The sequence below is a fragment of the Hippopotamus amphibius genome, chromosome 15, assembly GCF_030028045.1.
Source record: "Hippopotamus amphibius kiboko isolate mHipAmp2 chromosome 15, mHipAmp2.hap2, whole genome shotgun sequence".
Taxonomy (NCBI): domain Eukaryota; kingdom Metazoa; phylum Chordata; class Mammalia; order Artiodactyla; family Hippopotamidae; genus Hippopotamus; species Hippopotamus amphibius.
This window is the reverse complement of record NC_080200.1, coordinates 13,746,082-13,890,260: the sequence shown is the minus strand read 5'-3', so window position 1 is coordinate 13,890,260 and position 144,179 is coordinate 13,746,082. Positions and strand designations below refer to the sequence as shown.

Here is a 144,179-nt window from a genome sequence, read left to right as displayed (position 1 = left end):
ATGTGCAGGATTTTACACTGTTGTCTGAGGAGGTCTTTGCAGTTTGGATGAAGACCAGGATTAGAGCATGCAATTGAATTAACCAAAATGAATTCAAAACCCAAAGTAGAAGGAAAACAAAGAAAAGATGCCACATAACATAAGTGAGAAAGGAGCTTTCCTCATCTTCTATTCAATCACATAAAAAGCAGCTGGTCAAATAAATATGGGACAGGCACAGGGAAAACAAGTCTTCTACTGACTGATATTAAAAATATACAACTTTTTGTATTTTGTATATTTCCTTTTGTGAATTATTGGTTTATTTTCTTTGATCAGTTTTTACTTGGGGTGTTCAATCTGTAAGAGGTTTCACACCATAAATTTCTCACTACTTTTGTACTTTGGACAAATGTTTTTTCCCTTTATTATTTTTACTTAGAATCAAATGAGTTGAATCAGGGTTGGCATGCTGCCAGAAATCAATGAAACTTTTTCTTCCTCAAAGTCACTTAGGGACCACCTGAGCTTATGATATCTCATTTCTTTCTCAAAAGCATTTTGTTCTTCTCTCTTCTTCTATGCTTATGGAACAAACTAATTATGTTTTTTTAAATACGGGCACAAAATGGACGTACCAACACAGAGCCCAAGTTTGTGTGTCCTTGAGAGACTTGAGATAGGAATCTCTGGGTACCATTTCTAAATTCTTTAGAGAGAGGATGCTTGATCTGGACAACTTGAGTTGTATCTACTCAAAGGCTAAACAGAGTGGGAGGGAGTGAAAAGAGCATAGAAATGACACAGATGAGGAGACCTGGCTATGTGGGGGATGTGTGTGTGTGTGTACGCGTGTATGTGTGTGTGTCTATGTCTGTGTGTCTGTGTTTCTTGTGAACTGAGAGCAGTCCTCAGAGTAGGGGTACCTGGACTGATATATTCCAAGGTTATTCATAATACAGGGGCCATGACTCAATCAAGAAAAGGTACTGAGGAAGGGATTGTTATCAGTTTACATGATGCCTTTTCAATGAGATTAATCAAGTGCAAAATTTACATAGTGTGGTCACTGGACTTCCTCTATCTTAAAGTCTGAGCAGCAGCAGGCAGGCCCACCTCCTTCCTCAACATTCTCTAACATCATCTCTCATCACTCTATGCCTTGCTCATTCCCCTCCACACACTGGCTCATTTGGAGCCTTGATTTTCTAAGACACACATCTTCCTCGGGGTCTTTGCATTGGCTGTTCCTTCTGCCAGGCACACATTTCCCCAGGTAACCTTGTGTCACCCTCTCATTCTTCTTTGAGGTATCTGTTAAAGTGTCACCTTGTTTGCATGTCCTGGTTGAACTCCCGATAAAATAACACTTTCTATCCACTCTCTACTTTATATATGTTTTCCTTTTCTTCGTAGAACCTGCACTATCAGATATGTTATTATTTTTATTCAATTATATTATCTCTCTGCCATTAGATGCCAGAGAATTATTTTTAATGATTCCTATTGTTGCCATGAAATCTGTCTAGGGGTGTAGATTTGTGATCTCCAGAAGAAAAGAATTTCTCCGGGGATCAATAACAAGCCACTGCTCAGGTTTAAGTAGCAGAGTAGCAGTTTATTACTACAAATAGCTTCTGGCTCAGACACCAGAAGGGGGTGGAGAGACCCACGATGGAGTCGTACACGTGTCTTATATGCCCTAAAAATAGAGGAGTTAATCATAATCCCCACCTAGTTACCTCTAACAATAGGACTTTACAACAGCAATGGATTGATTACTAAAAACAATGACTTTAGCCTGAGGATTAAGGATTGATCTTCCCTGGAAGGGTCATGATATACATCAGAATTTAAAATTTCTTGACTCAGCTCTTAGCTTACAATCAAGATTACAAAGGGGAGTTGCAAGAATCAATCTTAAAGGAAGAAGGAGCTTTAAGCTTTAATCACACTCTCAAGTCTTCCGCCCTTCTCCCGGCTGGTCAGGCCCAGGAGCTCTCACTGAAGCTCCCACTATGTTCTGCCCATGCCTGGAATATGGTCTGTATTCAGTGTATATTCCTCAAATGCATGAAAGATATTCTCAGAAAAAACAATAGTATATATTATGCTTGAATAACAGGTTAACAGTGGGAAAAAGAATTTCTATAAAAATGGACTAAGGATATACTTAATACACCAAATGTGGAAATTAATGTATTGACTCTATAAAACAAACATAGCATTTATTCTAGGTTACTAATGCTTGCTTATGTGAAAATTAGCCTTTTTAAAATTTTCTGGTAGTCACTTCCACCACTTGGAACCAGGGAATGATACACAAATTTCAGAATTTCTTTTTCTAGGATTTTCAGAGTAACCAGAATTGCAGCCATTCATATTTGGACTTTTCCTTTCCATGTACCTGATCACTGTGTTTGGAAACCTGCCCATCATCCTGGCTGTCAGCTCAGACTCCCACCTCCACACACCCATATACTTCTTCCTCTCCAATCTATCCTTTTTAGACATCTGTCTCATCTCCACCACCATTCCAAAGATGCTGTGGAACATCCAGACCCAGAGCCAAGTTGTAACCTATGGAGGCTGCATCATACAGATGTATTTTTATATACTATTTGCAGGGTTGGCCAACTTCCTCTTGGCTATGATGGCCTATGACTGCTTTGTGGCCATCTGCCACCCCTGCACTGCTGCATTGGATGACTTTCTCTTGGCTGTGATGGCCTATGACTGCTTCATGGCCATCTGCCTCCCCTTACACTACACAATCATCAAGAACCCCTGGCTCTGTGGTTCTGGTGTCCAGGATGATGAGTGTCCTGAATTCCTTGGTACAAACCTTAATGATGTTGAGGTTGTCCTTGTGTACAATCTTGGCGATTCACCACTTTTTTTGTGAACTCAATCAGGTGGTCCAAGGTGCCTGTTGTGACACCTTCCTTAAGGATATGATGGTGTGTGTTGTATCTGGGCTGCTGAATGGTGATCCACTCATTGGAATACTTTACTTGTATTCTAGATAGTTTCCTCATTCTGAAGAATCTCATCAGCTCAGGTTCCACCTGTTCATCTCACCTCTCAGTTATTGCCTTATTTTGTTGTACAGTCCTAGGAGTGTACATTAACCTTGCTGATGCCCACAGCTCACACTCAAGTGCAACAGCCTCGGTGATGTACAATGTTGCCTCACCCATGTTGAATCCATTTCTCTACAGTCTGCAGAATAAAGACATAAAGGGGGCTCTGAAAAGATTCATTGGGCTATAAAAAGGCCAACTCTTCAGGGGCAAATAAGTGTCCATGATTGCAGGGCTCAAATAAGTGTAGCTATTCTTTGATCAAATTGTGGGTGTAGAATTTGTTCTTTCTATTATTTCCTGAAATTTCCCTTTCTTTGTCTTCAACATCTCTCTACATTTAACTCAATTGATTAAGTTTTCGGCTCTGAGATACATACAAATTTTCCATTTGTCCATTCTTTTGCTTTTACACATTTCCCCAAAACTTATATCAAAAGTATTTGCAAGTGCTCATTGATTTTTGAGTCCATATGTGTCATTCACTCATATGAATAAAGACCACACTGATAACCCAGGGAATTTATAAAATTTTGTAATAGAGGAACATGAGACCAGTTATTCACATTTGTGTACATCATTTCTTTGTCTATCACTACCTTAACTGCTCTTCCCAATAATGTAGACTTTAACAATCACGCATTTAATACGTAGTAATTGAGTTTTATTCTCATTAGGATCCTCTCCTATTATACAGCTGGGTCTACACTGCCTTCCGTAATGACAGGCAAAGTTATTGTCACATACATGTCTTTTTGTGAAGTCTACGCAGGAAAATAAAATGAATAAAAAAGTTGACTTAATGTGGTTATCTGAGCGTTATGCTAAAATACTATTACCCAATCATATCAATTCTATGTTCTCATGGTTGCCAATCTACACTTGACCTTTAGATATTCTTTTAGATTTTGGCTGAAACCTTGCCTGATGGATGTTGGCAATGACTTCCTTCCATGATCTTCCCCCTGGAAAGCTCTTCCTCACATCCCTGGCTCTTATTGGACTGACTCACTTTAGATTTCAGAGTAGCTGGTTGCTCTGTAACCTCAGGTCTATGATAAGCTGAGGAAAATATATGATTTTGTAGATTACCTGTCTTTTTCCTGTTAGGGTGGGAGTGAAGTGATTTCCATATTTCTACACTATAGGCAGAAACTGAAGATACAACTCTCTCTAAAGTTGTTTGGAGAGAGAGAGGGAGAGAATGAAAATGAATGGGAATTTCTCTAATATCTAATAGTAGATATAGTACAAGTACTTCAACAGTATCCATATTTATTTGATTATATAATATCAGAAAGCAAATTAAGAACAACTTCAGAAAACAAGGTACACGTATAAAACATATAATTATTTTATTATCATTCTATGAACTAGAAATCAAACCAGTGGAGAATAGGTGAGAATACCCATGCTTATTTTAAAAAACATTTGAAGTCTCAGGCTGTGATTTTTATTTTGGGGATTTTATTCCCATATGCATACCATCTGGGAATCTGTACCTCAACAAGTCTGTATCCCACAGTGTCAATTTAGCTGGTAGATAAATATTAATATTAAATATGTAAAGGGGTGTAGAGGTCAGCTTTGCTGTGGTAATAAGCAATTTCACAAATCACACTGCCTAAAATAACAAAAGTTTATTATCACATTAGACACATGCTGCAAACTATCTAGGGCTCCGACCCGACTGTGCTAGGCTACATGCCTCACTTCATTCCGGGAATCTTGTCAATGGACCAGCTTGTAAGTGTGAGGTGCCCATTCTCACAATAGAGGGGAACAGTAATACGAGTTATTATATTTGTTGAATGAATCAACAAATTAGGTCTCCGTATATAAGTGTATTTAATATATGTCAAGGTTGCACTTCAATATGTTTGGGAAGATTAGACTATTGAACGAAATCTCACAAAATGGTTATCTACCTGGAAGGAAATGAAGTTGATCCCCCCTTAGTAATATGACAATGAATCAGAGGGATTACCTATTCACTGTAAGAGTAACCAATACCTTTTAGGTAAACATCTAGAAACTACACGTTAAAATCTACGGAACGGCCAAACTACAAGGATGAGTCAAAAATGAATTATCCGCACTCCGTTTATATTAAAACTTCTGTTGGCTGCACTGTCTTATCAGCACTTTCCGTTAAGGCTTCTGTCTCTCCAGTCACTGCTGTGCGGGTGTGAATGTGTTACATCAGTTCATTTCTAACTACGGTGCGAGCAAAAATGGATGCCCCACTTGTGATTGCATGAAAGAAGAGCAGCGTGCAGTGATTCTTTTTTTGTGGTCTGAGGGTGTACCTGGTGCCATTATTTATCGAACACTCTGTGCGCAGTATGGAGAAAGTGTTTTGTCTCAAATAAGTGTGTATGAGTGGGTAGAGAAGTACAAGGAAGGTCACACAAGTGTTAGCCATCAAGAAGGAGCTGGACGCCCATCCATGTCCACAGATTAAACACAGAGGACTGCTATCCAAGGGCGTTGTGATCTTGCATGGCAATGCACGTCCACACACTTCTGCCCACACTGTCGACACTCTGCAAAAACTTAATTTTGAGGTGTTAAAGCATCCCCCTTATAGTCCTAATCTTGCTCCATTGGACTTTCACTTGTTTGGTCCCCTGAAAGCAGCTCTACAAGGACAAAGATTCACTTCTGATGAAGAAGTGGTGGTGCATTCATGGCTTGCAGCTCAGTCTAAAATATTCTTTAATGAAAGAATATGAAAGCTTGTTGACAGATGGACAAAGTACTGTAAAGCAAGGAGATTATGTGTAAGAAGTTATGTATTTGTCTTTTCTAAAAGTTAATTACAATAAATTCTACAGCCAGCATGTGAATAATTTTTGACTCACCCTTGTAGAAAGGGTGCACTCTCACAAAGCCTCTAACAGCTTCTCCTTAGGCACACAGCATATCAACTCTGCCCATATTCTATAAACCCAAGCATATCATATGTCCAAGTTCAAGGCCCAGCAGTGGAGACACAGTGCTTCCACATGAGGCACATTTAAGACTCAAAGGAATGGGTGGGGGTTGTAGAGTCCCAAGATCAGGTAATCCTAGATTCATTTCATACCACAAGAAATGATCTAGCATCCAAATGAGCTTAGTAAATGCAGAACTCAGACAGAGTCGTAACAGCTGCTGTGGATTGAGTGTCTGATCTGTGCCAACCAACTTCCTATGAGCTCTGCAATATCATCACTTCTAGTACCAACTTCTTAGGAGCAATTGCCATAGTTTATAGAAAAGGAAATAAAGACCTATTTTTTTTTATTACCTGTTACATGGGAAATATTCAAGAGTTACCTTATAAACTTGTGTATTCAGAAGCTGAATGACTGAGTCCAACATTTGATCACCTTACGTCAAACCTGAGGTGGGAAGGAAGATTATTAATAGAAAGGGCCTAAAAATACCCACACCTGACTCTAATACTGGACCACAGCCTTGATACTTGTAGAGTGGTCCACAGAACAGGACCTACAGCATCAGCATCATCTCACAGCTTGTGACAAATGCAGAATCTCTGGGTCATCCTAGTCCTGCTGAATGGGAATCTGTATTTAAAGATAAGATCCCCTAGTGATTCGTATAATACATTGCTGTTAGAAGGGCTTGTTTAGGACAGTGATTCTCAGCCTCACCACTGTTGACCCTTGTGCTGGATAATTCCTTGTGGTGGGGGCTGTGCTGTGCATCACATAGGTTGTTGAACTGCATCCCTGGCCTGAACCCACCATGAGCCATTAGCACTTCCCCAGATATGACAATCAAAAATTTCTCCAGATATTTCCGAGTGTCCTCTGGAGACAAAAAATCATCTCTGATTGAGAACCACTGCCTAGAGCAAGAGATCTAGAAATATCTTGTGTTCTTATCAAAACACATCTTTTACTCAGTTCATCACTTTGGGCCAATCACTGACCCATCTGAACCACAATTCTGCAAATTTAGATTGAGATTCATAATTGTACAATCTTCATAAGATGGGCTGTTGCAAAAATAAATGAGACAATACATATAAGATTCTAAGCTCTGCACATGGTACATTAAAGAATCTAATGTATCTCTTATAATTACCAAATGTTTTATAAAGGACAAAATGCCAGATTTTCGCTTATGTTAAAAATATGAAATTCATAATTGCTATATCAAAAGTATTATGAAGCCAAGATTATTTCACCCATGGTTTTCTAGCAAGGGAACATAGTTCTCTCCCTCATTGAAGAAGAAATAGTAATCTTCTGGAGATATCAGGAGCTGTGTTCTCATCGCAAGCCAGTGCTTTTGAGAGCCAAGGGACCTAGTCAAGACAGGTTCCTCAGGCTTAGATTTGGAGGAAACTTTGACTGAGGGTTGTAAAAGGTTTCAATGTTAGACCTCTGGAAGACAGGAGAGTTCACGGAGTAGTAATAAGAACTGAATATACCTGACTTCTAACCTAGTCTCCTGGGAACAGCAAATCAGCAGAAAAAAATTCCATTCTGTCCAGATGAGTTCCCTTGAGGAACTGATGTATTCAGGTTGGAGTAATAATGGAAAATGTTCTCAGCGGGTATAATGAGCAGATACAGAAAATACACAGAGCTATAAATATCTTCACTGATGCAATTCCTGAGCAATTCCACCTTGAGCTAGAGCGGGCATGGTTTTTGCATTTGGGTTCCTAAGACTGGCTCAGGGACCAACGCATCACTCCTTCCTTCTTTCTGGTCTGGAGACACAACTTCAGTCCCCAACCTCAACCATCCAGGGAGGAGTTTGGACTTCCACACAGAGACCTTCCTCTCAGGCTTCCCATTGAGGTGAGTCCAAGAGCCCAACAGACACTGCAGAGAATGTCAGAGAGAGTGAAACCCAAGAACATTTACCTGAGGTCACCTGAAAATCTAGTTGGCCCAGATCCTAGTGATCTCCATGCTTGTTTTCTCAATTGACTAATTCATTTATAATAAATTTATTTAATTTTTAAAAGACAAAGTTCTGTTACAATTACAGTTCAAACATTGTTGTTGACAATTAAGTGATGGGAATGAAAATCTAGTTGGATGAAACTCAAGAAAAAGCAGGAGGCATATTGGTATCAGAAAAATCATTTCCAAGGAATTTTGCAGGTTAAGGGTGTAGGAAAATAAACTACTAGTTTAGGAGTGGTTTGCAGTGAAGTGAGGACTTTTGATTTATTGATTTTTGGTTTTTAAGATGGGATATATTTGAGCATGTTCTGTATTCATTAGGAAGATCCAGATCAGTAGAGGTAGTAGCTACTACCTGGAAACTTCAGTTCTTAAGACACACATTTCACAGAATCTTCTCTTACATTGAGTAGTCATTAGAAAAAAGGTGAATTTAATATCTAAACAGGCATATGGTAAATGGTTTATGTTTGCAATTAGTTTATGACCTGGGAGGCTGAATATATTTGGGGGTATATTAGCATTTACCTTCTCCATTGCAAATTGTCTACGCATGTTTTTTGTTTTATATACCGGTGTCTGGGAGTTATTTCTCTTTTGTTTGTTTTTGCTATATCATTTCCTTTGTAATTTTTTTTTTTCCAGCTCAGGGAGAAAAGGCCAGGAATTGCACTCCAATATGTGGAAGAAGGGGAGGGTGAGATATATTTGTAATACTTTGACAAATCTTCTGTGCTGAAAATAGAGCCAAATGCAGCTTCACTCTTCCCCTCCCCCACACCCCTGTGTCAACACCATTTCTGTAGCACCATTTCATCCAAAACTGCTCTAAACTGCAACCACTTCCCCTAATCTGAATTCCCTATCCCAGTCTCTTTTCATTATGATTTTTTGCATTCTTTCAAACAAAAGAATTACAATTTTTAAAGAAGTTTTCTATTTGCCATTTACTTCTTATATGTATGTATGTATAATATATCTGTTGGGATGTGTGAGAGTTTGTAAATTTTGAGTGATCAAATCTATCACTGGGTCATGTTTCGTGCCTTTCCCATTGTTTTTTAAACATAGGAAGTTCTTCTGCCCCTGTAATAGTATCACACCACCTTTTATATGCATCGCTATCTTATTTTGCATGTTGTTTCTCAGTGCTACCTTTTGCCTTTTGTGATCAGATCTATTTTCAAAATAGTAATCCTTTGCTCCCATCTTGTGGAACACATGCGTTTGCATTCAACTAAATATTGTTTATATCTTTTTCATAAGCATATTTAAATTCTTTATGTTTATATAAGTTGAAATTATTTTAGATACTGCTTCCTGAAATATTTTTTAAAATTATAGTTCCTATTCTTCTCTTTAGGTTTTTGTCTATTTCATTTATATTTAAAACTTCTGTTAATATGACTATTGTTGTTTTATATTTTTTCTTTCAAAAGTTTATCTTACTATTTCATTCAAGTTTGTTTAGTAAAGTTGTTTGAATCTACTATATTTAATCAGATTTTATTTCCCCTGATTTTCTTTTTTTATAAATTCCATTTTCTAAAAATGTGTTTCTGTATAAATGCACAACTTAATGAAACCACGGAGTGAACAAAGCAGGTGATGTTCTTCTCCATTCGGATCTAACATTTTAATGGAGAAAGAAGATTACAGTATAAATGCATGCATGACAGAGTGTATACAGGTGTAAATAAAATGAAGGGAAGGGTAGGTTTTTGTGGCCTGTGTAGGACTATATTGTGATGAGGGCTTCACGTGTGGGAAAAGAATTAGAAACAGAAGTAGAGTGTGGCCAATGGGTTTGTCAAAAGGAAATCAAAACACAAAGCCCAAGAATAACACAGAAAGATGCCACATAAGAAAAGTGAGAGAAGGAGCAGCCTCACCCACTAAATAATAAAAATTGGATCAGCCGTCTGGTGTGGGTAAGGAAATGAGGCAAACGGAGGAATAAAGCCGCAGTCAGTGTGTGGTCCCTTGAGTCTGAACACTCTGCTGCCTGTTCTCTCTGCAACCTGCCTCTTCTGTTGACCTCTTTATTCACGTTGCTTTTCCCTGAGCAGGAACTGGTCTTTTAAAACTACTCTTGCATTTACTACAAGTGATGAGAAACATTTTGGATGGTGTCCCAGGGCAAAACATGCCTTTTACATGTGATCCAGCTTAGGTGCACAGACAAGCAAGAAAGACACATGTATGCACTTGTGTGCACATACACACACATATACACACACATAGAGACACACACATCTGAACAAAGAGAACAAAAAAAAGGCTTACTATGCATAATGCACTCTATTTTCTTTTGTGTTTTATTTATTCTGTACTATTTTATTCTTACAAACCACATAGTCTGACCCTCTAATGGGTCTGATCCGCTAATAGAATATGGAAAACATTCCTCCAGAATGTCTTCTATACCTATGTTAGTGTTTCCCTGCTTCATTTTGTTCTCTCATCATTGGCAATTTCTGTGAGAACACGTTCTTTCATTCCTTTATGCAATATGTATTTATTTAGCTACGGTTCCCAACTAAACTAAGTCAGGGGCAGGGGTTGGTGAGTATGTATGATATTGACACATAGCTTAAGGCACTCACAGACTAGCAGAGAATAAAAGATATTGAATTTTTTAATTCAACAATGATAAACCTATAAATAAATTATTGTAAGAGAAAGTACCTTTTTTCTGTGGGAATATTTTAAAAGATTCATTAAGAAGATAATCTAGGCAATTTGAAATAAGAGATGGAGCTTTGAAGATAGAGATGAGTGAGGAATTGCAAATAGACCAGTGGTCGACTCTCCCAGCAGAGGGAAGCAGGTGCATGTAGGCTCTGAGTCTTGAGTCTGTGGTATCAAGTGAGGCTGTGACTCACGTTCAATATTTATGAGAGTGATGTGGGTGAGGGCAGCATGAGGGTGAAGCTGGTGGTTCAGTCAGGAGGAGTCAAGCCTAGGGTTTGAAGCTGTGGAATTTGGGCCTTTCTCCAGTGGGGAGTCCCCAGGAGAGCGTTAAATCAGGGAGTGGGGCAACCCGCTTTGTAACATAGAAAGATTTCTCTGGGTCAGTGTGAACATTGGCTAGAGGGGTGCCATGTGTCGCACGTGGGGAAGATGGCAAGAAACTGAAATAAGGCTGTGAGATTGGGTAGTAAGAGGTGGGAAAGCAGTGGAAACATTTGAGAGGAAGAAGAGGAAAAATTAGTCAAATCTCATTGCCAGGGGTAACCATTCATTTACTAACAGGAAGGGACTATGCTACGTTTTTGACATTTATTGTCTAAATCTGGAACAACCTCAGGATGACGGGCATTGTTATCCCTACTACTTGGGTGAGGATATTAACATTTAGAATGTTTCCGGTGGCTCTCCAAGTTCAGACAAAATACTTGCAGATTCAAATTCAAAACCAGAATTTCGAATTACAAAATGTGTGCATTTGATATCATTTAGAAGTCTTTTACCAAATCATTTTAAATCCTCCAATTTTGTTGTCTTCCGTGTATTTCCCTTTGTGATTTTTTTCTATTTATCCCCCAGTCCATTTTTCTAGTAGCATGTTCAATCAGTCAGCTATCTTGCAATGTAAATATACCATTCATTTCTCTTTTGGTTAAAATGCCTTTTTCTGCTTTACTATTCTGCGCATCAGGGGATATACCTGGGGTTGAAAGGTTGCCAGCACCAGGGAAGCTTTATCCTCATCACAAATTCTAGGGATCACCTGAGCTCCCTCCTTCCAACATATCCTTTTTTTCCCCTCTCAGTTTCTTGAACTATTTTTTTTAATATTTCTTTAAATACTGAACACAACGAGGTCATATTATAATGGATCCCCATGTTTACATGTCCATGGGAGATTTAAGTGGAATGGAGGGACTATTTCTATATTTTTAGGGGAAAGATAATCTAATATTGAAACTTGCTGTGTTTCCTTGTTTTCCTAATTATCGTGGATGAAGATAAGACTAGCCTGGTAGTAGCATCACTCCAGGAGGGCACTCGAGTGTGTGTGTGTGTGTGTGTGTGTGTGTGTGTGTGTGTAGCATGAACAGTTCTAAAGGAAGGTAAGGGGTACCTGACCCCTATTCTCTGATATGAAACCCTTAACATACAGGTGCCATAATATTAACCAACATACTAATATAAGGAGGGGACCCATATCTATTTACATTTCTTAGAAATAAACTTAATAAAGTACAAGTGACAACATGTGAACTAGGGACTCCCTGTGATCTGAAGTTTCAGCTTTAGCAAAGAGGCCACCTTGTTCTTCCAAATTCCCTGTCACCATCTCTCATTACTCTCCCTCTTGCACTTTCACCTGAACACAACAGCTTTCTTTTGAGCTTGATTTTCTGAAACAAGTACTTCTTCAGGTTCTTTTCCCTTGCTGTTCTCTCTGTCCAGCACTGACTTCCCCCAGATAACCTCACATCTCCTGCCCTCTCTTCCTTGAAGTCTCTGTTCAAATGTATTCCAGTCTGCCGAAACACCCAATTTAAAAAAAAGCACCCTTATTCTCTCTCTTCTTTATACCTGATTTCTTTTTCTTTGTAGCTTATGTCACTCTCTGATAATTTGTTTGATATTTTATTTGTTTATTATTCTTTCTCCATCATTGAACTGTAGCGACCATTGTCTCTCAGTATCCTAAGCTCTTTGTCTAGAAGTTGGTCAGTCCTCATTTTTTTTAAACTTCTTACTTTATACTGGAGTATAGTTCAACAATGTTATGTCAGTTGAGGTGTACAGCAAAGTGATTATATGTGTGTGTGTGTGTGTGTGTGTGTGTGTGTGAGACAGAGAGAGAGAGAGAGACAAAAAGTATCTGCACTCTGGTTATATTAAAACTTCTGTTGGTTGGCCACACTGTCTTATCAGTGCTTTGCATTCAAGGCTGCTATCTCCCCAGTCACTGCTGTGCAGGTATGAACATGTTACATCAATTCACTTGTAACTGTGGTGCAAGCAAAAAATGGATGCCTCACTTGTGATTTGCACAAAAGAAGAAGAGCTTGCAGTGATTCGTTTTTTGTGATCTGAGGGTGTTCATGCCCACACACATCTGCCCACACTGTTGACACTCTGCAAAAACTTCGTTTTGAGGTGTTAAAGCATCCTCCCTATAGTCCTGATCTTGCTCCATCAGACTTTCACCTGTTTGCTCCCCTGAAAGCAGTCCTACGAGAAGGATGATTCACTTCTGATGAAGAAGTGAAGACAGCAGTGCAATCGTGGCTCACAGTGCAGCCTTAAAACATTTTTTAATGAGAGAATACGAAAGCTTAACAAATGGACAAAGTGTATTGAAAAGCAAGGAGATTATGTCAAAAAATTTTTGTCTTTCTAAAAGTTAATGAAAATAAATTCTGTAGCCAGAGTGGCTCACCCTCTTAGAGGGTGTGTGTGTATGTGTGTGTGTGTGTGTGTGTGTGTGTGTGTGTATACATGGTCCTCAATTTATATTCCCCAAATGCATGACAGAATTCCTCATTAAAAGTGTAGACTACATGACCACTAGCGGAGAAGGGTGAATGTGGGATAGGAGTTCTTATTCAGAGATGGCACATAGGATTGCTTGAAGGGGAAATTTTCATACAAATATAATGGCCATTAATTTTGAATACTAAATATAAATTGTAGAATTTCAGCGTTTTCAAAGCCAATTTTTGAGAAACTAGTCATGTTATTTTTTGTTTCCTGATAGTCACCTCCACCACATGGATCAAGGGAATGATACATGGATTTCAGAATTTCTTCTCCTGGGGTTATCAAAAGAATCAGAACTGCAGTCCCTCATTTTTGGGCTTTTCATCTCCATGTACCTGACCACTGTGTTTGGAAACCTACTCATCATCCTGGCCAGCATCTCTGACCCCCACCTCCACACACCCATGTACTTCTTCCTCTCCAACCTGTCCTTTGTAGACATCTGTTTCATCTCCAGCACCATCCCAAAGATGCTGCAGAACATCCAGACACAGAGCAAAGTTATCACCTACAAAGGCTGCATCATCCAGATGTACTTTTTCACACTCTTTGTATGTTTGGATGGTTTTCTCCTAACTGTGATGGCCTATGACCGCTTCTTAGCCATCTGCCACCCCCTGCACTACATGGTCATCATGAACCCCCAGCTCTGTGGACTGCTGGTGCTGCTGTCTTGGGTGATGGGTGCTCTGAATTCCTTGTTACACAGCTTAATGGTGCTGTGGCTGTCCTTCTGTACAGACGTGGAAATCCCCCACTTCTTCTGTGAAATTAATCAGGTGGTCCGACTTGCCTGTTCTGACACCTTTCTTAATGACATAGTAATGTATTCTGCAGCTGGGATGCTGGGTGGTGCCTCCCTCACTGGGATTCTTTACTCATACTCTAAGATAGTTTCCTCCATACGAAGAATCTCATCAGCTCATGGGAAGTATAAAGCATTTTCCACCTGCACATCTCACCTCTCAGTTGTCTCCTTATTTTATTGTACAAGCCTAGGAGTATACCTCAGCCCTGCTGCTGCAAACAGCTCACACTCAAGTGCAACAGCCTCAGTGATGTACACTGTGGTCACACCCATGCTGAACCCCTTCATCTACAGTCTGAGGAACAAAGACATAAAAAGGGCTCTGAAAAGAATCACTGCAATGGCAGTTATTTAAGGACCAATTGTCCTGTGGCTGAAGAAGTGTCTGTGATGACAGGGCTCAAAGCCTCAGAGACAAATTCTTTGATCAGATTGTTGAAATCGAATTTGCTCCTTCTATTTATTTCCTGGAATTTCCATTTATTTGAATTCAGCTCTTCTACCCAATTTAAGTAACTCACTTCATTAAGCAGAAGCTCTGTCTGATCTATAGACATTTCTCCTCTTTGTCCCTTATTCATACATTCCCAAAGTTTTTCCCAAGCTTGGACCAGAAACACTTGAAGATTTCCATATCTTCATAGGTCAACTTGGATTTCTTAGAAGTAATTTTGTTCTCAAGTTACCTATAACATGCCAAATAATTTCCCCTAGTTTTTCTGAGGGAATTATCATGACTTGTTTTACTCATATGGGAGAAAAATTATACTAGGCAACTGAAGCTATTTATGTAATTTCATTGTAGATGAAAATATGAAGTTACGGATTTTACTTTAGTCCATAATTTTCTTCATTACCAACCTAACTTCCATTTTTCACAATGCAGACTTTAGCAGTGCTGCACTTAAGTCTCAGCCTATTCATAGTGATGCTATTGGCTCGGAGTTCTTAGGCATTCACCTGGACCTGTGTTACTTGTGGCAAGGTTTCACAGAAATCTACCTAAGACTATTATGCTGTGGTTAGATTGGTCTTTGTGGTTTGCATTATGATAGCAAGATGCAACTCAGCAACGTCTATCAGGGAACTTTAAAAGATTTAGTATTTGCAAGTCCTGGAGGATGAACAGCATGCCCAAGGGCCATGCACATAAATCTTGGATAGAGCACGAGAGAGAAATGGAGAGAGAGAGAGTGAGAGAGCGCCAACCTGGGCCTCTGCCTCTATTGGCTTCTGGGGGCGGGGTGGCTAGGATGTTGCTAGTTCAGTCTTTATCGGTGAATTTAAAACATAAGAATGGAATTAGGATACCACAAGAGAAAAACGAGTTCTCTCATGTGGTCACGTATCTCTTTACCCTGGGGGCAAATCTAAAGGGGGGACTTCACGAGTGTGGGTGGCCTGGGTGCCAGTCTGGTAGCTATGTCCTATAGTCAGCAATATGTTAATTTGGTGTGATTGTCTTTGAAATAGATGTCTCAGAAATCAAAAGCTGAATTTCTGACAGCTACAATACAAATATCACAATGTTTCTTTTTCACTCTATGCATCTATTTATGAAAGCATGGAAGATCATTGCCCACAAATAAGGGGCTTATTCATTGAGGTGGTAAAGGATTGAGTACTGTATTTTATGTTTGATTACTTTATTATCATCCTGTTTCTCCTTGAAAACTTCTACTACTACCTACTGATAAGATTCTTTCCATTGTTCTATGAAATATCTCCCCTTTTCTAATATGTGTCATAAATACAAAAAGGATGCTGAATAAACAATGCCAATTCACCTATTTCCCATCTCCTTCATGCTCAGGACTCCCTCCTTTCTTCATGATCAGAGGATGATGCACAAGACAGCTTGATGTCCTGTCCAGTCAACTGATTCAGGGTCACAAGTTTTTCTTCAGAAACAGGCATGTCCATCCATGTCTCCTAGTTACCTAGAAGGGAACCTCAAGGTAGTCACTTGTTAGTACAGTTATCTGACATAAACTTGAATAACAAAATGACCATGAATGTTCTCTTCAAACATATGCCAAACATGTGTCAAACATAGAAAGCTGCAGATTATTACAATTGCACTCAGTTCTGTTCATTTGGAGACTGTGTCAGTTAGCTATTGCTACATAACAAGCCATTCTATGTCAAATATGATGAAGTAATTCCTTTCTCCTCATAAGAAATTATATGCTGGCAAGTTGTACCGATTTCTATCGTGCTCATCATGAGTGTGTAGTCAGCTGTCAGTCTCCACACTGTGTATCTAAGGCTCATTCATTGATGTTAGCCAGGCTGTCATTCTCTTCCTTCTTGAATCAGTTTATGGTCCATTTACTACATTTCTATATCTTATCTACATTAAGTTTCTATTTACAGAAGAAATGAGTTTATTATGTGAATTACTTCAATTTAACAACTGTTTCTGCATCCGTAAATGAGACTTGGCGTTCTTCCCAGTCAGAAGACGTTTCTCTCACCCCTGTTAAGTGAGAAACTATGCTTAGACTAAACCCTTTGCCAAGCACCATGAGATTTTTTCCATTTAATTAAATTATTGGAATATAATTACAGACAGAAAACTGCACATTTAAAGGATACAATTTGATGAATTAAAGGAGCTATACAAAAATAAGAGAATCTAATGCATATTTCCATTTGTGTATAATTTGACAGTGCACATAGCTATAAAGGCTTTGTTATGTAATTTTGAAAAATGTAAGCTCCTTGAGCCTCTGTCTCCTTATTTTTAATACATTTGTTCAAAAGCAAAGAAACAAACAAAAAAACAACAAAAAACAGGATGTCATACTTTATCAGAAGTTAATAGGCCATTATTCATCTAGTTTTCAGGTTGCTTTTAGAAGAAATTGATCCACATGTAGCTGTAGATTTAGTGTGTCTGTGGGTCAAGGTGGATGCAGGATCTTCCTATGCTGCCACTGTGAACCTCCCTTTACTTCCTCAGTTTGAGCCTTTCAATTGATCACTTAACTTAAGCACATTTCTGCAATGGAGACTGGAGCTCACAATAATACTGCTTCATAGCACAAATATTTCTAAAACTTAAGTCATGCAGTGCCTATAAGATGCTAATCTCAGGTTAAAGAGAAGTAAAATATATAAGTGGGTTTTTTACATATAACAAATATTTTATATTGAGGGACTAAATGACAGCTTGTAACTTGTGATACAGTATGACATCCCTAAATTTTTGAACAAATGTGTCAAGAAGCCAGAGAATGTGGTGCCCAAGTTTACATATCAAAGGAACAGAGACTTCCCTCTTGTTGAAGAAAGGAAGAACAACTTTCTGAGGATAAAAGGGCTGTGTACCCATCACAAATTCATCTTTTAAAAATCAAAGGGAACTATTACTGAGTTTCCTTAGTCTCAGCCACTGGAGAAAATATTAATTCAGGGTTGGGGTAAGGTGGTCCAGGTTAGACCTTTGAAAAACAGGCAAGATCAAGGACAAGGAGTAATAAAGACTGGGTTCACTAGTCTTCTAACCTGATCTCTTGGGATCAGAGAATCATTAGAGAAAATTTCCCTTCATTTTATTCCAGAGGCCCAGAGAGAAATTATGTACGTCGAGGTAGGAATAGCAGGAGGGAAATGTGCCTAATGAGCAGGTATAGAGAGCTACACATATCTCCCCTGCTGCAGTCCTTCAGTGTTTGCCACCCTAAGCTGGACAGGAGATGGGAGTTGCTTTTGGAGTCATAAGTCTGGATCAGGAGCCAATGCTTTCCTGCCCCCTGCAGTCTTGTCTGCTGACCGAGCTTCAGTCTTCATCCCCAACAATTCAAGGAGCAATTTAGACTTCCACAGGAGACTTCCCTCCCAGAGATCCCATCCAGGTAAGTCTGGGAGCCCAGGAGGTACCCAGGAAAGATTCAGAGAAAATGGAACCTAAGAACTTTTATTTGAAGTCACCTGGGAGCTTGATTAGCCTAGTCCAGGGATGAGAGATCACTGCATTTGTGTTCTTGGTTAACGGATAACATATAATTAATTTATTTAATATGTTAATAAAGAGGTGTCTGATTGTGCAATGCAAGGGCCATAGCTGATGATTAAGTAATGAGAATGGAAGTCCAGTTCGATGACACTGTAAAATAAGTGAGATAAGTAAAATAGTTCCCGTAAAATTAAAACACATGTGAGGAGTTTTGCTGTCCAGAAAAGTAGGAAAGTATAGCATTGTATATGTAGGACTGTGCAGCAAATTCAGAATATTTTTTTTTAATTTCTAAGATGGGGTGTATTTGAGCATGTTCTATATTCAGCAAAAAGATCCATAGCTGTGGAGGTAGATATTACCTTGTCACAACAGGTCATGAGACAGACATTTATTTCATAGTAGCTTCTCTCAAGTTGTGTATTCACATGAAAAAAATATAATAAATCTCAAGCAGAATTTCAAATATTTTCAGTTTGTAATTATTTCATTACTGACAAGTCTGAACATATTTTGGGGTTTGGTTTTACTTTATTGCAAATTGAATGTGCAAGTTCTTTACATAATTTATAGATTGGAATCAGAGTTATTGAATATTGTTTTCTATCCTATATTGTCAGAAAAAAAATGAAATCTTTTCCACTACCTTTGCTGTTTGGCATCAAGGTTTTTATATATGTATAGATGTATTTGGGGGTAATGTGTGAAAGTGTGTAACATTTTTGTGGTCAGTTCTTTCAGTTAATCATAACATGTCCTCTCCATTACATTTTAAACATAGAAAATTTTTCTGAATCCTTAGTAGTAATAATACTCTTTTCTATGTATTGTGTTCCTATTTCACATCTGCTCTTCCTTTTTCCTGTATCTTTTTTTGCCTGTTGTGGTTAGATCTGTTTTTTAAAAATAACAATCATCTCTCCCCTCTTGTGGAAGACATTCTTTTGAGTTCAACTAACTATTGCTTCTTTTTCATAAGAATATTTGAATCCATTTACTTTATATAGATAGGAATTATGACTTTAGATACTATTTTTCCGCTGCTTTTTAATAAGTCTCTTCTCATATTTTCCCATTTCAATCTTTAATTTGAGACGTGCTGATGTGATTAAAGTTTTATTTTTGTTTTATGTCATTTTTAGATTTTTATTAAATATCATTTCATGTAATTATTTGCATCCACTAGACTTAACCTGATTTTATTTTTCGTACCATTATTTTTATTTTATGTATTCTGAATTCCTTCAATTTTTTCCTATATAAATACACACATTTTAAAACCACAAAATGAACAAATGATGAGGTCTCTGGTCATTTGGATCTTAAATCAGAATGGAAAAAGCCTATTACAACAAAAAAAGTGCATGAATCTGACATAATGTCCTCAGATATAAAGCACATAAAAGATGAATTTTCACAGCCTGTGTAGGATTTTATGGAGTATAGTGTAGGGAAGCCTCTGCATGTTGGACAAGGAACAGAACCAGGTTTAGCGTGTACCCATCAGATATGTAAAAAAGAGATCAAAGCCAAAGCTCAATAATAATACAGAAAAGAATGCCATGAAGAAAAATGAGGAACGGGCCAGAACACCCACCATTGCACCATAATAAAATGTGTTGCACCTTAATAAAATAAGCGTGGCCAAATAAACATGGGTAGATCAGGGGCATGAGGTGGATACTGTGATGAGGCAAGTGGAACAAGGAAGATTCAGTCAGTGTGTGGTCCCTTGAGTCTCAGGTCACTTCAGCATCTAAGCTGCTGCTTGCTCTCTCTGCAACCTGGATCCTCTGTTGGACCCCTTATTTACATTTCTTTTCCCTCACCAGCAGGACTTAGTTTTTTAAACTATTCTTGCCTTTATGTAGTGGATTCCAGAATTTCTGACCATGTATTGAGTGTATGACTTTATTTTGTGATCTAGCATGTTTGCTCACAAAACAGAAAAACAAACAAAAACACATAAGTACACACACACAACTGAACAGAGAGAACCATGAAATGATTTTGTATGTTCTAATACTATGCAAGATGCTGTCTGAGTTTTTCCTTTGTGCCTTGTTGATTCTATTCTATTTAAGTCTTACAAACCAGAGTCTGAACCCCTAATGGGTCCTGACTTCAGAATATGGAAAACATTCCTCTGTCGTATCCTACATACCTATGTTAGTACAGCTGGTAGTTTCCACATCTGTGGGTCCACCCAAAGGCAGATCAAAAACATTCCAAAAACTACAGGAACGTTCAAAAAAAAAAAAAACAACCCATGATTTTGCCGGGCACCTCTGTTGTAAACTATATTCTACATGCTATAGTCCGGTGACATTTAATGTAACTGGAAGTTTGCACTTTTGACTCTCTTTACCCATTTTACCCACTCACCCCCATCTCTGACAACCACCAATCTGTTCTCTGTTTCTATGAGCTTGTTTATTATTTATCTGTTGTTGTTTTTTTTTTAGATTCTGCACATAAGTGAGATCATACAGTATTTGTCTCTCTGTCTGATTTATTTCACTTAGCATAAAACACTCAAGGTGAATCCATGCTATCACAAATAGCAACATTTCATTCTTTTTATGGCTAAACTATATATGAAGTTATAGTTATAGTTATATAGTTACATATATCTCAGAGCTAGTTTACCCACTGATCCATTGATGGTGATTGTATTGAATCTATAGGTTGCTTTGGGTAGTATGGCCATTTTAACAATATTAATTTTTTCAATTATGAGCAGGGGATATCTTTCCATTTATTGGTGTCTCCTTCAATATCTTTCATCAATATCTCAGAGTTTTCAGTGTATAAGTCTTACAGACTTACATCTACTTGGTTAAATTTATTCCTAGGTATTTTATTCTTTCTGATGCAATTGTAAATGAAATTGCTTTCTTAATTTCTCTTTTTGATAAATTGTTGTTATTGTTTAGAATTGCAACAACTTTTTGCATTTGATCATGTGTTCTGCAACTTTACTGAATTCGTTCATTCAGTTCAATAGGATTTTGGTGGAGTCTTCAGGGATTTCTATATATAAAATTGTGTCATCCACAAATGGTGAAAATTTTACTTCTTTCCAATTTGAATACCCTTTTTCTTTTTCATTAATTATTGTTCTGGGTATGAATTCCAATACTATTTTTAAGAAAACAGCAACAGAAAAGACAACATACAAAATGAAAAAAAATTTGGCAAAAATAAATATGATAAAATGTTGATATTCAAAATGTATTAAAATAAACTCACATAATTCAATATAAAAAAACAAAAACTGGGCAAAGAACCTAATTAGACATTTCTTCAAAGAAGTTCTATTAAAGTGCAACAGGTACGTGAAAAAATGTGTGGTATCACTAGTCATTAGGGATACAAATTAAAACCACAGTAAGATATCAACCAGCACTTGTAACAATGGTCATCATCAAAAAGATAAGAGATCAAAGGTTCTGTTGTAGATGTGGATTAAAGAGGACTCTTGTGCACCTTTGGTTGGAATGTAAATTGGTGCAGCCACTATGGGAAACAGTATGGAGGGTACTCAAAAAATTAAAAATGGAAATAACATATGATCCAGCAACTCTAATTCTGGGAGAATTAGACACAAACACATTCACTTGAAAGATATTTTGCACCCTCATGTTCATAGCAGCATTATTCACATTAGTCAATACATGGAAACAGCCTAAGTGTCCATGGATTGATGAATGGATAAAGGGCTGAGGTGACTGTATACAATGGAATACCACTTAGCCATAAAAAAACCTAGGAAATCCTGTCATTTATCATGAATGGACCATGAAAGAATTATGCTAAGTGAAAGAAGTCAAAAAGAGAAAGACAAATATTACATGATCTCACTTACATGTAGTCTTTAGAATAAACAAAAACAAAAGAAAAACTAAACAACAACAAAATGCAGAGAAAAAGAAAAATAGACTTGTGGATATCAGAAACAGAGGGTTGAGGCTGGGGAAAATAGAGAAAGTTTGTCAAATGATGCAAACTTCCAGATGTAAGGTAAATACTAGAGATGTAATGTAAAACATCATAACTATAGCTAACACTGCTATATGATATACAGGAAAATTGTGAAGAGAGTAAATTCTAAGACTTCTCATCACTGTGAGAAATCTTTTTATTTTTTTCTTTGTATTGTATCTCTATGAGAAGATGGATGTTAGCTTAACCTATTGTAGCAATCATGTCACAATACATGCAAATTAAACCTTCAGGTTTTATGCCTTAAACTTATACACTGATGTATGTCAATTATTTTTCAATATAACTGGAAAAATAAAGTCATTACCATGAATTTAAAACATGTGGTGAGAGTAGATACCCTTGTCTTGTTCTTGATAGTAGAGGAAATATTTTCAGCTTTTCACCATTGAGTATGATGTTAGGTGTGTGCTTGTCATATATGGCTTTTACCAGGGTGCAGTATGTTCCTTCTGTACACAATTTGTTGAGAATTTTTACCATAAAGGAATGTTGATTTTATCAAATGCTCTTTCTTTGTGTATTGACATTATCATTTTTATCCTTCATTTTGTTAATGTGGTGTATCACATTGACTGATTCACAGATGTTGAACCATTCTTGCATCCTTGGAATAAGTCCCACTTGATCATGATGTATGATCCTTTTTATAGATTGTTGAACTGTGTTTGCTAAAGTTTTATTGAGGATTTTTGCATCTATGCTCATCAGGGATATTGGTCTGTAATTTTATTTTCTTGTAGAGCCCTTGACTGGTTTTGTTATTAGGGTAATGTTGGTCTCATATAATGAGAAAGGGTTTCTTATTCTTCTAATTTTTGGAATACTTTGTGAAGAGTGGTATCAATTCCTCTTTGAATGTGTGGTAGGATTCACAAGTGAAGCCATCTGGTCCTGGACATTTGGTTGTTGGGAGGCAATTTACTGCTGATTCAATCTCCTCACTAGTAATTGATCACTTCAGATTTTCTATGTCATAAAAATTTAGTCTTGGCAGATTGCGTGTTTCTAGAAATTTATCTATTTTTGTTAGATTGTCCAACTTGTTGGATATAATTGTTCATAAAAGATTTTTGTGATCCTTTGCATTTCTCTGGTATCAGTTGCAACATTTCCTCTTTTATTTCTGATTTTACTTGAGTCCTGGCCATTCCCTCTGCCGGGCACACACTTCCACACATAAACTTTCATCTCCCTCCCTCTGCTACTTGAAGTCACTGTTCAACTGTCAACGTGTTTTCAGGTCTTGCCTAAACATCCATGAAAATCTGAATGCACCATTCACTCTCTCTTTATACCTGCTTTACATTACTTCCTATCACTTGCTTCAATCTGAAGTGTTATAGAACTTTATGATTCCTTTATATATTTTTCTCCATCATTGAATTCTAAGGACTTTTGCTCTCCAACATCCTGTGGTCATATTGCAATTTATATTCCTGAAATTTGTGAGGATATCTCATTAAAACTTTCTTCTTAGGGAAAAAGTTGATTGGAACAAAAACTCCATGTCAGAAGTGGCACAGGAGAGCCAATAAAGAAAACAAGATCCATAAACAAATTATTCAAATTGGCTGAAAAATATAAACTGTAGTATTTTAAATATGTGGGTAATGTAAGTTTGTGTGAATGTTAGTAATATTATTTCCTTCTTTACTGGAAGTCACCAGGCCATATGGAACCCAGCAATGATACACAAATTTCAGAATTTCTCCTTCTGGGGTTAGCAAAGGAAACAACACTGCAGCCCCTCATATTTGGACTTTTCCTCTCCATGTACCTGATCACTGTGTTTGGGAACCTGCTCCTCATCCTGGCTGTCAGCTCAGACGCCCACCTCCACACCCCCATGTACTTCTTCCTCTCCCACCTATCCTTTGTAGACATCTGTTCTACATCCACCACCATCCCAAAGACGCTGTGGAACATCCAGACTCAAAGCAATGTTATCACCTATGAAGGCTGCATCACACAGGTTTGTTTTTTCACACTCTTTGCCGTGTTGGATATCTTTATCCTGACAGTGATGGCCTATGACCGGTATGTGGCCATCTGCCACCCCCTTCACTACACAGTCATCATGAACCCCCGGCTCTGTGGACTGCTGGTGCTGGTGTCCTGGATCATGTGTGTCCTGAATTCCTTGACACAAAGCTTAATGATGTTGCGATTGTCCTTCTGTACAGACTTGGAAATCCCCCACTATTTTTGTGAACTCAATCAGATGATTCAACTTGCCTCTTCTGACACTTTTCTTAATAATGTGGTGATGTACTCAGCAGCTGTCCTGATGGGTGGTGGTCCCCTTAGTGGTATCCTTTATTCTTACTGTAAGATAGTGTCCTCCATACATGGAATATCATCAGCTCAGGGGAAGTGTAAAGCATTTTCTACCTGTGCATCTCACCTCTCAGTTGTTTTCTTATTTATCTGTACAAGCCTAGGAGTGTACCTTAGCACTGCTGCTACACACAGCTTGCACTCAAGTGCAACAGCATCAGTGATGTACACCGTGGTCGCACCCATGCTGAACCCTTTTATCTATAGCTTGAGGAACAAGGATATAAAGGGGGCTCTGAAAAGGTTCTTTGGAATGGTGAGTATAAACAGGCAATCTCTTCTAGGGCTGAAGAAATGCCCATGATTGCAGGGCTCAAACCTCATAGTCAGAAGTTGTGATTCCTTAATCAGATTGTGGAAATAGGATTTGCTCCATTCTTATTTCCTGGAATTTTCATTTTTGACTACTTTATACAATATAGTTACTCACTTCATTAAGTTCTTCACTCTTTCAGATATCCAACCATTTCCCTTCTTTTTCTTTCTTCCTGTTTTTCCTAATTTATTCCCAAACTTTGATTAGAAAAAACAGAAATTCCCATTTATCTCATGGAACTACTTTGATTTATAAAGAATAATTTCTTCACAAATGATTAATATTACCCCAGGTTAACATGTCGTTAGTTTTACAAAAAGAATAGTGATGCATTGCCATTTCAATGAAAAAAAAATAAACTTGGCAATTTGGTAATTTTTATAATTTTATAGAAGAGGAAATTCTGAGACTGCAATCTTTCCTTTCGTGTCTGTAATTTCTTCATATATCACTTCCTTCATTAGTCTTCCTGATAAGACAGACTTTAACATACAAGCGTGTTTCATAACAAGGCATTGGTGTTTAGCAGCGGTGCCCAACCTTTGTGGCACCAGGGACTCGTTTGGTGGATGACAATTTTTCCACAGATGGGGGTGGGATGGGAGGGATGTTTCAGGTGGTAATGAGAGCGATGGGGAGCTATGGGGAGCTGCAGATGAAGCTTTGCTCCCTTGCCTGCCGCTCACCTCCTGCTGTGCTGCCTGGTTCCTGACAGGCCCTGGACCAGTACTGGTCTGGAGCGTGAGGGTTGGGGACCTCTGGTGTTTGTTATGCTAATTAGAACCCTGTTTTCCTGTCAGGCTCTATGTCCACGTTGCTTGCCATAATCACTGGCAAAACTGATTAAGAAATACCTCTCCCAGGGTAGTCTGCACAGAAACACAAATTCAAATCAATAGATTGGCTTATTACAAATAACTCAATTTCATTCCTTTTTATGGCTGATACTCCATTGTATATATATGCCACACATCCGTTCATCTGTTGATGGACATTTAGGTTGCTTCCAACACAGGGAGATCAACTCGATGATGGGTGATGACCTAGAGGAGTGGGATAGGGAGGGTGGGGGGATGCTCAAGAGGGAGGGCATGTGGGGATATATGTATACATACAGCTGATTCACTTTGTTGTGCAGTGGAAACTGTGTAAAGCAGTTACACTCTAATAAAGATCTGAAAAAAATCTTTTTAAATAGAATGGCTTAGTATGGCCTTAGACACAGAGATGTCCTTGAATATGATGGAATAAATTTTAAATTATACTTTCTATCACTATGCATGACATTTCTTTTCAAGCTTTACATTACTCATTGAAGTATAGAATAATGGTGTCAATGTATAACAGAATTTATTCATTGGGTTAAAGAACTGATTAACCTGTTTTATGTTTTTTTTAAGAATTTTTATTGAGATACAGTTGACATGCAATAAACTGCATATATTTAAAGTGTACAATTTGATATTTTTTTCTCATTAGTAATGTACATATGGCAATCCCAATCTCCCAATTCATTCCCCCCCAACCCTCCCCACTTTCCCCATTTGGTGTCCATATCTGTTTCATGTTTCTCATTTAATTATTTGACAGTTTCCGATTGAAAAATTCCAGTGATGCCTAGAAATATGACTTTTTAATTGTTCTAAATAAAATACCTCATCCATTCTAAATGTTGTCATGACGAAAATGAACAGTGAATGGACAATACCACACACTGTGTATCTCACATATGCAAATGAATTTTGTGAGTTTTTATGATCGAAACTGACCCATAATAGAACTTGAATTCCTGTTTAGTTATAAGATTCACGATCAGCAGGTTTTATTCACAACCTTGCAGGTCTTTGCAAGATTTCCTGAGTACCTGGAAAGGAACATCAATGAAGTCAATTTTTAATACAATTATGTGAAAATCCCTTGAATAGCAGAGTAAGCAGAAATGCCTTCTTTAAATGTCAGAACAACAGTCAAATATAAAAATCACTGGACTATTATTTTTGCCCTCAATTCTATTTACTTTGATTATTATATTTGTAGCTTGCTGCATAACAAGTCATCTTAAAACAAAATTATTTAACATGATATATTTATTATCAAATGTGGTGGTATGGTTTGGAGTTATTCCAAGCTCTGCTGGGTTTCTCATGAGTCTGTAATTAGCTGTCACTCTCTATATTGTGATTCTAAATCTCATTTATGAGTCTGTGCATAACTATAATGGTTTCCTTTCTTAAACCAAGTTATTGTCAGTTCATTTCTGTATCTGGTTAATCTAGTTTAGGGGAAATATAAGTTTATCAAAAGTAAATTGCCTTCATGTATCCCACTGCACCTATAGCCATATATAACACTTAGCTTTCTTCCTAGTTAGAAGACATATTACCCACATCTATTCAGTGTGACTCGGATATCTGCACTCTAGATCTGATCCTGAGTCATACATCATTAGATTTTTCCCTTTTAACTAATTTATTAGAGTATGACATGTGATATACTATACATATTTTACATGTTCAGGCAATAGAGGGAGTAGAGGGACTTTCCCAGGGTGACATCAACAAGATGGCAGTGTAGGAATTTCTATCCCTGCCCCCTCCGTGAAACATCAAAATAAAAAAATATCCATCCACTAAAATACCTTCCTAGGAGCTAAGAATTCCAGGTGAGGCATTACAGCACATTAGTGAAGAAAAATAGTTTTAATATATGCACTGAATAGAGTAGGATGGACCCTTTCACATTGCACTCTTTACCTCAACCCCAAGCCTGGGCATCCCAGTGCAAAGAGAGAAACCTCTAAGTGTAGGAAGTAGAATGAAGTGAACACCTGACTTCAGCTCAGATTTCAGTTTCAGGCTCATACTAGTGCCAGGCTAACTCCTGTGGGTCTAGACTTCAGACCAATTCCTACATACACAAGCTCCCAACCCATCCAAGCACAAGGCTGGCCCCTGAGACCCAACTTCCATGTTTGGCCGGTTCCTTTGAACCAAAGTTTCCAACCTTCCCCAGGACCAGGCCAATCTTACTGACTGAGATATTAAGCCCATCCCCGGAGTTTATAGCATCTGCTCAGTGACCTTGGACCAAGGATACTTGCCTGACCACACAGAACCAGGTGTTAGGCTCATCACCACAGGCTCAAGAGCCAGGAATACCCCAGTGGCTCCAGAATCCAGCCGCTAATCCTCATGGTCTCGGACACAAGTCCAGACTCGAGGGACCCAAGCACCAGGCCTGCCACCTGCTGACCCAGCCCCCAAACCTTCCCAGCCAAGGACTCCAGAAGCCCCTTTACCTGAGGTCACCACCAGAGAACCCACCCAGTATCTTTGATAGGCTGACTACTGATGGGCTTTGCCTAGCAAGATTGAGGAGTAAGGAGATGAATCAGTAAACTAAACTTCCCAACAACAAGGAAAAACCAAGGAACTAATCATTTCACTTGTAAGTTCTACCAAAAATTTAAAGACTTAACACCAATTTGTATCAAATTCTACCAAACGATGTAAGAGGAGAGAACACTCCTAAATTCATTTTATGAGGACATCATTACCTTGATACCAAAACCAGGTAAAGACACTACAAGAAAAGAAAATGACAAGCTGATATCCCTGATTAATATAGATTCATACATTATCAGAAATACTAGCAAACTGAAATTCACAGCACAATAACAGAATCATACATCATGTTCAAGTGGAATTTATTCTCAGGATGCAAGGATGATTAACTCTAAGGAAAAAATGGTGATAGACCTCATTGACAGAACTAAAGATAAAATAAACATGACAATCTCAATAGATGCAGAGAAAGATTTTAGCAAGTTCAACTTCCTTTCATGATACTGCCTCGGCAAATGTGGTATAGATGGATCATAGCTCAAAATAACAAAGATTAAGCCAAGGGTGTCATGCTGACCACTCCAATTCAGCATAGCACTAGAAGTCCCAGCTAAATCAACTGGAGAAGAAAAAATAATTTTAAAAGCATCCAAAACCAAAAGGAAGGGACTTCCCTGGTGGTGCTGAGAATCTGCCTGCCAGTGCAGGGGACACGGGTTTCAGCCATGGTCCCAGAAGATCCCACAAGCCCAAGCAACTAAGGCTGTACACCACAACTACTGAGCCTATGTGCCACAACTACTGAAGTCCATGCACCTAGAGCCTGTGCGCCACAACAAATGAAGCCACCGCAATGAGAAACCCATGCACTGCAATGAAGAGTAGCCCCTGCTCTCCGCAATTAGAGAAAGCCCTTACCCAGCAATGAAGATCCAGCACAGCAAAAAATAAAATAAATAAATAAATTTTTTAAAAAGGAAGGAGTAAAATTGTCTCTGAAGATGATATCAGCTTATGTATAAGTCCCTAAAGACTCCACCAAAAAGAACTGTTAGAAATAGTAAAAACATTAAGTTTGGGAGTATAAAACCAACATAGAAAAATCAGTAGCATTTCTTTACACGAACAGTGAACCATCTGAAAAAGAAATAAAATAATAACAATTTACAATAACAACAAAAGCAATAATATCTAAGATTAAATTTCACCAAGGAGATGAAATGTACACACACGACACTATAAGATATTGATAAAAAAATTGAACAAGACCCTTACAAATGGAAAGATTGTCCTCGTTCATGAACCAGAAGATTTAATATTATTAAAATTTCCTTACTACTCAAATCCTTTACAGATTTCATGAAATACATATCGAAATTCCAATGGTATTACTCACAGAAATATAAACAGAAAATCCTAAAGTTTATATGGAATCACAAAAGTCTCCAAATAAACAAAGCAATCCTGAGAAAGAAAAACTAAGTTGGAGGCATCACACTTCCCCATTTTCAAAAGTTATTACAAAAATATAGTAGTTAAAACAGTATGGTACTGGTATAAAAAGAGCCACATGCACCAATGAAACAGAATTAAGGTCTGGAAATAAACACACACGTGCATGGTCTACTAATATTTAAAAACAGAGCCCAGAATACTCAATTGAGAAAAGACAGTGTCTTCAAAAACTGGCACTGGGAAAACTGGATATTCAAAAGAATTAAATTTGAGCCCTATCACACACAACTCAAAAAATTTGACTCAACTGTATTAAGGACTTAAACTAAGAACTAAAATTGTAAAACTCCTAGAATAAAATATAGAGGAGCTCTTCTTAACATTGGTAATGTCAATGATTTTTTAAATATGACACCAAAGTCACAAACAACAAAAGTAAAAATAAAAAACGTGGGACAACATCAAACTAAAAAACTTCTGAACGGCAAAAGAAACAACCAGCAAAATGAGGTGGCAACAGACAAAATGGAAGAAAAGATTTCAAACCCTATACCTGCTAATTAATTAATATCCCAAATATATAAGGAAATCCTGCAACTCAATAGCAAAAGACAAATAATACAATTAGAAAATGGGCAGAAGATCTGAAGAGACATCTTACAAAAAAGCCATACAAATGACAAACAGGTACATGGAAAGATGTTCAACATGGTTAACTATTAGATAAGTGCAAATCAAAATCACAATGAGATATCATCTTGCTTCTTTTAGAATGGCTATTATTGAAAAGATGAGATACTTTTCTAGCTCTGTCTGACTTACCTCACTTAGTATGATAATCTCTAGGTCCATCCATGTTGCTGCAAATGACATTATTTATTTTGTATGGCTTAATAATATTGCATTTTATGTATATGTATACACATACATACATATATACATATATATATGAATACACACACATAACACATCTTCTTTATCCATTCATCTATCGATGGACATTTAGATTGCTTCCATGACCTGGCTATTGTAAATAATGCTGCAATGAACATTAGGGTGCATGTGTCTTTTTGAATTATGTTTTTCTCAGGGTATAAGCCTGGGAGTGGGACTGCTGGGTCATGTGGAAGCTCTATTTTTCCTTTTTAAGGAACCTCCGTACTGTTCTCCATAGTGGCTGTATCAATTGACATTCCCAGGAACAGTGCAAGAGGGTTTCCTTTTCTCCAAACCCTCTCCAGCATTTATTGTTTGTAGAATTTTTGATGATGGCCATTCTGACCAGTGTGAGGTGATACCTCATTGCAGTTTTGATTTGAATTTTTCTAATAATAATTAGCAATGTTGAGCATTTTTTCATGTGCCTGTTGGCCATCTGTATGTCTTCTTTGGAGAAGTGTCTATTTAGTTATTCTGCCTTTTTTTTTTTTTGATTGGGTCATTTGGATTTTTTATATTGAGCTCTATGAGCTGTTTGTATATTTTGGAGAAAAGATGTCTGCACCTCCATGTTTAATGCAGCATTATTCACAATGTCCAAGCCAGGGAAACAACCTGTGTCTATCCTTGGATGAATAGATGGGGAAAATGTGATATATAATCTTAAGGATGTGATAGATTCTGGGGGGTTAGACTTATAAATGGCAGGAGAGTCCATGGAGAAGGAATAACAAAACAGGATTCACCTGACTTCTAAATTGGTCTCTTGGGAACAGAGAATCTATTGGAAAATTTCCTTGCCATCCATACCACTGTCACCCAGGGAAATCATGTACTTATAAGTTGTAATAGCAAGAGGGAAATATGCCTAATAAACAGATATAGGGAGCTAAATTCTCCTCTGCTGCAACCTGGGCTGGATAAGACACCATTGTTTCTTTTGGGGTTCTAAGTCTGACTCGGAGACCACTGTTTGACTCCTTTCAGCTATCTCATCTGGGGAAAGATTTCAATCTGCACCACCAACCAACCAGGGAGGAATTTGTGTTTCCAGTTGGAGACTGTCTTCTCAGAGCTCACGTGCAGGTGAGTGTGGGAGCCCCACAGACACTGTGGAAGTAAGTCAGAGAGGATGAAAGCCAAGAATGTTTACCTGAAGTCACCTGAGAGCCAATCCTGCCTAACCTAGAGCCCAGAAACCACTCTGGTTGTTTGCTTGCTTGCCTGATTAATTAATTAATGTGTTTATTTATGATGCCCACAAGAGAAGTGAATATTGTGCACGGCAATGCGGGGTCAATATTGACAAGTAAATTATAATAGTGGAAGTCCAATTAGAAGAGGGAAAGGAAGCTGTAAAGTGCTTCCAGTAAAAGTAAAAATAAATCCAAAGACCTAGGTAATTAACTGGTAGAGAATTAGGATATTATCTGAGGAGGAATATACAGTGAATCGAGGGTGTTTCTTTTTAATACGGTGCATATTTGGCTGTTTTTATACTAATGAGAAAAACCCAAACCAAAGAATGCGCGAAAGAATTTCTTGCAAGAGCTGTTGGTGAGATTTACCACTCAGGGTGTTTTCTCAGTGTGGGTATTCACAGGAAATAAATTTATATAAGTTGTGTAAAGGGGCATGGTAACAACCTTTACTTTGCAATTATTTCATTACCTGTGAAGTAAATATGTTTATGGGTTTGCTAGATATGTACTTTCTCTACTGTAAATTGTGGGAGTCCTATCCTTTTGTATAGTTAGGTCATAGTGGTTTGGTTTGTTTGTTTTGTTCTGTTTTGCTTTTAAAATTTATTTATTTTATTTTTGGCTGCATTGGGTCTTCATTGCCGCACCCGAACTTTCTCTAGTTGTGGCTAGCAGGGGCTACTCTTACTTGCAGTGCACGGGCTTCTCATTGCGGTGGCTTCTTTTGTTGTGGAGCATGGGCTCTAGGCACATGGGCTTCCATAGTTGTGTCACGTGGGCTCAATAGTTGTGGCTCACTGGCTCTAGAGTGCAGGCTCAGTAGTTGAGGCACACGGGCTTAGCTGCTGTGAGACATGTGGGATCTTCCTGGATCAGGGCTCGAACCCCTGTCTCCTGCATTGGCAGGCAGATTCTTAACCACTGTGCCACCAGGGAAATCCAGTCATAGTGTTTTTATTCATGTTTTTCTTTGCATTCATTAAAAAAAAAATGGGAGTTCCCCCCCCCCCCAAAAAATGCCTGTTTTACATTTGGGTCATTTATCTATGTATAGATTTCTTGGAAGGAGTGTGTGAAAATTTACAAATTTTGCGTGTTCAATTCTATTCAGTCATTCTTAATGTGTCATTCATGAAATGGAACAACACTGAACTAAAAAAAAGCTTCTGCACAGCCCTGATACACACAGAGTGGTCCACAAAACAGGACCTGCAACATCAACATCTGGGAGTTTGTTACAAATGCAGAATCTCTGGCTCACTCTAGTCCTGCCAAATCAGAATCCATATTTAAACAAGATCTCCTAGTGATTCGTATACACTTTGATGTTGGAGAAGTTCTGGTCAAAAGCATGATGAAGCCAAAGTTAGAGTCCTCATTATTATATAGCAAAGAAACACACCTTTCTCCTGTGTTGAAGACATGAATACTAGTTTTCTAGCGATTAGAAAGGAGACATACCCTGTCACAAGGCAATACTTTGGAGATCCATGGGACTTAGTTGACAAAGCTATCAGCCTTAGATTTGGGGAAAGCATTAATTCAAGGTTGGGATAAGCTGTAAGGAGGTGAGAACTCTGGAAGGCAGGGGAGTTCATGGAGCTGGAGGGATAAAGATTGGAATCACTTGAATGGATTCTAATCTGGTCTCTTGGAAACAGAGAATCAACAGGAATCATTTCCTTTGTGTTCAGACCAGTGTCCCACCAGGAAATCACGTGCTCAGAGGTGGGAGTACCAATGGAAATAGTGCCTAATGAGCAGACATAGGGAGCTATAAGTATGTCTTCTGCTACAGTCCTACAGTGTGTGCATCCCTGGTGCTGGACAGGGCTTGTTGCTTTTGGAGTCTTTATTGTGGCTCAGGAATCAATGTTTTACTCCTTCCCTCTGACCTGTCTGGGAACAGACTTTTTGTCTCCATCATCAACTTCCACACAGAGATTTTCCTCTTAGAGATCTTTTACAGGAATATCTGAGAGCTTAGTAGGTGCCTGAGGAAAGGTTCAGAGAGAAATGAACCTGAGAACTTTTACCTAAGGTCACATGAGAGCCAAACCACCTTAGCTCTGAGACTAGAAATTGCCATGTTTCTTTGCTAGGTAGACTAATTAATTTAAAATAAATTTATTTAATATGTTGAAAAGAAAAGTATCTTTTGACCTCAGAAATACAAGGATCATAGTTACAACTAATTGATGGGAAAGCAAGTTCTGTTTAATGAAAATGAAGAAGGAATGTGAGGCATAAATTATTTCCAGTAAAATTAGAACATAGCTGAGGAAATGTACTGTTAAGGGGAATTGTGAACTAGAATATTTTGTTTGAAGTGTTGTGCAGTGAACTGAAGGCATTTTTTTAATGTTTAAGATGGGATGTATTTGAGTATGTTTGGATGTTTATTAAAAAGACTCAAACCAAGGAAGGTAGATATTAGTTTGCAGCATCAATTCCAGAGACAAGCAAGTCACAGTTGACTCAACATATTGAATATTCACATGGAAAACAAATTGTACGTAATACAAAAAAGGGTTATGCTAACAAGCTTTACTTTGCACTTATTTCATTATCTGAAAATTTCACTATCTTTTCAACATTGAGTATTATATTATCTGTGCATTTGTCATAAGTAGCTTTTATTATGTTGAGATATGTTCCCTCTATAACCCCTTCTGTAAGGATTTTTATCATGAATTGGATATTGAATTTTATCAAATGCTTTTTCATTTATTTCTGCTCTGATTTTTATTATTTCCTTCCTGCTACTGGTTTTGAGTTTGTTCTTTTTTTCCAACTTCCTTTAGATGTTAAGTTAAATTGTTTGTTAGAGATCTATCTTGTTTCTTGAGGTAGGTATGTATTACTGTAAATGTCCTCTTATTAACACTTTAGCAATTTAGGTTTGTTATATTTTCATTTTCATTTGTCTTCAGGGTTTTTAAAATCACTCCTTTGATTTCTTAATTGACCCAACTGTTTCATACCATTATAATAAAAATAAAAAGAATGCTTGATATAATTTCAATCTTCTAAATTTATTGAGAGTTGTAATGTGTCCCATCATATGGTCTATGCTTGAGAAAGATCCACATGCACTTGAGAAGAATGTGCATTCTGCTGCATTTGGATGGAATATTGCTCCTCAAAGAATGGTCCACTGGCTAAAATCTATAGAATCAACATCATCCAGGAGCATCTTAGATATTCATAATTTCTGGGCCCACCAGGACCTGATGAGTCCCAATCTGCCTCAGAATAACCACTCTGCATGACACTTATGCACAATGAAGTTGGAGAAATTCTGGTCTAGAATAGGTTTTCTCACCTTCTCAAGCTGACAAATGGGGCTGGATAATTATTTGTATTGAGTATTGCACATGTTTAACAGCATTCCTTCAGATATTGACAAATATCTCCAGGGGCAAAATTATCTGTGGTTGAAAACCATTGGCCTACAGTTTGAAACCTGGAAACATCCTGACAGAATTCTGATCAAAGCCCTTTATTTCCTCAGTTTGGCCTTTCAATAGATCATTTAACTGCTTCAAGCACATTTCTGAAATGGAGAATGGAGCTCACACTAATACTGCTTCATAACACAAATATTTCTAAAACTTAAGTCATGCATTGGGATTGCCATATATGTATTGCTAATATGAAAAAAATACCAAATTGTACACTCTAAATATATGCAATTTATTGTCTGTTAACTGTGTCTCAATAAAAGTTATTTTTTATTTATAAATTTATTTATTTATTTATTTATTTATTTATTTATTTATTTATTTATTTTACTGGCCATGTTGGGTCTTTTTTTGCTGTGCGTGGGCTTTCTTTAGTTGCAGTGACTGGGGGCTAAACTTTGTTGTGGTGTGCAGGCTGCTCCTTGCCATGGCTTCTCTTGTAGTGGAGCACGGGCTCTAGGAGCATGGGCTTCAGTAGCTGCAGCACATGGGCTCAATAGTTTTGGCTCACGGGCTCTAAAGCACAGGCTCAATAGTTGTGGCGCATAGGCTTAGTTGCTCCGCGGCATGTCGGATCTTCCTGAGGCAGGGATTGAACCTGTGTCCCCTGCATTGGCAGGTGGATTCTTTAACCACTGTGCCACCTAGGAAACTGTCAATAAAAGTCCTTTAAAAGAAAACTTAAGTCATGCAGTGCCTATAAGATGCTAATCTCAGGTTAAATAGAATTAAAATACATAAGTGGATTTTTATAATTAACAAGTATTTTATATTGAGGAACTAAATGACACCCTGTAACTTGTGATAAAGTATGACATCCCTAAATTTTTGGACAAATGTGTCAAGAAGCCAGAGAATGTGGTGTCCAAGATTATATATCAAAGGAACAGAATCTTTCCTCTTGTTGAAGAAAGGAAGAATAATATTCTGAAGATAAAATGGCTGTGTGCCTACCACAAATTAATCTTTTAAAGGATCAATGGGAACTACTATTGAGATTCCCTTAGTCTCAGCCACTGGAGAAAATATTAATTCAGGGTTGGGATAAGGTGGTCCAGGTTAGACCTCTGAAAAACAGCCAAGATCAAGTATAAGGAGTAATAAAGACTAAGTTCACTTGACTTCTAACCTGATCTCTTGGGATCAGAGAATCATTAGGAAAAATTTCCTTTCGTTTTTTTCCAGAGGCCCAGAGAGAAATTATGTACGTCGAGGTAGGAATAGCAGGAGGGAAATCTGCCTAATGAGCGGGTATAGAGAGCTACAAATATTTTCCCTGCTACAATCCTTCAGTGTTTGCATCCCTAAGCTGGACAGGACAACGCTGTGGCTTTTGGATCAGGAGCCAATGCTTTACTACTTTCTGCAGTCTTGTCTGTTGACCGAGCTTTACTCTTCATTACCAACAATTGAAGGAGCAATTTAGATTTCCACAAGAGACCTCCTTCCCAGAGATCCCATTCAGGTAAGTCTGGGAGCCCAGAACATACTCCAGGAAAAATTAAGAGAAAATGGAACCTGAGAACTTTTACCTGAAGTCACCTAAGAGTCTAATCCACCTAGCCCAGAGATGAGAGATCACTGTGTTTGTATTCTTGGTTAACTAATAATGTATAATTGATTTATTTAATATGTTAATAAGGATACGTCTGTTTGAATCTGCAATGCAATTTGACAATTAAGTGATGGGAATGGAAGTCCAGTTGGATGCCACCATAAAATAATTGAGATAAATAAAAATGTTTCCAGTAGAATTAAAATACATGGGAGTTTTGCTGTTCAAAGGAATAGGAAGGTAGAATATTATGTGTGGAGAACTACGAAGCAAATTGAGGGTTTTTTTGTTTTTTTGGATTTTTTTTAGTTTCTTATTTGGGGTGTATTTGAGCATGTTCTGCATTCATTAGGAAGTTCCAGATCTAAGGAGATAGATATTACCCTGCAACAGCAGTTCATGAGACATGTATTTCATAGTATCTTCTCTCATGTTGTGTATTCACATGAAAAAATGTATTTAATAAGTCTGAAGGGGAATACTAAATACTTTTTTGCAGTTATTTCATTACTGTTGAGTTTTCTATATACTCGGGGATTTGTTTCATGTTTAGTTTCTCTGTTTCAATTGAATGTGAAAGTTCTTTGCACAGTTTATATACAGGCACCTGAATTTTTTTTAATATTGTTTTTACTCCATATTTTCAGAAAAAATTATTTTTTTTCTACTAACTTTGCTGTTCAGCATTAATTCTTTTATATATACACATAGATATATTGGAGGGAACTTGTGAAAAACTATACATTTTTTGTGGTCATTTCTATCATAACATGTGGTCAGTTAATCATATTATGTCCTCCCACATAACATTGTATACATAGAAAACTTTTCTGTATCTTTGGTGGTAATAACAGCCTTTCATATGTATTGTGTTCTTATTTCACATCTGTATTTCCTTACTGGCAGCTTTCTGCCTTTGGTGGTTAGATATGTTTTTGTAAATAGCAATTGTCTTCTCCCCTCTTTTGGAAGACATTCTCTTGCATTCAACTAACTACTGCCTCTTTTTCATAAACATATTGGAATCTATTCATGTTATGCTGATATAAAGTATAACTTTATATACTGTTTATCTGGCTGCTTTTAAAAATTCTATCTTTATACATATTTTTTCATTTACAGGTCTTTCCTATTATAATCTTCAATTAGAGACCCATGTTGAAGTGATTAAAATTTTATTTTATGTGTCTTATTTCATCAGTATTAGATTTTTATTAAATAATTTGAATCCACTGCTCTTCACATGGTTGTATTTTCCTTACCATTGTATTTATTTTATGAATTCTCATTTCCTTAATATTTTTTCTATATAAATGCACACACTTTGAAATTACAAAACTGAGTTAAATATGAGGCTTCTGTTTATTTGTATCTAAAATCATAGTCGATAAGACCTTACAATCACATAAATGCATGAATGTGATATACTGTCCTCAGAGATTAATCATATGTTAGAAAGATAAATTTTCATGCCCTCTGTATGATTTTATGGAGTATGGTGTGGGGAACCCACTGCATGTTGGACTAGGAACAGAACCAGGTCTAGAGCTTCCCATCAGATATGACAAAAAAGAGATCAAAGCCAAAGCTCAAAAATAAAACCGAAAAGAATACCACAAAGAAAAACTAGAGAAGGGCCAGCACATCCACTATTGCAAAATATTTTTTAAAATTGTCATCAAATAAACCCAGACAGGCACAGGACTAACAATTAGATCAGGGGCATGAGGTGGATCCCATGGTGAGGCAAGCGGAGCAATAAAGTTTCCGTCAGTGTGTGGTCCCTTGAGTCTGAGGTCATGTCAGCATCCACACTGCTGCCTGTTCTCTCTGCAGCCTGGCTCCTCTGTTGGGATCTTTGTTCATATTTTTCTTCCCTTATTAGCAAGGAGTGTACTTATTAAAAATAACTTCCTGTACTGCCGTGAATTCCAGGTATTTTGACTATGTCCAGAGCAAGACATGCATTTTACCTTGTGTTCCAGCATGTGTGCACACACAAATACAGAAATAAACACACATGCACACACAGACAGATACACTCAGGCATGTGCACACACACACATACACACACACACAACTGGACAAAGAGAATGCTGAAACTATTTTGTCTGTTTGTTTACTATGTATGATGCTGCTTAATATTTTCCTTTGTGCTTCCTTTAATCTATTATATTTAATTTTTAGAAACTATTGTTCAATTCCCTCAAAGGTCCTCAGCTCAGAATATGGAAAATATTCCTCTCGTGTGTCTTCCACACCTATTTTAGCATTTCTTTGCCTCTTCTCTTTCTCTCATCATCTTTTGACATTGGCAATTTTTGTGGGACCGTATTCTTTCAAGTTCATGTGATATATGTTTATTCACCTACTGTTCCCAACTAAGTCTGTTGGGGGTCAGGGTAAGATGGCAGTGAGTACATATATAATTGTTCCGTGCCCCAAGATACTCTCAATCTAATAGGGAAAAATACATGAAATCAAAAAAAAAATTACACACTGGTTGCTCATACAATTAAAATAAGTGTATGAGGAAATGTCATTTTCTTTTAGTAATGTTAAGAAAAAAAACCTTCATGAAAGAGATGCTTACAGACAGTGTGAAAGAGGAGATGGAGTTTTGTAGATAAAGGGTGAAAAACTCCAGATAAAAAGGTGAGTGAGTCTCCAAGCAGAGGGAAGCAAGTGTATAACAACAGTGAGCATTAAAGCTTTGGCATCCAGTGAAACTGCAAGTCAACTTGCATGCTTATGAGATCCCTGTGGGCAAGAGCAGGACAGTGTGAGTATGAAGCCTGCAGCAAGTACACAGAGAGAGCCTCCTTTTAAGCTACAGAACATTGGCTTCATTTTTGGTGGGGCTTGACTGGCACTGAGTTCATTTCTGGGAATTCCACGGTCAGTCATGTAGAAAACTCTCACTTGATCTGTTAGAGGGATGCCTGCAGTGACAGGAGAGATGAGATGGAACTGAAATAACACTGAGGAACTGGGGACCAGGATTTGGAGCAGGGATCGAGACACATGACATTTAGAAGAAATAAATCCGTCAAATCTCATCCCCAGTGATAGCCAAGCATTTACCAACAGAAAGGAACTATGCAGCATTTTTTACATGCATTAACTAAATCTGTTGGCCACTTTAGGAATGTGAATACCACTATTCCCAAAATTCAGATGAGGATATTAACATTCAGTAATCTGAATGTTAATATCCTCACCAGTCAGCTGACTCTCCAAGTTCAAACAGCTAATATGTGGTAGATCCAAAGCGTAAAACCCAGATATCCGGTACCAAAAGTTTTGCATTTTACGGTATTTTAAAAGCTTTTCAAAAAAAAAAAAAAGCTTTTCATCATTTCATCTTCAAAAATGCACTTTTTGTTGCACTTTATTTTCTATTCTGAATTATGTGTTTATTGTTTTTGCTCATTTTCCTAGTGGGATGTTCAACCAGTAAAGTATCTTCACATCATGCGGACATCACTCCTTTTTCTTTATGATAAACTGACTTTTTTGCTGCTTTATTGGTTATTCTGGGCATTGTGGGGATATAACTGGAGTTGGAATACTCCCAGAACTAAAAAAGCTTTCCCCTCTGCTCATTCTCTCAGGGATCACCTGAGCTTATTAGGTTATTTTTCTCCTTCATGCCTATTTCTTTCCTATATTTATGTTTTTGAACCTTTTTTAATGTTTCAACCAATACAAGACAGAAAATGGTCATATTAAAATGGAGGCCCATGTTTAAATGCTCATAGAAAGCTTAACAACTAACATTTGGGTACTATATCTACAAATTTTAGGGTATAAATAATCTGGTTTTGACAGCTTGCCTTCTATTATTTCTGTCCTAATTTTGCAACTGGAGGTGAGAAGATGATGTGTGTGTGTGTGTGTGTGTGTGTGTGTGTGTGTGTGTAGTGTGTTTGAACTCCTCAAAGCAGGAGTTTCTGAGCTCATATAGCCAAATTATTCTCCTTCAAATACAGACACCACAATTTTTAACGGAATATGAAAATAGAAGGTAGGTCCATTCCTCTGCTCAGAACTCCTGGGGGGCAAAATTAATAAGGTGCAAGACCAACATGTGAATGAGGGCCTCGCTGCATCTTCATTCCTGAGCAGTCTCTGGCCCCATCTCTCATCACTCTCCCTCTTGCTCATTCCTCTTGACACACTGATTTCCTTTTGAGCCTTAAATATACAATTGCCTTCTTCAGGGTCTTTGCACTGACCATTCCTCCTGCCAGGCACACATTTCCCGAGATAACCTTGACATCCTAGCCCCTCTTCCTCGAGGTCTCTGTTCAAATGTTGCCTTGTTGCCAGCCTAGCAGAACACCCAGGGAAGAATAACATACCATTCACGACCTCATTTATACCCTCTCTCTTCTCTTCATTTTACCTATTGCCATCTGACATAAGTTTTTGTACTGTTTATATTCCTTCTCCATCATTGAACTGTAGGGATTTCGTCTCTTAGCACCCTCTACTCCTTGCCTAGAAGATGGTCGTTACTTAATGTATGAGCTCGAAGTTTTGCCAGAATTTCTCATCCAAAGTTTATAATACCTGACCACTTGCGGAAAAGGCCGAGATATAAACAGAGATTTGTAATCAGAGCTTGCACACAGGGTGCCCTGAGGGGACAAATTTCACACCAAAATTATAGGTATTGATTTCATGACTGCAAAATATAAATTGTGGAATTCCAACTATGCCAATATTGCACCTTTTTGTGAAATTAATGGCGAAATATTTTATTTCTAGGTAGTCCCCTCCACCACATGGACTCACAAAATGATACACAAATTTCAGAATTTCTTCTTGTGGGATTGTCAAAGGAACCAGAACTGCAACCCCTCATATTTACCCTTTTCCTCTCCATGTACCTGATCACTGTGTTTGGGAACCTGCTCATCATCCTGGCTACCATCTCTGACCCCCACCTCCACACCCCCATGTACTTCTTCCTCTCCAACCTATCCTTTGTAGACATCTGTTTCATCTCCACCACCATCCCAAAGATGCTGTGGAACATCCAGAAGCAGAGCAAAGGTATAACATATGCAGGCTGCATCAGCCAGATATACTTTTTACTACTCTTTGCAGGATTGGACGACTTTCTCCTGGTTGCAATGGCCTATGATCGGTACGTGGCCATCTGTCACCCCCTGCAATACACAGTCATCATGAACCCTTGGCTCTGTGGACTGCTGGTGCTGCTGTGCTGGATGTTGAGTGCTCTGAATTCCTTGTTACAAAGCTTAATGATGTTGCGACTGTCCTTCTGCAGAGTCTTGGAAATCCCCCACTTTTTCTGTGAACTCAATCAGGTGATCCGCCGTGCCTGTTGTGACACCTTTCTGAACGATGTGGTGATGTATTCTTCAGCAGGGATGCTAGGTGGAGGTCCATTTGTTGGGATACTTTATTCTTACTCTAAGATAGTTTCCTCCATACGAGGAATTTCATCAACTCAGGGGAAGTATAAAGCATTTTCCACTTGTACATCTCACCTATCAGTTGTTGCCTTATTTTATTGTACAGTCCTAGCAGTTTACCTCAGCCCTGCTGCTACCCATAGCTCACAGTCCAATGTAACAGCCTCAGTGATGTACACTCTGGTCACACCCATGCTGAACCCCTTTATCTACAGTTTGCGGAATAAGGACATAAAGGGGGCTCTGAAAAGATTCATTGGGATGGCAGCTATAAAAGGGTCAACCTGACTGTGGTTTAAGAAGTGTACATAATTGCAGGGCTCAAAAAAAATTGGAGCCAGAAATTGCTATTCTTTAATCAGATTGTAAGTGTAGAATGTTTTTCTATAATTTCCTGATATTTCCCTTTCTTTGACTTCAACTTCTATCTAAATTTAAGAAACTCAATTTATTAAGTTTTCTGCTCTAATATATAAACATATTTTGCTTTTGTACATTTTTCCTGCTTTCACACAGTCAGAGAATAATAAATAAATGATCATGAAGTCAGGCTATTAGTAGATCATTAATAATATATATACAAGTGCAGATTACTTGGTGTTAAAGAGTAGAAGCCAGATTAGGGGAGGAAATAGATGAGGACATTTTTCCAATCAAAGGAAGTACCCAGGAGTATCTACAGCTTTGGAATTCAGATCCACCATGAGCAGAAAAGAAACTAGTTCTTCCCCAATGAACAGAGAAAAGGAAGTAAAATCTAACAGGCATGCAGGATCATACCTATGGAGAAGAATGGTTGGCAATAAACTGAGCATATCTGCTAGGTGTAATGGACTGGCTTGAAGTAAACTAATAAGACAAGGGGAACAAAATGAGATGGATGCCTAACCAACAATGTATGGTATGGATGGGAAAGAAAAGAAACTTGGAGGTGACTAATGGAATGAGAATAAAAGGGAGATTTGAGAGCTTTGAATTCTGCAGGTCAGCAAAGTCAGAATGAGAAAGAAGAACAGAGAGAAGGCTGTAATAAAAGAGTAGGATATTGGAAGTTAGGATTAACAAGGTGCTAAGAGCCAAGTGACCTTCCTTCCCAAATCTTTTTAGACACTAGTATTCCAATCTCTCCCTCCCTCCCTCCCTCCCTTCCTTCCTTCCTTCCTTCCTTCCTTCCTTCCTTCCTTCCTTCCTTCCTTCCTTCCTCTTCCATTTCCTCTTCTTCCCACCATCCTCTTGCTCTTTTACCTTCAGGTGACTAACTCTTGTCTTCTGTACCCTCATACCTTAAACACCACTTCCTCCATCCTTATTCTGAACTATAACCTTGGCTCCCAACTCACTTAGAATTTGGAAGAATTTGGAAGCAATTTTCCACAGGGATCCACCTCCATAACTATCCATCAAACAACTATGCCCCTAAATCTCCAGCTTCCCACCTGATACTATAAGCACTGTGCTTCTGGGAAAGCCAACAGCTCCATATGTGCCCTAGACCCATCCCCTCCCCCCCCAAGGACACACCCTCAGGGAATCTCCTCTCTTCTGCAGCATCAAATTTGCTGTCACTAGTAGATTACATGCTGAATTATAGAAACATGCTGCCATTTTCTCTGTTTAAAATATTTCCTGAGTGAATTTTGATTTATATGTTAATAAAATTGTGTCTTCTTGACCCCACTTTCCCCTCCAAATATTGTCCCCGTATCTCTGCTCTCTGTTTCATCAAAACTCCAGAGAGCATTTCAAATGCACTCTCTCCTCTTTCTCTCCTCTACTATATTTTAAACTCTAATAGGAAATTCACCCTAAAAGCCTCACCTTTCAGGTTGCCACAGATCTCAGAATTCCAAATCCAATGGTCAGTTCTCAGTTCTAATATTATTTGGTTTTTCATGTCCCATTGATACAATTGATCTCGCATTCTTGATACCCTCATTCTCCTGATTTTACTCCCACCTCACTGGCAGCTCCTTGTCTGTCTTTTGCTGGCTTCTTCTCATCTTTTCTAGTTCTCAGTGCTGCAACGAATTGAGAAAGAACAAAGCTGGAGGTATCATACTCCCTAATTTCAAACTATACTACAAAGCTACAGTCAGTAAAACAATAAAATCAAACAAACAGCAACAACATCAAAAACAGAGACAGAGATCAATGGAACAGAATCAAAAGCCAAGAAGTCAACCCACATGCATAGGTCAATTAATCTATGACAAAGGAGGATATAAGGTGAGGAAAAGACTGCTTCTCCAATAAATGGTTTGCGGAACACTGGAGAGTTACATGCAAAATAATCAAACTAGACTACTTTCACACCATACACAAAGATAATCTTAAAATGGATTAAAGTCTTAAATGTAGGACCTAAAACCACTATGAGAACTAAAACTCCTAGGAGAAAATGTAGGCAGTACACCCAGTGAATATTGTAATCAGCAATATTTTGGGTTCCATCTCCTCAGGCAAGGGCAAAATAAAAAAAGCAAAAATGAACAAACGATACTGCATAAAACTCAAACACTTCTGCACAGCAAAGGAAACCTTCCACAAAACAAAAAGGCAGCCTACTGAATGGGAAAAGATATTTGCAAACAATTTATTTTATAAGGAGTTAATATCCAGTATATACAAATATTCATACTACTAAGATTTAAAAAAATTAAACATGTTTTTTAAAAAAATAGGAAGTGGACCTGAGTAGACATTTTCCCAATGAAGACATACAGTTTGCCAACAGAAACATGAAAAGATGCTCAACACTGTTGATCATCCAGGAAATGCAAACCAAAACCGTAATGAGATACCACCTGACACCTGTCAGAATGCCTATCATCAGAAAGACAACAAATAACAAATGTTGGAGAGAAAGTGGAGAAAAGGGAAGAGTCATGCATTTTTTGCTGAGATTTAACTTGGTGCAGACATTGTGGAAACAGTATGAAGGTTCATCAAAAATTAAAAATAGAACTACAATATAATCCAGCAATTTCACTTCTGAGTATTTACCTGGAGAGAATAAAGCAGTAATTTGAAAGGATATATGCACCCTAATGTTCACTGAAGCATTATTTACAGTAGCTAAGATATGGAAGAGACCTACATGTCCATGTATAGATGAATGGATGAAGAAGATGTGCTATATATTTACAACGGAAAGATCCAGTAAAAAAAAAAAAAAAAAAAAAAAGACTGTCTCCTTTGTCAGCCATGAGCCCCTCCAGCACAGAGATCTTGCCTCCTTCATTTTCCTAACCCCAGCACAGAACAGGAACAGAGCTGATGCTCAGGGTATGTTTGCTGAGTGAGTTGACTGATTCATAGCTTTCCCCTTAGGTCCTCCTCCCTCAAGATATTGTGAATGTGAAAACTGTTGGGTAATTTTAGGGTTGCAAGCAAATGACCTCAGTCGAGGCTGCTAATGTCCATTGCTAAAAGATTTAAGGGAAATGTTGCATACAACTTAGGCAAGACCCAATTGTGGGTAAAGGAGAATCTTCTTTCACAATAGACTGTTATGAATAAAAGACCTCCAATCATGCTCCCAAAAGGAAGCTTGCCAGGCAGTCCCCCAACACCTGGGCTGGTCTGCATGGCACTGAAGGAATCAAGGGCTGTACTTGCTTTTCCCCAACACCTGCTATCCAGGTCTGCATGCACTCAGCTGGGTGGCGCTTAAGCCATTTTTCTACCATCTGCAGAGATCTAAGAAAGGTGATTTAAAGTGCAACTTGTGGGCTTCTCTGGTGGTGCAGTGGTTAAGAATCTGCCTGCCAATACAGGGGACAAAGGTTTGAGCCCTTGTCTGGGAAGATCCCACATGCCGAGGAGCAACTAAGCCCATGCACCACAACTACTGAGTCCACGTGCCACAACTACTAAAGATTGTGCGCCTAGAGCCTGTGCTCTGCAACAAGAAAAGCTAATGCAATAAGAAGCCTGTGTACTGGAATGAAGAGTGGCCCCAACTCACCACAACTACAGAAAGCCTGCAAGCAGAAATGAAGACCTAAGGCAGCCAATAAATATAAATAAATAAATAAATAAATAAGTACATATATATATTTTTTTTAAAGTAAAAAAAAAAAAAGAATGAAATTGTGCCACTTGCAAAACATGGATGAATCTAGGGGTATCATGTTATGTAAAATAATTCAGAGAAAGACAAATACCATATTATTTCACTTATATGTGGAACCTAAGAATCAAACACAATCTAAGCAAAAAAACCACAATGAAAACAGAATCATAGATACAGAAAATAAATGGGTGATGCTAGAGGGGAGAGGCTGGGAGGAGTAAAATAGGGGAAGGGGATTAAGAGGTAAAAATCTCCAGTTATGAAATACATAAGCCATGGGGACGTAATATCGAGCATAAGAAATATGGTCAGTAAAATTGCAATAACTTTGCATAGGGACAAGTGGTTACCAGAGATATCATGGTCATCATTTTTTAATGTACTCAAATGTCAAACCACCATGTAGTACATGTGAAAGTAACACAATATTATATGTCATCTGTATTTAAATTAAAATAGAGGTCACTATATATTGTACTCAGTATCATCCTCAATAATTGTCATTTTTATTTTGAATTCAATGTGAATTTCACAGGGCTGTTTCTTTGGAGGATGCTTTAGTAGAGATCGATGTCATCTTACCAAGTGTGATATAGGAATGGCAGTATGGAGGGGAGAAGTAGGCTAATCCAGGGATAAAGTATTGATTAGGAGGGTAGTACAACACTTGATGCATTGATATGAGCCTAGTGGACACCACAGTAGGTCTGCTCTTCCAGTGGAAAAGGTCTCATCCTGTTGATATCCCTGTTCAGGCTGGAAACAGTCACTCAAAACAGTTACCCTAAGTGCTTCTCTGTTTTTATTTTCTTACAGTGCATTAATAATGTTGATTATGCCTTTAAGATAAGCCCCTTGTGAAGTAATAAAGATGGTTTGTTCCTCTGGACTGGAATACCAAGGACTGTCCAATGGACTTCATTGACCTTGTAAAGCTATTGATACTTGCAGAGTCCCGTCTGTACAGCCAGACATTCACCTCTAACCATATTTCTCTCACTGCATGCCTGGAAATTTCTGTAGATTCCACCTTCAATAGTATAAATAGAAGTCATTGGAAATGGTTTTGTTGGGAGTGTCCCAGATCTTTGTTGGCAACTCCAAGTCCAGGTGCTTGGGACTCATATGGTCCTGAACAATTTGCCATCATGTCTTGGATAGTCAAAGAAATTTCAGCTGAAATGTTGAGGAAATGCTCATGGGAAAAGACAACAGAGGTCAGATCCATGGAGAAAAGACCTTCATGACTAAGGGGCCTGGGGAGGGGATACGCATATCTCACAACCAAGATGCTCCCATGGGTACACAACTTGCAGAAAATAAGTTCCTTTCTATTTTGGCTCCCTCACTCATGGGAACCAAATTGCTCAGAGAATAGTGTACCAGTGGAACAGTTAATTTAATGAGAATTTGTGAGAATTCCACCTCTGAAGCTGCAGAAATGGTAAATGTGCCCCTTACTCCTCTCACTACAGCTCCATTGTCCCAGGGAGGAGGGAGTTCTGCTGTGCCCTTTCAGAGAACAGATGTCTGATGCTACCTCCCCTCACTTCCTTGGAGCTGAGTTGAACATCCATCACTCAGGAAGGAAAGGACCCAGGGAACTAGAGGCTCAGCAATGGCATTAGAGTGTGTGCTGTGGGAAACAGGTATGGAGGCAGGAAGACCTCTCAGCGTATTAACTTTGGTGACACAAGTGGGGATAATGTGATAGTGAGGGTCTATTTACTAAAACATTCTACACAATTCAGTTCTGGAGCCTCTTTCAATCTCTCTTCCTTTCATCTTCCTTCCTCTCTCTTCTGAAACCCAATTCTGAGGCGCTCTCATCTTCCTAATGGAAACTGATTTCAGAGCCCTCAACATCTCCCCAGAGTTTCTTACTCAACCGTCTTAGTCTCTCTCTCTCTCTTTTTTTTTTTAAATTGGCTCTGTTTGGGTCTTTGTCTTTCTCTAGTTGCAGCGAGCAGGGGCTACTCTTCATTGCGGTGCGTAGGCTTCTTATTGCAGTGGCTTCTCTTGTTGAGGGGCATGGGCTCTAGGCACACAGGCTTCATTAGTTGTAGCACACAGGCACGGCTTGCAGGCTCTAGAGCACAAGCTCAGTAGTTGTGGTGCATGGGCTTAGTTGCTCCGTGGCATGTGGGATCATCCCAGACCAGGGATGGAAACCATTTCCCTTGCATTGGCAAACAGATTCTTAACCACTGTGCCACCAGGGAAGTCCCCATCTTAGTCATTTTTCAGGAGCCATGACAGTTGGCTATATTCCCCTCTGTCAAAGATACTCCTGTATTCTTTCATCTATCAAATCTTTGCATTCATTCATTCAAACAAGAAACATTCCCTGGGATTCCACATAGTTATCACTTACAAATCCATTCATACATCTTCTCACATTAAGTTGCGTAATGATTCCTTGCCTTGATTTCAACATTTGTAAAATGGTAGTATTGACATCATAGTTTTAATATGAGGGTTAAATTAAATGAGATAATGCATTTTAAGTTTTTAATTGACTCTAACACTTACTGAACATCTCTGCCTATTAATCATCACTGCATTAATGTAGACACATTTTCACTCTTTAAATTAAACAAAAAAATAGTGGTGTTCCATGGCTGCCAGAGGTGGTGGTCAAAATGGGTTAAGGAGGTCGAAAAGTATAAATATCCACTTATAAAATAAATAAGTCATGCGAATATAATGGACTGCATGGTGACTATAGTTAGTAATACTGGAGAGCGTATTGGGAAGTTGCTAAGAGACTAGATCTTAAAAGTCCTCATCACAAGAAAAACATGTTGAAATTATGTATGGAAATGGATGTTAAGTGTATTTATTGTGGTGATCATTTTGCAATATATACAAATATCAAATCATTATGTCATACACCTGAAACTAATACAATGTTATATGTTAATTACCCCTCAATAAAAATCATGATAAAATAAGCTACAGCACATCAAACGTGGCACAAGTACTTGAACATGGTAGTCCTCAATAAATTTTAGCTTATTTTGTAAATTTACCACTCTCAGTTATTGTGTATTTGCAAAGTTCTATTTCCTGATTCAGGAGATTTCTATTTTTGTTACTATTTGAAGTAACTGTGATCTTTTTCTAAGAGATTTAACTGTACTGATGAACATTACTGTTCTTTTTTTCTTGCACTCCCTTTTTAAGGTAATTTTCATTTTTGAATAATTTGAGATTTACAAAAATATTAAATAGTACAGGGATTGTCCATAGGGATGAAAATGTTTTGGAACTAGATAGAAGTGATTTTTGCAAAACATTATGAATGTACTGTGTGCTACCGAATGTCACCTTAAAATGGCTATTGGTTTTTACATATCTGTTTTATGTCAACTGCCTTACTAAAATAATATTCATTGAAAAGAGGTTTTCAACTGCCAATTCATTATCAGCAAACAATCTATCATCTTCAAAAAATTGTATTTAGATCTCAAGGGTGGTGGTAACTAGTATTAGTGATGGCAGACTTTCCTTTCTTCTTTAATACTTAAAGGGGAGTTCTTCTAATGCTCATGTCACAAGTTTCCATGGCACTTTGGGAGGTAAGTTTTAATATTCATTTAATTCCTTTCTTAATTATTGATCTGTTATCCTCCATCCTGAATCAACCAACTAATCAATCAATTCATTCTTAGAGATTTTCAGATTTTTAACATGAAGCTACAACTTGCAAAGTTAAGCATTTTCTTATGTATGTGTCCATTTTTCTCTTTCCTAATTTTATGCATTTATGTTCTTTTTCTTTCTTTCTACTGCTTCCATTAAACATCTGATTTTCTCTATTTGACTTTTGTCAAAGAATTAGCTCTGAATTTATTTCTCACTTTTATAATTTTTCTTCTTTTTAATTTATTGACTGTGATTTTAGCTTAATTTTCTGCTTTAATAGTTTTTTGCAGACCTTTTATTAACATCTTCAAATCTTAAAATGTTTGTTTCTAGAGAAATGACTACATGTTTGTCTATTTGTGGGTTTGGAAAGATACAGTAGAATAAAATGAATCTAAAAATCAAGATTCACATTACCACTCAAAGATGATCCCTGTCCACATTTTGGTGTATTTTATTACAGGTCATTTTCCTTGGGTTTCTGCAAATATCTGTTTAATTATAAAAGATCTGCATGCTGATTTAATTTCTCTAGTCCAGAAAAGCAGGTCAATTATCCTCTCATAGCAGTATTTGAAGGTTTGTTTTTTTTCACTTTCCACATTAGAGAATTTTGCATTCTTAGTCTTAAAAAAAAAAAACAAAAGACAATTCCAGCAGTGAAAGGGGTATCCCTCACAGATAAATAGTAGAAAGAATATTTTCTCAGTTATTACCCTTTTTTACATTTTCTTTTATGAATCTTTAATATTCTTTGCCTTTTTCTAAGTTAATGCATTAATCATTTATGGTTTACAATTAAGTTTTATAGATTAAATATATTAATTTTGATCAGTGAAATATATTACTCTTACATCCCAATTTTACATGGTACATTTTCTCATTTATAATTTTTCAAAATATGGTCCAATTATTGATCTTTTCTTCCTTTACTTCTATCAAGTACTTTTTATTCAGAGAGAACAACTGAACCTAGAAACAGATTTTTCCAAGCAGCAACGATAACCACAATTTGTCAGCAAAGATATCAAATTTTTAGCCCAAATGAATGACTCCATGAATTCCCTCTGTCTGGATTAAGGATATTTCTGTCATTCCATGGAATTCTAATTTGGAGTGAATTCTATGTTGCTTTTTATTTCATTCTGGACAAACCCATCAGCCACATGGAAATAAGAAATGAAACAAGAAACTTTCTCCTCCTGGGATTCACAGAGCCAGACCTGCAGCCTCTCATCTTTGGGCTGTTTCTATCCATGTACCTGGTCATGTTCACTGGGAATCTACTTATTATCCTGGCCATTGTCTCAGACTCCCACCTCCACACACCCATGTACTTCTTCCTCTCCAACCTGTCCTTTGCTGACATCTGTTTCACCTCTACCACCATCCCAAAGATGCTGTGGAACCTCCACACAGAGAGCAAAGTTATCACCTATGCAGGCTGCCTCAGCCAGATATTTTTTTTCTTTGTGTTTGCGTGCATGGACAATTTAATCCTGACTGTGATGGCCTATGACCGCTTTGTGGCCATCTGTCACCCCCTGCACTACATGGTCATCATGAACCCCCAGCTCTGTGTGCTGCTAGCTCTGGGGTCCTGGTGTCTCAGTGTTATGGGCTCCCTACTTGAGACCTTGACTGTTCTGAGGCTGTCCTTCTGCATGAACATGAATATCCCACACTTTTTTTGTGATCTTCCTGAAGTCCTGAAGCTCTCCTGTTCGAACACCCTCATCAATAACATAGTGGTGTATTTTGTGGCTATTGTTCTAGGTGTTTTCCCTCTCTCTGGGATTCTCTTTTCTTATTCTCAGATTTTCTCCTCCATCCTGAGAATTTCATCAGCCAGGGCCAGGTACAAAGCCACTTCCACCTGTGGGTCTCACCTCTCGGTGGTTTCCTTATTCTATGGCACAAGCCTTGGGGTCTACCTTAGTTCTGCAGCCACATCGTCTTCTAGGACAAGTCTGGTGGCCTCGGTGATGTACACCATGGTCACCCCCATGTTGAACCCCTTCATCTACAGTCTGAGGAACAGGGACATAAAGGGGGCCTTGGGGAGACTCGTCAGCAGGGCATTTCTCAGTAATGGGGCTGTTGCAAGACTCTCATAAGTATCAAGGGTCAAACCACTGGTAGGCACTTTTCACTGATCTCAGATGTATCCAAACAACAGTTTAATCTCTTCTCGTCCTGGAATCACTATATCTTGCTGTGTCTTGTTTTTGATTGTATTTAAAGACAGTGTATTTTTTTTTCTAGGAATGGCATGAAAAAATACCACAAACCAGGTGACTTAAATAACAGAAAATTATTGTCTCACAGTTCTAGAGATGAGAATTCTGAAATCAAAGAGTCAGCAGGGTTCACCTGTCCTGAAGTTATGATGAAAAACCTGTACCATACCTAGCTTCTTTTGGTTTGCTGGTCATCTTTGGCCTTCCTTAGCACATAGAAGCATCACCCCAGCCTCTGCTTTTATCTTCACATAGTGTTCTCCGTGTGTGTGTGTGTGTGTGTGTGTGTGTGTGAGAGTGAGAGAGAGAGAGTGTGTGTGTGTGGCTGTGTGCAAATTTCCCCTTTTTACAAGGAGGCCAGTCATATTAATTAAAGGGCCAATCTCTCCCACCTTAGACCTTGTCTTAACTTGAATAATTACATCCACAAAAATCCTATTTCCAAATAAGGGCAAATTCCGAGGTTCTAAATGTTAAGACTTCAAAGTATGAATTTCTGGGGAACATAATTCAGCCCATAAAGGACAGTTTCATCATGTCTAGCTTCCAATGCAAAGTATGGCCAACACACTAAACCCTGCCCTTTCCCTGGTAGTCTAAATAAAGTTTTATTGGACTATAGCTACATCCATTTGTGTACATATTTTATACAGCTACTTTCATGCTACAACATCAGATTTGAGTAGTTGTGTGAAAAGCCTAAAATATTTACTACCTGGCCCTTCACTGTAAAAGTTTGCTAACCCCCAATTAAATTATTGTTCTCTCTTCAGCTTAGGACTTAGCTTTTAAAGCATCTGAAATGCCATCAAAATCCCACAATGATAACATTAATTTCTTCATAGAACTTTATTATTACTGTTAATGTAGGTGGTTAGTTGTTTCTTGCTTTGTTTTCCTTCATTTTGTTTTGTTTTATTCTGTGAGATGCTAAATAAAACATGAGTGATCCTTTTCCTAGTAATCTCAATAGTCATTTTCACAATGGCCAAGAACTTTGACTTTCCTTAATCTTCATATCCCCTCTACCTAGAAAAAGAAAACTTTCATAAGAGCAAAGTGAGATCAATTCTTCTTGAGTGAATAGATCTAAACTAGTCTAAGCAAATAAGAAATAAACAAAAATGGAATTAATAAAGGTCTGAAGCTAGTAAAGCTCTTAGGTATTGTGTAGTCAAACTTTGCAGTGATTATCAGTAATGCTACTATGTGAAACTTTGTTGCAAATTATGAACTTGCCATCATGCACATGTTAAGGTAAAGGCAGTGTTATCAACTCCAAGGGGACTTGTGCATAACAGGAAGGAGTGGAACAATGGTCAACTTTTCTATGTAACCTACTCTGTTAATGGAAATGATTCTTCAGTCTCTACCTGGAAAAGAAGAGTGATGATGGAATTCAGTCCGTTGTTGGACAGTTTTCAACATTAAAGACCTTCCATTATTGTAAGACTTCAATGTGCATGATTGGTTTAGTTCTTTTGAAGGTATAGGTGTTGGCCTGTAATATTCTCTTTTTCATAGTGTCTTTGCATGTTTTGGGTATCAGAGTCATGTTAGCCTCAGAGAATGATCTTGGGAGTGTTCCATCCTCTTCAGTTTTTTGGAATAATTTGAAGGACAGGTAATAGTTCTCCTTTATATGTTCGGTAGAATTCCTTTGGGAAGCTGTCAGAGCCTGAGTTTTTGTTTGCTAGGAGTTTTTTGTTTGGTTGGTTTTGGTTTTGGATTTGGGTTTTTTTTTTAATTATAAATTCAAATTCACTTCTAGTTATCAGTCTGTTAAAATTGTCTAGTTCTTATTGACTCAGTCTTGGAAGGTTGCATGTTTCTGGAAATTTGTCTTTCTTCTAGGTTTTCTAATTTGTTGGTGTGTAACTTCATATTATTGTTATAATGTTTTGTATGTCTGTGGTATCAGTTGTTATTTCTCCTTTTTCATTTCTTATTTTGTTGATTTGGATTCACTCTCTTTTCTTCTATGTGAACCTGCATAAATGTTTGTCAATTTTGTTTATCCTTCAAGAAACCAATGAATGGTTTCATTAACCTTTTCTATTTTTATATCTAATTATTTATTTCCTCCCTAATCTTTATTATTTCCTTCCTTCTGATGACTTTGGACTCTGCTCTTCTAATTATTTTTGGCAGTAGTTTGAATGGTTTATTTGTGTTTTCTGGTTTCTTGAGGAAGACATATGTCTTCATAAACTTTCCTCTTAGAATTGCTTTTGTTATATTCCATAGAGTTTGGAATGTTGTGTTTGCATTTTCATTTGTCTCAAGATATTTTCTGATTTCCTCTTTGATTTCATCATTGGCCCACTGGTTTTTTCATAGCATGTTGTTTAATCACCACATGTTTGTTCTCTCTTTTCTTTCCGTAGTTTTCCTTTCCTAGTAGGAGTTTCCCTTTCCTATTGAGTCTTAATTCTTTTATATTTGGAGAAGACCCTTCAACTTTTCTTTTAGGGTAAATTTCATATTGATGAATTACTTCAGTTTTTGTTTGAGAAGTTCTTTATCTCTACTTATTTTTCAAATGATAATCTTTCTGGGTAGAATATCCCAGGTTGCAGATTTTTCCCTCTCAGTGCTTTGAATGTATTGGGTCACTCCCTTCTGGCCTGCAAATTTTCAGCAGATAAATCAGCTGATAGCCTTATGGGGATTCCCTTGTACATGAATCTTTTTCCCTTGCTGCCTTTAGAATTCTCTATCTTATGCTTTTCCCATTTTAATTATATCTTTGTATGGTTCTGTTTGGGTTTATCTTGCTTGGGAACTGCTATGCTTCCTGTACCTGGATATCTGTTTTCTTCTTTATGTTTGGGAAGTTTTCATCCATAATTGCTTCAAATACATTTTTGATATACTTCTCTCCCTCTTCTTTTGGAATCCTTATAATGCAAATGTTGGTACAATTGATGTTATCCCAGAGATCTCATATTCTGCACTGTTTTATTTTGTTTTTCCATTTATTTTTGTCTGCTGTTCTGATTGGATGATTTCCACAATTCTATCTTTCAGATCACTTATGTGGTCTTCTGTGTCATTTAGACTGCCTTTCATTGCTTCTAAAGTGCTTTTTATTTTAGATATTGAATTATCTATTATTGATCTGGTGTTCTTTATACTTGTAGTTCCTTGTTAAAATGATCTGCATTTAGGTCAGTTCTCTTCCCTAATACACCTTTATTGTCAATGCATTTTTATTACCAATGTTTTGAATTCTTTGTCTGGTAAATTGTTTGTTTTATTTATATTTCTTTTTATTTTTTCAGGGGATTTCTCTTGCTCTTTCAATTGAGAGTAGTTCCTCTGCCTTTTCATTTTACTTAACTTTCTCTGTCTCTAATGAATTTAGGTGAAACAGTTACCTCTTGTAATCTTGAAGGGGTATTCTTATGTGGCAGTGTCTCTGTGTAGATTGCATGTGTCCAATACCTTTGGTGGGAGGGCTGGATTTGATGTGGATGCCAGTCACGTCTTTCCATAGGGGATGCGGGCCACTATTACCTTGGTGGTGGGTGTGGTTGGTGATGGAGGCACTACAGCCTGCATAGGGTATGACACTCTCTGCTTACTGGCCATCACCATCCTGTCAGGGGTCACATACACTCCCAAGTTGCTGGAGCAGAAGCCCTGTGGGTGTAGTAAGAGTTGGCTCTGTTCCCTTGAAGTGTGTGTTTTTCCTTCTCCCCACACTAGAGACTTTGTCCCCAAAAAGGGGAGTGCTGAAGCAAGAGGGGCTCTTGCACTTACAGAAGTCCAGTACTTTGCCTGCGCAGGCATCTTTGGATCCTCTCAGATGCAGCCCACAGTCACATCCTTTCCCCTGTCATGGCTACCCCCGACCTTGTGCTAGGCTGTAGCATCAAATGAGTGGGGCCAGAGCCTTCACTCAACTTGGGATGCAGTGGACAGCAAAGTGGTCATGTGAATTCCATAGCCAATATTTTATAATAACCTTAAATGGGGCATAATCTATAAAATTTTGAATCACTATTTGTATACCTGAAACTAATGTCACATTGTAAATCACCTATACTTCAATAAAAATTTTTAAACAAACACAAAAAATAAAAATAAGCTGGAGTAACTTGTTACAGTAATTATCTACTTGGTAATGGTAAAATGAATGATGTTGTCTTTATCTTTTTTATTTTTTAATGTTTTAAATATGCTATTAAAGCGTGTTTACTTTTTACAATCACAAATAACAACATATGCTGTGAATTAAATAAAACTAACAAAACACAGCACCGCTACATGTGAATCGAGAAACTTATTCAGATTCTAAAAAAGAAATGAATAATTGTCTTATTATATTTACATTCATGGCTGTTGAAACCAATTGCCAAATAGGGGTTTAAAAAATATCTTGTGCTCTTACAGTTGGAGATCTGAAGCCAAATATCTCAGTGAGCTGAAATCAACATGTCTGGGTGGCTGGGACCCTTGTAGACACCTGAGAGGAGAACATGTTTCCTTTCCTTTTCCAGTTTCTAGCGGCCAGAAGAATTTCTTGACTCACAGGCCTTTCTCCAGCTTCATAGACAGCAATGTAACAATTTCAAATCTCTCTCTGATTTCAATTTCTGTCTTCCTCTTCTACACTCAGAGGTGCATTGTGATTACGTTAGTCCTGTCCAGGCAATCTTGGTCAGTCTTCTTATTTTAATGTCAACTGATTAGCAACATTCCTCCATCTGCTACCTTAATCGGCCTTGATATATAAAATTATATAATCAAAGGTTCTAGGCATTAGGACATAGGCTTCATTTGAAGGCCCTTATTCTGCTTATCACAAAGTATTTTTCAGAGGCATATGATTTTGTTTCTTTTAAGGGCCATTAAATAAAAGAAACACAGAATTTATTACAGCCTCTTGAATGAGCAAATACCATTCTTTTGAAATTACATTCAAAGACAATTTTTGGCACAGAGGACCTACAATTACATAATCCAGACTCTAACACAGGACCACAGCTTTGCTAGTCAAATAATGGTCCACAGGCCAGGATCTACATATATCATCACCCAAAACTTTGTTAGAAATTTAGAATCTCACGACAACCAGAACTTAATGAATCAGAATCTGCATTATTACTAGAATCCTGTAGGGTTCTTATGTACAGGGAGGTTGTAGAAGTGTTGGTCTAGAATAGGTTTTTCCACCTTCTCACTGTTGAAGTCGGTGCATGATAATTATTTCTGTTTGGTGCTATCACATGCATTCTAGATGTTTAACAGCACACCTTCAGATATTGCCAAATAGCCCCAGGGGCAAAATTATCTCTGGTTGGGAACCAGAGAACTAGGAACACCCTGACAATCAAGGCCCCAGCCTTTACTCAGATTATATCTTAGGTGTATCACTAAGTTGCTTCAAGCCCCGTTTCTGCAATGGAGAATGGAGTCCATAAAATACAACATCATAAAACTGACATTTATAAAGATGAATTAACTATAATTTGCTAAGCTAGTTTAAATGGCGCAAAAGATCTACATGTATCTCATAATCAACAAACATTTTTAATGTGGGACTAAATGACAGCCCCTAAATTGTGATATAAGTATAAACATCCTAACTGTTTAGGCAAAAGTTTCATAAAACCAGAGTGTAGTGCTCAATGTTTCAAATTAAATGATCTCAGTTTTTTACTTTGTTGAATGGGCAAGAGAAATTTGCTGGAGATGTTTGGACTCTGTCCCACCACAAGTTAATGCTTTGAAGATCCTAAGGACCTAATCAAGACAGGCTCCCCAGTCTTAGACTTTTGAGAAAATTTGGAATCATGGTCAGGATAAAGTGCTATATTTTTTCAAATTTTTAAAAATTAATTAATTTATTTATTTATTGGCTGCATTGAGTCTTCATTGCTGCACACAGGCTTTCTCAAGTTGCAGCGAGTGGGGGATACTCTTTATTGTGGTGCACGGGCTTCTCAGCACAGTGGCTTCTCTTGTTGTGGAGCATGGGCTCTAGAGCACAGGCTCAATAGTTGTGGCACATGGGCTTAGTTGTTCCACAGCATGTGGGATCTTCCCAGAGCAGGGACTGAACCTGTGTCCCCTGCATTGGCAGGCAGATTCTTAACCACTGCACCACCTAGGAAGTCCCAGGTTAAAGTGCCATAGAGTTATACCTCTAGAAGGCAGAAGAGTTCATGGAGAAGGAGTAATATAAACAGAATTCACCTGACTTCTAACCTGACCTCTTGGGAACCGAGAATCATTAGGAGGAACTTCTGTCTAGACCCGTGTACTGAGAGAAATCACGTGCTTGAGGGTGGAGTAACAAGAGGGAAATGTGCCTAATGACCAGATATAAGGACCCATAATTATCTCCCATGCTGCAGTGCTTCAACTTCTACATCTCTGAGGTGAAGACATGCTTGTTGCTTTTGGAATCCTGCGTTTGTCTGAGGAACTGACAATTCACTCCTTTCTTCTATCTCATTTGAGAACACAGCTTCAGAATCAGTCATCAACCAGCCATAAGGAATTCAGACGTCACAAGAGATCTTCCTATCAGAATACCTAACAAAGTGAGTCGGTGGACTCACAGCTACTTCAAGTAAGATTCAGAGAGAATGGAGGCTAAAAAATTTTAGCTGAGGTCACTGGAGATCCTTATGAGCCTAGCTTGGAGCCAAGACTAGGAGATGTTTGTTTGTTGACTGGATAATTAACTTATACGCTTTATTAATATGTTAGAAAGAGAACTGTCTGTTGGACTTAGCAGTGCAGAGATCGTTGTTGACAATTAAGTAATGAGAAGTCCAGTAGATGTAACTGAGGAAGGAATTGAAAGCATAAAGTGGCTCCAATAAAGTTAGAATGTATTAGAGAAGTTTTGCACTTAAAGGGAGTAGGAAAGTTGACTAATAGGTTTAGAGGCAAGTGCAGGAAAGTGAGGACATATTTTTTTTTTAAATAGTGTGAGGTATATTTGAACACGTTCTGTGTTCATTAGAAAGATGCAGACTCATGGAGGTAGATATTACCTTACAATAGCAGTCCGTGAGGCATGCATCTCGTAGGTATTTCTCTCACATTAAGTATTTACACACAGAATAAATTTTATTGACTAGGTCATGAATTAAACTAAAAAACTTCTACAGAGAAAAAGAAACAATCAGGAAAATGAAAAGGCAACAGGTTTTAAAATTATCAATCATCACCTCTGATTTTTTTGTTGTTTTTTTGCTTTCATTTTTTTAAATTTTTATTTTATATTGGAGTATCATTGATTAACAACATTGTGTTAGTTTCAGGTTTACAGCAAAGCGATTCAGTTATACATATACATGTATCTATTTTTTTTTCAAATACCTTTACCATTTAGGTTACTACAGAATATTGACCAGAGTTCCCTGTGCTATACAGTAGGTCCTTGTTTTATCTATTTTAAACATAGCAGTGTGTATTTGTCAATCCCAATTTCCATTTTCCCTCTCCTCACCTTTCCCCTTTGGGTTAGAGTTGGGGTTAGGGTTACCATATTAAGTGAAGTAAGTCAGACAGAGAAAGACAAGCTGTATATGATATAGCTTCTATGGGGAATCTAAAAAAATGATACAGATTAACTTACTTACAAGACAGAAACAAACTCACAGTCTCAGAAAACAAACTTACTGTCACCATCTCTCATTATATGTAACATTCTTTTGCATTTAACTATGAACTGCCTCTTTTTCTAATCATTATTTGAATCCCTTTCTATTTATATAGATAGAAAGTGGTATCTTCTGTTACTGCACCCTTCACTGCTTTTTCATATGTGTACTTTTAAATATTTGTTTCCCATTCTGTACCAATTTAATTGTTATTTAGAGACCCATGTAGATGTGATTAATTTACTGTTATTTTATAGCACTTTCTTCAGAAGTTAATCTTAGAATTTTATTAAATTTCACTTAATATTTTGGATTTGATTCCACTACACTTAACCTAGTTTTATTTTTCCTGCCATCTTATTTATGAATTCTCAGTTCCATTTACTTTTTTTCTATATAACTGTACACATATATGAAACCACAACTGTGAACCAAACAGAGATTTCCTGCCCATTTGGATCTTTTGCTATAATAGACAAGGCAGAGTACAATGAAATAAATGCATGTATGATATAATGCCCTCAGGGATAATTCATCTGAAGAATGGAGATAGATAGTTGTGGCAAATGCAGGATATCATAGAGCATGATCTGGGGAGGCCTCTCCAAAATGTATAAGTAACAGAACCAGGGCTAGTGTCAAAAAGCACACCTATAGAATGTGCCAGATAAAAAAAGAGATAAAAGCTTAAAGCCCAGGAATAACAAAGAAGAATTCCACAGAGAAAAATGAGAGTTGGGCCAAACTCACCCACAAGTGGACCACATAAAAACCATTGTGGTAAAATGAACAGGAATAGGTACAGGGATAACAATTAGATCAGGGACCTGAGGTTGACAACATGATGAGGCAAGTGGAGCAAGAAAGGTCCGGTGGTCTGTAGTCCCTTGAATCCAAGGTACCTTCATCACCCACGCTGCTGCCTGTTCTCTCTGCAACCTGGCTCCTCTGTTGGGCTCTTCGTTCATATTGATTTTTCCCTCAACAGAAGGAATTTTCCTTTTAAAACTATTGCTGCCTTTACAGCAGTGGATTCCAGACATTTAGAGTTGTCCCAGAATAAGACATGCTTTCATATTCTAGCATGTCTCTACACACAAATACAGAAATAAACATATATGCACACACAGAGACAGGTACATACACATACACACAACCGAGCAAAGAGAGCCAAGAAATGATTATGTATGTATCCTTGGTAGGTATGATGCACTCTGATATTTTTTTGTGCTTTATTTATTCTATTCTATTTAATTCTTCCAAACCATAGTCCGAAGCACTAATGGGACCTATTGCATCATCTTGCATACTCTTCATGCCTATTTTATCATTTCCCTGCCTCTGTTCTGCGTCTTATCATCTTTTATTACCAGGAACTTTTGTGAGAGCATATTCTTTCAAGTTCATGCAATATGTATTTATTTAGCTGCGGTTCCCAGCTAAACCTGCTGGGGGGGAGGTGGGAAGAAGGTGGTGATTATGAATAACATTGCTACAGGTCTCAAGGTAATCACAGTCTAGCAGGGAAAAAAGACATGGAATTAATAAAAGTTACATTGATAGTCCATACAACTAAATTAAGTGCATGAGGAAGTGTTCTTTTCCTGTGGAAGCGTTAAGGAAAAAAAGGTTTTATGAAAGCAATGACTCCAGGCAGTCTAAGAGGAGATGGAGTTTTGAAGATGGAGAAGGGGTGAAAAATTCCAAATAGACCTGTGGGCAAGACTCCACGCAGAGGGACCTTGGTGCATAATGACACTGAGAATTGCAGCTGTGACGTCAGGGAAGCTGCAAGTCAGGATCTAGGTTTATCAGATGCATGTGGACAAGAGCAGGGTGGTGTGAAGGGAAGCTGGCAGTAAGGACACAGAAAGAGGCTCCTGTTTGAAGCTACAGAATTTTGGCTTCATTCTCCAATAGGGGTTCACTGGGATTGAGTTTAACTCTGGGAGTTCCAAGATCAATTTTGTCATCTAGCAAGATCTCACTGGATTTATGTGGGTATCTGTTGGGGGGGTGTGGTACCGGCTGTGATAGATAGAAGAGATGAAAAGGAACTGAATAAGGCAGTGGAATTAGGGACCAAGAGGTGGGGAAACAACGGAGGCACATGAGAGTTACAGGGAAAAAAATCAGAAATCTCATCCCCAGTGATAACCATGTATTTGCCAAAAGGAAGGATGGTTTTCACATATATTGACTAATCTGTTGACACCTTAGGGATATGGATACTGCTACCCCTAATATTCAGAGGAGGATGTTAACGTTTAGATTGTTTCCTTTGGCTCTCCAAGTTCAAACCAGTAATATGTGGCAGATCTGAACTTCAAAACCTGATTTTCCAGTACCAAAAGTTTCTCATTGTATGCTATTTTTAGAGGCTTTTACCATTTCATCTTTGAAAAGCGACCCTTTTCTTCCACTTTATGTAATTTCTTTTCTGAATTGTGTGTGTATTCCCTTAGCTCATTTTTCTAGTGGGATGTTTAATGAGTAAGGTGTCTTGACATCATAAAGACATCACTCCTTCCTCCTCTGGATAAATTGTTTTTGCTGCTTTATTAGGCATTTGGGGCATGAAGGGGATACAACTTGCTGCCAGAACAAAGGATATTTTCTCCTTATCACAATTTTTCAGGGACCACCTGAGCTTTTAGATCATTTTTTCTGCCTCATCTATTTCTTGCCTATATCTATGGTTTTGAACAGCTTTTTCATGTTTCTAAAGAAATACAAGACACACAAATCAGTCCTGTTAGAATTGATGGCCATGGTTACATGTCCGTGGCAATCTTAGCAACTAGAATTTGGGTACTATTCCTACATGCATTAGGGTGTAGATAATCTGGTGTTGACATCTTGCCTGGTATCATTTCTTCCCTAAATATTGCGGCTAGAGGTGAGAAGAGCCTGGTACTAACATGGCCCCAAGAGCCCACTGTGCTCTCTCCCACCCCACCCCCACCCCCACCCCCACCTCTCTCTCTCTCTCTTCTTCTGTGTGTGTGTGTGTGCGTGCGTTGTGGGACATGAGAGTCCTTAGAGCAGGAGGACCTGAGCTCATATACACCAAAATGTTCCCCTGGAAATACAGAAGACAGAAGGTTAATGGAATAAGAAAACAAAAAGTGGATCCATTTCTATGCTCAGGATTCCTTGGAAATAAAATTAATAAGGTGCAAGGAACAACGTGTGAATTAGGGACCCCCTGTAACTTGAAGTTCACTTCATTCTTCAACATTCTCTGGTGCCAACTCTCACCATCCTCCCTCTTGCTTATTCCCCTTGGGAAACTGGCTTCTTTGGAGCCTGAATATCTGAAACAGGTGGCTTCTTTAGGGTCTTTGCACTGGCCATTCCTGCTGCCAGGCATGTACTGCCTTAACCTCCTGACCTCTCTTCCTTTAGGTTTCTGTTCAAATGTTACCTACTTTGCCACCCTACATGAACACCCAGTAAAGAATAACACCCCATCCACTCTCCCCTTTGTACCCCCTTTCTTTTTCTTCATTTTACCTGTCACCATTTCACATGCTATATGATTTTGTATTTGCCAATATTATTTCTTCATCATTGAACTGTAGGGACTTCTGTCTCTCAGCACAGTGTACTTTTTGCCCTGAACATGGTAAATACACAATTTATAGGCCCCAAAGTCTTGGTAGAAACTCTCTTTAAAAGTATACACTACCTGACCTCTTGGGGAAAAGGCTGAGAGTTGAACAGGAATTTGTATTCAGACATTGCACAGGGGATGCCCTGAAGGGGACAAATTTCACACCAAAATTATAGGTATTGATTTCAGGGCTGCAAAACATAAATTGTAGTATTTCACTCTGCCAACAATGCCCATTTTTGTGAAAATTAGTCATATTTTTGGTCTATTTCCAGGTCATTCCCTCCACCACATGGAACCTGTGAATGATACACACATTTCAGAATTTTTTCTTCTTGGCATATCAAATGAACCAGAACTGCAGCCCCTCATATTTGGGCTTTTCCTCTCCATGTACCTGATCACTGTGTTTGGAAACCTGCTCATCTTCCTGGCTGTCAGCTTAGACTCCCATCTCCACGCACCCATGTACTTCTTCCTTTCCAACCTGTCCTTTGTAGACATCTGTTTCACCTCCACCACTATCCCAAAGATGCTGTGGAACATCCAGAAGCAGAGCAAAGGTATAAGTTATGGAGGCTGCAACAGCCAAATATACTTTTTACTACTCTTCGCTGGATTGGATGACTTTCTCTTGGCTGTGATGGCCTATGACCGGTTTGTGGCCATCTGCCACCCCCTGCACTACACAGTCATCATGAACCCCCGGCTCTGTGGACTGCTGGTGCTGCTGTCCTGGTTAGTGAGTGTCCTGAATTCCTTGGTGCTAACTTTACTGATGTTGCGACTGTCCTTCTGTAGAGTCCTGGAGATCCCACACTTTTTCTGTGAACTCAATCAGGTGGTCCGAGGGGCCTGTTGTGACACCTCCCTTAATGACGTGATGGTGTATGTTGAATCTGGGCTGCTGGGTGGTGTTCCATTCATTGGCATACTTTACTCTTACTCTAAGATAATTTCTGCCATACGAGGAATCTCATCAGCTCGGGGGAAGTACAAAGCATTTTCCACCTGTGCATCTCACCTCTCTGTTGTGGCCTTATTTTATTGTACAGTCCTAGCAGTGTACCTTAGCCCTGCTGATACCCACAGCTCATTTTCAAGCATAACATCTTCAGTGATGTACAATGTGGCCACACCCATGCTGAACCCCTTCATCTACAGTCTGCGGAATAAAGACATAAAGGGGGCTCTGAAAAGATTCATTGGACTCTAAAAGGGCCAACTCTTCTGGGGACAGAAGTACCCATGATTGCAAGGCTCAAATAAATGGACCCAGAAATTGCTATTGTTTTTTCAGATTGTGGGTGCAGAATTTGCTCTTTCTATTATTTTATGAAATTTCCATTTCTTTGACTTCAACTTCTCTCTACATTTAAGTTACACAATTTTTTAATTCTTCTGCTCTGATGTATGTATATACATATACACACATACAATTTTTCCATTTGTTCCAGTTCCTGCTTTCCCACATTTTGTTCCCAAACATATCAGAAATCTTTGCAAATTCCCATTCATTTATTGGGTCTATGCAGATTTCTGATGAATAACATCTTCTCAAGTGACATATATCATTCCAGGTTTTTTCTTTTATTTTACTAAAAGAATACTCATAACTTTCTTATTCACATGGAATACACTCTACTTGACAAGTTCTCTATATAATTTAAGTAACTCACTTTATTAGGCTTTTTCTTCTCTCTCATACAGAAGTTATCTCATGTTTTCCTTAGTTTCACAAAGCTTTTCCAAATCTTGCTTAAGAAATATTTGGGAATTCCTTTTTTCCCCAAGGGCAACATGCCATTCTTTTTTCTTTTTCTTTTTTTAACATTTATTTTATATTGGCATATAGTTGTTTAAAAATGGTGTATTAGTTTCATGTGTACAGCAGAGAAATTCAGTTATACATATTCATGTGTCTGTTTTTTTTCAAATTCTTTGCCCATTTAAGTTATTACAGAGTATTAAACAGAGCCCCTTGTGCTAAGAATAATTTCTTCTCAAATGCCATATATTTTCCCAAGTTTTTTCCCCTTTGTTTACTGAAAGAAGAGTCACGAGCTTATAACTCATATCAATAAAAACTACACTGACAACCAAGGCAATTTAAATAAATTTGTAATAGAGAAAAATAATAAGACCACAGTTGTTCACATTTGTGTACATCATTTCTTTGCCTATCAGTACCTTATCTGCTCTTCCTCATAATGAAGAGTTTAACAATAATACCTTTCATAGGTGGTAACTGAGTTTTATTCTCCCCATTAGGATCTTGTTCTCTTATTCTGCTGTGTCTACAGTGCCTAAATTTGAATAAACAGGTTGACTTAATGTGGTTATCTGAGTGTTATGGTGAAATAACATAACCCAGTAATATCAATTCTATATTCTCATGGTAGCCAATCCACATTTGACCTTTAGATATTCTTTAAGATTTTACCTAAAACCTTGCCTGATGGATGTTGGCACTACCTCCCCACCATGATCTTCCCCCAGGAAAGCTTTTCCTCACATCCCTGGCTCTTATTGGATGCACCTGCCTCATCTTGATTACAGAATAGCTTTTTGCTCTGTGACCTCAACTCCCTGATAGTCTCAAGAAAACTTTTGATTTTGTAGATTATCTGCCTTTTTCTTGTTAGGGTTGGAGAGAAGTGTTTTCCAGATTTCTACATTATAGGCAAAAAGTGAACATGCAACTCTCGATAAAATTTTTGAAGGGGAGTGGGGGTGGGAGAATGAGAATGAATGGGAATTTCTCTAATGTCTAATAGAAGATATGGTAAAACTCCTAAGTATTCACATTTATTTGATTCTGGAATTTTGGAAAGCATCTCAAGAACAACTTGAGTTCAGAAAACAAGATATTCATATAATAATTTTATTATCATTCTGTGAATTGTAATCAAACCAGTGGAGAATAGATGAGAGTAACCAAGGTTTACATTTTAAAATATTTGAAAAGTCTCAGGCTGCAATTTTTATTTTGGAAATTTTATTTCCACAAGTGTACCACCTGGGAATACATACTTGAAAAAGTCTGTATATTATCAAACATCATGTAAAGGGGTATAGTAGTCAGCTTTGTTGTGGTAAAAAGCAACTCCCCAAATCATGGTGGCTTAAAATAACGAGAGTTTATTTTTATCATATTAGATGCATGCTACAAGGTGTCTTACCCAACTGTGCTGGGCTACATGCATGTCTTCACTCTGGGAGCCATGCCAATGGACCAGCTCCTATGTGAGAGGTGCCCATTCTCATAGTAGAGGGGGACAGTAATAGAAAGTGTGGACTTTCACAAAGCCTCTTACAGCTTCTCCTTAGGCACTGAGCACATCATGTGTGCGTACATTGTATCCACCAAAGCATGTGACATGTCCAAGTTCAAAGCTGAAGAGTGGGGACATGTACTCCTCCCACTTGAGGCACATTCAAGACTCGAAGAAATGGGTAGCGATTTCTTTCTCATTTCTCCTCCTATGAGAAAGAGGGAGTAAATCAGTAATTGTAAAGAATAAAAAAATTCTATTTGAGGCAGAAACAAAGACACAAGTATTTCAGATTTCTATTGACCTCAAATGTTTATGAATTATATGCTATATGTAGACTTGCAACAAAGGTAAGAAGAGCTGGAGGAAAATATGATTCACCAGGAAACAGCAGTTTTACATATATTTTGAGTAGATCATATAAACGTAGCAAAATAACTTGAGAGAGTCTAACAACTCTTCCTGAGGCTGTATGGAGCCAGCCTGAGGGGGTCTGATTTCAGGTCCCTGCATAGAAGGGCACAGAATGGTGGCCTCTCAAGAACTCTGCTCCCTGCGTGGGGCCCTGGGAGGAGATATGCCTTCAAGATCACAATTTGCTATCTCCCAGGATCAAGGAAATCCTGGACTGATCTCTTATTCTAAGAGCTTCTCTGGAGTCCCAACGAGCTTAGTAAATTTGGAAATCGGACATAGTCATAACACCTGCTTCGGACTGAGCATCTATCTGTGCCAGGTAATTTCCTGAGAGATCTAAAATATTATCAACTTCTCACACCAACTCCTTAGGTTGAATTTCTCCAGTTATAGGTGAGGAAACATAGGCTTCAAAGGTTATTTCCTGTCAAGAGGGAATATTAAAGAAGCACATGTAAACTTGTGTATGCAGAAACTGAATGACTGAGTCCAACATTTGACTGCCTTACATCAGACCTGAGGTGGGAAAGAAGATTCTTAATGGAGAAGAACTTAAACTACCTACACCTGACTGTAACACAGGACATCAGTCTTGATACTCACAGAGTGGTCCATTGAACACGACCTGTAACATCTGGGAGTTTGTTACAGATGCAGAATCTCTGGGCCACTCTAGTCCTGCCAAATCATAATCTGTATTTGAATAAGATGCAGTAGTGATTCATGGACACATTGATGTTGGGAGAAGTACTTGTTTAGAATAGTGTTTCTCCATTGTAAGTATGAGAGGAAAACCTGCACATTTAGATGAAATCCCAAGTGGATCTTTCAATAAAGAATCCCCTCTCCCTGCAAAAAAAAAAAAAAGACTAGTGCTTCTCAAATTCACCACTGCTGGCATTGTGCTGGATAAGTCCTTGTGGTGGGGATTGTCCTGTGCTTTGTAGTTTGTTGAATTTCATCCCTGGCCAGAGCCCACTACGAGTCCATAGCATTTCCCCAGATATGACAATCAAAAATTTCTCCAGATATCATCAAGTGTCCTCTGGAGGTAAAATCATCTCTGATTGAGAACCACTGGGCCTAGAGCAGGAGAACTAGAAATATATTTTGTCCTAATCAAAGCACAGGCCTTACTCATTTCATAAGTTTTAGGCCAATCACCTAATTCTGTAAATTTAGAAGGAGGCTTGTTACTTACTGTACAGTCCTCATAAGATGGACTGTTGCGAAAAATAAATGAGACAATACATATAAGATTCTAAGCTCAGCCCATGGTGCATTAAAAGCTCTAAATTTATATCTTAATATAATTACCAGATGCTTTATAAATAAGGGACAAAATGCCAGCTTTTCATATGTATTAAAAGCATGAAATTCCTAACTGATGTGTCAAATATGAAGCCAAGGATTATTTTATCCATGGTTTTTATAGCAAAGGAACACAGTTCTCTCCCTTATTGAAGAAGAAATAGTAATATTCTGGAGATATCAGGAGCTGTGTTCCCATCACGAGCCAATTCTTTTGAGGGCCAAGGGACCTAGTCAAGACAAGTTCCTCACGCTTAGATTTGGGAAAAAACTTTGACTGAAGGTTATAAAAAGTTTCAGTGTTAGAATTCTGGAAGACTGAAGAGTTGATGAAGTAGCAATAAGAATTGGATACAGCTGACTTCTACCCTGGTCTCCTGGGAACAGCAAACCAGCATAGGTATTTTCCATTCTGTCCAGACAAGTTCCCCTGAGGAAATGATGTGTTCAAGCGTTGGAGCAACGATGGAAAATGTTCTGAGCAGGTGTAATGAGCAGATACAGCGAATATGCAGAGCTATAAATGTCTTCACTGCTGCAATGTCTGAGCAGTTCAACTGCGAGCTGGAAGGAGCATGCTTTTTGCATTTGGATTCCCAGGTCTGACTCTGCTTCACTCCTTGCTGCTCCCTTATTTGAAGACAGTGCTTCAGTCTCCATCATCAACCATCCAGGGAGGAATTTAGACTTCTACACGGAGACCTTCCTCTCAGACTTCCCACCCAGGTGAGTCCAAGAGCCCAATAGTAGTTGAAGGAGAAAGTCAGGGAGAATGAAACCCAAGAACATTTACCTGAGGTCGCCTGAAAACCTAAACAGTTGGCCCAGAGCTGAGAGACCTCTCTGTTTGTTTGCTTGCTTGCTTGATTAATTTATAATCAACTTATTTAATAGGTTAAAAAAGAGAGGTATCTATGAATTCAGCAATATAAGGGTTATAGTTAAAGTTATAAGAATGAAAATCTAGTTGGTTAAGACTCAAGAAGAAACGGGAGGCATAGCGGTGTCAGTAGAATTTGAACAACTTCAAGGAGTTTTGCAGTTTAAGGGAGTAGGAAAATAAACTCTTTGTTTAGGAGTGGTTTGCACTGAAGTAAGGAAATTTTATTTATTTGTTTATTTATATATTTAATTATTTATATAAAATTTTTATGATTGGATATGTCGCAGCATGGTCTGTATTTATAAGGAAGATCCAGATCAATGGGTGTAGCTACTACCTGGAAACTACAGTTCTTGAGACACTCGTTACAGAATTTTCACTCACAGTGGGTATTCACTTGATTAAAAAATTGTATTTAATATACAAACAGGCATACGGTAAAGGACTTAACTCTGCAATTAGTTCATTACCTGGGGGTCTGAATATATTTTGGGGTTTATTAGCCATTTACTTTCTCCATTGCAAATCACCTATGAAAGTTTTTTATTTCACGTACTGGCTTCTGAGTGTCTTATTCATTTTCTTTTTCTGTACCACTTCCTTTATAAGTTATTTCATCTGTAGCTCAGAAAAGGCCAGAGACTGCACTCCAACATATGGAAGAAGGGGAGCATGAAATGTATTTTAAATACCTTGGCAAGTCTTCTTGCTGAAAATAGAGATATAGGCAGCTTCTCTCACCACCCTTCCCCTCCCCCACACAGGTGTGTTAGGCACCGTTTCTGTGGCACCATTTCAAGAAAACTGCTCTAAGCTGCATTACTCCCCCTAGTCCAGATTCCCTAACCCAGTATCTCTTTATTCTTGCCATTTATTGCATTCTTTTAAGCAAAGAACGATAACTTTTAATTATTGCTGTTTGCCATTTAATTCTTGTATGTATGTATGTATAATATATTTGTTGGGTTGCGAGAGAGTTTATAAATTGTAAGAGGTCAAATCTATAAGTTGGTCATATTTTGTCCTCCCCCTGTTGCTTTTCAAATATAGAAATTTCTTCTGCATCCTTAGTAAAATAAACCACCATTTTTATGAATTGCCAATTTATTTCACATGTTTTTCCTTACCACTACCTTTTGCCTTTTATGAGTAGATCTATTTTAAAAACGGCAATCACTTGCCACCATGTTGTTGAACACATTCAATGGCATCAACTAAGTCTTGCTTATATCTTTTTCATAAGCATCTTTGAATCCATTTATATGTATATAAGTTAAAATTATAATATTACATACTGCTTACTGCAATGCTTTTTAAAATTATATTTCCTATTCTTTTTTTTTCAGGTTTTTGTCCATTTCATTTAACTTGTATGAATGTGACTATTGTTATTTTATATTTTTTTCTTTCAGAAGTTCATCTTACTATTTTATTCGATTCTGTTTAGTTGTTTTGAACCCACTGCATATAGTCTGGTTTTACTTCCACTGCTATTTTTTTTTATTTTATAAATTCCATTTTCTGAAAACTTGTTTTATATAATTGCATACCTTTATGAAACTGCAAGAGTAAACAAAGCAGGTGAGGTCCCTGCCCATTTGGATCTCACATTTTTTTCATAGAGAAATAATATTAAAATAAAATAAACGCATGTATGACAAAATGTCATCAGGTATCAAATGAAGGAAGGGGTAGGTTTTGTGGCATGTAGAGGATTTTATAGGGTATATTGTAATGAGGACTTCTCATGTGGGAAAGAGAAGTAGAACTTATAGGAGAAAAGAGTCTGAAAAAGAATGGATACATCACCACGTGTAACTGAATCATTTTGCTGGACTCTTGAAACTAAAACAACATTATGAATCAACTATATTCCAATATAAATTTTAATTTTTTAATAAAAAAAGAAGTAAAGTGAAAAAAAAAAAAGAGAGCGAGAACTAGAGTGTGACCAATGGGTTTTTCAAAAGAAGAGAACAAAACCTAAGGCCCAAGAATAACAAAGAGAATGACACATGAGAAAAGTGAGAAAAGGGCCAGCATCATCCTTTGGAGCATATTAAAAATGTGTGGTCAAATACACAGGAATAAATATGGAATAAAAATTCAATCAGGAGCCTCGTATGGATACTGTGATGAGGCAAGTGGAGGAATAAAAGTGCAGTCCGTGTGTGGTCCCTTGAGTCTGAGGTCACATCAGCACCCATGCTGCTTCCTGTTCTCTCCGCAGCCTGGCTCCTCTGTTGAGTCCCTCATTCATATTGCTTTTGCCTCAGCAGGAACTAGCCTTCTGTAAAACTATTCTTGAGTTTACTGCAGTGTTTAGGAAACTTTTGATATGTGTCAGCAGTCTACATGCCTTTTACATGTGATCCTCCTGTGTGCACAGGCAAGCAAGAACTAGACACGTATGCACGTGTGCACACACACATACACACATCTGAACAAAGAGAACCAAAAACCCTTACTGTGTACGATGCATTCTGAAATTTTCTTTTGTATTTTACTTATTATGTTCTATTTTATTCTTACAAACCACATAGTCTGACCCTCTAATAGGTCTGGATCTCAGAGTATGGAAAACATTCCTCCAGCATGTCTTCCATACCTATGTTAGTTTCCCTGCTTCTTTTTGTTCTCTCATCCACAGCAATTTCTGTGAGATGACATTCTTTAATTCCTTTATGCAATATATATTTATTTAGCTACTATTCCCAACTAAACTAAGTCTTGGGGTTGAGGAGTATGCATAATATTGACATATGCCTCAAGACACTCACAGTCTAGCAGAGAATAAAAGATATGGAATTAAATAAAAATTATACAGTGACGACTTTCTATGTAAATTATTACAAGAGAAAGTGTTGTTTTTCTGTGGGAATGTTAAAAAAAAAGATTCATGAAGGAAATGATCTAGGCAGTCTGAAAAAGAAAATGGAGTTTTGAAGATAGGGATGCGTGAAAAAATTCCAGATAGACATGTGGTTGACGCTGGAAGCAGGTGTACATAGGTTCTGAGGTCTGAGCCTGTGGCATCAAGTGAAGCTGTGTCTCAAGTTCAATGCTTATGACATTGATGTGGGTGAGGACAGCACGAGGGTGAAGTTGGTGGTTCACTCAGGGAGTTCAAGGCTAGTGTTAGAGGCTATGGAATTGTGGGTTTATGCTCTAGTGGGGAGTTACTGGGAGACGGTTAAGTCAGGGAGTGGGAGAGTCAGCTTAGTAATATAGAAAGATTTCTCTGGGTCAGTGTGAATATTGGCTACAGGGATGCCAGCCTGTGATCGATGGAAATGATGACAAGAAACTGAAATAAGTTTGCAGAATTGGGGACCTCGATGCAGGAAAGCAATGGAGACATTTGAGAAGAAGTAGGAAGAAAGCCAGTCAAATCTCATTTGTCAGAGGTAACCATTCATTTACTAACAGGAAGGAACCATGCTAAGATTTTCACATATATTGACTAAATCTGTCCACCACTCTCAGAGGATAGATACCGCTATTCCTACTGTTTGGGTGAGGATATTAACATGTAGACTGTTTCCAGTGGCTCTCCAAGATCAAACAGCAAGTATGTGCAAAAGCAAGACTCAAAACCAGAGTTTCAAATGACAAAAGTTTTGCTTTTGATATTGTTTACAAATGTATTTTACCAGATAACTTTTTAAAATCCTCCACTTTCATTGTACTCTGTGTATTTTCCTTTGTGATTTTTTTTTATTTTATTCATTCCTCTTGCCCGTTTTTCTAGTAGGATGTCTAATTTGACAGCTATCATGATAATGTCAATATATCATTCCTTTTCTTGTTGATAAAATACTTTTTGCTCCTTTACCCTCCTGGGCATCATGGGAATATATCCAGGGTTGAAACTTTGCCAGAACTAAGAAAGTTTTTATCCTTATCACAAAAAAGATACACCCAATAAGTCTCTTCTTTATACCTGATTTCTTTTGCTTTATAGCACCTGTCATTATCTGATAATTTTTATAATTTTATTTGCTTATATTATTTCTTCATATTGAACTATAGGGAGTATTGTATCTCAGCACTGTGTACTGTTTGTCCAGATGATGGTCAGTCCTCAATTTAGATATGCCAACTATGTGACATAACTTCTCATTAAAAGTTTACAGTAAATGATTACATGAGGAAAAGCCTGCATACGGGATAGGAATTCCCATTCAGAGATGACACAGAGGACCCCTTGAAGGGAAATTTCCATACAAAAATTACGGATATTAATTTTAAATGCAAAATATAAATTGTAGAATTATAACAATGTTTACAATGCCAATTTCTGAGAAAACTAGTCTTGTTATTTTTGTTTCCTAGTAGTCACATCCACCACATGGAACCAGGGAACGATACACATATTTCAGAATTCCTTCTTCTGGGATTATCAAAAGAACAGGAATGGCAGCCCCTCATATTTGGGCTTTTCCTTTCCATGTACCTTATCACCTTATTGGGAAACCTACTTATCATCCTGGTTGTCAGCCTAGAACCCCACCTCCACACACCCATGTACTACTTCCTCTCCAACCTGTCCTTTGTAGACATCTGTTTCATCTCCACCACCATCCCAAAGATGCTGTGGAACATAAGGACACAGAGGAAAGTAATAACTTATGAAGGCTGCATCACCCAGATGTATTTTTTCATACTCTTCGCAGTATTGGACGTGTTCCTTTTGACCGTGATGGCCTATGACCGATTTGTGGCCATCTGCCACCCCCTGCACTACACAGTCATCATGAAATCCTGGCTCTGTGGACTGCTGGTTCTGGTGTCCTGGATAATGAGTGCCCTGAATTCCTTGTTACAAAGCTTAATGGTATTGAGACTGTCTTTCTGTATAGAATTGGAAATCCCCCACTTTTTCTGTGAAATTAATCAGGTGGTCCAACTTGCCTGTTCTGACACATTTCTTAATGACATAGTGATGTATTTTGCTGCTGGAATGTTGGGTGGTGTTTCCTTCATTGGGATTCTTTACTCATATTCTAAAATATTTTCCTCTATAAGAGGAATCTCATCAGCTCAGGGGAAGTATAAAGCATTTTCCACCTGTGCATCTCACCTCTCAGTTGTATCCTTATTTTATTGTACAATGCTAGGAGTGTACCTCAGCCCTGCTGCTACTCACAGCTCACACTCAAGTACAATCGCCTCAGTGATGTACACTGTGGTCACACCCATGCTGAACCCCTTCATCTACAGTCTGAAGAACAAAGACATAAAGAGGGCTCTGAAAAGATTCATTGGGATGGCAGCTGTAAAAGGACCAACTGTTCTGGGGCTGAAGAAGTAGCTGAAGAAGTACCCGTGATTGCAGGGCTCAAATAAATGGAGCCAGAAATTGCTATTCTTTGGTCAGATTTGGGAAGGAGAACTCGTCCTTCTATTTATTTCCTGGAATTTCCATTTATCTGAATTCAGTTCCTCTGCACAATTTATGTAACTCACTTTCTTGAGCCCTGTTGTGAACAAAGAAGTCTTTGAAATTTTATAGAGACTGCATTGACTCTGTAGAATGTTTTGAGTAGTGTGAACATTTTAATAATACTAAGACTTCCAAACCATGGACACCTTATACCTTTTCATTTATTTTCTATTCTTCAATTTCTCTGATAAATATCTTTCAAATTTTAGTGTATATTTCTTTCCGCTTTTAAAACTTATTCCTGTTTTATACTTTTGGGTGCTATTGTAAGTGAGATTTCTTATTTTTTATTTCTGATAGATTGTTGTTACTATATAGAAATGCAACTTATTTTTATACATTGATTTTATACCCTGCAACGTTACTCGATTTATAGTTCTAACCCTTTTTTAATGGAGTGTTTAGGATTTGCTATATATGATATTATGCCATCTACTAACACAGCTAATGTTACTATTTATTTCTGAATTGGATGCCTTTTACTCATTTTCCTGCCTAATTGCTCTGGAGAAAACTTCCAGTACTATGTTGTACAGAACTGGTAAGAGAGGGCATTCTTGTCTTTCTACTTAGGGGGAAGGCTTTTAATTTTTCATCTTTGAGTTTGATGTTACCTGTGGGGTTGTCTTATAAAGCCTTTATTATGAAAGAATGTCAAGGTATATTTTTCTAAACCCATTTTGTTGAAAAAATTTTTTTATCATAAAAGGATGCTTAATTGTGTCAAATGATTTTTCGCAGTCTGTGGAGATTATTATACAAGGGTGAATCAAAAATTATCCACACTCTGGCTATAGAATTTACAGAAGCTTTACTACAACCGGAGTATGGATAATTTTTGACTCTCCCTTGTACAATTTTTGTTCATTCTGTTAGTGTGATATATTACTTTTATTGATTTGTATGTACTGAAATGTCCTTGAATCTCAGGGAAAAATATATCCCTGGATTTTAATGTATAATACTTATAATGTGCTCTTGAATTCTGTCTGCTGGTATTTTTTTGAGCACTTTGTGTCTATGTTTACAAGGGCTATTGTCCTGTAATTTTCTTTCCTTGTAATGATTTAACTTGGCTTGAATTTTGGCTTTGTCAAGTGAGTTTGAAAGTTCTACTTCCTTATCAAATGTTTAGAAGATTTTGAGAAGATTTGGTATAATTCAGCAGTGGTATGTGACTTTTTGTTCACAGGAGATTTTTAACACTGATTCCTTACTTGTTGTTGGTCTGTTCAGATACTCTATTTCTCCATGATTCATTCTTGTTAAATTGTATGTTTCTAGATATTTATTGATTACTTCAAGGTTACCTAACTTGTTGGTGTATAATTGTTCATGGAAGTCTCTCTTATGATTCTTCATACTTCTGTGGTATCAGCTATTATGTCTCCTCTTTCATTTAAACTCTTTTTAGTCATGCCTCTTTTTTTCTTAGTCTAACTAAAAATTTGTTAATTTTGTTTATCTTCTCAAAAATGACCTGTTAGTTTCATTGATTTCTTTAAATTGTCTTTATAGTCTCTATTTTATTTCTTTATGTGGTAATACTTATTTCCTTCATTCTGTTATCTTTGGATTTAGTTTGCTCTTCTTTTTGTATAGTTCCTTGATGTGCAAAGTAGGGGTTGTTCATTTGAGGTCTTTCTTTTACTTTAAGTGGGTCATTTATAGCTATAAACTTCCCTCTTAAACTGATTTTTCTGCATTTCATAGTTTTGGTATGTTGTATTTTCATTTTGGCTTGTTACAAGTCAGTTTATTTCCCATTTGAATTCTTTGCTGACTCATTGGTTATTAAGTAGTTTTTAAAACTTTCCACAGTCATGAATTTTTAGCTTTTTCTCCAGTTAGAACCGTTGCGGTTGGAAAAAACACTTGAGATATTTTCAGTCTTCTTAATTGTGTTAAGACTTGTTTGTGATCCAACATATAACCCTTTTGGACAGTGATTTGTGTGCACTTGTCACGAAATTATTCTGCTGCCTTTGGGTGGAATGTTTTGGACATACTTGTTAGGTTCATTTCATCTAAAGTTTATTAGTTCAAGTTAATTATTTCCATCATTGATTTTGTATGTACATGATCTATTTAATGTTATAAGTGGGGTATTAAATTCCCTGTGATTATTGCATTACTGTCTGTTTCTGCCTTCAAGTCAATAATTGTTTAATTGCTCTGACATTGCGTGTATATGTATTTACAATTTTATACCCTTTTGATTAATTGCCTCCTTTTGCAGTACAGAATAACCTTCTTTGTCTCTTGTTAAAGCTTCTCACTTTTACTCTGTTTTGTCTGATATTATAATTACAGTTACCCCTGATTTCTTTTAGTTTCTATTTTCATAGAATGTCTCTCTCTATTCATGCACTGTCAGTGTATATGTTTCTTTATAGCTGAAATGAGTCTCTTTTAGTCAATATTGTTAAATCTTTAAAAAAAATACATTCAGTAACTCTATGTGTTTTATTGCATAATTTAAACCATTTTTATGTAGTGTAATTATCAATAGGTAAGTACCTTCTGTTGCGACTGTTAACTGTTTCCTTATTGTTTTATAGTTCCTTTGTTACTTTCTTGGCCTCTTTCTGTCTTCCTTTGTGAATTGGTTAATTTTTTTTTTTTTTGGCACTGGTATGCTTTTATTTCTTTATCTATAACTTTGGTGAATCTACTATAAGTTTTTGCTTTTGGATTGCTATAAGGCTTTCAAACTACATATAATACTTATAGAAGCCTATTTTAAGATGATAATTTTGAATGCATAAAAAGCTCTACACATTTATCGGTCCCCTATATTTTAGGGAATGTGTTTCAATTCAAATATTTTTATATTATCTATTGACAAAATATCGCAGCTATCCTTTTTCTTAACACTTTTGTTTTTTAACCGTGACGTTAGAATTCAACATGATTTACATACTACAATTATAGTATTAAATTGTTTTGAATTTGACTATATATTTATCTTCACCAGTGATTTTTAACTATCATATGTTTCCATTTTCCATGTTACGAACTTGTGTTCTTTCATTGTAGCTTAAAGAACGTTCTTAGCATTTGGGGGAAGGCAGGTCTAGTGGTGATGAATTCCCTCAGCTTTTGTATTTTGGGGAAAGTTTTCTTCATTTCTAAAGTACAACTTTGCTGGGTGGAGTGATCTCAATTGACACATTTTTTTATTGAGCACTTTGACTATATCATGCCACACTCTCCTGGCCAGCAAGGATTCTGCTGAGAAATCTGCTAATAGAATTATTGGGGGTCCCTTTTATTTCATGAGATATTATTTCTTTTTCTTATTTCAAACTTATCTTTCCCTTTTAGTCTTGAGAATTTGACTATGCCACGTCTCAGTGGAGATCTCTTTGGGTGGAATCCGTCTGGGTATTTTGAAATTCATGTACCTATATGTCTATATCTTTCCACATAGTTGGAACTTTCAGCCACTATTTATTTTATTTCATTGTATTCTTTAATTTTTATGAGGCTGGTCGGGGTGCTGGGCTTTCCGACCTTTCAGAGCAGCGTGCACCACCCCAGCAAACACTGCACCCAGACGCAGCGGCACAGGTTCACCTGGAGGGCCACCTCCCCAAAGCTGGCTCACCCAGTACAGAGCAAGGCCAGGGCTCACCTGTGAAAGGTGAGCCATGATCTGCAGCTGCTGGTAGCTGTGGAAGTACTTGGCAGCCACCAGCTACCCACAGCCCTGGAGGGAAGAGGATGAGGCAACACTGGCAGAGGAGGAGGCAAAGAGAGGGTAGCCCCTGTCTAGTGCAATCAGCCTCACCACCACTGCGCTCCTGCCCTTGGCGGCTGGAAGGTACAGGTACCAGCAGAGGGCGTGTGCCTGTTACATGCAACCATCCAGCACAGAAGGTAAGAAGAGTTAGAAGAAACAGTGATTCACCAAGAAACAGCAGCTTTGCACATATTTCCGAGTAGATCATAGAAACATGGTGAAATAGCTGAAAGTGTGGAAAAATTCTTCCTGAAACTATGTGCAGCCAACATGAGAGAGTCAGTGTTTAGGTCCCTGCATAGAACAAAAGTAGGATGGTGGCCTCTCAAGGACTCTGCTCCCTGCGTGGGGCCCTGGGAGCAGATTTTCAAGACCACAACTCGCTATCTCCCAGGATCAGGTAATTTTGGACTTACTTCTTACCCCAGGAGATTCTCTGGAGTCCCAGGGAGCTTAGTAAATGCAGAACTTGGACGCAGTCATAATAGCTGCTGTGAATTGAGCATCTGCTCTGTGCCAGGTAATTTCCTATGAGCTCTGCATTATTACCAACGTTTCACACCAACTGCTTAGGAGGAATTTCCCCAGTTTATAGATGACGAAACAAAGGCCCCAAAATTTATTTCCTGTCAAGTGGGAGATACTCAAGAGGCTCCTGTAAACTTGCACATGCAGAAGCTGAATGACTGTATCTAACATTTGATCACCTTACATCAGACATATGATGGGAAGGAAGATTATTAATAGGAAGGGACTAAAGATACCCATACCTGATTCTAACACTTGGAGCACAGTCTAGATAGAGGAAGAGTGGTCCACACAATAGGACCCACAACACCGACAATGACTAGGAGTTTGTTACAAATGCAGAATCTCTGGGCCCCCCTAGTCCTGCAAAACCTGAATCTGTATTTAAGCAAAATATCCTAGTGATTCATGTATACACTGATGTTGGGAGAAGTGCTTGTTTAGAATAGGTTTTTTCTCAATTTCACAACTATTGATGCTTGTGCTGGATAATTCCCTGTGGTGGGGGCTGTCCTCTGCCTTGCAGTTTTCTGGTCTGCCTCCCTGTCTTCAACTCACTACGTGCCAGTAGCAGTTCCCCAAATATAAAAATCAAATATTTTCTCCAGTTATTCCCAAGTGTCCTCTGGAGGCAAAATCATCTCTGATTGAGAACCCCTAGCCTTGAGCATTAGAACAAAAAATAACTTGTGTTCTGTAAAAAAAGCACATTCCTTAGTTTATATCTTTGGGCCAATCACTTAACCCTTCTGAACCACAATCCTGCAAATTTAGAAGGAGGCTCAAAATTGTACATTCCTGACAGGATGGACTTTTGCAAAAAATGAATGGGACAATACGTATAAGATTCTGAGCTCAGCCCATGGTGTATTAAAATATCCCAACGTATCTTTTTTTTTAAAACTCTTTATTGGAATATAATTGCTTTACACTCTTGTACCTGTCTCTGAGGTACACCAAAGTGCATCAGCTGCATCGACACACATATCCCCATATCCCCTCCCTTGACTCCCCCCCACCCTCCCCGTCCTGGCCCTCCAAGGCATCTCCCGTGAAGTTGATCTCCTTTTGTTATACAGCAACTTCCCACTAGCTATCTATTTTACAGCTGGTAGTGTAAATATGTCTATGCTACTCTCTCACCTCGCCCCAACTTCCCCTTTGCCCCTCATCCAGCCCCGTGTCCTCAAGTCCATTGTCTACTTCTGTATCTCCACTCTTGCCTGTCACTGGTTTCATCAGTACCATTTCTTCAGATTCCATATATATGTGTTAGCACAACTGTGTCATAAATAAGGTACTAAATGCCAGCTCTTTGACTGTATTAAAAGCATGAAACTACTGATTGACGTGTCAAAAGCATTATGAAGCCAAGGGTTATTTTAACCACGGTTTTATAGCAAAAAAACAAAAAAACAAAAAACACAGCTCACTCCTTCATTGAAGAATAAATAATTTTCTGGAGATATTGGGAGCTGTGTTCCCACCATAAGCCAGTGTTTTCTAGGCCCAAAGGACCTAGTCAAGGCAGGTTCCTCAGGCTCAGCTTTGGAGAAATCTTTGACTCAGAGTTGTAAAAAGGTTCAACATTACACCTTTGGAAGCCAGAAGAGCCTATGGAGTAGTAATAAGCATTGGATACACCTGACGTCTAACCTGGTCTCTTGGGAACAGCAAATCAGCACAGAAAATTTCCATTCTGTCCAGACAAGTTCCCATGGGAAAATGTGCTCAGGGTTGGAGTAATAATGGAAAATGTGTTAATGAGCAGATACAGAGAATATACAGAGCTGTAAATGTCTCCACTGCTACAATATCTGAGCACGTTCAACCCTGAGCTGAAGGGGGCATGGTTTTTGCATTTGGGTTCCTAAGTCTGGCTCAGGGACCAGTGCTTCACTCTTTCCTTCTTTCTTGTCTGGAGACAGAGATTCAGTCTCCAACATCAAGCATCCAGGGAGGACTTGGACTTCCACAAAGAGACCTCACTCTCAGCCTTCCCTTCCAGGTGAGTACGAGAGCCCAACGGACACTGCAGGAGAAAGTCAGAGAGAATGAAACCCAAGAATATTTCCCTGAGGTCACCTGAAAACCTAAACATCTGGCCCAGAGTTGAGAGAGCTCCATGTGTATTTGATCAATTGACAAATTCATTTATAATCAATTTGTTTAATATGTTAAAAGAGAATTGTTTATCAGATTTAGTAATGCAATGATTATTACTGACAATTAAGTGATGGGAATGAAAATCTAGTTGGATGACATTCAAGAAGAAATGGGAAGCATAGTGGTGTCAGTAAAATTTGAACATTTCCAAGGACCTTTGCAGTTTAGGTGAGTAGGAAAATATACTATTAAATGAGGAGAGATTTGCAGTGAAGTGATGAAACTTTACTTTTTCTAATTTTTAAGATGGGGTGTATTTGAATATTTTCTGTATTAATTACAAAGGTCCAGATAAATGGAGGTAGCTATTCCCTTGCATCTCTAGTCCTTGACACACACATTTCAGAGAATCTTCTCTCACACTGAGTATTCACTTGAAAAAAATTTGCATTTCATATACAAACAGGCATGTGATAAAGGGCTTTACTTTGCAATTATTACCTGGAAGGCTGAATATATTTTGGGTCGTATTAGCCATTTAATTTCTCTATTGCAAATTGCCTGTGCAAGTTCTTTGTTCTATGTACTAGTTCCCGAGTGTTTTTATTCTTTTTTTTCCTGTATCATTTCCTTTATAATTTATTTAACCTATAGCTTCGAAAAGCCCAGGAACTGCACTCCAACACGTGGAAGAAGGGGAGAATAAGATGTATTTTAAATACCGTTAAATACCAAATCTTCTTGCTGAAAATAGAGATACATGTAGCTTTACTCTCCCCACTCTTTCCCTCCCCAACACACAGGTGCGTCAGGCCCCATTTCACGCGAAACTGCTCTAAGCTGCAACCACTTCCACTGCTCCAGATTCCCTATCCCATTCTCTCTTTATTCTTGTTTTTGATTGCATTCTTTCAAGCAAAGAATTATAATTTTAAAAAGAAGAAGTCTGTTATTTGCCATTTAATTCTCGTGTGTGTATAATTTATTTGTTTGGTTGTGTGAGTCTATATATAATTTGAGTGGTCAAATCTATCAGTTGGTCATATTTTGTCCTCCCTCCCCAGCATGTCAAACATAGAAAGTTTTTCCGCATCCTTAGGAGTAGTAAACTACCTTTTTTTTTTCTTGTCAAATGTCTTTAATTTATTTATTTTAAAAATTGAATTATAATTGACCTACAGTATCATATTAGCATCAGAGGTATAACTGTGATATTTTTATACATTACGAAATAATCAACACATTAAGTCCAGTTACAACCTGTAAAAAATTGTTACAAATTATTGACTGTATTGCCTATGTTGTACACATAATGTACTTATGTCCCTGTGACTTATTTATTTTATAGCTGGAATTTTGTACCTCTCAATCCCTATCTTATCTGTCCTCCCAGCCCCCTTCCCTCTGGCAATGACAAGTTTGTTCTCTGTATCAATGAGTCTGTTTCTGTTTTGCTATGTTTGTTTATTCATTTTGTTTTTTAGGTTGCACATATTTATATAAATTGCCTTCTTATTTCACATGTTTTTGCTTACTGCTTCCTTTTGCCTTTTGTGAGTAGATCTATTTTTAAAATGGCAATCGTTTGCTGCCATCTTATGGAACACATGGTTTTGCTAAGTCAACTAAATGTTGCTGATATCTTTTTCATAAGCATGTTTTAATCCATTTAGGTTTTTCTAGGTTGAAAATATAATTTTAGATATCGTTTCCTGCATTAATTGTTAAATCATATGTCCTATTTTTTTTTTAGTTTTTTGCCCATCTCATTTATTATTAAGACCTGTGTTAATATGCCTATTATTTTTTCATATTTTTTTCTTTCAAAGTTCATATTATTTTATTCTGTCTTGTTTAATAAACTTGTTTTGAATACAACATATTTAATCTGGTTTTATTTCCATTGCTATTCTTTTTATTTCATAAATTCTATTTTCTAAAAAAGTTGTTTCTGGATAAACACAACCTGTTGTGAAACCAGGAGATTGAACAACGTAGATGAGGTGGCTGCCCACTTGGATCTCACATTTTCATGGAGAAAGAAGATTACAATGAAACCAATGCATGTACCACAAATGTCCTCAAGTATAAATCAAATGAAGGAAAGGATACGTCTTTGTGCTATGTGTAGGATTTTATAGTATATCTTGTGGGGAGAAATTCACATGTGGGGTAAGAATCAGAAACAGAAGTAAAGTGTGACCTAAGGATTGGTCAGAAAGAGATCAAAATCCAAAGCCCAAAAATAACCAGAAAGACAGCAGGTAAGAAAAGTGAGAAGGGCCAGCCTTATCCACTATTGGACCATATAAAAATGTGTGGTCAAAAACATAGGAATAAATATGGAATAAAAATTCAGTCAGGGTCCTCATGTGGATACTGTGATGAGGCAAGTGGAGGAATAAAAGTACAGTCTGTGTGTGGTTCCTTGAGTCTGAGGTCACTTCGGCACCCACGCTGCTGCCTGTCCTCTCTGTAACCTGACTCTTCCCTTAGACTCTATATTTCTGCTCCCTCAGCAAAGACTAGCCTCTTTTAAAGGTATTCTCGCATTTGCCGCAGGGGATAAGAAACTTTTTAGGTTATGTCCCAGAGTAAAACATGCCTTTTACATGTGATCCAGCATGTGTGCACAGGCAGGCAAGAAATACACGTGTGTATGCGTGTGCATACACACACACACACACACAGCTGAACAAAGAGAATCAAAAACTCCTTACTATGTACAATGCACTCTGATACTTCTCTGTGTTTAATTTATTCTATTCCACTTTATTCTTACAAGCCACATGGTCTGATTCTCTTATAGGTCTGGATCTCAGAATATGGAAAACATTCCTTCAGCATGTCTTTCATAACTATGTTAGCATTTTCCTGCTTTTTATTCTCTCAGCAACAGCAATCCCTGAGAAAACACATTCTTTCATTCCTTTATGCAATCTGTGTTTATTCAGCTACTGATGCCAACTAAACTAAGTCTGGGGATTTATTGAATATATATAACATTGACACATACCTCAACATAATCACAGTCTAGATTAGAAATATGGAATTAATAAAATTTACACAATGATAACCCTTTATCTACATTATCACTAGAGAAAATGTCCTTTTTCTTTTTTAGAATAAATGTATTTATTTATTTATTCATTGGCCATGTGGGGTCTTTATTGCTGCATGTGGGCTTTCTATAGTTGCGACGAGCAAGGGCTACTCTTTTTTGTGGTGCGCGGGCTCCTCATTGCCATAGCTTCTCTTGTTGCGGAGCATGGGCTCTAGGCCCGTGGGCTTCAGTAGTTGTGGCACATGGGTTCTAAAGCACAGGCTCAATAGTTGTGGCACATGGGCTTAGTTCCTCCGTGGCATGTGGGATCTTCCTGGGGCAGGGATTGAACCCTTGTCCCCTGCATTGGCAGGTGGATTCTTAACCACTGTGCCACCTAGGAAGCCCAAAAGTGTCCTTTTTCTGTGGGAATATATATTTTTTAACCATACATCACAGCGTTTATTTTATTTTTTTAACATACAATAAACTGAATATATTTAGAGTGTACAATTTGGTATCCCAATCTCCCAATTCATTCCCCTCTCCCCCCAACCCTCCCTGCTTTCCTGTGGGAATATTTTTAAAGTTCATGTATGATATACCCAGACAATCTAAAAAAGGAGATGAAATTTTGAAGATAGATATGGGTGAAAAAATTCCAGATAGACCAGTGGTTGACTTTCCAAGCAATGGGAGGCAGTTTCATATACGGTTTGAGTCTTGAGCCTCTGGCATCAAGTGAAGCTGTGACACAGGTTCAATATTTATGACATTGATATGGGTGAAGTTAGCACGAGGGTGAAGTTGGTGGTTTGTTCAAGAGGAGTCAAGACTAGGGTTTGAAGCTGTGGAATTTGGGGTTCATTCCCTAGTGGGGAGTCACTGGGAGAGAGTTGCACCAGGGAGTTGGACAATCTGCTTCGTAATACAGAAAGATTTCTCTGGGTCAATGTAAATATTGGCTAGAGAGGTGTCAGCCTGTGATAGATGGGAAAGATGACAGGAAACTGGAATAAGAATGTGAAATTGAGAACCAAGTGTTGGGAAAGCAATGCAGACATTTGAAAGGAAGAAGAGGAAAAGTCAGTTAAATCTCATCGCCAGAGGTAACCATTCATTTACTACCAGGAAGTAACTATGCTAAGCTTTTTACATATATTGACTAAATCTGTCAACTACCTTAGGATGGGTACTGCTATCCCTACTATTTGAGTAAGGATATTAATGTTTAGAATGGTTCCAGTGGCTCTCCATGTTCAAACAGCAAACATGTGCAGATCCAACATTAAAATCTAGGGTTTTGCATTCAATATCACTTACAAAATCTTTTTCCAAATCATTTTTGAAATCCTCCACTTTTATTGTACTTTGTGTATTTCACTTTGTGAATTGTGGGTTTTCCATTTATTTGCTCGTTTTCCAAGTGGGATGTTCAATCTGTTGGATAGCTTGATAACGGAAACATATCACTCCTTTATTTTTCGGATAAAATGCTCTTTGCTGTTTTGCTATTTTGGGCATCATGGGGATAGAACAGAGGTTGGAATGTTGCCGAAACCAAGGAAGCTTTATCCTCACTACAAACTCTAGGGATCACCTGAGCTTATTAGATCTTTTCCCTCCACATATTCTTTTTTTTCCCCTCCTCTCAGTTTTTTTAAGGGATATTTTATTTTTCTTTAAATATTGGACACAAAATGGTCATAATAAAAAGGAGCCCCATGTGTACACGTCCATGGGAGACTTCACAATGGGAATTTGGGTATTATTTCTACAATTTTACAGGAAAGATAATCTAACATTGACAGCTTGCCTTGTGTCATTGTTTTCCTAATTATTGTGGCTGAGGGTGGCCTGGTAGTAGCGTCACGCTAGGAGGTGTGTGTGTGTGTGTGTGTATGTGTGTGTGTTGTGGAACATGAGCCGTTCTCAAGCTAGAGAAGGGGTACCTGAGCCCCTATTCTCCAATATCAGATGCTTATAATGCAGGTTCCAGAACATTAACTAACATATAAAAATAAGGAAAGGATTCATTTCTAATCACAGGATTTCTTGGAAACAAAATTAATAAGGTGCAAGTAATAATGTGAACTATGGACTCCCTGTGACTTGAAGTTTCAGCTTTAGCAGGGAGGATACCTTGTTCCTCCAAATTCTCTGACACCAGCTAGCATCACCCTCCCTCTTGCACATGCCTCTGGATACAATCGCTTACTCTTGAACCTTGATTTTTTGAAATGACTGCCTTTTCAGGGCCTTTGCCCTGCTTGTTCCCTCTGACCTGCGCACACTTCCCCCAGATAACCTCATGTCTACCACCCTCTTTTCCAAGAGGTCTCCAATCGAATATTTTCCAGTCTAACCTAATGACCAAGTGAAAAACAGTACCCCCTTTAACCATCTTCTTATGCTACCTGATTTCTTTTCTTTTACTTCATAGCATTAGTCACCATCTGATAATTTGTATGATATTTTCCGTATATTCTTTCTCCATTATTGAACTATAGTGACTATTGTCTCCAAGCACAGTGTACTCTTTGCCTAGATGTTGGTCAGAGCTCAAGTTGTATTCCCAAAATGTATGGCATATCTTCCTATTAAAAGTGTAGAATACATGAGCATGTGGACAAAAGGCTGAATGCACAATAAGGATTCCTATTCAGAGATGACACAGCAGATTCTTTGAAGGGGAAATTTTCATACAAAAATTATGGATACTGATTTTTAAGGCAAAATATAAATTGTAGAATTTCAGCTTTGCTTGCAACACCAATTTTTGAGAAACTTAGTCATGCTATTTTTGTTTCCTGGTCATCACCTCCAGCACATGGACCTAGGGAATGGTACACAAATTTCAGACTTTCTTCTTCTGGGATTATCAAAGGAACCAGAACTGCAGCCCCTCCTATTTGGGCTTTTCCTCTCCATGTACCTGATTACTGTGTTTGGAAACCTGCTCATCATCCTGGCTGTCATCTCAGACCCCCACCTCCACACCCCCATGTACTTCTTCCTCTCCAACCTGTCCTTTGTAGACATCTGTTTCACCTCTACCACCATCCCAAAGATGCTGCTGAATATACAGACGGAGAACAAAGTTATAACTTATGAAGGCTGCATCACCCAGATATACTTTTTCCTACTCTTTGCTGCACTGGAAAACTTTCTTCTAACTGTGATGGCCTATGACCGCTTCGTGGCCATCTGTCACCCCCTGCACTACACAGTCATCATGAACTCCCGGCTCTGTGGACTGCTGGTGCTGGTGTCCTGGGTAATAAGTGCCCTGAATTCCTTAACCCAAAGCTTAATGGTGCTGAGACTGTCCTTTTGTGCAGATCTGGAAATCCCCCACTTCTTCTGTGAAATTAATCAGGTGGTTCGACTTGCCTGTTCTGACACCTTTCTTAATGACACGGTGATGTATTCTGCGGCTGGGATGCTGGGTGGTGCCTCCCTCACTGGGATTCTTTACTCATACGCTAAGATAGTTTCCTCTTTACTAGGAATCTCATCACCTCAGGGGAAGTATAAAGCATTTTCCACCTGCATGTCTCACCTCTCAGTCGTGTCCTTATTTTATTGTACAATCTTAGGAGTGTACCTTAGCTCTACAGGTACCTACAGCTCACACTCAAGTGCAATCGCCTCGGTGATGTACACTGTGGTCACACCCATGCTGAACCCCTTCATCTACAGTCTGAGGAACAAAGACATAAAGAGGGCTCTGAAAAGATTCATTGAGATGGCAGCTATATAAGGGCCAGTTGTCCTGGGGCTGAACAAGTACCCATGGTTGTAGGGCACAAAGCCTCTAAACCAGAAATTTCTATTCCTTTTTAATATATATTTTCTGGAAGTATGGTGGGTTTATAATGTTTTTACTAATTTCTACTGTACAGCAAAGTGATTCAGTTATACATATATACATTCTTTTTCATATTCTCTATTATGATTTATCATAGGTTATTGAATATAGTTCTCTGTGCTATACAATATAGAACCTTGTTGTTTATCCATTCTATATATGATAGTTTGCATCTGCTAATCCCAAACTCCAAGCCCATTCCTCCCCCACAGCCCCTCCACCTTGGCAACCACAAATCTATTCTTTATGTCTGTGAGTTTGTTTCTGTTTCATTTGTGTCATATTTTAGATTCCATATATAAGTGATACAGTATTTGTCTTTCTCTTTTGGACTCACTTCACTTGGTATGATAATATCTAGGTCTATTCATAATGTTGCAAGTGGCGTTATTTCATTCTTTTTTATGGCTGAGTAATGTTCCATTTTTGTATGTATGTATGCATGTACACACACACACACACACACATCACTTATCCTTTATCCATTCATCTGTCAGTGAATGTTGGGGTGCATGTATCTATTCACATTATAGTTTTCTCTGGATATATGCCCAGGAGTGGGATTGCAGGATCACACGGCAACTTTATTTTTACTTTTTTGAGGATCATCCATACTGTTTTCCACAGTGGCTGCACCAACATACCTTCACATCAACAGTGTAGGAGGGTTGCCTTTTCTCCACACTCTCTCTAGTATTTGTTATTTGCGGACATTTAATGATGGCCATTCTAACCTTGTGAGGTGGTACCTCATTGTAGTTTTGATTTGCAAGAAATTGCTGTTCCTGATCAGATAGTTGAGTTATAATTTTAAATCCGTTTATTTAGTTGAACTCCCATTTCTTTGAATTGAACTCCTCTACATAATTTGTCACTCACTTTATTAAGCATCTGCTCTATATGATATATAGATAGTTTTTCCCTTTGTCCATATTCATAGATTCCCTAAGTTGTTCCCAAGCTTAGATCAGAAATATTTGAAAATTTCCATACCTTACACAGGACAATTTGGATTTCTTAAAAATATTTTTTTCTGAAATGACCTATATCATACTAAGTAATTTTACCTTGTTTTCCTGAAAGAATTCTTGTGAGTTGTATTACTGACAGAGGGAAAAACTATACTCATCAACTAAGCCCATTTATGTAACTTCGTGGCAGATGAAAATAGGAAGTTACAGATTTTACTTTAGTCCATCATTTTTTTCATTACCACTTTAACTACTGTTCTTCACAGTGTAGACTTCAACGTTGTGACATTTACGACCCATCCTATTGGTAGCGATGCTATTGGCTAGGAGTGTCTGAGGCCCTCACCTGAGCCTGCGTTACTTGTAGCAAAACCTCACAGACATTTTCCTGACCAAGTCCATGCTGTGGCTGGATTGAACCTTGTGGTCCTTAATACAATTGCAAGATGCACCTCGGCAATATCTGTAGGGGAACTTAAAATAAATTTATTATTCACAAGTCCTGGAGGGAACACATATTCCCAAAGGCCATGCAGGTCTGTCTTGGGTAGAAAGAGAGAGGGAGAGAGAGAGAGAACTAACTGGGGCTCTGCCTTTTTGGGTTCTGTGGGCAGAGTGGTTAGGATTCAGCTAGTTCATTTGACATGGGGTAGGGGGTGAGAAAGGGAAGCTGGGACGAAGTGAGAGAGTAGCCTTGACATATATACACTACCAAACATAAAATAGATAGCTAGTGGGAAGTTGCTGCATAACATAGGGAGGTCAGCTCAATGATGGGTGATGACTTAGAGGGCTGGGATTGGGAGGGTGGGAGGGAGTTGTGGGAGGGATGGGATATGGGGATGTATGTATAAATTCAGCTGATTTGGTATACAGCAAAAAACTGGCACAACTGTGTAAAGCAATTATATTCCAATAAAGAGCTTAAAAATAAATAAATAAATAAAAACAATTATAAAAATAAAATAAAACATAAGAGCAGAATTAGGGCGTGATCTGGGGAAAACAGGTTCACATATGTGGTTGGGTGTCAATTTACACAAGGTTTTCTAAAAGGACGACTTCAAGGGTGTGGGTGGCCCAGGTGATTATCTAGTGGCTGTGTCATATCGCTGTCAATATGTTTATTTGACATGATTTTCTTTGAAATGGATGCATCAGAAATCAAAAGCTGAGTTTCACTCACATTACAATCAGAAAGGTCAATGTCTGGCATTTATATTACAATCAAAAAGCTTAATGTAAGTCACTAACACTGCAAACAGACTACTGTGTCTTATAAATTCTCTCCTGGTTTTATTCATTTATTTATCTTGGTGTCCAGAATGCCTAACCTAGTCACTGGCAAGAATATTGTTAAATATATATCTGCCAGTGATGTCTACGTGGAAAGATGAACTGGCATAAATTGACCTGATATGATCTTAGTGTCAGAGAAGACCATAAATATGGGGAAGCAAAATGTCAAGCCACACATTTTGTTACTATGCACAATATTTCTTTTTCATGCTGTACATCTATTTATTAAAATATGGAAGACTGATGGCCATAGGTGAGGGGATTGATTCACTGAGGTGAAGATTTGTTACTGTATTTTATGTTTTATTACTGAAATATCTTCATGTTTCTGCTGAAAACTTCTAATGCTACCGACAAATATGACTCTTTCTATCGTTCTACAAAATGTCTCCCCTTTCCTAACATGTGTCATAAATACGAAAGGGATGGTGAATAAACAATGTCAATTCATCCATTTCCCATCTTCTTCACGCTCTGGAGTCTCTTCATTCCTCATGGTTAGGGGATAAGCCGCAAGACAGCATGCATGTGATTCAGGTCACCAGTTTTCCTGCAGGACCATGCATGTCGGTCCACCTCTCCTAGTCACCTAGAAGGGCGCCTCAAGGTTGTCACTTATTACTACAGTTATCTGAAATAAGCTTGAATAACAGAATGATCATGAAGGTTCTCTTCAAATATCAGAACATAAGCCAAGCATAAAAATGTGCAGATTAGTATAATTGCCCTCAGATCTGTTCATTTGGAATACTGTGTCAGTTAGCTCTTGCTGCATAACAAGCCATTGTACATCAAATTAGATAACATAATACCTTTATTATCAGATGAAATATGTACTGACTTCTATTGTGCTCCCATTAGTGTGTCGTCAGCTCAGTCTCTACCTTGTGTTTCTAAGGCTCATCCATGACGGTGAGTAAGGCTGTCGAGCTCTTGTCTCAAATCAATTTATGGTGTTTACTGTATCTAGGTTAATCTTCCATTTACAGAAAAAAATGAGTTTATCATGTGACTTACTTAAATTTATTAACTGATTCTATATCCATAAATTTCACTTGGCTTGCTTCTCAGTTAGAAGACATATCTCTCATTCCTGTTAAATGAGAACATGCTGTCTATGCTCTAGACCCAATCATTAGCCAAGCAGCAGCAGAGTTTTTTCAATTTAATTAAATTATTGGAGTATAATTACACACAATAAAATTCATATTCAAAGTGTACAATTTGATGAATTAAAGCAGTTATGAAAGCTAACAGAACATACTGCATATTTCCATTTGTGTATAATTTGACAGTGCCCATAGCTTTAGATGCTTTGTTATGTAATTTTGAATATTTTAAGCTCCCTGAGGCCCATTTTCCTTATTTCTGAAGTTAATGTGGAATACTAAATATAAATTCACATGGATGCTGTGAGAAATAAGTGAAATATTTGGAAGTTCTTTTTTTGTAGAAAAAGAACATTAAAGGGTAAATTATCTTTTATGTTGAAAGAAAACTTGAGAGAAAGTTGGAGAGAATAGAAATGAAAATAATGAACATTTGAATTAACATGAAATAAAAGAGTGTGGGAATATAGGCATGAAAATTTAAAGTAAAATGGGTGAACTCCATTTCCATAATAGATTACTCTCTAAATTAATGTCACAAAGATATCATGATCAAGCAACATTTACAATTATACAATAAGGATTTCACTAATAAGACACAATATCTTCAAATTGATTACTTTTTTTTTTCTCCTTGATGTGGGTTTTCAACATAAAATGCCCTTAACCAAGGTAAGCCAAAGCATGAATGAAGAGGCTTAAACTAAATTCTTGCAGACAAATTTTATTGAATAAATGTCTATATTAGATTCCTATTACTGTCATAAAATACTCCCACACTTGTGGCTTAAAATAAATAAATATATTCTCTTAAAGTTCTCAATGTCAAAAGTTTGAAATGGGTCTCACTGGGCTCATATTAAATGTCTGGGGAGGTGGTTCAAGATGGTAGCATAGGAAGATTCTAAACTCACCTCTACTCACGGACACACCAAATATACAGCTACAGGTGGATCAGTTTCTTCTGAAAAAGACCAGAAAACTAGGTGAATATCTCCTTCATAACAAAGACTAACAGGGCCACATCAAGATGGTAGGAGAAGCAGAGAAGTAGTCTCTTCAAAAACCCCACGCCTGTGGTTGGTGACCCACAAGTGGGCAGGATCTCACATTTTCACTAAGGGACAATGGGTTTGTGCCTTACGTCAGGCATGCCAACCCTCAGGACCTCCACCAGAGAGACAAGTCATCAAAATGCATGGCTTCGAAAACCAATAGGGCTTATGTCCAGGAGACCCAAATGTCAATGGGGAAAAGAAAGCCCCTTCTGAAAGAGCTTGTGTGCAGATTCACTCACCCTGGGACCCAGCACAAAAGCAGCAGTTTGAAAAACACCTAGAACATACATAAAGGAGATTCATTAGTTAATCAAAGCATCCACTGGGCATGCAGGGGCTTGTTGATATTTTCTCTGGGAATAGAGGCCCTGGCAGGCATCATCGTGTGCTCTCAATCTACCTTGTTAGCGCTGTGACTGCCAAGTTCCACTATTGCACTCCCTCTACCTTGCTAGTGACCAAGGGAATGCCCTACTCTCATGCTTTCCCTTCACCTCATGAAGCCAGCAGACTTTCTTAGAACTTGCATTTTCCCATGCCACAATAAGCCTGGGAAGCTGGTCCCAGCCAACACTCTCCCATGCCCCCACTATTGTCAGTGCACTCGCCCCACCCATGGGCTCTCCCATAGCCCTGCTGCCCTTGGAGGGCTCACTTGCCCATGGCTACCCACATCCCCACTGCAGCCAGTGGGCTTAACCTGGCTCTGGACTGTCCTGAAGCCCCACTGAAGGCAGAAGACATCCCCTGCACCCACAATTTTCCAAGGCCCTAATGAAGCTAGGGGCTTCCCCTGGTCTAGAATTTATAGCAGCCTAGCTGAAACCAGAGAGTTTGACCCACTCTTGTGCTCATCCAAGCCCTCCTTCAGGTGAGCTTGCCATATGCTCCTGTGCTTCCCACTACAGCTGGTGGGCTTGCACCAGACCTTGACTCCCCTGCAGATGCCCTGCATCCAGCAGGCACACACAGTACACACAGGATATGCCTCTTGAGCACCTGGCATGGTGACCAGGGGGCCTGTGTTTGGGGAGCCATGGGACTGAAATAATCAGACAAACAGTTCTGAGCAGGCTACTACCTCCGAGGTACAATACGCAAAGTAGACTGAAACGCTCCTCTAAGTCTTCCTTTGGAAAAGGCCATTCACTTGTCCTGGAGCCTCAGCCTGAGGGGCAGGCTTTATGTAAATCACACTTCTAGAGGCAATGGAGGACCTCTTATAGTACAAAGCTGAGGGATGCTATCTTTGTGCTCTCCCTTGGCCTCACCACAGCTCACTGGTAAACTTCCAAAAAAGATTGTATATATGCATCTGGATCCCCAGTTTTAACCAAGTAGACACCTCTTATGCCTGGTCTGTCTGCCAGGAGGGTTTACAATGGTGGTCCCACAGAACTATAAATATTCACATATTTTAATAGCTGCTGCCTGAGGATCTATCTTCCTATCAACCTGAAACTGCATACTGACTGAGATCCCTTCCTTTGGAATACTGACAAGGCTTGGCATCATCTCCAAAACTGGAACCAAACGGAAGTCACAGAACTGAAGAACAGAAACTTGAAAAGAAAAGAAAAGAAAAAAAGAAAAGAAAAGAAAAGGAAAGAAAACCACTAGAAAGTTTCAACCACAGACCAGATGACATGATATAAGAACAGATCAGCAGCCTGGAAGACAGGGTAGTACAGCTCACCCAAACAGGGCAGTAAAAAGGAAAAGAAAAGACAAAATAAATCTAGTTTAAGATAGCTAGTGGGAAGATGCTGCATAACACAGGGAGATCAACTTGATGATTGGTGATGACTTAGATGGGTGGGGTAGGGAGTGTGGAAGGGAGACTCAAGAGGGAGGGGATATGAGGACATATGTATACATACAGCTGATTCACTTTGGTGTACCTCAAAAGCTGGTACAAGAGTGTAAAGCAATTATATTCCAATAAAGAGCTTTTTTAAAAAAAGAATAAGATACACTATAATTAAAATGACAAAAGTTAATGTAGAGCTTTAAGAGCACCAAGAGGAAAAAAAGAAAAAAGAATTGCTTCATACAAGGACACTTCTATCACCCTAGCAAAGTTATCATTCAGAATTGGAGACTCAAATAGCTTCAGAGATAAGCAAAACTATTGGTTTGTCATATATGGCTTTTATTATGTTTGAGGTAACTTCCTTCCATGCCCACTTTCTGGAGAGTTTTTATCATAAATGGATGTTGAAACTCTCAAAAGCTTTTTCTGCAATTATTGAGATTATTATATGGTTTTTATCCTTCAATTTGTTGATATGATGTATCACGTTGATTGATTTGTGTATATTGAAGAATCCTTGCATTCCAGGGATAAACCCCACTTGATCATGGTGTATGATATTTTTAATGTGATGTTGGGTTCTATTTGCTAGCATTTTGTTGAGGATTTTTGCATCTATATTCATCAGTGATATTGGCCTGTAATTTTCTTTTTTGTGACTTCTTTGTCTGATTTTGGTATCAGGGTGATGGTGGCCTCGTAGAATGAATTTGGGAATGTTCCTCTTTCTGCTATATTTTGTAAGCATTTAAGAAGGATAGGTGTTAGCTCTTTTCTAAATGTTTGATACAAGTCTCCTGTGAAGCCATCTGGCCCTGGACTTATGTTTGTTGGGAGATTTTTAATCACAGTCTCAATTTCAGTGCTTGTGATTGGTCAGTTCATATTTTCTATTTCTTCCTGGTTACATCTTGCGAGATTGTCCTTTTCTAAGAATCTATCAATTTCTTCCAGTTTATCCTGCTTATTGGCCTATAGTTGCTTATATTAGTCTCTCATGATATTTTGTAATACTGCAGTATCGGTTGTTACTTCTTTTTCATTTCTAATTCTGTTGATTTGCGTCTTCTCCCTTCTTTTTTCCTGATGAAGCTGGCTAATGGTTTATCAATTTTGTTTATCTTCTCAAAGAACCAGCTTTCAGTTTTATTGATCTTTGGTATTATTTCCTTCATTTCTTTTTTGTTTATTTCTTATCTGATCTTTATGATTTCTTTTCTTCTGCTGACTTTGGGTGTTTTTTTTTTGTTGTTCTTCTCTCTCTAATTGTTTTAGGTGTAAGTTTAGGTTGTTTATCTGATATTTTTCTTGTTTCTTGAGGTAGGGCTGCATTGCTATAAACTTCCCTCTTAGAACTGCTTTTGCTGCATCCCATAGGTTTTGGGCCGTTGTGTTTTCGTTGTCATTTGTTTCTAGGTATTTTTTGATTTCCTCTGTGATTTCTTCAGTGATTTCTTGGTTATTGAATAACGTATTGTTTAGCCTGCATTTGTTTGTATTTTTGACAGTTCTTTTTCCTGTAATTGATATCTAGTCTCATGGTATTGTGGTCGGATAAGATGCTTGATAGAATTTCAATTTTCTTTAATTTACTGAGGATTGATTTGTGACCCAAAATGTGATCTATGCTGGAGAATGTTCCATGTGCACTTGAGAAGAAGGTGTGTTCTGTGGTTTTAGGCTGCAATGTCCTTTAAAAATTATTAAGTTGTGATGGTCTAATGTGTCATTTAAAGCTTGTGTTTCCTTATTTATTTTCTGTTTGGATGATCGGTCCATTGGTGTAAGTGGGTTGTCTCCTACTCTTCTTGTGTTATTGTCAATTTCCCTTTTTATGGCTGTTAGCATTTGCTTTATGTACTGAGGTGCTCCTATGTTCAGTGCATAGATATTTACAATAGTTATATCTTCTCCTTGGATTGATCCATTGATCATTATGTTGTGTCCTTCCTCATCTCTTGTAATAGTCTTTACCTTCAAGTCTAATTTGTCTGATATGAGTATTGCTACTCCAGCTTTCTTTTGACTTCCATTTGCATGGAATATCTTTTTCCATTCCCTCACAGTCTGTATGTGTCCCTAGGTCTGAAGTGGGTTTCTTGTAGGCAGCATATATAAGGGTCTTGTTTTTGTATCCATTCAGCCAGTGTGTGTCTTTTGGTTGGAGCATTTAATCCATTTACATTTAAGGTGATTATTGACATGTATGTTGCTATACCATTTTCTTAATTGTTTTGGGTTTGTATTTGTAGGTGTTTTCCTTCCCTTGTGTTTCCTTCCTAGAGAATTTCCTGTAGCAATTGTTGTAAAGCTGGTTTGGTAGTGCCGAATTCACTTCACTTTTGCTTGTCTGTAAAACTTTTGATCTCTCCATCAAATCTGAACGAGATTCTTGCTGGGTAGAGAGTATTCTTGACTGTTGGTTCTTCTCTTTCAAGGCTTTAAGTATATCCTGCCACTCCCTTCTGGCCTGCAGAGTTTCTGCAGAAAGATCAGTTGTTTACCTTATAGGTTTTCCCTTATATGTTATTTGTTGTTTTTCTCTTGCTGCTTTTAATATCTTTTCTTTGTGTTTAATTTTTGTTAGTTTGATTAATCTGTGCCTCAGTGTGTTTATCCTTGGGTTTATTCTGTATAGGACTCTCTGCACTTCTTGGACTTGATTGACTATTTTCTTTCCCATTTTGGGGAAGTTTTCCACTATAACCTCTTCAAGTATTTTCTCAGACCGTTTATTTTTTCCTTCTTCTTCTGGGATGCCTATGATTGGAATGTTTGTAGGCTTAATTTTGTCCCCAAGGTCTCTGAGACTGTCTTCCATTCTTTTTATTCTTTTTTCTTTTTCCTGCTCTGTGGTAGTTATTTCCGCCATTCTATATTCTAAGTCACTTACACATTTTCTGCCTCACATGTTCTGCTGTTTGTATCATTTAGACTATTTTTAATTTCAGTTATTGTGTCGTTCATTACTGTTTGTTTGGCCTTTAGTTTTTCTAGGTCTTTGTTAAATATTTCTTGTATTTTCCTTATTTTGTTTTGCGATTTCAGATCATCTTTACTATCATTACTCTGAATTCTTTTTCAGGCAATTTTCCTATTTCCTCTTATTTGTTCTTGTGGGTTTTATCTTGCTCCTTTGCCTGCATGGTGTTTCTTTGTTTTCTCATTTTTTCTACTTTAAAGTATTTGCTGTCTCCTTTTCCTATGTTACCTAGTAGTCATTCCTCTTGTTTCTGTTCTCTGCCCCCTGTGGTGGGGTTGGCTTGACTGTCTTGAGTAAGCTTCCTGATGGAAGGGTCTGATTCCTGCTTTCTGGTGTGTGAATCTGAGTCTTTTCCCTCTGACGAGCAGGGCCGTGTCAGGTGGTGTGTTTTATGGTATCTGTGAACTTAATATGGCTTTAGGTAGTCTGTGTGCTAATGGGTGGGTATGTGTTCCTATGTTGTTTTTAGTTTGGTGTAAGGTATATCCAGCAGTGGCATTTGGAGGCAGTCAGTTGAAGCTGGGCCTTAGGCTCTGATAGAGGCCTCTATGAGAATTCTCTGTGATTAATCTTCCCTGTGGCTGAGGACTCTCTAATGGTCTAGTGTCCTGGACTTGGTGCTCCCTCCCCAGAGCCTCAGACTTGACTTCTGGTCGAGGAATCCAGACTCCAGAGGTCACTGGTGCCAGTTACGTCAGTATCTTTGCAGTCTTTTTTGGTGTCCAAGGTCCTCTGCTAGTGTTCAGCCATTTTTCTGTGGGAATTATTGAATCCTTTGAAGTGTTCCTGATGCCTCTGTAGAGAGAGATGCACTCCACATCCTGTTACTTTGCCACTACCTTTTCTCCCCTCAGCTGTTTTTCATATATACTTTTTTTTTCATAGCATCAGTCACCATGTAACATCATATATGATATTTATTTTTTTATATTCTCCCACTATTATATGCTTTAGTCTTTGTTGCAGTTGCTGATACCTTTTGCCTAGAAGATTGTCAACACTCAAAACATATCCCTCAAAGGCTTAAAAGAATTTCTCAAAACTGTTCAATATATAATCTCTTTGGGAAAAGTCTGAGAACTTTCTCCTCATCATAATCAATCTAGGACTAACTGGGCACTTTATATCTTTTTTTCCATTCATATCTATATCCTTTCCCTCTATCTAATAGAATCTTAGTCAGAGATGTCATGAAAGATCTCTTAAAGGGAATAATTTACACAAAAAACTGATTTCTTGAAAGCAAAATATAAATTTTAACATGTGATCTCTCAGGAATGCCCATTTGTGTAAAATTAATTAATTTTTTTTCATTTCTAGTCATCACCACCACAATATGGTATCAGGTAACTAAACACACAATTCAGAATTTTTTTCTTCAGAGATTAGTAAAGGAACCAGAACTACAGTCTCTCATATTTGGAATTTTCCTCTCCATGTATCTGATCATTATGTTTGGAAATCTGCTCATCATCCCGGATGTCACTTCAAAATCTCACCTCCACACACCCAGGTACTTTTTACTCTCAAACCTGTCCTTTGTCGATATCTGTTTCACCTCAACAAAAACCCTAAAGGTGCTAGTGAATATACAGACCAAGAACAAAGCTATAACCTATGAAGGCTGCATCAGCCAGATGTATTTTTATGTACTCTTTGCAGTGTTGAATGACTTTTTCCTTGCTGTGATGGCCTATGAACACTTCTGTACTTCTGACTTTCTGTACAGACTTGGAAATCTCCCACTTTTTCTGTGAAATCAAGCAATGTGTCTGACTTGCCTGTTGTGACAAGTTTCTTAATGACACAATTACGTATCTTACGGCAGTGCTGCTCACTGATTGTCCCCTGGCTGGTATTCTTTACTCTTATTTTAAGATAGTATTCTCCATACATGGAATCTCATGAGCTCAGGGCAAGTACAAAGCATTTTCTACCTGTGTATCTCAGCTCTCAGTTGTCTCCTTATATTATTGTTAAAGCCTAGGAGTGCACCTAAGCACTTCAGCTACCCACAGCTCATGTTCAAGTGTAACAGCCTTGGTGATGTATGCTGTGGTCACACCCATGCTAAATCCCTTCATCTACAGTCTCAGGGACAAGACATTAAGAGGGCTCTGAAAAGAGTTGCTCAGATGGCAATTAAAGAAGGGAAATTGTTCTCTGTCTGAATAAGAGCCCTTGAAAGTCTCAAAACAAGAAATTCCTATTCTTTGATCAGATTCTTGGTATGAAACTTACTCCTTCAATTTATTTCCTGGAATTTCAATTTCTTTTACTTTAACCCTTTATACAATTTACAGAACTTACTTGCTGAAGATTTCCAGTCTGATGTATAGACAATTATCCCCTTTTTCCATCCTCCTACTTTCACAAATTTTTCCTAGCCTTAGGACAGAAATACTAGGAAATTGCCATTTATGTTATGGGGCAACATGGATTACTTAAGAATAATTTCTTCTCAAATGACATATATTATCCAAAATATTTTTCTGTAGGTTTCCTGAGAGAATAGTCATGCTTTTATGAAAAAAATGCACATGATGACTCAGCCCATTTATGGGCTTACATTTATGTGATTACATTTCACTGAAAATCTTAAACCACAGTTTTCACTTTGGATCCATAATTCTTTTCTATTTTTCTACCTTAACTCTCTTTCTGATAATGTAGACTCTATATGCCATTGTGTTTTATAACTGGTCTCATGGTTCTCCTGTCTTATTCTTCCCAGTGTCCACAATGCCTACAATAGTCACTGACAAAAAAGCAGTTATTAAATATAATCTCCCCATGGACTCTATATGAAAAGACAAATTTGAATAAACAGATTTTCCTAATAATCATCTTAGTGTCAGAGATGATCTTAAATATGAAGAAGCAAAATTTTAAATCACACATTTTATTCTATGCAACATATTTCTTTTTCATGATGTATATATACTCTTTTTTTGTCTCTCTTTTTTTTAAAAGCTCTTTATTGGAAAATTTTTGCTTTACACTGTTGTGGCAGTTTTTGCTCTTTAAATTATGTAATATTGGTGCCCACCAGTGAGGGGGTTTATTTGTTTAAATGAAGTATTGTTTGGTACATTTTATATTCTGCTACATAACCATTGTCCTATTTTTGCTTGAAAACTTCTAGTGAAACCTACAATTATGACTCTATTGCTCTAGGAAATATCTCCACTTTTGTAAATATTGTCATAACTACTAAAGGGACAGTGAATAAACAATATCTATAACATTCTCTATCTCCTTCATGCTCTGGAATCTTTCAATCTTCATGATCAAAAATGACATACAAGATGGTATGTAGGAGAAGTAACTCTGCTCTACCCTTGGTGGGATTGTAATGTGGTGCAACTACCATGGAGAACAGTATGGATGTTCCTTAAAAAACTAAAAATAGAGTTTCTATATGATACAGCAATTGCAGTCCGGGGCATATATCCAGAGAAAACTCTAATTTGAAAAGATGCATGCCCCCCCAATGTACATAGAAGCACTATTTACAATAGCCAAGACTCGGAAGCAATCTAAAAGTCCATCCACAGATGAATGAATAAAGAAGATGTGGTATAGAGAACTGATATAGATGTAGATGTAGATGTTGGTGTAGATGTAGATATAGATATTGTAAAGCTATAGCTACCATAGATAGTTATTCCTTTGATGAATCTGGATAAGTCAGTTGAAAATCTCCTGGAAAGGAGTCACCATTCTAGGTGCTGTTAATAACATTCATGATCTTTGGGAAGAAGTCAATATATATGTTTGTATATATTGTCAATATATATATGTGTGTGTATATAATGCTATTTGCAACAACATGGATGAATTTTGAGATTCTCACAGTATTTCAAACTGTTTCATTATTATTATTCTGTTGTGGTTATCTGTGACCACTGATCTTTGGCGTTACTATTGCATTTGTTTGGGAATCTATGAGCTGCACCCATTGCAGATAGTGAATAAATGTTGCGTGTGTTCTGACTGCTTCACCAACCAACCAGTCTCTCTCCCTCCCCCTCTTTAGGCCTTCATATTCCCTGAGGAATAATGTAGATCTCAATATACTAGTGTGTTAAACCTGGACACTGTGTTTTATTCTCATTAGGATTCTGGTTTTGTTTTGTTTGTTTATTTGTTTTAGCTTAGTGTCCAAAGAATTTACCTTAGTCACTGGCAAATGATTATCAGCATTTCTTCAGGAGGAGTCTTTATTGCCAGAAAAATTTTAGTAAATATATTGACCCAATATGAACTTAGAGCCATAGATGACCTCAAATATGATGAAGAAAAATTTTAAATCATATATTGAATTACTATGCAAAATATTTCTATTTTCATGGTGTACATCTCTTCATTGGAACATGGATGTCTGTAGTCCATATATAAGTCTTTTTATATATGGGTGAAAATTAATTGGCACATTTTATAGTTTTATTGATTTATATTCTTTTTTTCTGCTTCAAAACTTTCAGTGTTGCCTGTAGTATGACTCCTTTGGTTGCTCTAAAGGGAATATGTTCCCTCTCCTACACTTTGTCATGACCACCAAAGGAGTAGTGAATGAACGTTATCCATCTCACCCATTATATGTCACCTTTATGCTCAGGAATATTTTCATGCTTATGTTCAAAAAGTTCCTCAAGAGAAATTGAATTCATGTCCATTCACATGAATCAAGAGCACCAGTCTTCCTACACAGACATGCATGACCTTTCAACCACTTCTGGTGACTTGGAAAGGAGCCCTGATGAGACAGTTTTTAATACAGTCATCGGAAATAACAGAGTAGCTAAGAATGCTGTTCTCCAAAAATAAAAAAAAAAGCCAAGAATAATTAGCAGCAGATTATTATCATTGTTATAACTTATATTCACTTTGATCATTGTATCAGTTAGCTATTACTGCATAACAAGCTATCCTAAAAGTAAATGATATAGCATAATTCCTTTTTTACAAAATGATAATGGATGGTGTGACATTGTTTGAAGCTCTGCTGTTCTCCTCAGGAGTCAGCTATGAGTCTCTACATCTGTTTCTAAGGCTCATTAATAATGTGTATAGCTAGGGTGCACGTCACCCTAGAATCACTATACAACCAGCTTATTCTATTTTTATATCTACATTCATCTTGTATGGTACAGAGAAGAAAGAATAGCAAGTGTGAATTCCTTAACTGGCTTCTACTGTTCCTATAACCATATATGACAATTTTCTTTCTTCCCAGGTAGAAGAGATACCTCTTATCAATACCCAGTATAAATCACCTACTTGTGCACTAGTTACTACTCAAATGCATGCAATGTTGTATTTTTCCTTCTAAGAAATTTATTGGACTATAATTGTAGCATAAAACACTATAAGCTACACGTAATTAAAATATACAATTGGATAAATAAAATGAGCCATACAAAAATTACAATACATACCTCATTTTTCCATTATTATGTAATTGAAGAAAGTGCACTAAAAACTTTAATGTCTTTTTATGCAATTGTTAAAATGTAGTATTTCTGAGACAGTTTTCTTATTTATGAACATCATATGTGATTGTAAACATAACTTCAGATGAATGTGCATGAAATAAATGAAATGTATGGATATATTTTGTTGAGTACAAAGATAATGCTCAAAGGAAAAGCTGAGTGTGTAGGTGTGTGTTTATTTGTATATACTTTTATTGCAAAAAAGGTACTGATACACATATTTGTAAACAAACACAGAATCATTTATAATCTCATATACTGTATTTAAAGGAAAATTGGAGAGGATTAAAAAGAAAAAACAATCTATAAATTAACATGAAATCAAATGAGTTTAGAAATTTAGATGCAAAGATTTAAAATAAATGGTAGGCACAAATTTAAATAATGAATTACATTTTCTTTCTTAATGTCTCAAAAGTGACAAATCTGAAGCACATTTACATTTGTGCATGAGAAATTTTCTACCTGCTAAACAGGTAAATATCTCCAAATTGATTTTTAATTTCTTCTTCTGCTTAAGGTACGGTCACATCACTAAATATACCTTTACAGGAGAAGCCAAATGAATGAACTGAGACACTTAATATCAGTTTCTTGAACAAAATTTTGTTGGGTGAAGGTCTGTATTCAATTCCCAATGCTAATGTTAAATACCACACTAGTGATATAAAACCAACACAAGCATACTCTTACCATTCTGGAGGTCAGAAGCCTGAAATGAGACTCAGTGGGCTAAAATCAAGAGGTTTGTGGGCTGTGGCTAAAATGGCAGAGAAGGAAGACCCTGAGCTCATCTCCTCCCTTGGGAACACCAAAACTACAACTACTTACAAAGCAACTATCTATGAGAACGACCTGAAGACTAGAAGAGTTGATTTTCCACAACAAACGATATACAGAAGGAAACACAGTGAGATGAGTAGGAAGGGAAGAATGTAATATGGATCTGGCTCCCACCCCTAGGGAGGTGACCCACAAACAGAAGGATAATCAAAACTGCAGAGGGTCTCCCCAAGGAGTGATGGGTCTGAGCCCCACATCAGGGTCTCCAGCCCAAGAGTCCTGCACTGGGAAGACAAGCCTCTAAAACATCTGGGTTTTGTTTGTTTGTTTCCCACATCTTTATTGGAGTATAATTGCTTTACACTGGTTGTGCTAGTTTCCACTGTAAAACAAAGTGAGTCAGCTGTATAAAACATGGCTTTGAAGTCCAGCATGGCTTGCATATGGGAGAACCAGAGGGCTATAGGAAACAGACTTCACTCTTTAAGGGTGCATACAAAATCTCATATGCTCTGTGTCCCTGGACAGAGGCAGTAATTTGAAAGAAGCCTTGGTCAGACCTACATGTTGATCATTTTTTTTTCCTTTATAAAATTATTTATTTATTTATTCATTGGCTGGGTTGGGTCTTTGTTGCTGCACGTGGGCTTTCTCTAGTTGTGGTGAGTGGGGCTACTCTTCATTGCCGTGCGCAAGCTTCTCACTGCGGTGGCTTCTCTTGTTGCAGAGCACGGGCTCTAGGTGCGTGGGCTTCAGTAGTTGCAGCACGTGGGCTCAGTAGCTGTGGCACATGGGCTCTAGTGTGCAGGCTCAGCAGTTGAGGCGCACGGGATTAGTTGCTCCAAGGCATGCGGGATCCTCCCGGACCAAGGATCGAACCCATGTTCCCTGCATAGGCAGGCACATTCCTAACCACTGCACCACCAGGGAAGCCCCCACCTGTTGATCTTGAGGAGCTTCCCAGAGAGTCAGGAGTCACCCAGGACTCCCCCTGGGGACATAGACATGGCAACAGTCATATTGGGGAGCTTGTTCTATCAGAAGGACATTTATGCTGGTAAGTACCATTTTGGAATCCTCCTCTAGCTTTTTAGCACAAGGGTCTTACCCATCCACCAATGAGCCAGACCAGCCCTGAGACCCCCCAGTCTCAGCACCAGCCACCCCAGAACATGGCTCTGCCATCTAGCGGGCCTGCACCAGCCCCAAGAACACCTGGGCCTTGAAGTCACCAGCACTGTTTGTGTACTGTTTCCCTAGAACCTCCTAAGCTGTACAGAGAGTCATGCCAGGATTCAGACCTCCACACCAGCAGGCTGGGGTTAGCCCTGGAACCCCGCAATCAGCCATGCTGGGACCAGACCAAATAGTTCTAAAATTTGTATGGGAACACAAAAGACCCTGCATAACTAAGGCAATCTTCAGATAGAAGCACAAAGCTGGAGGCATGATGCTCTCTGATTTCAAACTGTACTCTAAGGGCACAATAATAAAAAAAAAATATGATAATGGCTCAAAAACAGACACACAATTCAATGGAACAGAATACTGGGCCTAGAAATTAATCCACAGTTATATGGACAGTGAATCTATGACAAAGGAGAAAAGAATATATAATGGGGAAAAGAAAGCTTCTCCAATAAATGGTGTTGGAAAACTGGACAGATACATACAAAAGAATGAAATTGGACTACTGTCTCAGACCAGGTACAAAAATAAACTCAGGATAGTTTAAAGGCTTACATGTAAGACCTGAAAACGTAAATCTCCTAAAAGAAAACAGGGGCAGCATGTTCTTTGAAATAGGTTTTAGCAATCATTTTTGGAGCTATCTTCTTAGGCAAGGTGAACAAAATAAAAATATAGAATAAACAAATGGGGCTACACAAATCTAGAAAAGCTTTTCCACAGTGAAGAAAACTATTAAGATAATTTAAAGGCAGCCTACTGAGTGGGAGAAGATAATTGCAAATGATATCTCTGACAAGGGGTGAATAGCCAAAATACAAAAAGAACTCACAAAACTCAATAGAAACAAACCAACAAACAACCCAGTTAACATATGGACAGACGGACTGAATACACATTTTTCCAAAGACACACTGATGGCCAAGAACATATGATTCTTAACATCAGAAGTCATCAGGGAAATGCAAATGAAAACCATAACGAGACACCATCTCCCACCTGTCAGAATGAATGGTTAGCAACAAAGGGGCAAGAAATATCAGCTGTTTTGTGGATGTGGAAAAAAGAGAAAGTTTCTGCCCTGTTGGTGGGATATTGTATTGGTATATCCACTATGCAAAACAGCATGGCATTTCCTAAAAAGTTAAAAATAGAACTGCTATACGATCCAGCAATTTCACTTCTGGGTATTTATCCAAAGAAAGCAAAAACACTAATTCAAAAAGATACATACACACTAATGTCTATTGCAGCATCATGTATTGATACAATAGCCAAAATATAGAAGCAACCTAATCGTCCACAGTAAACTAATGTGTAAATATGATGCGGTATACATACACAATGAAATACTACTCCATCATTGAGGAAAATGAAGTCTTGCCATTTTTCACAACACAGACGGACCTAGCTGGTATTATGGTTAGTGAAATAAGTTGGACAGAGAAAGACAAATACTGCATGGTCTCAATTATATGTGATATCTACAAAATCAAAGCAAACAAAAAAAAGCAAAAACAGACTCATAGTTACAGAGAAAAATGAATGGTTGCCAGAAGGGAGGGGATTACAGGTGCACAAAGTAGGTGAGGGGGATTAAGAGTTCCAAACCTCCAGTTATGTAATAAATGTCTTGGGGATGTAATATACAGCATAAAAATCATGGTCAATAAAATTTTAATAACTTTGTATAGGGACAGATATTTATTAGACTTATCATGTTGATTATTTCAAAATGTATGCAATTGCAAAATCACTATGTAGTACACATGAAACTAACATAATATTGTACATCAACTATCATTTAATTTTTTAAAAACGGAAAAGATGTTTGTAACTCTAGGTTCCTCCTGGAGGCTACAGTGAAGAATCTATTGACTTTCCTATTCCAAGCTCAAATTATAGGGCAAGAAATTCCTAAAAGTATGCTACTTAACAAATACATCATAATGAGGGAGTAATTGACAGCTTTCAACCTATAATTTAAGAATAAAATTACTAATTGCTTTGCCAAATGTGCCATGAGCAAAGGTGTGCAGTGCTCAAAGTTTATATCAAAGGAACATAGTTCTCCCCTTTGTTGAAAAAGAAAACAACTTTCCATAGATATCAGAGGTTGTGTCTCCAACATGATGTTTTGAAGATTCAAGGGATCTAATCGAGCCAGGCAGGTTGCTCAGTCTCAGACTTTGGGGAAATTTTTTAAATCAGGTTTCGGCTAAGGTGATACAAGATTAGACCTCTAGAAGCCAGCAGAATTCATTAGGAAAGTTTTTTGATCTTTTCTCAATAAAACTGTAATCACTTGACTTCTAAGTTGGTCTATCGGGAACACGAAATCTCCAGGAAAGCTTTATTTTCTGTCCATACTGGTGCCCCACAGGGAAATCTCTTGCTTAGAGGTTGAAGGAAGAAGAGGGAAATGTACTAATGAGCAGACAGAGAAAGCTGTAAATATCTCCTCTGCTGCAGTCCCTCAGCATGTGTAACCATGGGCTGGACGGGGATGTGGTTGATAATTCTGGAGTCCTAAGTCTGGCTAGAAGACCAATGTTTGACTCCTTCCTGCTGTCTTGTGTGGAGATAGAGGTTGTCTTCATCATCAACAACCCAGGAGGTCGGATGTCCATATAGAGAGCTTCCCCTCAACGTTTCCAAGCCGGTGAGTCCAAGAGCCCATTAGGTGCTGCAAAAGCCCATTAGGTGCTAGACCAACATATTACTTGCAAATATTTCCTCGCAGCAGCTCAAGAGACATATATATCACAGTATCACCTTTCACTCTAGGTATTCACATTAAATTTACTTTATAACTAAGAAGGTGCATGCTAAATAGCTTTACTTTGAAATTGTTTTATTACCTGTACTTGAATATACTTATGGGTTATTCATATATTTTTCTCATAAATTTTTTATACAATTTCTTTACATTTGTGTAGTGTGGTCATAGTGCTTTTATTCTTATTCTTACCTGTATTCTTCTAAATGAGAATTGGAGTTTTTCCTACCTACTTTGCTATTTGTCGCTGAATTTTTTTATGTAAGTAGAGATGTATATGTGGGGAAATGTAAGGGTTTATAAAAAGCATGTAGTCAGATCTATCACTCAGTCATATTATGTTAACTCCATTGCTTTTTATTTTTTACTTTTCTAACTAAAAATTTAGCTGTCACTTTTATATTCTTCAATTGCAAGTCTTTGCTATTAACAAAAATGAAAGCAAATGTTTTCTGTATACTTGGTACTAGTAAATCACCCTTTATAATTACTACCAGCTTGTTTTTAAACCTCTGTTATTCCCTATTGTTCCTTCTGGCCTTTGTGATTACATCTATTTCTAGAATTTGCATCATCTCTGACAGTGGTCATCTGGAAGGCATTCTTTTTTACACTAACTGAAGATTACCTTTACCTTCCATAAGTATATTTGTATCCACATATCTTTATATAAGAAGATATTATAACTTATATACCGCTACATCTCCAATTTTAAAAGCCCTTTTATTTCCATATTTAGAAATTTATTCTTGAATTAGAGACCCATACTGATATCCTTAATTAGTCATTATTTGTCTTTATATAAGCTAGTTTTAAATTCTCATTTACTTTTGTTTCATACCGTTGTTTTGAAACCTCTATACTTAACCTGATTTCATTTCTACCAACAATCTTTATTTCATCAATTCTTAGTTTCTTTTAACACTCTCTTCTTTTGTTCTGCATACATATTCATATGCTTTTATACAAATACATGAATAGCATCCTGTGCCCATCATACATGCTCTTTATATTTTAGTGCAGTCTCTTTTCTTATGTTTCCAGTCTTTCTTCTTACTCAATAATAACTCAAGGATTTACTTCCATTCAACCAGTGTAATGCTGATTCATTATTTTAGTGCCTGCTTGATATTTCATGGTATGACCGTTATTCACACATTGAAAGCTTTACTTAGTTTTCTCAATATATTGCTATTACAACAATCATACAAAAAATATTCTGAGATTGTTATGTTAAAACTGTGATTCCCCACCAGAGGCAATATTGTTCCCCCAGGGGATATTGAGCAATGTCCAGAGATATTTTGGGCTGTCACTTGTGGAGCTGTCAGTAGCAGCCAAGGATGCTATAAACACCCTAAAATGCGCAGGATAAACCCCATCACAAAGAAAAATCAACTGACCCAGAATATCAATAGTGTCAAGATTGAGAGACCATGGTTAAAATATTTATATTTTAATGTTTACAGCTGTCTTCAGGTTATTTCCCCAATGTTTAACACTTCACATTTCTGCCAGCAAAATTAGAGAATCCTTGTTTACTACCTGTTTAAAAAGTCCAACCCCAATCAATATGAGAGATATTTGTCTCACAGACTGATGGATGTGAATGAGTTTTCTTTTTGTTTTCTTAAACTATTAATCAACTTGAGGAAATATTCATATAGTTGATGACCATGTTCATTATTATATGCCCATTGTTATTATATGTCCATAAACTATATGCCTTCCATAGTTTGCAGTATTTTAAATGATTTTTACACATTATTGTTTATTAACTTTCAGCTGGATATATTGTCCTTAAATTTTTTTAAATTTTATATGGTCAAATATATCTAACTTCTTACATGTGATTTTCTTAATTATGATGTTTTTGTCCACCTGTAGCTTTTGCCTACCATGTCCTTTTTGCCTTTACACTGAGGTCTTTATCCTTGTGAATTTTTTTAGGATGCATGAAGTAAGCAACCATATCCTTCTAGATAGATAACTATTAGTGCCAGATTTTGTGAAATAGATCAACCTTTATCAAATTTGTCACATATTAAATGTCCATATGTACTGAAACCTAATTCCTGATTCATTCAACAAATAACAGAATGTCTGCTACATGCCAGAGTTCCAGGTACACTTTATGGTCTGTTATCTTATGTCAAAGTCTTTGCTTAATTAATTATTGGTCCATGTTGATATTGTTCAATTCCTGCTATTGTACATCATATTTCAGTTAGTTTTCAAAGCTTCATTCATTAGTTGAATATAGTTGTATAACACCACTCTACTTAACTGGTTTCATTATCTCTGCCAGCCATTTTATTTCATAATTTTTTATTTTATTAGAGTTGTTTCTATGTAAATGTATATATATTCACATACCATTTTGAAAAAGTACAGCAAACAATGCAAGTGAAAGCCCTGCTCCTCTGGGACTTGCATTGTCGTGGTGAAGTCACAACACAAAATAAATGTGCATATGACACACATCCTCAGACATGAATCTTGTGAAGAAGATTATTCAGAGTTAGAGGATGGGTTACCACGGTGTGTGCAGAATTTTCCAGTGTGGTCTAACGGGGCCTTGGTACAAAGGCCGGAACCAGGACTAGGGTGTGCATGCAGATTTATTTTGAAGACGTCAAAATGCAAAGTTCAGGCAAAACAAAGAAAAGATGACACAAGAGAAAGATAAAAGGGACTTGTCTCATCCCCTATAATATCATATAAAATCCAATTGATCAAAAAAATATGGAAGAGGCATGGAAAAAAAAAACAAAGCAAATCTTCTACTGCTACATACATAACATGACCAACTTGGTTGTACTTTGCATATTTCCTTTGGTGACGTGTTGGTTTATTCCCTTAGCATATTTTCCTCTTGAAGCTTTGAATCTGTAAGTGATTGACACCATAACGATATCACTGCATTTTTCTACTGGCCAAATTTAATTTGCTCCTTTATTCTTTTTCTCTGTATCAAGGAGCTATAAAAAGACTTGGAATAACAAGGAATTTTTTTTTTTGTTTCACCATCTCTCAGGGCCCACTTGAGCTATTAGATCTTTGTTCCTGCTCATTCATCTCCAATTTCTCTGCCCCCCGACCCCCTGCCACTTTCTGTTCATTGAGCAGAATCTTTATGTTTTTTTAAATACAGGACATAAAATGAGAATGCCAAGCTGGATCCTCAATTTCATTTTCCATGACAAGCTTACTAATTGGAATTTCAGTTGCCATTTCTACATTCTTTGGGGAAATAATAATTGATCTGGCCAGCTTGAGCTTTTCCACTCATAGATTAACCACTGGGGCTGGATATGAGAAAGGCATAAGTACCCATACCAGGAAGCAATGGATGGGCTGGGGTGTGTGTGTGTATGTGTCTGTGTTTTGAAGTGAAATCAGTCCTCAGGGCAACAGTATGCAGCAGGTCTCATATATTCCAAGGTGATCCGTATACGGAGGTCAGAATTCAACAACAGATGGTGTTAAAGAAGTGGTCCATTTCAATTTACAGGATACCTTTTCAATGGGATTTATAAAGTACAGGAGGTACGGATCAGTGACTCCCTTTGCCTTGAAGTAAAACTAACAGTGAGGCCACCCATTTCTTCAGAACTTCCTAACACCATCTCTGATCACTCACTCTCTTGCTTATTCTACTTCCTATACTTGTTTACATTTTTGGAGCTGCTGAAAGTACTGTAATCCTGCAGGCCTTTGAAATGGTCATTCCCTCTGCCAGGCACACACTTTCCCAGGTATGCTTGTGGCTTCTGCCCTCTCTTCCTTGAGGTCTCCTTTCAAATGTCATATAGATTACTGGTCTTACCCAAACACCAGGACAATATACATTTACTACAGGAAGAAACAATGCTATTCTGTTTACATATATTGACTAAATCTGTTAAGCACCTCCAGAGAATGGATACCACTGTCCCCACTATTTGAATGAAGTTATTAACGGTTCTGTTGGTCTCCATGGACAGCTAGTATGTGATAGATCCAAGATCCAAAACTCAGTTTTCTCAGATCAGGAACGTAGAGAAGAATAGACTGGAGGGAGGGAGGATGGGAGAGGATTGAATTGGGAGTTCGGGATTAGCAGATGCAAACTGATTATATATATATATATATATATATATATATATATATATATATACAATGGATAAACAGCTAGGTCCTACTGTGTAGTGCAGGGAACTATATTCAGTATCCTGTAATAAACCATAATGGAAAAGAATATGAAAAATAATGTTGTTTTATGTGTGTGTGTGTGTGTGTATGTGTATAATGGAGTCACTGTTGTACAGCAGTAATTAACACAACATTGTAATTCAACTATACTTCACTAAAAGTAAATCTGAAAATACTTTAAAAAAGGAAATATACAATGTGCATAATTAAAAAAAAGAACGCTATAAAAATAGAATCATTCAGTGTGGAATCTCTGGGAACTGATTTTTTCACTCAGCCTAATTCTCTGGAGATTTGTCCAAATTTATATATTAATAATTCATCCCATGTTATTGATAAATAACAATGGGGTATGGTTGCCCCAGTTTGCTTAAAAATTCACCTGTTTAAGGGAATTTCAGTTGTTTCTAGTTTCTGACTCAAATAAAGCTACTATGAATATTTGTGTAAAAAAACAATTTTCTGATGCCAAAAGGTTTGCATTTAATATCATTTTTTTTTAAATCTTTTACCGTTTAATCTTTTAAACTGTTTAATTATTTCTGTACCTTGTATAATTTCTGTTGTAATCTGAGGGTTTATTTCTTATGATCATTTATCTAATGGGATGTTGAATCAGTAAAAAGTCATAACATTATAAGATATCATTTCTTTCTCTTCGCAATAACTTGGGTTTTTTTCCTGTTTTGTTATGTCTTCTGGGCATCAAGAGGATATAATTGAGTTTGGAATGCTGCAAGAAGCAAAAAACTTCCCTTCTCGATATAGTCTCTCAGGGATCAACTGTGCATTTTAGATCTTTTTTACCACTTTCTTACCAGTCGTGTATATCTATCCATGGTCTCTGTTTTTGAGCTGCTTTTTATATTTCCTTAAATCGAGGACACAAAATGGTCGTAAGAATACGGATCCACGTGTTTACGTGTCCATGCGAGGCTTACTAACTGGAATTTGGATATGATATCTACGTTCTTTTATTTATTGAGGTGACATTGGTCTATAACATTATATGTTTCATGTGTACATTATATTTTGCCTTCTACTACAGTGTGCTCACAACCAAAAGTTTAGTTTCCACCGATCACCATACAGTTGAACGTTTTTACATGTTGCCCTCTCTTTTTCTCTCCTCTCTGGTAACCACCACTGTTTCTCTGTATCTAAGTGTTAGCTCATGTTTAGTTTGATCAGTACCTTTTTTGATTTGTACATTCATTTGTCATGTAGTTTTTGTTTTTTATGTTCCACATATAAATGGAATTATATGGTGTCTGTCTTTTTCTGTATGGTTTATTTCACTTAGTATAATATCCTCAGGTCTTTCTGTGTTGTCAAAAATGGCAAAATTTCACATTTTAATGGCTGAGTAGTGTTACATTGTTTATATACATGATGGCTTTTTTTATCCATTTATCTATTGATGGACACTTAGGTTGCTTCTATATTTTGGCAACTGTATATAGTGCTGCAATGAACACTGGTATATATAATATCTGTTCAAATTTGTGGTTTTGCTTTCTTCAGCTAAATACCCAGAAGTCAATTGCTGGAACATATGGTAGTTCTATTTTTAATTTTTTGAGGAATCGCCATACTGTTTTTCATTAGTGGCCTCACCAATTTACATTCCTACCAACAGTATAAGAGGGTTCCATTTTCTCTACATCCTCTAAAGCACTTACTATCCCTTGCCTTTTTGATATTAGCCATTCTAATGGGCCTGAGGTGATGTCTCATTGTGCTTTGCTGTGCATTTCCCTACCAATTAGTGATGTTGAACATCTTTTCATGTGCCTGTTGACCATTTGTATGTCTTCACTGGAAAAACATCTATTCAGATATTCGGCCCATTTTTTAATCAGAGTGTTTGCTTTTTGTTTCAGGACTGTTTGAGTTTCTTATACATTTTGGATAGTAACTCCCTATCAAATATGATTTACAAAAATCTTCTCACATTCAGTACATTCCCTGTTCATGTTATTGATGAAGAAATCTTTCAGTTGGATGTAGTTCCATTAGTTTATTTTTGCTTTTGTTCCCCTTGCCTGAGGAGACATGTCAAAAAAAATACTGCAAAGAGTATACTGATTATGTTTTTTCTAGAAGTTTTATGTTTTAAGGTCTTATATTCGAGTTTTAGTCCATTTTGAGTTGATTTTTGTGTATGGTAAATACAGTTGATTTTTGTGTATGGTAAATACAGTTTCACTTTTGTACATGTGGCTGTCCAGTTTTTCAAACACCATTTATTGAAGAGACTATTCTTTCTCCACTGTATGTTGCTTGCTCCTTTGCCACAAGTTAAAGGACATATGTGTGGGTTTGTTTTGGCGGCACTCAATTCTGTTCCATTGATCTACATGTCTGGTTTTTGGTCAATACCATGCTGTTTTGATTTCTATAGCTTTGTGGCACAATTTGAAATCATGGAGTGTGATAGCTTCAGATTTGTTCATTTTTTCCTAAGGATTGCTTTGGCTATTTATGATCCTTTGTGGTTCCATATACATTTTAGAATATTTGTTCCATCTGTGAAAAATGCCATTGTGATTTTGATAAGGATAGCATTGAACCTGGTAATATGGACATTTTAACAATGTTGATTCTTCTAATCCATGAGCACAGAATATTGTTCAACTTATTTGGTCTTCTTCAGTTTTTTCAACAATGTCTTATACTTTTCAGTATATAAGACTTTCAACCCCTAGGATAAATTGATTCTTAGGTATACTATTATTTTGTTGCAATTGTTTTCTTAATTTCTTTTTCTGCTAGTTCATTGTTAGTGTATAGAAACACAAAAGATATTTGTGCATTGATTTTTGGATCCTGCAACTTTATGCTATTTGTTTACTGTTTCTAATAGTTTTTTGGTGGAGTCTTTAGGATTTCATGTCTATAAACTCATGTAATCCACAAATAGTGACAGTTTTACTTCTTACTTTCCAATTTGGAGGCCTTATTTGTTTTCTTGTCTTTTTGCTCTAGCTAGGACACCAATACTATCTTGAATAAGTGTTGAGAGTGGATATCCTTGTCTTGTTCTTGATCTTCAAGTGACAGCTTTCAGTTTTGCACCATTGAGTATAATATTAGCTGTTGGTTTGTCATGCATTGCTTTTATAACAATCAGGTATATATCTTCTATATCCACTTTATTGAGACTATTTATGATAAATGGGTGTTGAATCTTGTCAAATGATTTTTCTGCATACCATTTTTTTTTAAGATTTACTTCCTTATGTATTTATTTATGTGACTGTGTTGGTTCTTTGTTGCTACACACAGGCTTTCTCTAGTTGTGATGAGTGAGGGGTACTCTTTGTTGTGGTGCACAGTTTTCTTACTGAGGTGGCTTCTCTTGTTGTGGAGCACAGGCTCTAGGTATGTGGGCTTTAGTAGCTGTGGCTTGTGGGCTCAGTAGTTGTGCCTCACAGGCTATAGACCATGGACTGAGTAGTTGTGGTACATGGGCATAGTTGTTCCACAGCATGTGGGTTCTTCCTGGACCAGGCATTGAACCTGTACCCCCTGCATTGGCAGGCAGATTCTTAACCACTGTGTCACCAGGGAAGTCACAATCATATCATTTTTAAAATTTTATTGAAGTATAGTTGATTTACAATGTTGTGTTAGTTTCAGATATACAGCAAAGTGATTCAGTTATACATATATATATATATGTATATATATATACATATATATATATATAAATTCTTCTTCAGATTCTTTTCCCATATAAGTTATTACAGAATTTTGAATAGATTTCCTTATGATCTAATTGTTGGTTATCTATTATATATACATATATATAATATATTATTTGTAACTATCAAACTATGTATAGTATAATACAATATAATAGTATAATATATAGTAATATTCCATTTTTTATATGTACCACATCTTCTAAACTACAATTAGGTATCAACTCACTGATCAGAATGGCTATCGTCAAAAAAATCTACAAACAATAAATGGGGAAAGGGTGTGGAGAAAAGGGAACCCTCCTACACTGTTGGTGGGAATGTAAATTGGTGCAGCCACTATGGAGAACAGTGTGGAGGTTCCTCAAAAAACAAAAAATAGAGGTAGCATATGACACAACAATCCCACTCCTGGGCATATTCCTGGAGAATACCATAATTTGAAAACATACATACACCTCAGTATCCGTTGCATTACTATTTATGATAGCCAGTACATGGCAGTAATATAAATATCCATCAATAGAGAAATGAATAAAGAAGATGTGGCACATATGTACAATGGAATAATACTCATCCATAAAAAAAATAATGCCATTTGCAGCAACATGGATGGACCTAGAGATTGTTATACTGAGTGAAGTAAGTCAGAGAAAGACAAATATCATATGATATTGCTTATATGTGGAATATAAAAAAAAAAAGGTACCAATGAACTTATTTACAAAACAGAAGTTGACTCACAGATGTAGAAAACAAACACGGTAATCAGGGAGTAAGTGAGGAGGGATAAATTGGGAGACTGGGATTGACATATATGCACTATGATATGTAAAATAGATAACTAATAAGAACCTGCTGTGTAGCACTGGGAAGTCTACTCAATACTCTGTATTGGCCTATATGGGAAAAGAATCTAAAAAAAGAAAAAAAAATGAGTACGTAAATGTATATATATATATATATATATATATATAATCTGATTCACTTTGCTGCTCACCTGAAACTAAGACAATATTGTAAATCAACTATAATCAAATGAAACTTTTAAAAAAGTTCATATGATTTTTATCCTTTGTTTTATAATGTATTGATCACATTGATTGATTTTTAGGTGTTGAACCATCCTTGCATTCCTGAAATAAATTCCACTTTATTATGGTGTGTGATCCTTTTGAGGGATTGTCATATTCAGTTTGCTAATAATTTTGAGGATTTTTGCATATATGTTTATAAGAGATGTTGCACTATATTTTTCTTATTTTGTGTGTATTGCCCCACTCTGGTTGTCCTATCATGGTAACTGTGGACTCATGAAATGAGTTAGCAGTGTATCCTCATCTTGAATTCTTTGGAAGAGTTTGAGAAGGGTGGGTATTAAGTCTTCTTTGAATATTTGGTAGAACTTATCTGTAAAGCTGTCTGGGCCCGGACATATGCTTTCTGGGAGCTTTTTTTTTTTTTTTTTTTAATCTTTATTGGAATATAATTGCTTTACATTGTTGTTCCAGTTTGTGTTGTACAACAAAGTGAATCAGCTGTATTTATACATATATCCCCATATCCCTTCCCTCCCATGACTCCTTCCAATATTCCCTATCCCAGCCCTCTCAGTCATCACCCATCATCAAGTTGATCTCCCTGTGTTATGCAGCAATTTCCCACTAGCTATCTATTTTACATTTGGTAGTATATATATATGTCAAAGCTACTCTCTCTCTTCAACCCAGCTTCCCCTTTGCCCCCTCACCCTGTGCCCTCAAGTCCGTTCTCTACATCTGCATCTTTATTCTTGCCCTGTCCCTGTTTTTGCCCTGTCAGTCAGTTCATCAGTACCATTTTTTAGAGTCCATATATATGAGTTAGCATACAGTATTTGTTTTTCTCTTTCTGGCTTACTTTGCTCTATATGACAGACTCTAGGTCCATCCATCTCACTACAAAAAACTCAATTTCAGTCTTTTTTATGGCTGAGTGTTTCCTTAATTTCTCTTTCTGCTCTTTCATTGTTAGTGTATAGGAATGCAAGAGATTTCTGTGCATTAATTTTGTATCCTGCTACTTTACTAAATTCATTGTTTAGTGCTAGCAGTTATCTGGTAGCATCTTTAGGGTTCTCTATGTATAATATCATGCCATCTACAAAGAGTGACAACTTTACTTCTTTTCCAATTTGGGTTCCTTTTATTTCATTATCTTCTCTGATTGCTATGGCTAAAACTTCCAAAACTATGTTGAATAGTAGTGGTGAGAGTGGGCACCCTTGTCTTGTTCCTGTTTCTGGGAGCTTTTTGATTACTGTTTCAATACCTGTGCTAGTGCTCAAACTACTCAGATTTTCATGATTCAGTCTTGGAATGTTATATGATTCTAAGAATTTATTTCTTCTAGGTTGTCCAGTTTGTTGGCATACAGCTATTCATAATATTCTTTTGTAAAAAAATACTTTTTATTTGTGTGGTATCCATGTTTACTTCTGTTTCATTTCTGATTTTGTTGATCAGAGACCTATGTTTTGTTAATGAGTCTAGTAAAGGTCTCTGAATTTTGTTTATCTAAAAAAAAAGCTAATTTCATTGATTCTTTCTATTGACTCTTTAGTCACTACTTCATTTAATTCTGACTATGATTTTTATTATCCATTTCCATCTATTGACATTGGGGTGTTTGTTGTTCTTTTTCTAGTTCCTTTAGTTGTAAAGTAGGATTGTTTGAGATCTTTCTTGTTTTTTCAGGTAGGCCTTTATTGTGTAAATTTCCCCTTTAGAACTGCTATAGCTGCATCCTAGACATTTGGGTATGTTGTATTTTCATTTACATTTCAGTGATTTTTATTAAGCCTCTAATTTCTTCATTGACCCAATAGTAGTTCAGTATCATTTTGTTCAGCCTCTACATATTTGTGATTTTTCCAGATTTCTGCTTGTAATTGATTTGTAGTTTTGTATCATTGTGATCAGAAAGATACTTGATATGATTTCAATATTATTAAATTTGTTTAGACTTGTTTTGTGTTGTAAGTTATGGTCTTTCCTTGAGGAATTTTCATATGCACTTGAGTAGAATGCATATTCTGGTGCATTTGGATGGAACAATCTGTACAAACCTGTAATGTCCATCTGGTATAATGCTTCATTTAAGGCCACTCTTTTCTTGTTGACTTTTTGTTTGAATGACCTATGCATTGAAGTAATCAGCATGTTAAAGTCCCCTACTATTATTGTATTGTTATTGATTTCTCCCTTTAGGTCTCAGTCATTCTTTTGATTTTATTTATTTCTCTCTTTATTGGAGTATAATAGCTTTACACTGTTGTGCCAGTTTCCACTGTACGACAAAGTGAATCAGCTGTATTTCTACATATATGCCCATATCCCCTCCCTCCTGAGCCTCCTTCCCACCCTCCCTATCCCACCCCTCTATGTCACCACTAACCATTGTGTCAATCTCCCTGTGTTATGCAGTTGCTTCCTACTAGCTATCTATTTTACATTTGGTAGTGTATACATGTCAATACTACTCTTTCACTTTGTTCCAGCTTCTCCTTCCCCCTTCCCTGTGTCCTCAAAGTCATTATTTTATATATTTTGGTGCTCCTATGTTAGGTGCATAAGCATTAATAACTATAATGTCTTTTTGATGAATTGTGCTCTTTATCATTATACAATGTCCATCTGTCTCTTGTTACATTTTCTGCCTTGAAGTCTATTTTGTCTGATATAAATATGGCTACACCCATATTTATTTGGCTGCCATTTGCTTGGAGAATTGTCTCTACTCTGTTACTCTGAGCCTATGTTTTTCTTTGGAACTTAGATTAGTCCCCTGGAGTCAGCATAGAGTTAGGTCCTCTTTCCATCCAACCACTATGTATCTTTCCATTGGTGAATTTAATCTATTTACATTTAAGGTCACTATTGATAAAGTAGGACTTAGCACTGCCATTTTATCTTTTGTTTCCTGGTTGATCCATATCTCCATTATTTCATTTTCCTTGTGGTTATGGCTACCATTTTAGTTTGGTCATTTTCTAAGATGTTTCTCTCAGTTTCTTCTTTTTAAAATTTCTGTTCTAGATTTATGTTTGTTCTTACCATGAGGTTTGTATACAACACCTCATACATAAAATAGTCACTTCCTGTTGATAGTATCTTATCTCCACCTACTTAGGTGAGTTTCATTCTTTTCCTCTTCCCCTTTGGCTTTTAGTTGTCTCAAATTATCCCTTTTTTATTGTGAGTTTGTTACCAATTTAAAGTAGCCATAGTCATTTTTACTACCTTTTTTCCCTTTAAAATCTGTGCTAAAATTAAGGGTGTTTAACAACCTATTCTGATATAGAGTTGCAATTTTCTGATTCTGTCTGTCTTCAGTATATTTTTCCTTTTTATCTTCTGATGAAAATTCTCCTTTCAACATTTCTTGTAAGGCAGGTCTACTATTGACAAACTGTCTCAGATTTTTCCTGACTGGAAAGCTTATATTTCTCCTTCCTATCTGAATTTTAACTTTGATGAATAGGGTATTCTTGGCTGACTTTTTTTTTTTTTCTTTCATTATTTTTAGTGTTTCACTCCACTTTCTCCTGGCCTGTAGAGTTTCAGCTGAAAAAAATTCTGATAGCCTAATGAGGGTTCCTTTGTAGGTTACCTTTTTTCTTTCTCTGCTGCCTTTAAATTTCTTTCCTTCTTAGTGATTTTTGACAATTTTAATATAATGTGTCATATGGAAGGTCTTTTTTTGTTGAGGTACTTACGTGTTCTCTTCAATTTATCGGCTAGGGTACCCAATTCCTTCCTCAGGTTTGGGAAGTTCTCAACCATTATTTCTTTATTAATTTTTTAGAAATTTTATTGGGATACAATTGACATACAATAAACTGCATATATTTAAAGTGTACGATTTGATATTTGTTATTAGTAATGTATATATGGCAATCCCAATCTCCCAATTCATCCCACCCCAACCCACACCCACCCCCCCTTCCCCACTTGGTGTCCATATGTTTGTTTTCTACATCTGTCTCTATTTCTGCCTTGCAAACTGGTTGATCTGTACCATTTTTCTATATTCTGCATAAATGTGTTAATATAGAATATTTGTTTTTCTCTTTCTGACTCACTTCACTCTGTATGACACTCTCTAGGACCATTCATGTCTCTACAAATGTCCCAATTTCATTCCTTTTTGTGGCTGAGCAATATTCCATTGTATATATGTGCCATATCTCCTTTATCCATTTATCTGTTGATGGACATTTAGGTTGCTTCCATGAGTTGGCTATTGTAAATAGTGTTGCAATGAACATTGGGGTGCATGTGTCTTTTTGAAATAGAGTTTCCATATGCCCAGTAGTGGGACTACTGGGTCATATGGAGACTCTATCTATAGTTTTTCAAGGAACCTCCATATTCTTCTCCATAGTGGCTGTATCAATTTACATTCCCACCAACAGTGCAAGAGGGTTCCCTTTTCTCCACACCCTTTGCAGCATTTACTCTTTGTAGATTTTCTGATGATGCCCATTCTGACTGTTGTGAGGTGATACCTCATTGTAGTTTTCATTTTCAATTCTCTAATAATTGGTGGCGTTGAGCACTTTTCATGTGCCTCTTGACAATCTGTATGTCTTCTTTGGAGAAATGCCTGTTTAGGTCTTCTGCCCATTTTTTGATTCGGTTGTTTGTTTTTTTGATATTGAGCTCCATGAACTGTTTATATATTTTGGAGATTAATCCTTTGTCTGTTGATTCACTTGCAAATATTTTCTCCCATTTTGAGGGTTGTCTTTTCATCTTGCTTATAGTTTCCTTTGCTGTACAGAAGCTTTGAAATTTCATTAGGTCCCATTTATTTATTTTTGTTTTTATTTCCATTACTCTAGGAGGTGGATCAAAAAAGATCTTGTTGTGATTCATGTCGAAGAATGTTCTTCCTATGTTTTCCTCTAGGAGTTTTATAGTGTCTGCCCTTACATTTAGGTCTTTAATCCATTTTGAGTTTATTTTTTGTGTATGGTGTTAGGGAATGTTCTAATTTCATTCTTTTACATATAGCTGTCCAGTTTTCCCAGCACCACTTATTGTCTTTTCTCCATTGTATATCCTTGCCTCCTTGTCGTAGATTGATTGACCGTAGTTTATCTCTGGGCTTTCTATCCTGTTCCATTGATCTATATTTCTGTTTTTGTGCCAGTACCATATTGTCTTGATTGCTGTAGCTTGGTAGTATAGTCTGAGAGCAGGGAATCTGATTCTTCCAGCTCCATTTCTTTCCCCTCAAGATTGCTTTGGCTATTGTGAGTCTTTTTTGTCTCCATGCAAATTTTAGGATTTTTTGTTCTAGTTCTATAAAATATGCCATTGTTAATTTCATGGGGATTGTATTAAATCTAGATTGTTTTGGGTAATATGGTCATTTTCACAATGTTGAGTCTTCCAGTCCAAGAACATGGTATATCTCTCCATCTGTTTGTGTTGCCTTTGATTTCTTTCATGTGTGTTTTATAGTTTTCTGAGTACAGGTCTTTTACCTCCTTGGTTAGGTTTATTCCTAGATATTTTATTTTTTTGTTGCAATAGTGAATAGGATTGTTTCCTTAATTTCTCTTTCTCATCTTTCATTGTTAGTGTATAGAAATGAAAGAGATTTCTGTGTGTTAATCTTGCATCCTGCAACTTTACCAAATTCATTGATTAGCTCAGGTAGTTTTCTAATGACATCTTTAGGATTTTCTATGTAGAGTATCATGTCATCTACAAACAATGACAGTTTTACTTCTTCTTTTCCAATTTGGATTCCTTTTATTTTTTTCTTCTCTGATTGCTTTGGCAAGGACTTCCAAAACTATGTTGAATAACAGTGGAGAGAGTGGACATCCTTGTATTGTTCCTGATCTTAGAGGGAATGCTTTCAGTTTTGCACCATTGAAAATGATGTTTGCTGTGTGTTTTTTGTATATGGTCTTTATTATTTTGAGGTAACTTCCTTCTACACCCACTTTCTGGAGAGTTTTTATCATAAATCGGTGTTGAATTTTGTCTAAAGATTTTTCTGTATCTATTGAGATGATCATGTGGTTTTCATCCTTCAATTTGTTAATATGGTGTACTACATTGATTGTTTTACATATATTGAAGAATCCTTGCATTCCAGGGATAAACCCCACTTGATCACAGTGTATGATACTTTTAATGTGTTGTTGGATTCTGGTTTGCTAGTATTTTGTTGAGGATTTTTGCATCTAATTTCATAAGTGATATTGGTTTGTACTTTTCTTTTTTTGTAGTATCTTTTTCTGGTTTTGGTATCAGGGGGATGTTGGCCTCAAAGAATGAGTTTGGGAGTGTTCCTTTTTCTAAAATTTTTTGGAAGAGTTTGAGAAAGATGGGTGTTAGTTCTGCTCTAATATTTGATAGAATTCATCTGTGAAGCCATCTGGTCCTGGACTTTTGTTTGTTGCAAGATTTTTAATCACAGTTTCATTTTCATTACTTGTGATTGGTCTGCTCATATTTTCTGTTTCTTCTTGATTCAGTCTTGGAAGTTTACACCTTTCTAAGACTCTGTCCATTTCTTCCAGGTTGTTCATTTTTTAGCATATAATTGCTCTTGTGGTGCTTTTTATTTCTGTGGTGTGTGTTGTAAGATCTCCTGTTTCATTTCTAATTGAATTGAATTGAGTCCTCTCCATCTTTTTCTTGATGAGTCTTGTTAAAAATTTGTCAATTCTGTTTATGTTCTCGAAGAACTAGCTTTTAGTTTTATTGATTTTTTGCTATTATCTTCTTTGTTTCTATTTCATTTCTTTCTGCTCTGATATTTATGATTTCTCCTCTTCTACTAATATTGGGTTTTGTTTGCTCTTATTTCTCTAATTTCCTTAGGTGTAAGGTTAGATTGTTTATTTGGAATTTTTCTTGTTTTTTTTTTTTTTGAGGTAGGATTGTATTGCTATAAACTTTCCTCCTAGAACTGCTTTTGGTGCTTTCCATAGATTTTGAATTGTTGTGTTTTCATTGTCATTTGTCTCTAAGTATTTTTTGATTTCCTCTTTGATTTCTTCAGTGATCTCTTGGTTATTTAGTAGTGTATTGTTTAGCCTCCATGTGTTTGTGTTTTTTAGAGTTCTTTCCCTGTAATTGATTTATAATCTCATAGTGTTGTGGTCAGAAAAGATGCTTGATACAATTTCAATTTTCTTAAATTTACCAAGGCTTGATTTGTGACCCAAAATGTGATCTATTTGGAGAATGTTCCGTGTGCACTTGAGAAGAAAGTGGAATCTGCTGTTTTTGGATGTAATGTCCTATGGATATATATTAAATCTAGAAGGTTTATTAGTTCATTTAAAATTTGTGTTTCCTAATTAATTTTCTGTCTGGATGATCTGTTTGTTGGTGTAACTGGGGTGTTATAGCCCCCCATTATTATTATATTATTGCCATTTTCCTCTTTTATAGTTGTTAGCATTTGCCTTATGTATTGAGATGTTCCTATATTGGGTGCATATATATTTATAAGTGTTATCTCCTCTTCTTTGATTTATCCCTTGATCATTATATAGAGTGTTGTCTCTTGTCTTTATGGCATTATGTGGTGCCTTTCTTGTGTCTTGCAACATTTTTTATTTTGAAGTCTATTTTATCTGATATGAATATTGCTACTCCAGCTTTCTTTTGATTTCCATTTGCATGGAATACCTTTTCCATCCCCTCATTTTCAGTCTGTATGTGTCTCTGGGTCTGAAGTGGGTTTCTTGTAGACAGCATATATATGGGTCTTGTTTTTGTATCCACTTAGCTAGTCTGTGTCCTTTGGTTGGAATATTTAGTTCCTTAACATTCAAGGTAATTATCAATATATATGTTCCTATTACCATTTTCTTAATTGTTTTGTTCTGTTTTTGTAGGTCCTTTTCTTCTCTTATGTTTCCCACTTAGGGAAGTTCCTTTAGCATTTGTTGTAGGGCTGGTTTGGTGTTGTTGAATTCTCTAACTTTTGCTTGTCTGTAAAGCTTTTGATTTCTCCATCAAATCTCAGTGAGATCCTTGTGGGTAGAGTATTCTTGGTTGTAGGTTCTTCCCTATCATCACTTTAAATATGTCATGACACTGCCTTCTGGCTTGCAGATTTTCTGCTGAGAAATCAGCTGTTAACCTTATGGGAGTTTCCTTGTATGTTATTTGTCATTTTTCCCTTGTTGCTTTTAATAATTTTTCTTTGTCTTCAATTTTTGTCAGTTTGACTACTACGTGTCTTGGCATGATTCTCGTTGGGTTTATCCTGCCTGGGACTCTCTGTGCTTCCAGAACTTGGGTGGCTATTTCCTTTCCCATGTTAGGGAATTTTTCAACTATAATCTCTTGCAATATTTTCTTGGGTCCTTTCTCTCTCTCTTCTCCTTCTGGTACCCCTATAATTCAAATGTTGGTGTGTTTAACTTTGTCCCAGAGGTCACTTAGGCTGTGTTCGTTTCTTTTCATTCTTTTTCTTTATTCTTTTCTGCATCAGTGATTTTCTCCATTCTGTTTTCCAGCTCACTTATTTGTTCTCCTGCCTCAGTTATTCTACTATCGATTCCATCTAGTGTATTTTTCATTTCAGTTATTGTTTTGCTTACCTCTGTTTGTTTGTTCTTTAATTTTTCTAGATCTTTATTAAACTTTTCTTGCATCTTTTTGATCTTTTCATCCAGTCTTTTTTCCAACATCCTGGATCATCTTCACTATCATTATTCTGAATTCTTTTTCTGGAAGGTTGCCTATCTCCACTTCATTTAGATGTTTTTCTGGGGTTTTATCTTGTCCTTTCATATGGTACAAAGTCCTCTGATTTTCTTTTTTTCTGTCTTTCTGTGGCTTTGGTTTTCAGTTCCACAGAACAAAATAGTGTTGATACTGCTTGATACTGCTGTCTGCCCTCTTGTGGAGGAAGGTATCTAAGAGGCTTGTGGGTGCTTCCTGATGGGAGGGACTGCTAGTGGGTAGGGTTGGGTGTTGTTTTGGTGGGTGGCACTCAGTAGAACTTTAATCAGCTTGTCTTATGAAGGGTTGGGCTGCTTTCCCACCCTGTTGGTTGTTGGGCCTGAGGTGACCCAGCACTGGTGATTACAGGCTCCTTGGTAGGGCTCGTGGTGGACTCCAGGAGGGCTCACACCAATGAGCACTTCCCAGATCCCCTGCTGCCTGTGTCCCTGTCCCTGCAGTGAGCCTCAGCTGCCCCCTACCTCTGCAGGCAACCCTTCAACACAAGCAGGTAGGTCTGGTTTAGTCTACTATGGGATCACTGCTCCTTCCCCCTGGGTCCTGGTGTGCACACTACTTTTGTGTGCCCTCCAAGAGTGGAGTCTCTGTTACCCTCAGTCCTGTGGAAGTCCTGCAATCAAATCCCACTGGCCTTCAAAGTCTGATTCTCTGGGGATTCCTCCTCCCATTGCCAGACCCCCAGGTTAGGAATCTTGACGTGGGGCTCAGGACCCTTACTCCAGTGGGTGGACCTCTGTAGTGTAACTGTTCTCCATTTTGTGAGTCGCTCACCCAGCAGTTATGGAATTTGATTTTATTGCAATTGTGCTCCTCCTACCATCTCATTGAGGCTTCTCCTGTGTCTCTGGATGTGGGGTGTCTTTTTTGGTGAGTTACATTGTCTTTCTTTTGATGCTTGTTCATCAGTTAATTGTAATTCTGGTGCTCTTGCAAGAGGGAGTGAGTGCACATCCTTCTACTCTGCCATCTTGAACCAGCTCCTCCTTAACTATTATTTCTTTAAATAAACTCTCTACTCCCATCTCCCTCTCTTCTCCATCTAGGATTCCCATTAACCCAGTGTGGCCCTTCCTCAAAGTGTCAGATAACTCTTATAGAGTTTCCTCATATTTTTGGTGCCATATTTCTCTTTCATATTCTAATTGTATTATTTATAGATTTCTATTTTTGAGCTCACTAATTCTCTCTTCCATTTAGTCTGCTCTGTTTCCAGCGCTTTCTGATACAGTCTTCAACTTGTTCATTGAGTTTTTCAGCTCCAAAATTTCTGTTTGATTCATTTTAGAAATTTAATCTCTTTGATAAAGTATTCCTTCTGTTCATGAATTTTAACTCTGAGCCCACTGAATTGCCTTTCACAATATTCTTCTAGCTCTCTGAGTTACTTCATGACAGCTCTTTTGAATTGTCTATATGTTACATCACAATATTCCATGATTTTAACCTGGGCTTGTGGAGAATCGTCACTTTCTTTTTGTGGTACAGTGTTATCATGGTTCTTCATGGAGTTTGATGAGTTTATTTTTTCTCTGCCATCACATTTGAAATACTGAAACCCTTCTTTTTTAGGTGTTTTTTTTTTTTCTTGCTTAATTCTAATGATTCAACACATTATTCATTGCAGACATTTTTTGTTTCAATATGTGACAGTGTAGGACAAGGTTTTGGTCTCTCTTACCTGACCTGCCTCTGGTTATATTTAAGAATGGTCATTTTCCATCTACCTCTGCCTCTGTCAGAGGTATCACCTAGTGCTCTTGTGGGGGATTGTGTCTCCAGGGTCATTAATGCCTTGCTGCTGCTTACATTGCTAACATAGCAACTGGGGGAGCTTTGATGGTGGGCACTTTTGCTGCATTCATTGTCTCCTGGGTCTCACATCCTGCCATTGCAAGGATATGATGAAAGTAGGAAGTAGCCAGAGTCATACGTATCTTTGCCATGTCTGGGTTTGCCAGGCTTACTGGAACTGCCACTGTGGGAAGGAAATGGTAGGTGCAGAGTCATGGGCACCTCTGTGACTGGAAGGATAGGGTCACAGGCTCCACTACCACTGATTCCCAGTTCTCTATAGCCATGGGCTCTGCTGAGGCCAGAATAATGGAGGTGTGTGCACACATTTCTCTGATCCTACCTGGTTCTCTGGGGCTGTGATCTTAGCTGCAGCAAGCAGGGGTCTAGGATCATAGGCACGACTTACACTGTTCCCCAAGTTCCACCTTCTCTATACCTTCCAGTCTGCCCATTTTTAGATGTAAAGATGTGAGAAATTCTCTGTTGTCCTGGTGTGTTGGGCAGAAGTAGCTTTTTTGAATTATGGATGTTTTACTGGTTGTAAATTAAAGGGGAGAGACAAAGGGAGAATCTCACTCCATCATAATGCTGCTGTCACTCCTATTTCTGTTTTTTAAGGTTAAGATCATCTGATGTTGAAAGCTTTCCTTGTATCATTGTTATACTAATGATTATGGCTGAGGTGAGAAAACCCTGGCCATGGCCCTAAGAATTCATAGTACGCAGTGTGTGAGTGTTTGTGTGTGCACAGGTGTAAGTTTTGTGTGTATCTGTTATTTTGTGGGGTGGGAGCTGTTATCAGGGGAGTATCCCCTAGCCCATACACTTTTTTATTTCTTAAAATGCCATTATTTCACAGTTATTATTGAAGGACATTTTCACTGGATATAGAATTTTAGTTTAGTGACATTATATTTTGGCACTGTTAACATGTCGTTTTTTTTGGAACATCATTGTTGCTATTGAGAAGCCAGTAGCCAATTTAATTGTTGCCTTCTTGAGGATAGATAGTGCATTTTTGTTTTTCTTTTTGGCTGATTTTTTTAAAAACAATTTTATTTTATATTGAAGTATAGTTGATTAAAATGTTGTGTAAGTTTTGGATGTACAGCAAAGTGATTCAGTTATACATTCACAAGTATCTATTCTTTTTCAAATTCTTTTCTCTTTTAGGTTATTACAGAATACTGAGCAGAGTTCCCTGTGCTATAAAGTAGATCTTTTTCATTATCTAGTTTAAATACAGAGTGTGTACATGTGTGACCCTAAATTATAGACACAAGAATGTTAACCAATAGATGGAGATTTCTGCTCATAAGGTTCCTTGAAAATAAAATTAGTGATGTACTCCACATGTCCTGAAGTTTCAGCTGTAGCTGGGAGGCCACCTCATTCCTCAACATTCTCTGACACCATTTCTCATAATGCCCACCTGCTTATTCTGTCACCACATTGGTTCAACTTTCAGTCTTAAATGTCTGAAACAAGAGCCATCCTAAGGGTCTTTTCACTGGCTCTTTACCCTGCACAGTGCATGCTTCCCCACAATATCATCATGTCTCTAATTTTGTCTTCATCATCAACAGGTCTTCTGAAATCCCAGTAAAAAATAACCTCCCCATCCACTGTTTATTGTACATACTTTTTCCTTCTTCATATAATCAGTCACCATATGACATGATATATGATATTTATTTGTTTATACTCTTTCACTATTATATACTTTATGTTTCAGCAGTTTATATCTTCTGCATAGGAGTTGGTAAATATTCAACATATATATTTCAAATGCTTGAAAGCATTTCTCACTAAAACTGTACAATATATGATCTTTTGGGGAAAAACCTGAGAGTTTTCCCCTCATCATAATCTATCTAGGACTACCTGGGCACTTTAGATCTTCTCTTCTTTTGATATCTATATCATTTCCCTCTATCTAAGAGAATTTCAGTCAGAGACATTATAAAAATCTCTTAAAAGGAATAATTTGCTGAAAAAATATAAACTAATTTCTTGAATTTAAAATACAAATTTTAACAGGTGAACTCTTAGTAATGCTCATTTGTTTAAAAATTTTTTTTTCCCTTCATTTCTAGGCATCACAACCACCATATGGTATCAGGTAACTATACACACAATTCAGAATTTTTTCTTCAGGGATTATCAAAGGAACCAGAACTACAGTCTCTCATATTTGGAGTTTTCCTCTCCATGTATCTGATCACTGTGTGTGGAAACCTGCTCATCATCCTGGCTGTCATTTCAGACGCTCGCCTCCACACACCCATGTACTTTTTGCTCTCAAACTTGTCCTTCGTAGACATCTGTTTCACCACCACAACAACCCTAAAGATGCTAGTGAACATACAGATCCAGAGCAATGCTATAACCTATGGCGGCTGCATCGGCCAGATGTATTTTTACGTGCACTTTGCAGTGTTGGATGACTTTCTCCTGGCTGTGATGGCCTATGACCGCTTTGTGGCCATCTGCCACCCCCTGCACTACACAGTCATCATGAAGCCCCAGCTCTGTGGACTACTGGTGCTGGTGTCCTGGACCATTAGCGCCCTGCATTCCTTGTTAGAAAGCTTAATGATATTGCGGTTGACTTTCTGTACAGACATGGAAATCCCCCACTTTTTCTGTGAAATCAAACAGATTGTCAGACTTGCCTGTTGTGACACATTTCTTAATGACACAATTCTATATGTTACAGCAGTACTGCTTGCTGGTTGCCCTCTGGTTGGTATCCTTTACTCTTACTCTAAGATAGTATTCTCCATACATGGAATGTCATCCGCTCAGGGGAAGTATAAAGCATTTTCCACCTGTGCATCTCACCTCTCAGTTGTCTGCTTATATTATTGTACAGGCATAGGAGTGTACCTCAGCACTTCTGCTACCCACAACTCACGCTCAAGTGTAACAGCCTCAGTGATGTACACTGTGGTCACACCCATGCTGAACCCCTTCATCTATAGTCTCAGGAACAAAGACATTAAGAGGGCTCTGAAAAGAGTTGTTCAGATGGCAGTTATAAGAAGGGAAATTGTTCTCTGTCTGAGGAAGTGCGCTTGAAGCAGGTTGAAGCCTCAGAACTAGAAATTCCTATTCTTTGATCAGATTCTTGGTGTGAAACTTAATCCTTCTCTTTATTTCCTGGAATTTCAATTTCTTTCACTTTGAGCCTTTATACAATTTATGGAACTCACTTCCTGAAGTGTTTTGCTCTGATGTGTAGATAATTATTCCCGTCGTCCATTTTCCTACTTTCACAAATTTTTCCCAACCGTAAGGCAGAAATACTAGGAAATTCCCATTTATGTTATGGAACAACATGGATTTAGGTCTTCCTATCCCTGAGACACAACAATATTGAAATTAGACACATACATCTTATACTCCTTTCTATAGCGCTATCTTAAGTGGTCCTACTTATAATGCATGTTTAAACAAACTAGTGTGGTAATGCTGGTCACTGGGTTTTATTCTCCTCATTAAGATTCTGGTTTTGTTTTTTCATTTTTGTTTTGTTTGTTTGTTTGTTTGTTTGGAGCTCAGTGTCCAAAACGCTTAACTTAGTCACTGGCAAAATTACTATCAAATACATTTCTTCAAGAGGAGTCTTTATTTCTCTTCAAGTGGAGGGTGTGATGAATTGGGAGAGTAGAATTGACATATATGCACTACCATGTGTAAAATAGATAGCTAGTGGGAAGCAGCTGTATAGCACAGTGGGCTCAGCTTGGTGCTCCATAATGACCTAGAGGGGTGGGATGAGGGTGTGGAAGGGAGGTTCAAGAGGAAGGGGATATATGCATACATATACCTGATTCACCTCCTTGTACAGCAGAAACTAACATAACATAGTAAAGCAATTATACTCCAATAAAAAGAGAGGAGGCTTTATTGCAAGACAAATTTTAGTAAATATATTGACCTAATTTGATCTTAGAGTCCTGGATGACCTTAAATGATGAAGAAAAATTTATATCATACATCAAATTACTATGCAAAGTATTTCTTTTTCATGATGTACATCTATTCATTGCAACATGGAGGACGGTTGTCCATATAGAATAGGCTTTTTATATATGGGTGAAAAATTGATTGGCACTTTTTATAGTTTTATTGATTTATATTTTTCTTTCTGCTTCAAAACTTTCAGTGCTGCCTGTAATATGACACCTTTGATTGCTATAAAGGAAATATCTTCTGCTTCCTACACAAAGGAGTGGTCGATGAACATTATCAATATCACCCATTATATGTCTCTTTTACGCTCAGGACTCTTTTCAGGTTTATGTTCAAAGAAGTGACTCAAGTGAGCTTCTATTCCTATCATACTTATTAATCAAGAGTACCAGTCTTCCTACACAGACATGCATGTCTTTTTAACTGCTTTGGGGGGCCAGGAAGTGAGCCCTAATGAGACACATTTTAATACAGTTGTCTGAAATAACAGAGTAGCCAAGAATGCTCTCTTCAAATATAAGGAAAATGCCAAGAATAATCAGCAGCAGATTATTATCCTTGTTCTTACTTCCATTCACTTTGACCATTATATCAGTTAGCTATTGCCCATAACAAGATATCCTCAAAGCAAATGGTTTAACATAATCCCATTCTTACCACATGATAATGGATGGTGTGACATTGTTCAGAGCTCTGCTATTCTCCTCATGAGTCTATAGTCAGCTATGAGGCTCTGCATCGTTTTCTAAGGTTCATTAATAATATGTGTGGCCAGGTTGTTCTTCTCCCTAGAATCAATATGCAATCAGTTTATTTTTATATGTATATTCATCTTATATTTTACAGAAAAAAAAGAACAGCAAGTGTGAATTCCTTAACTGGCTTCTAATGTTCCTATATCCATATATGACAATTTTCTTTCTTCCCAGGTAGAAGATATACCTCCTATCACTGCCCAGTGTAAATCACCTACCTGTGCTCTAGACACTACTCAAATGCATGCAATGTTACATTTTTCTTTCTAAGAATTGTATTGGACTATAATTGGAGCATATCACACTATAAACTACAAATAAGTAAAATGTACAATTTGTGAATAAAAGGAGCCATGCAAACATTATAGTACACACCTCAGGTTTCCATTTGAGTGAAATTTAATAAAGTGCACAATAAATTTTAAAGTTTTTTTATGTAATTGTTAAAAATGTAAAATTTCTGAGCCTCAGTTTTCTTATTTGAGAATATCACTTGGGATTGTAAACATAATTTCAGATGAAATAAATGATATGTGTTGATTTAATTTTTTGAGGCTAAAGAGAATGTTGAAGGGGAAAGTTGTGTTATGGGTATGTGTGTGTTCATTTGTATACATTTTTGTTGCAAATAAATGTATTAATACAAATACTTGTACATAAACACAGACTCATTTATAATATCACACTTTATATTTAATGGAAACTTGGTGAGTATTAAAGTGAAAATAATGAATCTATGACAAGAAATCTAATGAGTTTAGAAATTTAGATACAAAGATTTAAAGTAAATGGTAGACAAATTTATTTTTTCATCTTTATTGGAGTATAATTGATTTAAAATGTTGTGTTAGTTTCTGCTGTACTCAAAGTAAGTCAGATATATATATATATATATATATATATATACATATATATATATATATATATCCCCACCATATCCCCTCCCTCTTGAGCCTCCCTCACCCCATCTCTATCCCACCCCTCTAGGTTGTTACAAAGCACCAAGCTGATCTCTCTGAGCTATGCAGCAGCTTCCTACTAGTTATTTTACATTTGGTAGTGTAAGTATGTCACTGTTACTCCCTCGCTTCGTCCCAGCCTCCCCTTCCCCCACCCAGTGTCCTCAAGTCCGTTCTCTATGTCTGTGTCTCTATTCCTGTTCTGCCACTAGGTTCATCAGTACCATTTTTCTAGATTCCATATATATGTGTTAGCATCTGGAATTTGTTTTTCTCTGTCTGACTTACCTCACTCTGTATGACAGTCTCTAGGTCCATCCACCTGACTACTAATAACTCAATTTCTTTCCTTTTTTAAGGCTGAGTAATAGCCCATTGTATATATGTACCCCATCTTCTTTATCCATTCATTTGTCAATGGACATTTAGGTTGACTTCATGTCCTGGCTATTGTAAATAGTGCTGCAATGAACATTGTGGTACAGGTATCTTTTTGAAATACGGTTTTCTAAGGGTATGTGCCCAGAAGTGGGGTTGCTGAGTCATACGGTAGTTCTATTTTTAGTTTTTTAAGGAACCTCCATACTGTTTTCCATAGTGGCTGTATCAATCTACCTTCCTACCAACAGTGTAGGATGGTTCCCTTTTCTCCACTCCCTCTCCAACAATTATTTTTTTATAGATTTTATGATGATGTCTATTCTAACCACTGCGAGGTGATACCTCGTCAATGTTTTGATTTGAGTTTCTCTAATGATTAGTTATGTTGAGCATCTTTTCATGTGTGTGTTGGCAGTCTGTGTGTCTTCTTTGGGGAAATGTCTATTTATGTCTTCTGCCCAGTTTTGGATTGGGTTGTTTTTTGTTTTGTTTTGTTTTGTTTTGATATTGAGAGACTTGATATGCTTGTATATTTTTGAGAATCCCTTGTCCTTTGATTCAATTGTAAATATTTTCCCCATTCGGAGGGATGTCTATTCTCTTGTTTATGGTTTCCTTTTCTGTGCAAAATCTCTTAAGTTCCATTAGGTACTGTTTATATATTTTTGTTTTTATTTCATTACTCTGGGAGGTGGGTCAAAATGATCTTGCTGTGGTTTATGCCACAGTGTTCTGTCTATGTTTTCCTCTAAGAGTTTTATAGTGCCTGGCCTTACATTTAGGTCTTTAATCTATTTTGAGTTTACTTTTGTGTATTAGGAAGTGTTAGGAAGTGTTCTAATTTCATTGTTTTACAGGTAGCTGTCCAGTTTTCCCAGAACCACTTATTGAAGAGGCTGTCTTTTCTGCATTGTAGGTTCTTGCTTCCTTTGTCATAAATTAGGTGACCATATGTGCATGGGTTTATCTCTGGGCTTTGTATCCTGTACCAATAATAATATTTCTGTTTTTCTGCCAGTACCATACTGTATTGATTACTGCAGCTTTATAGTACAGTTTGAAGTCTGGGAGCTGGATTCCTCTGGCTCCATTTTTCTTTCTCAAGATTGCTTTGACTTTTGGAGTCTTTTGTTTTTCCATAGAAACAGCAAATTTTTTTTGTTCTAATTCTGTGAAGAATGCCATTGGTAGTTTGATAGGGATTGCATTGAATCTGTAAATTTCTTTGGGTAGTATAATCATTTTCACAATATTAATACCAATCCATGAACAAGGTATATTTCTCCATCTGTTTGTATCATCTTTGATTTCTTTCATCAGTGTTTTATACTTTTCTGAGTACAAGTCTTTTGCCTCTTTAGCTAGGTTTATTCCTAGATATTTTATTCTTTTAGTTGCGATGGTAAATAGAATTGTTTCCTTAATTTCTCCTTCTAATTTTGCATTATTAGTGTATAGGAATCCAAGAGATTTCTGTGTATTAATTTTGTATCCTGCAACCTTACCAAAGTCATTGATTAGTTCTAGTAGTTTTCTTGTGACATCTTTAGGATTTTCTATGTATAATATCATGTCATCTGCAAACAGTGACAGTTTAAATTCTTTCCCAATTTGTATTCCTTTTGTTTCTTTTTCTTCACTGATTTTTGTGGCTAGGAGTTCCACTACTATATTGAATAAGAGTGGCAAGAGTGGGCATCCTTTCTTGTCCTTGAACTTAGTGGATATGCTTTCAGTTTTTCACAATTGAGAATGATGTTTGCTGTGGGTTTGCCATATATGGCCTTTATTATGTTGAGGTAGGTTCCCTCTATGCTGATTTTCTGTAGAGTTTTTAGCATAAATGGATGTTGAATTTTGTCAACAGCTTTCTCTATATCTACTAAGACTATCTTATGTTTTTATTTCTTAATTTGTTGATATGGTGTATGACATTGATTTATTTGCATACATTAAAGAATCCCTACATTCCTGGGATAAATCTCACTTGATCATGTTGTAGGATCCTTTTAATGTGTTGTTGGATTCTGTTTGCTAGTACGAGGGTTAGTCAAAAATTATCCACACTCTGGTTATATTAAAACTTGATAAATTCTACAGAGTGTGGATAATTTTGACTCACCCTTGTATTTTGTTGAGGGTTTTTGTATCTATTTTCATCAATAGTATTGGTAAGTAATTTTCCTTTTTTTATGACATATTTTTCTGGTTGTGGCATAAGGGTGATGGCCTCGTAGGATGAGATTGGGCATGTTCCTTCATCTGCTAAAGTTTGGAAGAGTTTGGGAAGGATAGGTGTTAGCTCTTTTCTAGATGTTTCATAGAATTCGCCTCTGAAGCTATCTGATCCTTAAAGATTTTTAATTACACTTTCAACTTCATTACCTGTGATAGGTCTGTTTGTATTTTCTAATTCCTGGTTTAGTCCTAGAAAATTGTACCTTTCCAAAAATTTGTCCATTTCATTGAGGTTGTCCGTTTTCTTGCATGTAGTTGTTTGTAGTAGCCTCATATAATCCTTTGTATTTATATGGTGTCAATTGTGATTTCTCCTTTTACATTTGTAGTTTTATTGATTTGTGTCCACTTTTTTTTCTTGATGTGTCTAGCTAAAGGTTTATCAATTTTCTTTACCTTCTCAAAGAACCAAATTTTAGTTTTACTGATCTTTGCTATTGTTTTCTTCATTTCGATTTCATTTATTTCTGCTGTGATCTTTCTGATTTCTTTCCTTCTACTGACTTTGGGTGTTCTTTATTTTTCTTTCTGTAATAGCTTTAGGTGTAAGATTAGATTGCTTATTTGAGATTTTTCATGTTTCTTGAGTGAGATTGAATTGCTATAATCTTCCTTCTTAGAACTGCTTTTCCTGTGTCCCGTAGGTTTTGGGTTGTCATGTTTACAATGTCATTTGTTTCAAAGTATTTTTTTTAATTTCTTCATTTATCTCTTGGTTATTTAGTAATGCACTGTTTAGCCTTCATGTATTTTTACAGGTTTTTTTCCATGTAATTGGTTTCTTTCTTTCTTTTTTTTTTAAGAACTTTTATTGAGATACAATTAACATACAATAAACTGCATATATTTAGAGTGTACAATTTGGTATCCCAATCTCCCAATTCATTCCCCCCCAACCCTCCCCGCTTTCCCCACTTGGTGTCCATATGTTTGTTCTCTACATCTGTGTCTCTATTTCGGCCTTGCAAACCAGTTGATTTGTACCATTTTTCTATAGACCGCATATATGTGTTAATATACGGTATTTGTTTTTCTCTTTCTGACTCACTTCACTCTGTATGACAGTCTCCAAGTCCATCCATGTCTCTAGAAATGTCCCAGTTTCCTTGCTTTTTACAGTTGAGTAATATTCCATTGTATATATGTACCACATCTTTTTTATCCATTCATCTGTTGATGGACATTTAGGTTGCTTCCATGTCCTGGCTATTGTAAATAGTGCTGCAATGAACATTGGAGTGTATGTGTCTTTCTGAATTATGGTGTCCTCTGGGTATGTGCCCAGCAGTGGGATTTCTGGGTCATATGGCAACTCTATTTTTAGTTTTGCAAGGAACCTCCATACTGTTCTCCATAGTGGCTGTATCAATTTACATTCCCACCAACAGTGCAAGAGGGTTCCCTTTTCTCCACACCCTCTCCAGCATTTACTGTTTGTAGATTTTCTGATGATGCCCATTCTGACTGTTGTGAGGTGATACCTCATTGTTGTTTTGATTTGCATTTCTCTAATAATTACTGATGTTGAGCAGCTTTTCATGTGCCTCTTGGCCATCCATATGTCGTCTTTGGAGAAATGACTATTTAGGTCTGCTGCCCATTTTTTGATTGGGTTGCTTGTTTTTTTTTATATTGAACTGGATGAACTGTTTATATATTTTGGAGATTAGTCCTTTGTCTGTTGATTCACTTGCAAATATTTTCTCCCATTCTGAGGGCTGTCTTTTCATCTTGCTGATAGTTTCCTTTGCTGTGCAGAAGCTTTGAAGTTTCATTAGGTCCCACTTATTTATTTTTGTTTTTATTTCCATTACTCTAGGGGGTGGATCAAAAAAGATCTTGCTGTTATTTATGTCAAAGAGTGTTCTTCCTTGTTTTCCTCTAGCAGTTTTATAGTGCCTGGCCTTACATTTAGGTCTTTAATCCATTTTGAGTTTATTTTTGTGTGTGGTGTTAGGGAGTGTTCTAATTTCATTCTTTTACATGTAGCTGTCCAGTTTTCCCAGCACCACTTATTGAAGAGGCTGCCTTTTCTCCATTGTATATCTTTGGCTCCTTTGTCATAGATTAGTTGACCATAGTTTATCTCTGGTCTTTCTATTCTGTTCCATTGATCTATATTTCTGTTTTTGTGCCAGTACCATACTGTCGTGATCACTGTAGCCTTGTAGTATAGCCAGAAGTCAGGAAGCCTGATTCCACCAATTCCATCTTTCCTTCTCAAGATTGCTTTGGCTATTCAGGGTCTTTTGCGTTTCCATACAAATCATAAAATTTCTTGTTCTGGTTCTGTAAAAAATGCCATTGGTAATTTGATGGGGATTGCATTGAATCTGTAAATTGTTTTGGGTAGCATAGTCATTTTCACAATGTTGATTTTTCCAATCCAAGAACATGGTATGTCTCTCCATCTGTTTGTATCATCTTTGATTTCTTTCATTAGTGTCTTATAGTTTTCTGAGTACAGGTCTTTTACCTCCTTGGTTAGGTTTATTCCTAGGTATTTTATTCTTTTTGCTGCAATGGTGAATGGGATTATTTCCTTAATTTCTCTTTATGATCTTGCATTGTTGGTGTATAGAAATGCAAGAGATTTCTGTGTGTTAATCTTGCATCCTGCAACTTTACCAAATTCATTGATTAGTTCAAATAGTTTTCTGGTGGCATCTTTAGGATTTTCTATGTATAATATCATATCATCTGTGAACAGTGACAGTTTTAATTCTTCTTTTCTGATTTGGATTGCTTTTATTTCTTTTTCTTCTCTGAATGCTGTGGCAAGGACTTCCAAAACTATGTTGAATAGGAGTGGCGAGAGTGGGCATCCTTGTCTTGTTCCTGATCTTTGAGGGAATGCTTCCAGTTTTTCACCATTGAGAATTATGTTTGCTGTGGGTTTGTCATATATGGCCTTTATTATGTTGAGGTAGGTTCCCTCTATGACCACCTCCTGGAGAGTTTTTATCATAAATTGGTGTTGAATTTTGTCAAAAGCTTTTTCTGCATCTATTGAGATGATCATGTGGTTTTTATCCTTCAATTTATTAATATGGTGTATCACATTGATCGATTTGCATATATTGAAGAATCCTTGCATTCCACGGATAAACCCCACTTGATCATGGTGTATGATCCTTTTAATGTGTTGTTGGATTCTGTTGGCTAGTATTTTGTTGAGGATTTTTGCATCGAAATTCATCAGTGATATTGGTCTGTAGTTTTCTTTTTTTGTAGGATCTTTGTCTGGTTTTGGTATCAGGATGATGGTGGCCTCATAGAATGAGTTTGGGAGTGTACCTTCCTCTGCAATATTTTGGAAGAGTTTGAGAAGGATGGGTGTTAGCTCTTCTCTAAATGTTTGACACAATTCACCTGTAAAGCCATCTGGTCCTGGGCTTTTGTTTGTTGGGAGATTTTTAATCACAGTTTCAATTTCATTACTTGTGATTGGCCTGTTCATGTTTTCTATTTCTTCCTGATTCAGTCTTGGCAGGTTATCCCTTTCTAAGAATCTGTCCATTTCATCCAGGTTGTCCATTTTATTGGCATATAGTTGCTTGTAGTAGTCTCTTATGGTGCTTCTTATTTCTTCAGTGTCTGTTGTAACTTCTCCTGTTTCCTTTCTAATTTTATTGATTTGAGTCCTCTCCCTCTTTTTCTTGATGAGTATTGTTAGAGGTTTATTGATTTTATTTATCTTCTCAAAGAACCAGCTTTTAGTTTTACTGATTTTTGCTATTGTTTTCTTTGTCTCTATTTCATTTATTTTTTCTCTGATCTTTATGATTTCTCTCCGTCTACTCACTTTGGGTTTTGTTTGCTCTTCTATCTCTAATTTCTTTAGGTGTAAGGTTAGATTGTTTATTTGGGATTTTTCTTGTTTCTTGAGGTAGGATTGTATTGCTATAAACTTTCCTCTTAGAACTGCCTTTGCTGCATCCCATAGGTTTTGGATCATTGTGTTTTCATTGTCATTTGTCTCTAGGTATTTTTGGATTTCCTCTTTGATTTCTTCAGTGATCTCTTGGTTATTTAGTAGCATATTCTTTAGCCTCCATGTGTTTGTGTTTTTTACACTTTTTTTCCTGCAATTGATTTCTAATCTCATAGCATTGTGGTCGGAAAAGATGCTTGATATGATTTCAATTTTCTTGAATTTACCAAGGCTTGATTTATGATCCAAAATGTGATCTATCCTGGAGCATGTTCCATGTGCACTTGAGAAGAATGTGTAATCTGCTGTTTTTGGATGTAATGTCCTGTAGATATCTATTAAATCAAGCTGATTTATTGTGTCATTTAAAGCTTGTGTTTCCTTATTAATTTTCTGTGTGGTTGATCTGTCCATTGGTGTAAGAGGTGTGTTAAAGTCCCTCATTGTTATTGTGTTACTGTCAATTTCCTCTTTCATAGTTGTTAGCATATGCCTTACATATTGAAGTGCTCCTACATTGGGTGCATATATATTTATAATTGTTATCTCCTCTTCTTGAATTGATCCCTTGATCTTTATGTAGTGTCCTTTCTGGTCTCTTGTAACATTTTTTATTTTAAAGTCTATTTTATCTGATATGAATATTGCTACTCCAGCTTCCTTTTGATTTTCATTTGCATGGAGTATCTTTTTCCATCCCCTCACTTTCAGTCTGTATGTGTCCGTAGGTCTGAAGTGAGTCTCTTGGAGACAGCATATATATGGATCTTGTTTTTGTATCCATTCTGCCAGTCTGTGTCTTTTGGTTGGTGCATTTAGTCCATTTACATTCAAGGTAATTATTGATATGTATATTCCTATTACCATTTTCTTAATTGTTTTGTGTTTGTTTTTGTAGGTCCTTTTCTTCTCTTATGTTTCCCACTTAGAGAAGTTCCTTTAGCATTTGTTGTAGGGCTGGTTTAGTGGTGCTGAATTCTCTTAGCTGTTGTTTGTCTGTAAAGCTTTTGATTTCTCCATCCAATCTGAATGAGATCCTTGCTGGGTAGAGTATTCTTGCTTGTAGGTTCTTCTCTTTCATTACTTGAAGTATATCATGCCACTCCCTTCTGGCTTGCAGAGTTTCTGCTAAGAAATCAACTGTTAACCTTATGGGAATTCCCTTGTATGTTATTTGTCATTTTTCCCCTGTTGCTTTTAATAACTTTTCTCTGTCTTTAATTTTTGTCAATTTTACTACTATATGTCCTTGGGTTTATCCTGCCTGGGACTCTGCACTTCCTGGACTTGGGTAGCTATTTCCTTTCCCGTGTTAGGGAAGTTTTCAACTATAATCTCTTCCAATACCTTCTTAGGTCCTTTCTCTCTTTTTATCCTTCTGGGACCCCTATAATGTGAATGTTGGTGCATTTAACATTGTCCCAGAGGTCTCTTAGTCTGCCTTCAGTTCTTTTCATTCTTTTTCTTTATTCTTTTCCACATCAGTGATTATCACCATTCTGTCTTCCAGGTCACTTACTCGCTCTTCTGCCTCAGTTAATCTGCTGTTGGTTCCTTCTAGTGTGTTTTTCATTTCAGTTATTGTGTTGCATATCTCTGTTTGTTTGCTCTTTAATTCTTCTAGGTCTTTGGTAAACTTTTTATCTTTGCATCCAGTCTTTTTTCAAAGTCTTGGATCATCTTCACTATCATTATTCTGAATTCTTTTTCTGGAAGGGTGCCTATCTCCTCTTCATTTAGTTGTTTTTCCGGGGGTTTATCTTTTCCCTTCATCTGGTACAAAGTCCTCTGCTTTTTCATTTTCTCTATCTTTCTGTGGCTGTGGTTTTCAGTTCCACAGAAGGAAATACTGCTGATACTTCTTGATACTGTTGTCTGCCCTCTTGTAGAAGAAGCTATCTAGGAGGCTGTGTGTGCTTCCTGATGGGAGGGACTGATGGTGAGTAGGTCTGGGTGGGCAGAGCTCAGTAAGACTTTAATCCGATTTGGTGGGTGAAGATCAGTAAAACTTTAATCTGCTTGTCTGCCAATGGGTGTGGCTGTGTTCCCACCTTGTTTGATGTTTGGCCTGAGACTACCTAGTAGCGGAGATTACAGGCTCTTTAGTGGGGCTAATGGCAGACTCTGGGAGGGCTCATGCCAATGAGCACTTCCCAGAACCCCTGCCCCCAGTGCCCCTGTCTCCTCAGTGAGACACAGCTGCCCCCCACCTCTGCTGGCAACCCTCCAGCACCAGGAGGCAGGTCTGATTCAGTCTCCTATGCAGTCACTATTCCTTCCACCTGGGTCCTGGTGAACACACTTTTTTGTGTGCCCTCCAAGAGTGCAGTCTCTGTTTCCTCCAGTCTTGTGGAGGTCCTGCAATTAAATCCCACTGGCTTTCAAATTCTAATTCTCTGGGGATTCCTCCCCCCATTGCTGGACTCCCAGGTTGGGAAGCCTGATGTGGGACTCTGATCCCTCACTTTAGTGGGTGGGCTTCTGCGATATAACTGTTCTCCAGTTTGTGAGTCACCCACCCAGCATTTATGGGATTTGATTGTAACATGATTGCGCACCACCTACTGTCTCATTGTGGCTTCTCCTTCGTCTCTGGATGTGGAGTGTCTTTTTTGGTGAGTTCCATTGTCTTTCTGTCAATGGTTGTTCAGCAGTTAGTTGTAATTCCAGTGCTCTTGCAAGAAGGAGTGAGCACACGTCCTCCTACTCTGCCATCTTCACATTCTCTTTTAATCATCCATGTAATTGGTTTCTAATCTCATAGTATTGTGGGCAGAGAAGATACTTGACATGATTAGAATTTTCTTAAATTTTCTGAGGCTTGATTTGTAATGCTAGCTGTGATCAAGCCTGGAGATTGTTCCATGTGCACTTGAGAAGAAAGTATATTTTGCCACTTTGATGTGGAATCTCCTATAAATATCAATTAAATCTGTCTGCTCTATTGTGTCATTTAAAACTTGTGTTTCCTTATGTATATTCTGTGTGGAAGATCTGTCCATTGGTGTAATTGGGTTGTTAAAGTCCCCTACTATTGATTACCCTTTTTATAGCTGTTAGCAGTCACCTTATGTATTGAGGCGCTCCTATGTTGGGTGCATATTTACATTCTTATATATTCTTCTTGGATTGATCCCTTGATCATTATGTAGTGTCCTTCCTTGTGTCTTATAATAGTCTTTATTTTAAAGCCTATTTTGTCTGATATGAGTATTACTACCCCAGCTTTCTTTTGATTTCCACTTGCAAAGAAAATCTTTTTCCACCCCCTCTCTTTCAGTCTGAATATGCCCCTGGGTATGAAGTGGGTCTCTTGTAGACAGCATATGTATGGGTCTTGTTTTTGTATCCCTTCAGCCAGTCTGTGTCTTTTGGTTAAAGCATTTAATTCATTTGTATTCAAGGTTATTTTTGATATGCATGCTCCTATTAACATTTTCTAAATTTTTGGTTTGTTTTTAAAGGGTTGTTTTCTTCTCTTGTGGTTCCCACCTAGAGAAGTTCTTTTAGCATTTGTTCTAAAGCTGGTTTGATGGTGCTGAATTCTTAGCTTTTGCTTGTCTGTAAAGCTTTTGATTTCTCCATCAAATCTGAGTGAGATACTTGCAGGGTAATCTTCATTGTAGGTTTTTCTCTTTCATCACTTTAAGTATATCCTGCCACTGCCTTCTGGCCTGCAGAGTTTCTACTGAAAAAAATCAGCTGTTAACCTTATGGGGATTCCTTTGTATGTTATTTTTTGCTTTTTCCTTGCTGATTTTAATATTTTTTCTTTGAATTTAATTTTTGTTTGTTAGATTAATATGTGTCTTGGTGTATTTCTCCTAGGGTTTATCCTGTATGGGGCTCTCTGTGCTTCCTGGACTATTTCCATTCCCATTTTAAAGATGTTTTCCACTATAATCTCTTCAAATATTTTCTCAAAACCTTTCTTTTCCTCTTCTTCTTCTGGGACCCCTATGATTCGAAACTTGGTGTGTCTAGTGTTGTCCCAGAGATCTCTGAGATTGTCTCCAATTCTTTTCATTCTCTTTTTTTTTATTATCCTGCTCCTCAGCATTTATTTCTAACATTCTGTCTTCCATCTCACTTATTCGTTCTTCTGCCTCAGTTATTCTGTTATTAATTCCTTGTAGTGTATTTTTCATTTCAGTTATTGTGTTGTTCATCTCTGTTTGCTCTTTAGATTTTCTAGATCTTTGTTAAATGTTTCTTGTATTCTCTCAATCCATGCTTACATTCTATTTCTGAGATTCTGGGTCATCTTTATTATCATCAGTGAATTCTTTTTTCAGGTAGTTTACCTATTTCCTCTTCATTTATTTGGTCTTATAGGTTTTTACCCTGCTCCTTCATCTGTGACATATTTTTTTTTTTGTAACCTCTTTTTTTTTTTCTCGATGATGGGTAGGCCAAATAACCTGTCTTACTGGTTATTTGGCCTGAGGTTTCAAGCATTGGAGTTTACAAGCTATTGGGTATATTTGGGCCTTGTTGCCAAGGTAAAGACCTCCCAGAGACCTCACTCCAGTGAATGTTACCTGGGGTCTGAGGTGATCTGTCCAGTTGTTCAGACTCAGAGCTCCCAATCCCCAGCTCCTGAACCAAGATCCCAAAACCCTCATGGGGTGGGGGAAAAAAGGAGCAGAACAATAACAAAGAATAAAAAATACAATAAGATTAGAAAACAAACAGATATGTTAGAAAATAACTAGAGACAAGGGAAGATGTCAGAGGAGTAAGACGTGGAAATCACCTTCCTCCCCAGAAATTACATCAAGAATACATCTACACATGGAAGAGCTCCTTCAGAACCCTTACTGAACACTGG

At 37.3% G+C, this 144,179-nt stretch overlaps 6 protein-coding genes and 2 pseudogenes across 6 annotated transcripts; all 8 read left to right on the top strand.

Annotated features, from left to right (window-relative positions):
• The first annotated feature begins 13,701 nt into the window (after positions 1-13,701).
• LOC130836774 (olfactory receptor 7A17-like) lies at positions 13,702-14,658 on the top strand. The gene has a single exon (XM_057709314.1). The coding sequence runs from the start codon at positions 13,726-13,728 to the stop codon at positions 14,656-14,658; it is 933 nt and encodes a 310-aa protein (XP_057565297.1). The 5' UTR covers positions 13,702-13,725.
• A 9,286-nt stretch (positions 14,659-23,944) lies between these two features.
• LOC130837034 (olfactory receptor 7A17-like) lies at positions 23,945-24,913 on the top strand. The gene has a single exon (XM_057709787.1). It carries the CDS (start codon positions 23,945-23,947, stop codon positions 24,911-24,913), a length of 969 nt encoding a protein of 322 aa, XP_057565770.1.
• Positions 24,914-41,674: 16,761 nt separating this feature from the next.
• On the top strand, positions 41,675-42,619 carry LOC130836250 (olfactory receptor 7A17-like). The gene has a single exon (XM_057708315.1). The coding sequence runs from the start codon at positions 41,675-41,677 to the stop codon at positions 42,617-42,619; it is 945 nt and encodes a 314-aa protein (XP_057564298.1).
• Positions 42,620-51,163: 8,544 nt separating this feature from the next.
• LOC130837182 (olfactory receptor 7C2-like) lies at positions 51,164-52,171 on the top strand. Its single transcript, XM_057709987.1, has one exon. The coding sequence runs from the start codon at positions 51,221-51,223 to the stop codon at positions 52,169-52,171; it is 951 nt and encodes a 316-aa protein (XP_057565970.1). The 5' UTR covers positions 51,164-51,220.
• Positions 52,172-63,827: 11,656 nt separating this feature from the next.
• On the top strand, positions 63,828-64,751 carry LOC130836249 (olfactory receptor 7A17-like). Its single transcript, XM_057708314.1, has one exon. It carries the CDS (start codon positions 63,828-63,830, stop codon positions 64,749-64,751), a length of 924 nt encoding a protein of 307 aa, XP_057564297.1.
• Positions 64,752-73,672: 8,921 nt separating this feature from the next.
• LOC130836613 (olfactory receptor 7A17-like) lies at positions 73,673-74,735 on the top strand (annotated as a pseudogene).
• Positions 74,736-87,083: 12,348 nt separating this feature from the next.
• On the top strand, positions 87,084-88,052 carry LOC130836645 (olfactory receptor 7A17-like). The gene has a single exon (XM_057709001.1). The coding sequence runs from the start codon at positions 87,084-87,086 to the stop codon at positions 88,050-88,052; it is 969 nt and encodes a 322-aa protein (XP_057564984.1).
• A 3,284-nt stretch (positions 88,053-91,336) lies between these two features.
• LOC130836247 (olfactory receptor 7A17-like) lies at positions 91,337-130,184 on the top strand (annotated as a pseudogene).
• The last annotated feature ends 13,995 nt before the right edge of the window (positions 130,185-144,179 follow it).

Bases quoted from the DNA above. Each gene is read 5' to 3' on its own strand.
- LOC130836774 (XM_057709314.1), top strand. From the start codon at position 13,726: ATGGATCAAGGGAATGATACATGGATTTCAGAATTTCTTCTCCTGGGG.
- LOC130837034 (XM_057709787.1), top strand. From the start codon at position 23,945: ATGGAACCCAGCAATGATACACAAATTTCAGAATTTCTCCTTCTGGGG.
- LOC130836250 (XM_057708315.1), top strand. From the start codon at position 41,675: ATGGACTCACAAAATGATACACAAATTTCAGAATTTCTTCTTGTGGGA.
- LOC130837182 (XM_057709987.1), top strand. From the start codon at position 51,221: ATGGAAATAAGAAATGAAACAAGAAACTTTCTCCTCCTGGGATTCACA.
- LOC130836249 (XM_057708314.1), top strand. From the start codon at position 63,828: ATGGAACCTGTGAATGATACACACATTTCAGAATTTTTTCTTCTTGGC.
- LOC130836645 (XM_057709001.1), top strand. From the start codon at position 87,084: ATGCTATTTTTGTTTCCTGGTCATCACCTCCAGCACATGGACCTAGGG.